This window comes from Chlamydotis macqueenii, chromosome 4, assembly GCF_036417535.1.
Source record: "Chlamydotis macqueenii isolate bChlMac1 chromosome 4, bChlMac1.mat, whole genome shotgun sequence".
Lineage (NCBI taxonomy): Eukaryota > Metazoa > Chordata > Aves > Otidiformes > Otididae > Chlamydotis > Chlamydotis macqueenii.
Window position 1 is genome coordinate 58857645 of NC_141559.1, and position 101634 is coordinate 58959278.

At 44.6% G+C, this 101634-nt stretch overlaps 1 protein-coding gene across 3 annotated transcripts; it reads left to right on the top strand.

The window, feature by feature from the left end:
- The first annotated feature begins 729 nt into the window (after window positions 1–729).
- On the top strand, window positions 730–79722 carry RBM47 (RNA binding motif protein 47). 3 transcript variants are annotated; one of them, XM_086747536.1, is made up of 5 exons: window positions 730–867; window positions 70560–71719; window positions 73239–73445; window positions 76268–76470; window positions 76884–79722. In XM_086747536.1, the coding sequence occupies exons 1-5, from the start codon at window positions 839–841 to the stop codon at window positions 77142–77144; spliced, it is 1860 nt and encodes a 619-aa protein (XP_086603662.1). In that variant the 5' UTR covers window positions 730–838; the 3' UTR covers window positions 77145–79722. The 3 variants fall into 3 exon arrangements, with proteins under 3 accessions (XP_086603662.1, XP_086603663.1, XP_086603664.1); XM_086747537.1 differs by having other exon boundaries at window positions 73242–73445; XM_086747538.1 differs by lacking the exon at window positions 730–867 and adding an exon at window positions 59451–59513.
- The last annotated feature ends 21912 nt before the right edge of the window (window positions 79723–101634 follow it).

Genomic DNA, 101634 nt, shown 5'->3' on the forward strand with positions numbered 1-101634 from the left:
GGCTGAGGGGGGTATTATCTCATGACTGACACTGCAAAAAAAAATTAAAATCACTGATTTAGCCCTTTAAAGATAAGAGGGAATCACTCCCTCCCACAGCTTTTTTAGTAAAGCTGCTCTAAAAGTTTGCTTCCTTCCAGCCTTTGCATCTCTCCAGGTTTCCCTCTCTCTTTTCTTCCTTCCTTTCCTTTTTTCTTTTTTTTTTTTTTTATCTACCCTCTTAAAACAACAGGAATGCTGCACTGGCCCTCAGCCAGCCAGGGCTCAGCGAACAGGGTAAAATTTCAGTTCAGATTTACGGGAAGGTGCTGGGAGTAAAAATCTGGTTTGGTGAGTTTAAGGCAGGGAGTAGCCAAGAGACAACCTTGCTACTGTGAGTGTGGAGGGAAAGGGAGGAGGAAGAGAAAGGAGGGGGGATTGAAAAAAAAAAAAACAACATCCCTGGCTGGGGATGAGAAACCAATTTTCCCCCTGTCCGAGTTCCAGTGCGCGTTCCTGAGCTCCTGCAGCCTTATCGAGTTTGTAGGCAGAAAGTCGGGTCTGGGAGTGGAAGAGCTGCGTGGTGCCGGCGAGGAGCTCAGCGTCCTGCTCAGTGCCCTGGAATGTGCGGCTTAGGGCAGGGGCGAGCAGGAGCTTTAGCTTAGCTGGTACTAATTGCAAGTTTTAGTCCTCAAAAACCCTTAAAAAAAAAAAAGAGCAAAGAGCCAAGAGAGGGAGTTAAGGCTGTAGAGCTGTTGCTCCAAGCAGCAGTGCAAGAAGTTGCTCAACTCTCATTTAGCAGCGCGGTAGGAAGGAAAATGTATTAGGTTGCTGCCCCGAAACGTGTCCGTTGGTGCGAATGGTGCTGGGCGCTGAGGCAGGCTCCAGGTAGGTGCTGTCGTTGCTCGGGTTGCTCTGCTCTTCCTCTGTCCTTACCTGAGGTTTACTCGGCTGTGATTGGGTTGACAACAAGAGGACAGAAGTTCACTCAGAAAATACATTTTAAAACATTTTTAGAGGGGAAAGGCGAATGGAGAGGACTGCAGAGATTCTCAGTGAAGTTTCTGTGATTTTCCAAGTGGCAGATTTCTGGTGATTCTAAGGAGAGATGACAGATGAGAGGCTAAAGCAGGCATTAAATAAGGACAGAGTGAGAAGTGATTTGCAGATCTGAGTTTTAAATTAAAAGGTGTATGCTTCTCCGTGTCAAAGAAAAACTACACCACTACACCTAGTGTCAATGGAGGAAATTTTGGAAGGAGTATTTTGTTTGTGTGGCTGTTTCTTCTTTTTCAACATTTAAAGTACTGTAGTTTGTGTGAAAGGCGGAGTGGTGGCACAAGTGACAGGGAGGTGACAAGTGGGCTCTGAGATAGGCTGCTGTCTGCCGGTCTGTTATAGACATTAGCGTTAGAATGGGATCTTATCTGGGAAAAGTTTCTGATGACCGTTTAAAATACATGTATCGATTGGGAGGTCAAGCATCTCCCACACTCTGAGGTATGTGTGATTAAATGAGAAATACCAGGGACTCCTTATTCATGTTAGAAGAAATAGCTCTTTTTTTTTTTTTTTTTATGAGGGAAAGCTACACAGCTCATTTCTTCTTAGGAATTTAAAATAAAACTTTGAGCTACAGCCGACGTATTATAATAGTTAAAGATGGGCTGGGACCTAACAGATCACCAAATCCCTTCTAAATTTTATCAGCTCAACTGGGCTGATTTGGCAGAGAGCAGGAGTGTAAGACTGGACTGAAATAAGCCGCCCCAGGCTAACACAAATTGAATATTGATGCCTTTATGTGCCTCCTAGACTTTGCAAATTATAATTTGGACAAACCTGCAATTATTCTTTACCCGTTGAGCCGAGTTCACATGATGCGAGAGGGGGAACCAGGCATCTTTCACAACCGAGGTGGCAGCGGGCAGCCGGGCACAGGCGGGCTGCCAGTGGGATTGCTGGTGGGATTGCCAGTGGGATTGCTGGCGGGATTGCCAGCAGGATTGCTGGCGGGATTGCTGGTGGGCCACACGCCCGGCTCACCGTGCTGCAGGTGCCAGGCCATGGGGGCCAGAGGTCACCCCTGGTGTTAAGCAGAGCCTGGTATACAGCTGGAAAACTGGAACGCAACACACAGTCTCAGAGAGGAAACAGAGATAATTCCAGGAACATGCCGCTATGTGGTGTCCAGCAGACTGGTAGCATGAGCGCTAAAGGCTAACAAACTCCTGTCTGGGAGATAAATGAAGAGACAAACACTTTTCTTGCGCATTCGTTCTCTCTCCCTCTCACCCCACTCCCCTGCATATTCCTGTCCCAGGAGAGATTTTTCTCCTGGTTTATTTTAAAGCTGTGCATCCTGCCAGGAGCTGAGGGCAGGTGCTCCCACCTCACCTCCCTCCCCACGGAGACCCCGGCCCCCTCCCCTGCTTTCGGGTACCAGCCTTTTCTGAGACACAGGCTCTGGGCCCTAGGTGTTGTTAGGGAAATATTTAGAGTTGGCTGGCACGTAAATACAGTTGCTAATCATTTCTGTGTATCCCTGCGGCGGCCTGCGATGCGAAATCTTTGAAGTTTTAGAAAGTAAAGGAATGTGCTGCCTTTAATACACCAGATTAAAAAAAACATTGAAAACCTTGGAATAAAAGTATTTAATATAAGCAGTGGAGATGGCAGAGCCTTCAGGCAATACTGTTTCAATGGCACTTTGGTCTGAAACCTTGACCTTGAGCAGCTCGCACCCAGCTGGCTTCGGCAGGGCTCTCCCCGGCACCCAGGGTCTGCTTTTGAGGCTGCTCACATTTTGGGGTCTTGGCTTCCTCCACGTGGCAGAGCCTCCTCGCTTCTTTGCTACCACTCTGTGAAATGCTACACCCTCTTCTGCCAAAGATGTGATAGCATCTGACAGAAGGCAGAGGGGTTTGTTTTTTGCTTAGTAGGATATTTTTTTTTCCACTGTCAGCTGTTTTCCCCTGTGAAAATTAAGACCACTTGGGTAAAAAGCTCAAAATGATGCTTTTTTTGATAGCTAATTAAAAATATTTAACCCCAGCGACACAGTCTTACTTCTACCATCGTAGACTTATTACTGGCTCTGACAACCAGTTAAACTGATTTTTATGGTTTTAAGTGTATACTGAAGTCCTGTTTATTGGGTTGGCAATTCAAAATTTATTAGTATCCTACAGCTAGAGAAGAAGATCCAGGGGTTACTCTGGAGTGGGTATGCAAGCACTTGTTGGTTTACTGTAGGACCCCAGAGCACTCTTAGAGTGACAAACTCCAGCAGATGTTATACTATGCTTACAGGTGAACTAATAATATAATCTTGGCTTTTTCATTCAAACTGCTGGCCCTGATCATCTGTGCATGGTTTCCCAAATCAACATTGCTCTGATTTATTGAGAAATTTAATACCGGGAAATATGTGCTCTTTGTGACGAAATGTTGCCAGATCCTGTTCCTGTTGAAAATAAGGTATCAATGACTTGAGTGAATGTAGGAATCAGGTTTGCTTTGTAGCAAGGACACAGATCTGACAGACTATGACGGGACTACCTCCATGCCTGTGTATGTGTATATGTAGTTGCCTTTTTCATCAGGAAGTTGAGATCTCCAAATTACCAATGACCTAAACCGACAAATCCTTCCTTATATTGCAGTTGAGTTGCTTTGAAACTTATTTCATATGAGGATTTTTAGGTGCAATTTTAAGGCTGCAAAATGGATTCTGTGAACACAGTATTTTTGTGTCCTGCTTTAGCAGAAAGAAGGACTCTGACCTTCATCTTTCCAGTAAGAGGCCTAAAATAATATTTCATTCTACTGTTGTAATTTTTTTTTTCAATAAAATGCTTCTGGGTACACCTAGCTCTTGCCAAGATCAGGAACATCTCAGTAGCCTTGCTGAGACAATGCAGGCTTTGTATAGCTATGGCTGGTAGGGTTTTGGTGACACAGTAAACTCAACAGAGCAAAGCAGCTTCTTAGGAACGGCAAACCTGACTACCTGATATTTGAGGGCATTTCTGTCCTTTCCAATCTTTCATTTGCCGTGATCACAAGCAAGATTTCATTTGAAAAGAAGAGAGAAGTTTTTGATATTTTTTAAGAGTGTGTTTTCCAAAATATACTTGGAGTCTGGATGTTATCTTTTACCTAGTTAGGTCATAAAGCTGAGAATAAATCAGCAGAGATGGGCTTATTTGGCATGAGATGGAAAGAAACTACAAATGCACAAAAGTTCTCAACCGAGAATCATAAGACAACAGTAACTTTCAGCGATTTTCAAAGTGGGCATGGCTTAACCAGCCACTGACAACTGAAATGCTCTCTGTCCTGTTCGCTAGAGTGAGGGCCGTTGAGAGGCTGACTCTGCAGAAGCACAACCCCAAGTAATGGAGCTCCGGGTTTGCATTCGTGTTTTGGCCTTTTGAGTACCCAATGTATGCGCTTGAGTTCCACCTTTGAAATAAACTGAAATACTGCCTCTGCATTTCTGTCTTTTATCAGAGACACTTAGTAAGCTCCACAAGCCAGGGTGTAGGTTCAGCCTCAGCAAGTTGAGTTCTCGCTAACATTAAAGATGTCATTAATTATTGCGCTGTCATAGGCCCGGGATTCCTGACCTGGGTGTTGCTGCTGCATGTGTACCTGCTCTGCAGGCGGAGCAGAAGGGAAGGACTGTCACTGCTGTGTGGGGTTTATGCATGAAATACCCAGCGAGAGGCAAGACATGGGTTAGATGCAGGGTGGAGCACAAGGAAATGGTGAGAGGGGTCAACTGGGTACAGAGGAGGCGCAGCGTGCTGGCGGCCTGGCTGCTGTTGCACTATTTCATAGCAAGGGAGAGATTTTAGAAGGTAATTAGGAAAGATGAGCAAAGTTCCTCTGCAGTTGTGCCCAGGGAGGCAGTCTCAGGGAGGAATTACGGGAGAACAGGAAGATACTTGATGTGAAGCATAAAGCTGGTGTTCAAAAGCTGCAAAAGGCACCCATTTGCCATTCAGCTCTGCCTTGCCTGCACAGCCACGGTGTGTAAGGGCACTTTTTATTTTATCTTTTAGAGAATGGAGAGCTGGTCAACAGAAGCACAGAAATGAGTGGCACACTCAAAACATCAGGCTATGAAAATGACCCTTGTAATAGTATTTGGAAGATGAAACAGTGGATCAAGATTGCAATTACAAAAGCAGAGAAAAAGATGTCGCCATTACTGAGCTAATGCGAGGGTGAAACCCTGGAGAAGTGTTTTAGCTATGAGGGCAGATAGAATAGGCAATGTCTGACGTGCAAGCGGAAAGCATCAGCAGACCTTAGCTGTACCTTGAAAGCAAGGGTGACAAAACCAAAACTGGGCCCTGCCTGCAAACAGAGCAGTAATTGCCATTGTGGAAGGGAGAGAAAAGAGATTTTGGGTATCGCTTGAGGGTGGGGGTATTAGGGACTCTGTTTTATCCACATTGAACTGGAAGCGATGGCTAGACTTTCAGCAGGCAGTCTTTCAGAAAACAGCAGAAAAAGTGAGTGAGGGGCATCAGCTGTGCTGGATATTATGGGAAAGCAAATTGAAGGAAATTGAAGTACAGGGAGAATTTGCAATTGAACTTGGTAGAAAGATGAGGGTTAAAAGCAAAAGAAAAGTCATCAGGGTTGATGGAGTGGAAATCACAGAAAAGCTGAATGGGGGGACATAATGGGGGAGGCTAATGGATGGTGCTGAATGGGACCACTTGAAGGTTAGTGCAGGGGAAATTCAGCAGGAGAGAGCCTGGAGTCTGAGCAGTGCATGCCAAATAAATGGTCTTTTTTTTTTTTTTTATGAGTAAAAGAAAACGATCAGGGCAGCAGAGGAATAGAACAGAAGAGATGGAGACAGCTTGATGAGGAGGTGATATGGGTCATCGGCATAAATCAGCAACAGTGAGAAGAGAAAAACAGAGAATCAAAACCAGAGGAGGAAGGTGGTGGACTTGGGTGAAGGGGAGGTGTCTGCAGGGCTGGGAAGGGAGTAAATGAGAAATGAGGGGTCCTTATAAAGAGGTGGAGGAGGAGGGAGAAAGAGGGGAAAAGATCAACTCACTGAGTGTAGTCTGATCCCAGTTAAGGAAAATCTGAGACACAGATGCTTCATTAGGATTTGAAAGCCTTGCTGCTGAGGCAACAAGGTTTCAGGACCTGGAGGGAGGGAGGTATGAAGAGACTCTGGCTAACTGAGGTCTTTAAAGCTGGAGTCTGTGCTGGAGTGAGAAATAGAGGACGTGAGGACTGGGCAGGCAGCATGCAGGGTGCAACTGTGGGAACTCTCAAGGTTGGGGAGGGAGGAAGAGCCGGAGCTGGGAAAAAAGGCACCAAAGGCAGAGAGGGAAGATAGAGTCAAACACGAACATGCACGCAGAGGCATGTCCTCAAGATGTTTTTACAACAAAAGTGCACGTTCAGCTCACCTTAATAAAATAGTCCCATTATTAACATGACTTTAGGCCATGTCCACGTCATGTGCATGCTTCTGGCAGTAGAATTTCTGTTGGCTGTGGATGCTGAAATTTCCCCAGAGTTCATGCACTGGTACCCACATCCTGATGTGAGTGCTACGCTTCATAGGGAGCGTTTCACTGTCATTAGTATTCCCAGTGAAGATAGCGCTAACAAGGTGCCTGAAGCTCGCAGGAGCATAGTCACAGGTAAAGCTGCAAGCAGAGATAGATTTAGTGGGTGGGTGTATTCCAACTTTTGGGATTGCAGTACAGCCTGCAGCTCTTGAAGACTGACTCTGTCCTTGGCTTCTTGGCCTCATAATGTGGGTCAAAGAAGACTCACCTTATCTGACTTGCTGAATGCACAGGTTGAATAGATGGGAAGCTGGAGGTGCCTCTGGTTGGATCAAGGAGATCTGATGGTGCCTATTGTTGCTGCCCTGTGTGGTGTCTCATTCAGTGTTTACAAAGTAAACAGGGCGAGAAGATGCTCCTGACAAGGTTGTCTGCTCACTCTGAGCACCCAGGTCCAGGGCAGCTGCAGACGTACCCAGCAGTGCTGCACAACCTCAGGGCCTGGGAGCAAGCTTCGACCTGGGCATGGTTCAAGCAGGCCATGGTTGGCATGCAAGGAAGAAAAAAAAATTTATTTTCGTAGAAGGTAATTGATTGAGTAACAATAAGCAAAAGAGCTTCTACGTGCTTCTTCCACATACTCAAGCGCCAAGCCTCCTCTTACCTGTGTGAGTCACACAGGTCAGACTGTTTGTGTGCAGAATAAATCTTCCCAAATGCCACAGGGGTGGCGAGGGGTGTCTGGTACGCCGGGAGGGAGGGTACTCTGCCTCTGTGGCGTGTGATCAGTTGGAACGCGGTCCGAGACGGGCAGCAGCTCCTGAACGTGTCTGCAACTGCTCTGCTCCTTGCTGCCTTGTAACGTGCCAGCCTGCAGCCCCTGAGCCCCTCCTGATACTGGAAGGTCTTTTCTCTGACCTGTGTTTTACTATGGCTGTTTGCAGGTCCCAATTTGAGGTGCTGAGAAGATCAGAGACCGTATCTTCCCACCTTCAGTTTTTATGTCTCTTAAAAAAATCTGTTTTTCTGCAGGTATTCATCTGTAGGCTTACATTCCTGGTAAGCAGCAAGACAGACTGTCAAACAATTTCAGTTTTTACTGTCTGCTGACCTTAGGAGTCTAAGAAAATTCCTGTCGAAATTCCTGTGCAAATTCCTGGCCATTCCCATGGCCACCTGCCTGGGGAAAGTTTATCAGCTCACTGTCTGGTTGATGTATGGGGCACTGTATAAAACCTTCAGCTCTGAGGGATGTGGAATGAACTGCCAGAAGCCCTGAATAAGTGCAGTTAAGTGTTGCTGAACTGGAGGCACTGCTGGCCTTGGCTGTTGGCTTTCTCATCAGAATGAGAAAAGCCCAGGACAAACGGGTCTTTTGCTCACAGAGCAGTTCCAGGGCCTTTCCCCCTCTGGCTACAGCATTATCAGGAGTTTTAACTGTGGCTTTTTGATTCCTGTCATCTCCCAAAGCTGAGTTTGTGGTGCTACCCTAGCAGGAAGAAAGTTACCATTAAAACAAGGCAGGGATTTGAGAGAGGTGCGTTCCCTGCGATCCTGCTAGCCCCAGGGCTGTGGGGTTGCTGTGAGCAGGCTGTTGGCACTGCTGTGGTGTCCATCCCATCGGCAAAGCCCTCAGTGGAGGGCTAAGCCTGTTTGAGCAGCCTCAGCTTGTGCCATTACTGAGGAGGCTGAAATCCAAGCCAGAGCCTGGCATCTCCATCTGTAGATTGCTGAGCTTTAAAAAAAAAAAAAAAAAAAAGAAGAGAGAAAGGAAAAGAAAAATATGTTATTTATATTTGTATATTTATAAAATAGATACACATGTATATTTTTATTTCATATATTTATATGTTATTGCACTCCTTGTCTTCTATACTGGTATCAGTGATCACTGACGTAAGTGAAGTCTGTACAAGTGCTCTGCACCTCTGCAGGTGCAGAGAACAAGGCTTTGGTAAGTTTAACTTTGCAGGTGTTTGGGGAAAACCTTCCTTCTTGTAAAGAGATGTAGGCTTCTCTGTATATGCACAGCAGGTATCAACACAAATCAGTTTCAGTGCTGGATTTTTAATTCCCAAAGCACTGTCAGTCAGCTGTCAGCATTTAGTTACCATCTTTGTCTCTGGTTTAGGGGGATGATCTTGACGAGATCATTTTCCCTCACTGTGCCATAGTTTCCCCACCCATAGATAGGAAATATGTATATTTTTTTTCCTGTTCTCTTGTGAAACACAAGGAAGGCACTCCTGAGGAGTGCCATAGGAGACAGGCTCTCTATATATCCTGCATATATACAAGATGTCATGGGGATGCACCTGCTTCTAGCATGAAACATCTCTCCTTCTTTATATTTTCCAATAGGCACAATAGTTTTTTTTCTAAATAAATAAGTTGTATAAAAAATACAGAGTCTCCAAAGAAAATGAAAGTAAAACTGCTGACAGTGCAATCTACTTAACCTATGGACAGCGTAATAAACTTAGTTTTATGAAAAATGCCATGTATCCATAAGCCTAGAAGGTTTGATTTGCAATAGATCTTCATAATGGTAATAATGAAAATCAATTAAAGACCACAGCTCTCCATGAATGCTGTGAATATCCAAGGCACAGACTGCACAGAGGAGTTGTAAGCTGGGGTGTAAGTTTATAGTATCTTTGGACATACCTTCATGTTTTTAATATGTAGGAAACTGTATGTCCTTTTTTGCTTGTAATCCAGAGTAACCAGAAGGGATCTTGCTGCAGTTTCGGAGCTGTAATCGTGCTACCACGGGGCAGACAGGAGGCTATCTGTCCCCACGCATGTAGTTGCGCCCTAGGAATATGCACAAACGGGTTAGACAAACCCTTTCCAGAGCTAAGGCTGGTGCAAAGAGGATTAGATAAGCTTGGTAGTCATTGTTGTGCAAGTTTCTTTCTGAGTTCTGGGTTCAAAGCAAAACTTGGCCAAAACCACAGGATCGAAACTCCTCAGTGGCCGGACTCCATCCGTACAGTGCGATACGGCAGTCAGCACGCAGCGCCTACCGCTGACTCACTGCTTCCCCATCCTGCCATCCCCACCTTCGCCTTCCAGCGCGGGTGCCAGTTGCTTGGGGCATGCACGTTCTCTGCTTGCTCTGCCTGTGTCCGTCAGTGAGTTTGGGTCTGCAGCCGAGGATCCTGGAGCAGGATGCCTGCTTGCAAGGATCCAAAGTGAGGGGCAGGGCATACAAAAGCCTGCTCAGAGCACTGCCTAGCTGGATGCAGAGATGCTGGTACCATGGAAAAGCAGAAGGGATTAACCCCCTCCGCACCAGCATCGGGAGCTCTGAATGACATGCAAGGTGAAGGAAGCGGGCTTTAATTTCCACTGTGTTTCTACATTGTTCAAATCCGGGTTCCAGCCACGATGTCGAAATGCAAGGGCTTAGCTTCTGCCTTACCTCTGACAAGGGGACACTGCCTCTGTGTCTCCTAAAGCAAGCACTGTAACAGCAACAATGTGAGGTTAGCAGTGTTTTATTGCTCCTTCCATAGATCCAAACCATTTCTATCACATTTCCTCTTTGTCTAATCTTATCTGTTTCATGTTGCAATCCTTGCTGTGTTTCCCTATTTCCAAATCAAAGCACAATCTTTCTACAAAAAATCTGAAAGCTGCCTCCATTTTGAAATGCAGCCTGTTTTAAACAAAGAACATCGGTTCGTTGTTAACTTATCGGTTTGTTAATCCTTACCTGGAAAGTAACCGATGCCAAAATCATTGCATTCTTAAAGCTCTTGCAAATGTCAGTCACTATTAAATAAAGGTTTCTTCTGAGTTCACACACACTATTGTATGAATATGTGCCAGAACAAGCCAGGAAAGAAGCAAAAAGTATACGAATGACTGGTTTTGCAGGCAAGGCACTAGTATAAGGCTCAGGAAATCTGGGTTCATGTCTCTGCCTTGCCACAGAAGATGGCGCAGACAAATGGCTTGTTTCTGGTTGCTGTGGATATCTGATCTGTGGTTACTGGTCTCTGCCAGTGTATCTGAACATCCCATTGTGTTGTGTGTGTAAAGTCTTGCAGCAGGGTCTGCTAGGGCTGATCTTTGGGGAGCTATGGCAAATCTCTGGGGTTTTTCTGTGTGTTTGGTTTAGGCCTCCATTTTGATAGGGTTGGGCAGTTGTGCATGGGCTGTTGTGCTGCGAGAGCTCCGGGGAGGGATGTGGGAAGGTGATGATCAACTGGACGCCAAACCCAAACCTCTGGCACCCGCTGCGCTCCCTGCCTCAGCTCCCCTTCCTACACAGCCCTGGGGCGAAGGGGCCTTTGGGCAGTGCTGCTGGTGCTATGTAGGTCTTTGTGCTCACCAAGGGCACAAGCCATCAAGACAGGGCAGGGAACTGCCCAGCTGTCTGTGTTTCGTGCTCCAGCTGTGCCCCATGAAGCCAGAGCGAAGCCCTGCTGCCAGAGCAGGTGAGCAGCACATGCTGTGAAACCCCAGGGCCAGGGGAGATCTGTGAGTCCCCAGGGTGCTGGCGGTGACAACTCCCTGGAAAAAAAACGTGCACTCACTATAACCTACAGAGATCTGGGATTGTAACTACAGGCTTTACATCCCAAAGTTCCCATTGTACGAGCAGATGTAAAAGGAAGAAGACAGCAGATCTGGTTAATAAGGATGCCCTGCATTTTCTAGTAGGAAACTATTTGCTCCTAATTTTGCAAAGCTTTAAGTCCCTGTATTAAAACATTGCATAGCAAAATGTCTGCCTGAGGCATGCGAATTGTTCTGCATTTGCCTGGATAGATGCCTGAGAGTTGTTTAACCTAAAATGATTCAACTGTTTCTGAAAATCAAAGTTTGAGAATTTGCTTTTTTCAGATTTTTGCAGCCTCTTCCTAGGGCAGTGACTTGACCTTTAGCAGGGTTTTGTGCAGAGGTACCCAGATTTAAGCAGGATATAAACCTTTGAAAATCACCGTTTCCGTGCACTTAGTGGAGACTTCAGCTTTTAACACCCAAGTCCCAGAAACCACTGTTCACACTGCGTATGCTCCAGCCTGAGCAAGATTTTTGTTGCAGGTGTGATACCTCAGCTGGAGGGCAGGGTGTAGGGCACCTGAAGGTAAAGGGAACAAAGAAACAGGCACTGGTATCCCACAAGGATGGGGAGGGAGCTGGGGGCACTTAGTCCAAGGAGTCTGGGCAGAGATGAGCTGGAGCACTTGAGGTTGTGAAACTGGGACTTTTCCCAGCACCACCTTTCCCTTGGGAAGCTGGAAGGAGCCCCATGCTCCTGCTTCTTCCCTCTGCTGCTGCTGCCAGCAAAGGCCGGGCTGGGCTGGTGCCCTGCTTCTGTGATTTACTCCATTACTTCACGGCGCAGAAGTCGGTGTGGTAAATCTCACGTGGATGATGCCGGGTGACACACGCGTCAGTAGGATGCCACATGATGGAATTTGGGGTTGGGTTTCAGTTTGCATTAAAAAAAAAAAAACAACCATAAAAGCTTAGGAAACAGTGCACAGACTCAGAAAAAAAAAAAAAAAGAATTGTGTAATTCAGACACCCTACTCATAAAAAATATGAAGTGTATAATTCAAGTAGTGCCTGATTTATAGTCTGCACAAACCTAATTTGCCTTTTGGTATGTATAATGTATTTGACACATTCAATACTGTTGATCACTTTTGTAGGATCCCTCCCTTACACCATGTATTAAAAGGAGGGTGGTCAGTGAGCAATTTACTTTAGGTATTTATCTTTTTTCTCCTACTGCTAAGGATGTAAATCGTTCACACTCTTGCAATTTTTTTGCTCTGATGAGAGATTTGCTACTCTGGCTTTTTAATGGTGTTCTCTAGAGTATTTAAATACTTCATAAGCAGTCATGAGATATTCTGCACCACAAACATTTGATATTTATTTACTAAAAAAATAGAGATGCAGAATGTAAATTAAGAAGTTTGCCATAGTTTTGAGTGTACAATTGAGGTTGTCAGGGCCAGGCACAAGTGAACTTTTTTAGTTAAAGGTCATCTTCACTGAAAAATGTGCTTTAGGATTAATGAGCTCTAGCTATAGATTTATGTCAAGCTTATCAGGTTATTTTGGGTGAACGGAAATAAACATATTTGAATAGGTTCAAGTATTATTTCCACATTTTCTAAATAATGCCACCACTTTTTTTTTTTTTTTTCTTTAGAATATTTAATTCAAAAATTTGACCAAATTTAACAATAAAAATGGGGTAGAGAACCCAGAAATGAAATGTTTGCTGTAGGGAAACATAAATTGCCTCCTTTTTTTTTTTTTTTTTTTTTCCGCGGTTCAGCTAGCAGTATGAGTCAGTCACACTGCTTGCCTTATGACTCCATTTTCCAGAAAACTTAGTTTTGCTTAAGATCCACATTTTCAAAGTGTATTTCCCAGCGAGATTGCTTGCAGATCTAACTGCTGTTTGCTTCTGCAAGTAAATTGCAGATCAGAAAATGTTCCTACCCCAAAATAAGGAACATGCAATTGGTGACCATCAGTACAAAGCTTGGTTTAAACGAGTTGGCCAGTGATGCACAGGATCCATGTGCAGAGCAAGGACAGGAAACAGTAATCAAGAGCCTGTTTATCTGCCTGAGCTACAAGTTCCCCTTTCTCACAGTGGATCAGGCGCCACATCCCCTCCGACATTTCCAGGAGTGACAGGAACAGCAGCCACCATCAGTGCTTAAACCCAGATTCTCTGCTGCAGCAGGGCCGCCCTCTGCACTGCAGGGTGAGCGAAGGAGGCCACCATCTCCCGTTAGGGTCTGGCGCAGTGTGGGATCCAATTTGCAGCACCCACCTTCCAAATATTGGGTGCTCCAGGGGATCTCTGACCCGTCTCAGAGGGGAGCAGCACGTTGCAGTGCTTGCTTCCCCATGCACAGGACTGCAGCATTCTTCCAGACCCAGGCTGGCACCTTCACCTAGTGAAACACAAGGTTGAGGGCAGTGGTACTTCTGGTGAGGATGGAGGGTACCCAAGGAAAGCACCACAGTGCTTCAGTCTCTCTGGACCAGAGAACGTGTGTTGGGGTGCGTGCCCAGGGGCAAGCGGCTGAGGTGGGACCCTGCACAGCAAGGAAGCTGCAGGGCTGGGAGGAGAAACCACAAGAAAAGGCATCCTCACTGCCAATGGCTGATTAGGTTTTGGGCTGGGATGGGAGAATCCCAGGATGTAATGTCTGCTCCATGGCCCGTTTCTGTGTTTTATCCACATCCCTGCACGTCCATTGGGTAAAAGAGGTAGGAGTGAACACTGGCTTCTCATGGGTGGGAGTCACCCACGGTACGAATTGTGCTGGTTTGGAGGCTGTTTTCTGGTTTGTTCTGGATGCAATGGTCGGTCCCACATGCATCCCCACTGGCAGGCTGGAGAGCTGGTGAGCCCAGCCCAGCAGAGCAGGTGGCCAGCACCTGGCAGGGCTAGCCCCTTTCACTGATGTTGTAACAGCTGGAAAAACAGCCTGTGGAAAAGATAAATGAAGCTGGTGTCCTTAGCAAGATAAGAAAAAATAAAGAAGGAAGGGATTACAGAAGACACAGAGAGAGGAGAGTGCTGAGGACTAGGATATTGCCCTTGCTAGGTCTCCTAGCATTAAACATTTCCTTGCTTAGGGAGTATGTCCAGCACAGCTCTGACCACCTCATCACACATCTTCTAGAGATCTGTTTAATAACAGTGGTTTGTAAAAGCAGGAGTCCAAAGTAGCATTCCACCCTGTATTGCTAGGGTGTTTTGGCTCCTTTTCCTGGTGGGTGATAATTGCAAGTGACAGTTACCCGAAATGAAGCTGTTTTCAAGCGAGGAACAGGACATTGGTAGGAGACAGAGATGATGAGGCTGTGGACTCAGAGGAGAGTCTGTCTCCCTGCTTTGCACTTTGCCTTCAGACAAGCTAGGCAAAGCTGAGGCACTGCGATGATGGGGGCTACTTCCCCTCCCCTAGAGCCATTGGAACCTGAATGCATTAAATGTCCCAGCCAACATAAACTGTCAGAGATTCATTTCTTTTAATGCATTATTCTGAAGTAGAAGCAGATGAATGAAAGATGCCCATTGCACTGGGTACCACAGACACTGGAGGGAAAGGCAGCCCCTGGCCAGCCAGCTTGAAATCCAGAGTCAGAAATGAAGAATGCAGAGCAAGCTCCCTCATGCATAGCAAATGGCTGAAGATAAGAACGAAACCTACTGTCCCAAGTAGGCTGAAACACGGCGGATCACGCTGCAGCCTTCATTGAGCAAACCCACATTGTGAATACACTTATGAAAACTAGTGGGTGGATGACTCACAAACAGAGAAAAGAAACAAAAAAAGGAAGAGAAGAGTTTGCATCCCTCTAATAGGGGACAGAGTTTAAACTCTTCTCCTAACCTGGTGTGGCAGTGGTGCATTCCCCTTCACGCACCTGCGTCCGTGCTCATCAACTCTTTCTCTACTCTTTTGCAAGGTCAGCGGCTTTGAGGAGGACCTGCAATGCATGACGATAGCTTTATAACACGCAATTTTTCAAAAAGTGCAGGAATGACATTATCGTTTCATGTCTGCCCATTCTTCTGTTCATTTAATGGGACAATCGTAGAGAATGCAAGCCACCTTCTTTTCATCTTCAAAGCTTTGGCCAGGTCTGTAGTGCAAGCATTGGGTGGCCGAGCTGTGTTGGCCAGATTGTATTTACTCCTTCTCCCTGTTCTGCCCCTCAAGCAAACAAAACCAGGGGTCATACTCGACCACCTTACCAGGAAAATCTCCTCATGAATCTGCAGTTGTACTGGCAAATGCCCTGCCATGGAGGGAATTTATTTCACTTGGGGGTGGAGGTCCTGAACGAGCTCTGTTGGCCAGATGGTGCCTATAGAGGTGGTACAATGGTAGTGTATAGGGAAACCACGGCCTGCGTTTTCTGCGAGCCACCGCAGCCTGCAGCAGTGACCACCCGGCAGCAGCTCGCAGCCACCTCGGCTGTCTGATGGTGGCAAGGAGAGCCTGCGTCAGCACTGGTTATGCCTAGTTACTTGAAAGTGGTGAAACTCAGCGCATGGTTTTCTGGCTTTTAAAGTTGAATTGGCATCAACCCCCTTGGAGATAACATCCGTTGTTATTGTTGCACTTGAGCAGGTTTTTTTCCTTTGTATTTCTTCTCTCCTTCTGTTTTGGTTACTCTGTGTCTTAGTGCTTGGAGATTTCCTGCCCCTATATTGAAAGTTTTTAATGAAGAATTTCAGCAGCTCTTGGAGTTACCAGTAAAAGCCCTCTGCAGATTTTGACAGAAGAAGGAGTTATATGAAATTACTTCTAATCTCTTTATCCTTGTCACACCACTCTGCTATGCAGTAATACACCAAAGAATTTCCAGAAAGCAAAGGTTGGCGACTTGGTTGAAAAAATAAATAATAAAGGAATTGGGAGCTGAATTCAATCTGCTACCCTGTTAACTGAGGGAGGAAGGAGGGGGAAAATGGAGAGAGAAGGCTAGAAAAAGTAAGTGCTTTCTCAGTTTAATTTTTTTTTTAAAGATAAAACCTTGAGGCCAAGCAAGCCATTTCCCCCAGAAGTTTAGATCATGTTCTGAAAGTTAAAAAATGGGGCATTTTGGTTGACTTTATCATGGCAGCTATCAATGGTGCATTGTTAATCCCTGTTAGAGTGGCAAAACTGCGAAACAAATAACAGTATGTCCTTGAGTGCACCAGTTCTTTGCCTGACAGGTTTTCATTTTTCACCCCGTTGCATAATGCTGGCACGCACACACAACACATAGCGTATGAAACTTTCTGGGTAGGGCTTGATCCTGCCTCCATTCAAGTCAAGGGCAATACTTGTCCAGTTCTCAAAAGAGGCAAGGTCGTAGCATGTACTGGGGCCGACTGAAGCTGGATTGGGAAGCCAGGCAGCACTATTTTAGAGCGGGTCAGCTGTCTCCCTCTCCAGTCAAATCCCACATGCACTTGTACAAGGACTTACCTTTTGAAATCCCATGGCAACTAATGGCTTTCACCACTTGCCTGCTGTGTTCTCAGATTTATTTCCATAAAAGAAGGAAAAAAAAAAAAGAAAAGAAACCCCAGCTATTATTTCCTCCTGAGATACACACACACCGAAAACAATATATTGATTTTCTTGTTCTCTGTGTTCGCCAGTCTTAGCCAAGCATTGTGTGTAGGTGTTATGTGATTTTAAAAAATAAGACGAAATGTGGGTGGGACTGAAAATGCAGTTGCTATTATTCATCTATTTATGCCATCATACATGTGTGATCAGGCTGTGATCTTGTGCAGCAGCCTAGGAACCTACGGATTGCTTGAATCATCCTTCTGTAAAAGGGCCAAGAGATGTGTTATTTAATCCTTCTACTAGATCAGCAAGATCTGTATATACTAAATTTGTATTTCATACCTACAGCCATCATCAACCCACACAAGTGATGAAACACCAGCATAGAAATCTGTACCTGTACTTTCTTTCCTTACAATATGCAAGCTCATCAATATTCCTGCTGGGGAAAAATGTGTGTAAACAGCACACTTACCCAAAAGTGAAGATCTTGTAAAAATAAAACTATTTGTAAGTTTGGGTCAAGTTTGCAAAACAATCTGATCTGTGTAAAAATAAAAATTTCAAAGAAAATATTTCCAATTTTCAATTGGAGCACCTTGCATGGAAATTGTAGGAAATTTTAAAGAAACACTACAGAAAAAAAAAATTAAATGGATTTTTTTTTTTTCATTTTGCTGACAAAACCTAGGAAAAACAGTCTTTGTTATTGTTGTTTCCAGGGTCAACTTGTGACAGAAAATAAAAGGTTGTTTACACACCTCTACTTTTGATAGTTACACCTTCCCAGGAGCAGTAAAGATGTGGCACTGGTACGTGATGGCGAAGCCATCCTCAGCTGGTTTGAGTAGGAAGTTTTCACATGGGTGTAAATCCTGAATGCTCTTTCAGCTCTGTGGAAACATACCTGTGACATAGGCAGACCATTCAAAAATATTAGGTATAGATCCCTTATCGCGTTTTTGCAGGCTCAACCGCATTCCTATTTCCACAGAGAGCAGTTCTTCTAGCTGCAGGCAGTACAAACTTGTTGCAGTGCTAATTATTTGATCATCTGCCTCAATATTTCCAGATGTAAAAGATTTCTTTATTTTGGTTGTTAAAGAAGGGGTTTGGTTTTCTATCTCTGTTCCACATTAGCTACATCTCTGCTAGTCAATTAAACATGCCCAGAGTTGCTCCCTGGCACGGAGGCTGATTGCCTCCAGAGGAGGATGCTGTCTCACCCGCCAAAACCAAATGGCTGCACGCAAAGTGTGTGTTAGGAACCATCCAGAGCTCATCCTAACCCCCAGCCCGTGCCTGGCAGAGCGGCATCTGCCCTCTGTTTTGGGTGACTGGTATTTAAACGACATGGGTCCAAAGTGCATCAGGGGCTGTTCTGGCCCTTAAAAGGGTGCAATTGGTTTCCAGCATCCAGGAACGCTCGCTGACGTGATTTAACTTAATTTACTTCTGTAGAGGTGGTTATTACATCTCCCCCTTCCTTATTGGCACTGATCAGCAAAACAGCCTTCTTTCAGAGGCTCCAAAATCAGGTGTATACTTATTATGTCCGCAAGCAAAGTATTTATGTTCAAATAAAAGTATAATTAGTGCTACCAGCATTAGCAAGTGTTATAGAAAGAGCCTGGTAGGGGAGAACAGAGCCATCAAGATAAAACCCTGGGATCTGTGGGATGTCTGCCCAGGAAGCAGCAGTGAAACAAGGCAAAATGACAGGTAGCAGCAGATGGTGATGGTGAGGGCTGCTGGCTGCTGCCGAACCCAACAGTCTGGCTGGGAGTAACGTCAAGAATTTCTGAGCAGGCGTAAGACAAGAGTGTGTTTTCAGAGGAGGAGGAGGAGTCTGGAGGCTCCAATGGCCTATTTTTGGTGGGTTTTTTTTGGTAGGGAGGAAAGATTTTGCAGCACATTTATGCTGGGGGATCTAAATTCCATTTTCCCTAATCTGTCCTTACTAGGGATGCTATTGCAAGTAGTTCCTTATCGGGGGAAGAAAACAATTGACTTCTGATTCCCGTGGAAACGCAAAAGAAGCTGATTCTTTATAACCAAGATGTCCCTGGAAGGACAGGGTGGAAAGTCATTGAGAGCCCCTGACTTCCCAGCTTGTCCGTACCACAGGAATGAGACTCAGCTGCTTTCTCAGTTTAGTAGCAGACAATCCTTCTGATGAAAGTTTGGAGTTATGTTGTCCCTAGCCATCTTTTGGCACTATTTCTATATACCTGCATAGCCAATGGGCTACAGTAGTAAACCTATAGAGAAAATATCTACATTTCCTTTACAAGAATAATACTGGAGATCAAACAATTTTAATTAAAGCTGGTTTCACCTTCTGTGTGTAAAACAAAGTCTTCCCCCGTGACGTGGCAGTATTGAATTCAAGAGAGACAGGGTTTTTTTCTGCAGAATATATTTGATTTAACTGCCATCTGAGACTTGTGTTTCACAGATTACTTTTGTTACCCACTCCTCTCACCCGCACGCTGGGGTAGCATTTTTAAGAATTAACAGCAACAACTTTGTTTCTCAGTTATGTCTAGTTTAACTAACATCTAATCCTCTTAGCTTTATACCTTCACAAACAGGGATTTGTTTGGCTAAAAACTTTTAATTAGCCCAATCACATGGAGCAGGTATTTAACAACCCCAAGGCAAGCCCATTTCAGACATAAGAGGTGTCTCACCAGCGCATTGGAGAGCTAATTCCAGGAGCCCTTTGCTGCAGGCTGCAGAACTTGAATAACAGGGTGGGTGAGTGGCTGGCACCCAGTTTTTCTGCATAAATGGGCAGCATTCTTTAATGGTAATTTGCCAGCTCCAAAGTGTGTTTCATGATCCTTCCATAGCCCACCGGCCTCTGCTCTCCCTCCAAAGCAGCCCCTTGGTTTGTCCTTGCACAAATAAGGTCAGCTCTGAAGAGAGCTGAGATCTTCTCATGGGTTTGGTGGGATTGCTGAAGAACTGGCAGGTCACTGGAACAAATAAATACGTTAGCAGCCTGAGTGAGGACTGAACCTGCTGAACTTTTGATCTCAGTAATTTGAATCCACAAGAAAGGCTGCATGAGCGGCGTACGGGCTCTAACCCAGGAAACACGGGGTCACTGCTATGGGGCAGGCGAGGCTGGGGAGGGAACGTCAATGCCCATGGGACCCGTGCTCCTGTGGCCTGTGAAATCAAATCAGAAAAGGAGTGGCTATCACAAAGCAGAAGAGTGGACCCTGGTGAAAAAGCAGGAGTGAACGCTTGCGTAATATGCTAAACATGTAATTATTAACTTGAGACTAGCTCTGCCGCAGAACAAGGGCCATGGCTGCACAAAGCCCACTCACAGGGTACATAAGTGAACCTCAGGTCTAGGCTGTCCAGATCTGAGCGGAGACTAGCTTGCCTAGACATCAGCTTTAACTGATTGCCAATTAACCTGAGGTATTTGATACATTTGTCCTGGCATTCTCCACATACTCATTCCCAGCTCCAGCTGCTCCTCTCTAGGATGGGAGCGCTGACTCTCAGAGCCGGGTGGCCCTGCCTCAGCAGGGGAGCAGATGCCTGCACCGTCTGCCTAGCTAGCGCGGCATGACACGCTCTTGGGATGCCTTAGCACACACAGAGAACTGTGAGGAATACAGCTGGCCAAGCTGCTTTTTACAAATGTGGTTACGATGAGCTGCCCCTGCTGTAAACAATTAAAAATGCCCTCCCGTCCCAGTACAGGAGGAAAACCATGGTGCACCATATGGTGCACGTGTTAAGTGCAGGGCACTTGGTTTAAATCATATTTGACCGTGTTCTAGTTAGACATAAAATCAGTTTTAAAGCAAATAATTCTGATGAATAGGCATAAAATCAATTGAAAGTATGTTGTCTGAACAAGACTCGCATGATCAGGCAGAGTTTCCATTACAGACCACTGAGAGAAATTAAAGTAACAAAACCATGAAATATTAGAAGTTGTTCCTCAGGAAGCCGGCTTTTTTAAAAAATCCACTGTCTGAGCTCATCTTGAACTTTTGACTTTCAGAGGGCAACTGAAAAGCTCACAGAGTCCAGTCAGTTGGGTTATTTATCACAGTAGCATCATTTGCAGATAACAATAAGTCTATGGTGCTCGCAGTGCTGGTGATGTTCATATAATTAAAAATTAACTTTCCAACGGATTTTTTTTATAGCTAACTGAAAGCAAACCATAAGTCAAATGAAAATCTGGCAGAATGATGTGATGGAAGGGAGATATGTCAGGTAGTATAACTAAAAGATAGCAAGGACATCTAAATAATGAGGGGATCTTAGCTTTAATAGCCCAAGTGCAGTACACCAAATAAAGCAAAAACTTCTACTTCACAGAGTACTGAGAGCCAGTGAAACTGGTATCTTTGGAAAAATTATCAAGTAGATGGGAAAGCTGAGAGCTGTGCAACCAAGCTGCAGAGCCTGCATAAATCCAATATCCAAGGAGAAGATCATACACAATATTCATGAGAAGTGAAGTGGAGACTGTATCAAGGCAGAAGCCTGTTTTTTTCCAAATGTCCATTCAGTTTTAGGAACATACATGTGCTATTTCAGCAATCTGAGTTCCCTGAATGAACACTGCTGCAGGGCAGGTCTGCCTGCCGATGTGGCTGTGGAGGGCAGGCATTGGACCTCACCGTCAGGCAACTGTGTTGGCCACGCTGTGTTGTGGCTGGTCAGGACACTGATTACCAAAGCGGGAGGGTGGATTTCTACTGGTCTTACTAGAGCATGGACACACAAGTGATTAAATATTTAGGATCATTGATGCACACCGAGCTTTGCATGAATGTTATGTTTACCACTTTCAATGTCCAACCAGTGAGTGTGGGGTGAAGTTTTGCAGTAAGGATGTTCAGGGAGCGTGGGCAACAAGAACATTTTAGTAAATTCCCTAACCCATTGGAAACCAGTAGCCAAAGTACATGTGTGATTCTGAGCTTCTGGCTGAGTAGGCTCAGGCTCAGGCAAAGAAACCACTGTGGAGGTCTCTGATTCAGGTCTATAAAATCCTGGGTGGTGTGGAGGGGGTCGGTGAGGGTGAGCTGCTCACTGTCTCTTCCAATGCAAGAGGTAGCCACTGTTAAACAAAGCTGTAGAAGCTGTTTTCAGAACAAAAGGAGATATTCCTTCATGCAGCAAATACTGTATCTGCAAAACTCTTTGCCAAAGGGTGTGATAATTGCAGAAGGTTTTGCAGGCATTCAAGGGAAGTCTGGGCAAGTACTTGGAAGAGAGGTCCACCACTGGGCAAACTGCATCAGGGTCAAGGAGTCCCCTGAGCTGAAAGTGGTTGGAGGCTGGAAGAGGACTTGCAAGAAAGATCACATATGCTCATCCCCTCATATGCTCTTCCATAGGGGTCAGTTTGTGCTCACTGCTGCAGACAGATTACTGTGCTATGTCGCACTCAAAAAGCTGAAATAACAATGTTCTTAAGGTTTTTATTTTCCAAAAAAATTTTTCCACAAATGTTGTCCTGATTTTCTGATGTGTAGCTGAGTTAAAGGTGCCCTGTCTTCCCATCTGTGCCTGAGCTGGAGGGGAGAGCGCGGCAGGGAGCAGTGGTCCTAGAGCACCTGTGGGGAAGGAGGTCACTCCCTCAGCTGTACTATGGCTGTCGGCACCGGATGCGGAGGGAGACAGCAGGGCTCAGTGGCAGGAGCATTGTGTGATGGTGTGTGTTGGCTGGGGGTCCAGTAAGATGCAGGCTAAACTCTTTGAAGCCATACTACCCCCATGTGCTGTAGTGCTCCCAGTTACTTATGCTAGGAAGCATTTTTAACCCTGTTAAACTAGCCTGGCAAGATTGACTTAGCTGAGAGCATCTTCTTCTCTGTGTCCCCTACCCCCTTTTGTCCCTCTTTCTGTGCAGAGGAAGACTCATAATTGAGCTCTGTGCTTTCTTTTATGAAACTAAAAGTTTTTGCAAAGTTTCTGGATTGACAAATGACCCCAAGCCCTTCCTTTATGCTCTAAATAAGTAAAACACCCTTCACAGCAATACAGCGAAACTTGTATTGCACTTGTGCTTGAGAACATATAGCAGGAAATATTATACTCAGTAGTTTACATTAACTTGCTTATCTTCAGACCACCAGAAAAAAAAAAAGCATTATTTATCCCCTTCTTTTATATTGCAGCAATGATGAGCACTTTGTTAAAGCATATTACATAAGTGCAATCCCATTGCCTTAAAATCTGAAGCTGTGAGGAGGGGAGACTCTGACCAGCTAATTCTGGCCCACGGTTTCTAGGTTTATAATCCGAGTGCCGATGTGGCACAGTACAAGCAATATACGTTATGAGATCACCAAAAAATCACTCTGATATTCCTGTTGCTTAAGAATTTTTTAAAAAAAAATATTTAAACAAACAATTTAAAAATTTTTAAAAATAATAAATAATTTTTTAAAATATGTAATGATATTTTTTTAAAAGTGACAAGGGTGATGCTGCAGATTTTTTTGCACACATCCATGCACAAAAGCATGAGAATTGTGTCAAATCTCATCATAAGCTGTGAGTTTCCTCTGTGGCTGCAGGGAGTGACAGCATATTTTCATATGGACATTTTTTTTTAGATCTGTACATATCTGTACTGCCTGTGATACCGATTTTTATTAAAAGTTTTATAAATGATATCTACATTTTAAAAACTGTATTAACTGTGATAGCATTTTTAGGTTTTGTCTCAGGGAATAAAGCAACTTATTCCTGATACTAGTGACATTGCTTACAGCTTTGCTGTAAAGCCCTCAGATGTTAAGCACGGTGTAAGAACATATCTGAAATAGTGCAGCTACCTTGACTGTGGTGGAATTATGCTAATTTGCTTTAACAAAGAATGCAGACTCATTAGGTTAAAAGAAGTTGTCTCAAATCATAATCTGATGTCACAGACAGCTCGGTGGATTCTGACTGATACGTTAATTTGCATGACTGAGCACAATATCGTTTTTCTTTAGGTTAGAAATGTGGGCATTTAACTTGGATATTGCTTCTGCATCTTAGTCACAGGCAAAAAAAGACCTTGGAGTCACAGGTTTCTAAAAGAATGTCACCCATAATATGAAAAGGGTGAAACATCTTTTTGAGCAACTGCTGTAGTCCCACCATTTCCTTCTTCATCCAACTGGAATGAAACCAGTAGAAAATTTAATTTCTAGAAATCTATTTCCTAGGGATAGGCGTGTTTAACAAGGCCATGCAGAATTCCTTTCACCTTCTCTGGAACATAATTTATCTTCTTTCCTTCCTTGCCTGTATTACTTCATATGGGCCTGAAGATGGCAAGGGAGGGATTTTAGCAGAATTAAGACAATACAACCCACTTGCCTCCATTTCCAGTTACAGTGTAGAAGAAACAGAGGCTCCAGGACTAAACAGACCTGTGCTGGCTTGTCCCATGCAGCACCCAAGGGATGCATGGGACACTTCAGGCTATTGGCTCACTAGAAATAAATTCCCTCAGAATAATCACCAGCAGCTCCACTGGCTGTAGAAGCCCAGAAGCTTGCAGAGCTCCTGACAGCCAGCGGCATCATGAGTAGCACAGGATGGAGTGTGCTTTGTTTAAACAGTGCAATTCCTCAGTATAAATCTAAGTGTCTCCCTCATTTCTCCCCATCAGAGATACAGTATCCTGGGTGGGATGTCTGCGTGCCTAAGGAGCTGCGAACTACCACTTTCTTTTCTGTTCCTTAACAAATAATGCAGTCAGCAAGATGCTAACACCCAAAACGTTGACTAAGACACTGATGAAAATGAAGTTTCAGCAAGTGTTAATCCATGTGCCATTTTTTGCAAAAGATCACTGCATGCTCTGCCACTCAGTCTGCAGACTGATTCATAGCATGGAATTTCAGTCTCACACACGGTGTGATCCCATAGGCTTATATTCATCACTGTTCTGCCTGGTGCATGGCTTTTGTGGGCTTAGCACAGTAAGAAAATGTTGATTGACATTGATGATGTATTTAACTGCAAGCAAACGAAGTTGTATTTAACCTACCAATAAAGTGGCATTGGCCAGGAGCTAGAAATGGGCTCAGTAACTGGGATTTGATCAATAAGTGAACTGTAGGACCCATTGTAATAGCATCTAAGTGTCAAATGCGCACAAGAAGAGTAGCACCAAATCCAAAAGGTGCAATTTTCCTTCCCTCTGCACTTCTATTTGTTTATTTGTACTGCCTGAGTTGCCTTCACTTGTTTGTATCCAGGAGTGACATTGTTCCAACACGCCATTGCCTTCGTTCCTGAGGGAAGCCTGGTGTGAAGAAACACCTTACCTTTCCCCTAAATGTGCTGGGGTTACGGCTCAGCACAGCCGGGGCGGCGCGGCGCTCCCCAGCTGCCTCCCAGCATCCTCCCAGCCACACTGGAAGGGAAAGCCAGGGCTGGGGGAGGACCATGGGAGATCTGCCCTGGTAGCAGGCTCTCAAGCCCGGCTCTTGAATCTGTGCCAGATCCCAGAAATCAGCTTGCTGGGAGGAATGAGGCTGGTCGGAGGTGGTGCCGGCTGGCAGGGCAGGCTCTCACCCACTGAGTGATGTAGCTCTGCAAAAAACACTGCGGTAGCACTTCTCACCTTGGCTCAGACCGATCAGGTGTCTAGCAGGAGATAATTTCTTATTTTTAGTGAAGCAAGTGTAAGTGGCAAATAGGAGATTTGCAGACACAACCTTGGCTGGCCTCAAACCAAGAGAGATGTTGCTCTTTGTTGTGTTTGACCTGTTCTCATCCTCTGCAGTGCTTGGCTTTCAAGCAGTCACGTGTCCCTACTTCCTACCTGAGCAATGGGTGAGGGTATGGAAACACTATTCGTGATCTAGATCTTTTTAAAATTTTAATAATGGAATAGAGGAGAGCTTCCTGACTCTTCCTAGGATGAATGGTGCTTGCTGCTGGTACTCTTGGAGAGAGTGCTGTACTTTAGTAAGAAGAAAATCTTAAGAAGTGGCCAAGATGCTCAGTTTCCCAAGCATAGCCATCCCTACATTTTTAATGAGTAGCTGGCTAATGCGTGAGATCAGATAAAAGCATTCTGTCTCTCAAAGTGCTCCCAGTAACCTTAGTGAAACCAAGCGGGTTTTTTTAATTTCTAACTTCAATCATTTCACATTGTGTTCTCCTTCAGAGCTGACTCTGTATCAAAGGAGGTGAAAACACTATGTGAAAATACTTTCTGCAAGTGAGCTGGGATTCATTCCTTCAAGGGAAAGGCTGTGCAAGTGTAAGCCATTAATAGGATTTAAAAGCCCACAAATATGTAACTGTAATATTAAATACTGACTATCACTGCGCAATATTTCAGGATTATTCCAAAATACCAATCAAGTTTGGGTTTAGATTCAGGCGATAACTTGCAAAAGAAAAAGGAGAGTACAATCAATCATGAAAAAATCCTGTTTTCAGCTTTGCAATACCATTCTCACACTTCTCGACATTGCCAGACTGATAATGGTTTGTTTGGTTTCGGAATCTGCTATTTTACTAGTGTCGGATGACTCTTAGACAGCCACCTGGCAATCTTTCCTAAGGCATCTTTTAAGACCTTTCTCGTAATCTGGTGATGCTTGGAATGTTGGTAATCACTAAAATATGATTTGTCATCTCTCTTCACAATGGTCTGTAACATCCATTTAGTTGTCTGGATGTATGTTATTTCAGAACAACAGTCTCCACACATCTATTCCCCCATATTTACAAAACAGAAATATCTAGCTGTCCATAGCTGATGTGCGGTACCAGAAAAATGACCAAACCAGGAGTTCACGACACAGACAAAACTTCAGTGCTCCTTGTTATCCACATGGAATAAATGGAGCTGTGTTGAATCAAATGCATTCTTTCATTTCAGGTGTTTAAATCCTCACTGGTTAGGGGACCATTTTGAATCTACAAAGACAAAGATCTAGCCCTAGTACAGATGCAGCTTGACTCAAATGCAAACTGTTGTCCTCAGAGAGGTTTTGTTCTAAGCAGAAGTCTTGCAAGAACAAGCTGGTCCTGAGAGTCCCTCTGTCTTGTGCAAAGGTTAATGAGAGCAAACTGTGTAACTGCAGTTTCAATGCAGATCAAATCCAAGCCTCAAATCTGAATTGTAGCCTGCAGGTAAGCTGGACTGAGACCCAGCCAACCACAAATAGCTGCACCTGTGCTTAAAAATAGACAGCACTTTTTTTCACTTAAATACATGTATCCAACAGCTCCTGATTTCGTAGCAGTGCGCAGAGCAGGGTTCTGTACGTCAGCTCTCAAAACACAGTGTCGGCCTAAGCTCAAAGGTTACAATGTGAATTTTGCAGAATCCAGTGAAAGGTTTTTGAATTCTAAAAACCTGCGTAGGAACAAGATGGGTTTTACAACTTGGAAATTTGAATTTGGATTTTCCCACTAGCCATGCTGTGAGCCTTATGACAGCCGGATTGCAGAACAGTTTGCCACTGATCTCAGAAAATGCATCAATGTGCTTGCCAGAGTAGGCATTACAGATTTTCTCTTGAATCATTCCTTTGGGTGGAAAAATAGATCTACTTTGAGCGCTAATGGAAGATCTAAAAAATAGAAATGCCATAAAACTACTCTGGGAAACGGATACACTGGCTAAATGCTGCGGTTTTCTGGTACAGAACATTGTGTTACTCAATTCTCCAGCTTTCATACAATGGACGGGAACACTACAAGCATAAAGCACTACTGGTTGTGTGTGCATGGGAGTAAATGATATCTGGTTTTAGTCCTTACATAGGAAAAAAAAAAACAAGTTTAGCAACATATTTTATTTGCACATGTGATGTAGCTACTGTAAGAGAGGGTATTACTGGTTCTCCAAGGCTTCTTTTATGTGAGGATTTTTAATGAGTAAGAAAATCTGCTTGGGGCTATTTTTATCATAAACAGGAAAAAGGTTTGTTGTTTCATTTTCCTTTCTGAACCGTTACCCCTCCAGTTCCCACTCCTCCTTTCACTCCTCGTGCCCCAGGACCAGCTCCACCACACAAGTAATTTTGGCCCTAACCTCACTGCTTTTCCATAGTCAGGCCCTTTTGCACTGTCACCTCCGGCTCTTTTCCTCCTCTCTTTCTAGGTGGACTCCATCTCTTTCCCTTTTGTGCCAGTGTCACTCCCAGCAGCCAGTACAGTGGTACCAAATGCCTGGGCTGAAAGCAGATGACCCACTGAGTCTTCCTTCACCCAGGGGCTAGCTGTCCTTTTGGATATGTCCTTTGAGTACACTAATATTTTACCTGAGTCATTCATATTTTTTAGAGACAGCATTTGTAAATTCTGTATTTACTGCTTCCTCTTTCCAATTCAACCCTCATTTTTAACTTGTAGATGATACATTTTCTCCTTTCTCACAAGCATCACTATGTCGCATTAGTTGTCCCTCCAAAACACCTTAACTCATCCCAGTAGTTGCGTTGCCCCATCCTATTTTTTTTTCCCTTCAGAAATTGTGGATTTCCTTTCATCTCTTTGACACGCAAGATGCCTTCCAGCTCTGCCCCACCTTCCTTTCCAGATATCGCCTGCCCTGTAAGCAGTTCACAGCTCCTGTTCCTCCTGAATCACACCTGTTGATCTCTGTGATTCTCTATTAACTTCCTTCTAGACAATTATCAAGTCCCTGACTCCATCCTAAGCATTCTCAATGTTTGTTGCATTTTTGTGGTTGCCTATCTAGTTCCAGCCATGTCTTCACCATCTCAGATGTCATTTCTTGAGCAATGCTCAATGTAGATGACCAATTGCTCTTCTACAGATGTCATTTCTTGTCCCTTCAATTTGGTGATGAAATGGACGTGCTGTAAAAAGCATCTGTGTACTGAAGCTGAGAGATGGTTTTGGTTGCATGGAGATAATTGAGCAGTAAATAATAGCTTCCAAATATTTAAGTACAGTCCTCAGGAACCGGCCTCACAGAGATCTGTATCAATATCTCCTCTGAGATTCTCAGCAAAGCAAATAAGAACAAAAAGTATTTCATTCATCTACTTGGCAGTATCTGCTGGAAAGGCTGATTCAGTCTCAGCTTTTCCATTCAGCTATAAAATATCTGTATGTATTATCTTCTTAAGCATTACTTTTAAATAGAAACATTACTTATCTCCTGGGGTTCATTCAAAGCAGCTAGCTGCACTTGTGAAGTCTAATGAAGATGTTTCGTGTCATCAAATGTTAGGCACTGAATTAGATGGCAAATATTTGCTCAAATTTAACATGAGGCACTAAGGACAGTGCTAAGAAGACTGCCCATTGCTAAAATGGCTACAGGCTATTTTCAGTTCCAGTGTTAAAGCCCAAGAAAGTAGAATTAAGGCATTGTTAGCAGCACATGTATACGCTTTTATTAGAAATTCTTCCTTTTTGCAGCTCCACATACCCAGTCAGATGTCCCAAAGCATTATAAAACCTAATGTGTCTTGATAGAAAGACACATCATAGATAGATAACAGATAGATACAGGCAGACAGCCCATAAATGTTGATTCAAGTGCTCTCCTGTATAACATAAACAATTTTCTTTTTATCTTAAAGGAACTACAAGGAAACAAAAGGTCATGTACCAAGCTGTGTCTTATAATTATTTACATCATATGCATAATACATATATTTAACCAAGTAATTTAAAATGTCTTAATTGAAATGTAAGTGGAAGAAATTTCTCTTCCTAGTAATAGCCCTTTAAAGGAGAAAATTAGTAAAAACACCATACTGATATTAGGATTGTTTAATTTTTCAGACTTTTACATTTTCTAAGCAACAGTCACAGAAATCTGTCAATACTTTATTCTAGTATATTTTTTACCTGTCTTTCATGTCTAGCAGCACATTTGTGTGGAGGACTCCTTGCAGACCCTAGCTGGCCGCTGCAGGTCACTCAGCGCCGGGGAAGCCCAATGCCCTGGGTTGGTGTTTGCCGTGCTTGGGCACGGTCTGCGAGGTAGAGGCTGCCACACCAACTTGCCTGGGAAAGAGTCTGATTTATAAAATCACTCCACTCTTCGCAACTTCTCTTGTGACATCTGTGCCCAGGTAGTATGTGGGGCTCCATTTTCACCTCAGGCTTATTTTTGGTGCCTAAGCAAGAGGCAGGTTCTTCTAAAAATATGGTTCAATGCATGCTGGTTTTCCCCCTGAAGTAGTAATAATCTTCCTCTGCAGCTGGAAATCTCCCTAGTTTCACCAGGATACCTTTCTGTTGTGCTCCCCAATGAGCTACGGGCACTGTTACGTGCACCCAGTGCCATTCCAATGGCAGGCCAGAGCAGATGTGCCTGTCAGGCAGTCCTGGTGCTTTGGGTGCTCCCAAGGACATCTTCCCCTGGACCACTGCCAGCCTACCCATTTGCTCCTCCACTTCTGATCTGCACAGGCAGACGTGAGGGACCAGGGACAAGACAGCAACTTTGCTCGAGCACCCAAACCACATCAACCCCCTAACTGCCCAGTCAGGATCCTGACTAAACCAGCACCGTCGAAGCCTAAGCCTCAGACCTGTTCAGTAATTGTCACATCGGGGAAGTCCCAGACGCAGCTTAGCTGAGGGACTTTTGCACTAAAATCAAACCCATGGGGAACGCACTTCTGTGATTTTAAGCCACTGTGTTTCCAACATGATCCTGTCCTAAGCACGACTGTGGGTGGCATCATGCAATGCAGCAATACATGTAAAAGCGGTTGAACAGCTAAGAAGAAGAGAATATTTTGAAATATTTGTCTGCAGTGTGAAGTTGCTAAATCACCAGGGTAGTGTGGTCGTACAAAACACAGATAAAGTCAAAACAGGCAGTTCTCAAGAACGGTTTGGATGATAAGATTTTGAAATGCTATTTAAAAAAAAAAAAAGCTGCAAATGAGGGAATGAACAAGAAAGGTGGGATGGGCTGGGTTTTTTTTTTTTAATAAAACCTCTTCTTTTAGAGAGTTTATAGAGTGGCACTATATGATTTTTTACCAGCATTGCCCATTCTTTGCTAGCCACGTATTTAACAAATCAGCTTTACAGAAACTCCTTGCAAATATTCTTTCCCATCAACATTCAGTTTCTCTGTGAATCATGAGCAAGTTTTCTTCCATATCTCATGTATTTTGCAAGGTCTGTTTCCTCCAAGGAAACAGTGATGACTGCAACTCTGCCAGTGAAACCACTAGCAAAACAGCTCTGGGATCAGCTAGTAGAGGCAGTTTGTAAATAATCCCCTTGCTATCTCCTCCCTCTTATCAGCTGGAGGAGTGCTTCGTCTGTCCCATGCTGACTGCTGTCCATTCTGCAGTAGATGCAGATCTACAGGGCAGTTTGCTCTGAAATCTCAGCACAAGATACTAAATTATGGACCGAATGCAAGAATAGATCATAAAATCATTGAATAGTTTGGGTTGGAAGGGACCTTTAAAGGTCATCTACTCCAACCCCTCTGCAAGGAGCAGGGATATCTCCAACCAGATCAGGATGCTCAGAGCCCCATCTAACCTGGCCTTGAACGTTCCCAGGGATGGGGCATCCACCACCTCTCTGGGCAACCTGTTCCAGTGTTCCAGCACCCAATATGGCAAGGCAGTAGGTCTTGTACTGCTGGCATGCCCAGGTATGATTTCTGAGAGCCCAGACACCCAGGCAAAGCCACAGCTGGAGAGGAGTCCTCATGTGTGCCACCTCCAAGCCACTGCTGAAGAGCCCTATCAATTCACGCTTCACATCTCTGCTTTTTTTCTTGCACGATAACAATCTTCCACAGCTCAGAGATTATTTTTCCCCTCCCACCTGTTTCTTTTGCAGCAGGTAGTTGCTAGCCCTTCTGCTCCAGAGGAGGGGACGTAGCTCACGTCAGAGGCAATCGATGCCGTTCCAGTACTTCCTGGGGAGGTGGTTTTGACACGCTGCTTAGGGATGGGTCTGAACATATTCCTAACAGCACCACATGCTCAGGTGCAGGAGGTTCTTTACTGGGAATGTAAAGTTTTCAAAGCCTCTGCAGTAGACCCTCTGTATCTGCCTTTGCTCTTTTCCAAAGCGAGTGTTGCCATGCAGGATGAAATACAAATGCATCTGTTGAAAGAGAACTGGAACAAAATTAAACTCCGCTTAAGATTCACAGAAATTTCCCCTTCTGTTACCCAATCCCCACATTTTATTTTTGTTGTTTGATCCATGTATTTTTAAGGTTGATAACACTTTGTAAGCAAATTGGTGTTTCATTGAAAGTGCATTACCCAAAAGCCTGTGAATTTTAGGTGCTTTTTCACTTTTAATATCCCTATCTTTTACTTTACTTCATTCAAGCCAGCCTGAAGTTAGACAGTGGCTGTACTAAATTAATGTTTGACTTTACAGCCTGTGTGCTGTACAACCCAGCACCTCATTCTCATTTGCAGTGAGTAAATATGCAAGTGTTACGTTGCCCTTGAAACCTGTGCTCTGTGACAAAGGTTGTGCACTGAGAAGAGACTGAAACGCCAAGTTTCCGTGGGTCACCGTCTCTCCTGTCAGCAGTGTGTTAATCAGAAACCCACCCCTGGTTATCTGCGAAAGCGTGGTGTGGGGATCTTTGGACCAGGTGACACAGGGGCAGACTTGGCCTCCTGAGAAGCATCCAGCTCTCTCTGAGCCCTTGGTTGTGAAAACCTCGTCTCTGAGAACAGAAAATAAGGAGAAGCATGTTAAACTCAGGTTGGCCAGAAGCCGACCGCACTCATTTCAGGAACATGGGCAATGATACCTGCAGAGCTGACTGCAGGCGTGGTACGGCCTTGCTGCATGACCTTTGGGGAATGACTTTATCTCAGCCTACCCCAGCCTGTTGAAGAGCCAAAGGCATCAACACTTCAGGGGAATGCCTCACAATAGTACTTAATCCAGTCGTTCACATTTGCAATTTGCTTTCAGGTGTAACACCCTATAAAAAATACTAGTGCTATCACTTTCTTGCAAAGAAAGGTAAAACCTCATTGGTTTTGGATGATTTTCATTTAGAGCTTAATCTCTGAAAAAACAGGGAAAAGGTTGCACAAGCTTGTGTGAGTGAAAGACTGAGTTTTCACAAAAGGCAGTAGCTATACAGAGGTATGTGGGGAAGATAACTTTTTTTTTCTTATTGCTTGTGCAACAGTGAAAAAATATTTGGTTTCTGTTGCTTATATCAGCTTATCTACAAGCGCAGGTTTAGTAGGAGGACCCATCAAATTGTCCATTGTTCTATTTGTCCAGGGTGACATGATACAACCTCAGCTGTACCATAGTAGTGACATTTTTCTGTGGTAGCTACACCTGGCTGCTATGACTGAAAACTGAGTTTCTCTGACATCCTTTGGCCCCAATGTGTCAATACTAAAGATAGTTTGAATCTCTTAGGTCTGAACCGTACTAACATGCATTGCCAGAAGTATTAGCGCCATGGAGAAGTGAGTATTTGTACAACCTTCCCATAACTAGCAGTGACCTTGTCTGCACTGGCAGGCAAACTAAATATGAGCTGGCTCCATAACTCAAGGACAAGCGTGCCACTCTTAGGCTTCCAAATCTCATCACTGTGGCCTCAGTTTCCAACCTTGCTGGAGACTGGACCAGCAGTATTATGACATGAAATGTAACAGTGGTAAAATCTAGATGCTGCTGCCTATGTGGGTGGGTAGCACTCCTCCAGAGTCTTCTGCTGAAATGCTCCTGCAACCAGGAAACACAAAGCTGCCAAAAGTGGACCTTTTCACAGAAACATGTTCTCATGCCCCCCAAATTTTGTTGTGAAGGTCTGACAGATCTTGAGTGGAGTCCTTATCATAGAATCATAGAATGGTTAGGGTTGGAAGGGACCTTTAAAGGTAATCTAGTCCAACCCCCCTGCAAGGAGCAGGGATGTCTCCAACCAGATCAGGCTGCCCAGAGCCCCAACCAACCTGGCCTTGAACGTTTCCAGGGATGGGGCATCTACCACCTCTCTGGGCAACCTGTGCCAGTGCTTCACCACCCTCACTGTAAAAAAAGAAACGGCACGGCTGGACTCCCCTCCTCGCCCACCTAGTCCATCTCTCTGGGAGCAGCTCCCGATACCAGGTGGAGCCAGACTGCTACAAGTAGTTCTTGCTCCGCGGAGCTGGTTAGGCAGGGTCTTAAGTGCAGATAAGCTCTCTTGCAGATAAGACCCCTCTTTCTGCCTGGGGATCTCAGAGGTGATAGCCATAGCTGAGACGTCGAGCAGCTCTTTGGAACAGCAGGTTGTTATTACTTCCACTTACAGCTGGAGGATCAGCAAGTCACTGAGAGGCTAACATGATGTGGCAAGGTGTCCTGCTGCGAGCCTGAGAAGAAGATGGGTCTCTCCTTTCCCTGTGTGTTTGTCACAGCACTGTTCCTTGCAGGTTGGGAGCAGATGCTGTAAAGCAGCTGTAAGGGTTTTTTGTCTAGAGGGAATACAAGTTGACAGTTGGGAATTAATAAGGCTTATGCAAAAGACTGTCAGATCTTGCAGGTTGTCCTACAGCAGCAGGATGGTGTCTAGCAGCTGTAGGGAAGCCCATATGTCTTCTCTGCTCATACCAACAGCCTGTCCTACCAGGGAGCCACAGGCTGCCTCCACGGTGGCCTTAAATACCAAATGTGTGAGAGATTCCCCTTCTGCCTCTCTTTTTCCAGGGAAGAGGAGAGGGGATTGGCAAGAGGGAACACCGCACGTGAAAGCATCCACAGCAAACGATGACACCTTGGAGAGCTGAGCAGGCTGGTGTGTTGGGTGCGCTGGGCACGCAGCACAGGCCTCAGTCACAGGGCTCGCATTGCCACAGCGCCTGGCCATGCATCAACCGGCCACGCATCCCAGGAGCCCTGGCTCAGGGAAGGCACTCCGGCTTTCAGTGACACATCTGCTCAAGTCCAGCCACAGCCCATTGCTGCCCCAGCAAACAGCGTCACATGTGTGTGCTGACTGGTGAACTGGACGTAGCTGTGCCCCTGGCCACTCTTGAGTACGCCACAGTGTGCCCAGCGGGCAGAGAAAGCCTCTCCAGCCTGACCAGACTCAGCTGGTGTTCCTCAGCCCAGCATCACCGAGTGTGGACAACCCCATCCCTGTGCGAGGCCATGAAAGATCCAGATCAACAGCAACCCAGCACACGGACATGGAAAGTTTTAGCAGCTAATCTGACTAGCTAGAGCAGCCAGTAATGGAGATTTTCTCCGTAAACACGTGTAAAATACGCACTGCTCCAGTCAGAGACCCTAGATTAGACAAAAAGAAATCACTCTTCCCCAAACCAGGACTGAAAGGCGATATAGATGAGGCAGTATCACAAAACCAGGACATAAAACGCAGCCTAGATTTTCCCGTTGCTCCTCTGTGAGCACACATCTGTGTATCAGATCCAGAAAAGCTCTCCAAGGTTGGGAGCAGCCATTGAGTCCCAGCCTCCAAGTCCTTCCCAAGGTCGGCAGCCCTCCTCCCCTCCTCGGGGAGCAGCAGTGGCACCTTGTCAGCACCATGCTCAGTTGCCAGCCCATTTCGGCTGCCCTCTGCTTGTAATTGTTAGCTTGCTGGGAAACAGAAGGCTTTGGCTAGCACAGGTAGAGCTTTAACTCGGAGGCACTCCCAAGAATCCGAGGCGCTGGAGCAGAGCCTCTACCTGCAAGGGAAACCATTGCAGGTTGCCTCAGCCATTTCTTTCCCCTGTCTTCGTGTTTGGGCTCCCTTTGCGTTATTTTATCATGCTGTTTCAGGTCTTTTTGTTGTCATTCTGTTTTTTGAAGTTTTAGCTGTCATTTGAATGACTGCTCTCTTCTGCCAAAGATTTATTTGGAAATGTATGTACTCCCATAAATTAAGCGTTCCCTCTCAGCTTTCAGCCAGGCACGCCTAGGCTTGCACGCAGCCTTAGAACAATACAGAGAAAGGTTATCATGACTTACCTGCCACAAATTATCTATTAATAGCACCATTTATGTAGCTTTTTTTTTTTCCTTCATGCCATGCTTTCCTTAGCAGGTCTCCCCCTTTTTTTTTTGTGCTTTGCTTTCCCTGCGGAGGACAGAGCGGGTGGAAGACGGGTGACCTTTTCGGCACTGACTCTGCCCCCGTGGCCCCGGCACTGCCTTCCCCACGGGGTGTTTGCAGGGAGGGTGGGACAGCGAGCTGCTCACAGCCTGGTAAAACATTGACCTGCGCCAGCAGCCCTGGCCGCGGAGGCACTGGGCTGCCCAGGGAGGCAGGCAGCGGGAGCCTGGCGGCAGCCAGCACCCACAGGAGCACGCCGGCTTCTCCACAGGTACTGTTTTCCACTTCCATTTTCCTAGCTTTGAGAGGCAGAAGGGCAACGGCACTCGGTGATAAGGTTTGCCAAAGGTTCGCTCCCTGGAAGTTGGAAGAGGAGTTAGCATTATTATTTTGCTGTTTGCTTGCGTCAACTGTAGTTGACTGCATGGTGTCATCTAAAGCATGGGTTGGTTAACACATGCTTAATTAGCCAGTTGTTTTGATTTTGTTGTATCTTCAAACAAACAAACAAAATTAATGCACAGTTGCATTTGAAAGCTTCATGGTTTTCTAATAAACTTCAAAACAGCTGGTTTTTGCTCATCTTCTAACTGAAGAGTACGATCAGGGGTCAGAGTCTCTAATAAAAATGTATAATCCAATTACTGCAACAGGGATGTGGGTAGTGACTCATGCTGAAAAATGCTTGCTGATTTTTGAATGAGCTTTGCAAAAATAGGCAAAGTGACTAATTTTTTTCAAGATTTTTTCCGTGTTCCAAGGCAGTAGACACAGAAAAAAATATGAGGATTTAAGTTCCTAGTATGCATATGCCACTGAGAGAGGCAAAGATGAATAGAGTCAAATAATTGTTCTAAGTTTGCTCGGTGGCTGAAAGCTTCTACCATGGGGTGGAATCTAACTCATTCACACAGGAACCATCCTGCGTGTGTGCTTTGCTGGTCTGGATATGTCTTTATATAAGTACCTATCGTGACTCCCCAAAAATGACCTTTTGCATTCCAGATAACTGTCGAGTAATCCTGAAAGGGGAATATTCACAGAAGGCTCAGTGTGAAGTGACTGATGTGTAGTCAGTATTCACAATTTATTTACAGCATGTTTTGTGTGCAAAACAAAATGCAAGAACGATATTTTTTTTTCAATTTGTTGCTTACAGTTTATCAGTGTCGGGCCCTAGCTGTGCTTGCTGCTTGCTTCAGTTCTCCCTGATGTGACAGAGATTTTCTTGATATGTTTGCTAAATGGGCTTGCACATGATATGCTATTTATTCTTAGCAAATGCTCAGTTGTGTTAGGCGCTACAGAAGTGTGGTAACACATTTACTTTATTAAAAGTAGTCTAAGCGTGGCTTCAGTTCTTAGCAGTACTAAAACTCCTAAAGCAAAGTGCAGGAAAAAATTACTGGAGAACAAAGCAACTGGATTCCCACAAGCATCTGCTTTAAAGGATTGAAATATGATTCAAGAAAAATTTTGGTAAAGGCTGCACGGTAGTTTCAGTCTGTCGGTGAATTCGTAGACGTAAAGCATGACTATGATTAAAGTCTGTGCTTTTCATGTGTGTCACAGCTGATGTGTGAGTCCTGCCCTCTCCTCCCAGGAACGGTGGTTCCAGTATTTGACAGTAAATTGGACTGATGTACAAGTTTCTTTTGCAGTAAACTAGAGGTCAAATCTTATCTCAGAGCTCACAGAGACTGAATTTTAAAAATAAATGTCTAAAACAAAAGACAGTGGTGACAATGTTATCTTGTCTGTTTTCATACAAAGATAGAGTTCTAGCTGGTGACTATAAGAAAGATTATGTGGCTTAAATGGAAGGACTAGGACTATTGACAAAATCTGTTCAGTCTTTGAGTCCTGTTTGCTCTATAAAGGACTTCTTTCAGGGCAGCTCCAACCCCTTTCCATCTCTGAATCAAGGAACAACACTATCAGATAGACGGGTTTCAAGGCAAAGGGGTGATAACTATCTGTAAATTATGAGCAACTTAAATTGTTTCAGTAAATAATAACATATTATTGCATGCTAAAATGAAGCAAGCAGGTTTCATTCCATGTGTTTGATTTTCAGCACAGCTGTTTACCAAGTTTCAGTTGGTTAAACCTGTGTACATACACTGAAAAGAGCAGGGCTGCACAGAGGTCATGAGGACAGCCGGATCCACAAAATCTTTTTCTGCATATACGAGGTGGAAAAGATTGAGAATAATGCTTAGCCTGGGCTGGTTACAGAGTCACTAGTTAAAAAGAAGTTTCTCTTCGCCCTTAGAGGCAGTCCTGGTGACACAGGCATTATTGTTAGACCTATGCAAAATAAAATATCATGGATCCCACAAAGATCTCACAGTGACGCTTCTCCAAATTTCTATTTATATTTGAACCAGAAATGACCATATGAAAGATAAATATTAAAATGGGAATAATCTCTTCAGATACTTTGGAAACGAGTGATACTCTCAACGGGGATGCCAAATATTCAGATGGCAAAGAAAAACGAAGCGCTGCCAAACAAAAAAAACCTGTGCAACCAGGATTACAGAAGAGTAAAAGAGGCATGGCAAAACTCTGCTGTCTCCTCCCTGGAAAGCATCAGGGTTTCCTGACTTGCCTGCGTGCACCAGGGCCCGGCATGCCGAGCAGTGCCCTTGCAGGGGCAGGAGCGGCCTCGGTCCCTGCTGTGCCCAGGCAGGTGAGGGGGCTGTCACGGGGAGGGTGCCCCGAGCAGCGGCGGGGCTGTGCGCTCGGCAGCCTCCTGCGCTTCCATGCTCCTTCCATTTGTTTGTACTTGTTTGTGCAGCGGCCATCACACCACGGGTGAGATGTTACAATCGCTTTCCTTGACTCCCCATTACAAAGACGGTGACAACAAATCACCTGTATCAGACAGGTTACTTGGGGTTTGCTGTGCAGGACCTCTTTCTTTAAGTCATTACTTTTTTCCGGTGACACAGCAGCCACATGGCACCTGGGCAAGGCCATTGCAAGTACTTTGGGCCTGAGGCAGAAAAGCAAGCGGTTTGCAGCCTTGCAGCCTCTGGCAGGAGTTTCCTTCCTTCTATGAAGATGTGCCTCCTCGCTTTCTCTCTCTGAATACTGGAAAATTTTTTCTATAGCTGTCCACTTGTACAACACCCATGTGACCAGCATATCTCCTTTGCGTTACTTTGGGAGCAATGCAAAACATCAGCATTTAATTAGTTTACTGTCTTAAGGCAGAAGTGTGGTTTTACTGGGGGATTTTTGCCTTTTATAGGAGCAAGAGTTTTCTGAGGGAAACTATTTACCTTTTCAGAGCCAGTTGCAAAAGCATGTTTTTGTGACAATAAGCTGCATTTCCTCTTTCTGTTGCGGTGAATTAAATGACCAGGTAAAAGGCAAACCTTAAAGGACAGGGATTAGAGGCAAGCAACCTTACCCTTCACATTTCCAGCTGAGCATAAGTAGTAGCAATGCATTGGAACTCCAGCTGTTCAATTGTGCTAAAATAACACAAAGTCTTAACCCATGAATTGGAGCTGAACATGAAATAGAATTTCTGTGAAATGAAGTAACTTTAATTATTTTAATTACCAAAATTATTTTGTGCTGGATGCATGTATATGCAGTTCCCAGTGATGTCAACGAGAAATGTATGCAGACCTTGATTTAGTTTTTTCTTCTTTGCAATGTGTACTTTCAATGAGAATATTTCTTTATGCAATTTGTTGCTTTCAGTAATAACTTTCAGAACTTTTGTTCTCATCAGCAGTCAGATGTTGCATGGATCAGAGTGCAGTATATAGTTGATGATTAAACGTATCTATCCAAATGAATGGCAGCCCTGCCCTCCCCTCCTCGGTGCTGGGTCACCATGTTTCCCTTTTCTTCCAATATTTAACAGCAGCTGTCAATATCAAACAGTATTTGCTTACACGCTGGAAGGCAAAAGTAGAAATAATAACCAATAATTTTTACAGAAATAATTTTTTTAATGGCTGACTAGACAAAGCTTTACTTCTCATACTGCAATATCCTGACTCATGTGGACTTACTGGTCTTCTTCCCTGCATATCACACGCTATAAGAGTAAAAAAGAAAAGACACTGAGCAACACCTACAGTGCCATTTAGCCTTCATATTTGGAAGGAGTCAAGTTTGAGAAGTTGTCAAATTGCCTCTCTTGTATGTAATGAGTATTTGACTTAAAAGCAAAAACGCATTGTTCAAACCAAAACCTTTTGGTTGCTGAGTGAAGGAAGTCCTGTTTTGCAGATGTGAAGCCTCTACTGACTTTTCATCCTTTCTAAAGAGCTGCAGAGAACAGTCATTATTCCAGACCTTCCTCCCTCCTGCAAAGATATTCTCAGACAAATGCTGTGGTGCTATAGCAGTGATGTATTTCTTTAGTCGTCTCCAGAAAAAAAAAAAATGCACATCTTGCTTGGATCTTCTTTCCTCTGGGCAGTTTTTGTAATTGCAACTGAAAGCAGCCCCAGCAGCAGCCCTAAGCCAGACTGTCAGCTAGGATCATGCTAAGCTTTACTGAACTGAATTCTTTCACCTGAAAAACTGGGAATGCTTTGAAAGGAAAATTGATATGTAAACATTCTGCAATGCACAGAAATAGCTTTTTCTGACCTGGTTTATGGCACTTTTGTTAATGCTTCTCCCAGCAGTACTCGGGGCAGCCGCTCTATCATGAAGCCCTTCCACTTGAACAGCTCCCAGAGATGCTCAGACCACACCTGTAGTTAGCTCTGTGTGGGCAGACAACTTTATAAATAAAGCTGAAACTAAGGACTTGACAGTCCTATTAGAATGGAAAATTCATGGATAGGCAGCTATAGGTTGAGTTTAATGGAATTATTCAGCCCATTGGTGTCAGTTGTTGGGACTGATAGCTAAAATCTTGATTCTGCAAACCCTTCTCTACCTGGCATCGTGTTTATTCCTGCTAACATTATTCTTGGGAACTACATTGCCATTATGTACTGCATACCAAAGGGGCTTAATCAGGCTATGCGTATGAGTAAATGCTATATCTGATAGGGCTGTGCCTGCCTGGGCTGTTAGACGTAACAGCAAGGATGGCTCTGAATGGAGTTCAAGGGTAAAACTCATGCTGCATTTCTAAAAATTTATAGGATGTGCCTATGGACCTCTACAAGTCTCTTCAAGCACCACATCTTCATTAAAATGTAGGATGAGTGCCTGGGATTACTGCATGGAAAGCTTCTTTGGCTTGATGGTTGGTACCATCAGCACGGATGGTGGGAATTAGGTACGTTGGAGGTTACTGGAGGTATTGCCACTACTTCATTTTTACTTAAAACTTCTTGGCAATCAGTCCTGAAGCATAAAGCTTAGCTCTATGTTGGCAGTCAGGTGGGAATCCCTTAGCAAGGGGGACACTGTTTGAAACTGTGCAATGCTGTAAGTACAGGCATAAATCACAGTAGCTGCAAAAAAACCAGTGTCATAGGTGGGAATGTGAGAGGATCGAGAACATCTACCCAAAAGAGGAGCACCACTGACCCCAGAGCTTTCTGTGGAGAGGGCATGAAACAGAGGCAGGCATGGGGGCGTCCTGCTGCCCTCTGCTAAGGTGAGGGCTGGAAGGAGCTCTGGGCACCTGGTGTCTCAAGACAGTCCTCTGAAAAAATCCCATGGAGAGGAGCAGTATCACAGAAACGAATTGGGAGAGTGGTGGGTGACAGGAGTAAGGCAGCAGCAAGAATGGCCAATGTCCAGCTTATCACTCCCTGTAGCAGAGCAGGGTCATCTGGGTAGAAGTCTGAGACAACAGTGCTGAGGAGCAATAAAAAGGGACTGAAAAACCCTGTCTTCTTGATTTCTCCCTTTTCTTCATCTTTCTACTTCTGAAAGATCTTATGCTTCAGTGTCCTGTGAGATCCTCTGTATGCCAAAATACCAGATGTACCACACCGGAGGGGGAAGGATTTCCAGAGGCTTACAGGCGATATGCTCCTTCCTTTTCACAGTCTGGAGATAAGGGGAATGATCAGTAAATCCAACAGAAACATATTTTGAGAGACTCTACAGGCTACTGTCATCTTCCACAAAGCCCTAGCAGGATCTCACCCTGGACTAAAGTCAACAAAGACCCTCCTGGGCCATTTTGTGTCATGCAGCTGCTCCAGTGAGGCTGAATAGAAGAATTTATTTCTCTTCAGCCAGGGTGAAGACCATCATTGTCATTCTGTACTACCACCATAATTACAGATAGCCCACATTAAAACTAGAGTCATGCACAGCTGTTTAATACAGTGCTGTTCTATATGCTAAGGGTTTTTTTCACTCTAGGTAGTAATCCATTTTCTGCTGCAGAACATTCTGATGTAAATGGCCAGTGAGTTAATGCTAATGTTTGATACAAACACTATGACTGTCACTAACTGGAGTAATGTACATCTCTGCAGCTGAGTGTTTTTCAAAGTGATTGCTTTCAGCACAGACACAAATAACTTTTTTTCAGTGAAGAATGTGTTTCTTTTTAGTTAGTTTTTAAAATGGCAAACAGAAAAGTGAGCAGCCTTTTGTAAACAGAAGCAGGATACATATAGAGCTTTCTTTTAAATTTCGTGATGACACATCTCCCCTACGGAAGAAGAGAGGGAAGGCATGGAAATGCAATCCGGTTACGGCATTTCAATTTATGCTCATTCAACACTGTAGGCTCAGCTCTGCTCTTCATTTGCATTTAAACAAGGAAGTTTCAATAAAGAAATTGTTGAATTACCTGGGTGTGTCTTGAAGGCAGTGTGAAAATACAGTGAAAGCTCCTCTGTGCGTTAACTGCAGTGGTAGGGAGGTTACTGAAACCTCTGGCTACATTTTGGGAGGAGCAGGTAGGGTCCACCCCAGCCAGCATATGTCTCATTTTAAACACATTGGGATTGTGTTAGTGTAAGTGAGATTTAAACTGTTTTCACTTGCTTAGATATTTTGCTGCATTGGGAGGCTACGTAGAGATTTGTTTTATGGAAAATTGAAGAACTAACTTAAAAAGAAGTCAAGAAGGTATTATCTCAAGAACATGCATAATCATTCTTAGTCAAATCTTAGAATTTCTGATGGACACAAGCAAAACTGGCAAACTCATGCTTTCATGAGTTCTTCCCTTACGGGGGCGAGTAGCCTTTTTAAACTCCCACCTGATGAAGGGAAGAGGCTCTGTGTTAGCACCCCATAGCAGCTCTTCATGGTGCAGATCTCCATGAGCCCTGGGTACGCAGCGCTCTCCGCAGCCTCACCAGACTTTGTGTCCAGAGTCCACGATTGCGCTGCTTGGCGCATTATTAACTGGCACTTAAGTTTATCATAGTGCTGAACTTTGAGGCCTGATGGTTTTGTTCTTGAACACATTAGAGATGTATGTAAAAAAAAACAAATAGAAAAGGGAAAATATTGTTTTGAAGAAGTCAAATTTTGACAGTCTTTAGGAAGTAAAATTTTGACAGCATTTTGGGAATGGAGTTGTGCTAACATGCCAGGCTGTGGGAGATAGGATCTATCTCTTCTCTTTTGTTTTTCTGCTTGTCCAATCCAGTTCCAGGGAGTTTGCTGTTTTGTTTAAACTCAGGTTTTCCAGAGTTGTAATTATGTAAATTACTTATAGTTAGGATTATGTTTTTGTGAGTGAAGTCCAAGTAATTTTTAAAAAGGGCTATTCTAGCTGATAGACTAGTTTTTGTGTTAAGACAGCAGGCACATCTTTCTTAAGGGAAGTGAAAAACTGAAAATATCTCTGTTTTATGTCCTTCAGACTGTTAGCATGCAAGATCTGCGAGGTTGTGTAAGAAGGGGCATCTGCAAGGATCTGACAAACAGATTTGCAAGCAAGTCAGTGACTGCAACCTCCCTCTGCGTCTCCTCTTTAATCTGGGTGACCACCTTGCCTCTAGAAGACAGTTAATGCTCAATACTCCAATATCTGTATGTGGAGCTTTGCTATTAGAGATGATGGCCATTCCATGGCACATAGCTCAGCAGCTGGCATTTGGCCATTTCATCAGGTCTAACTTTCATCTGATTTAAAAAAAAACCCAAAACTCCACTACTTTTTTAATCAAGCAACTTTATAAATGTTAAATATTTTTAGCTGTGAGGGCAACTTTTTGAGACCTCAGGTGACCATATTATATTGGTGGTATTTTTATGGGCAATAGATTTTCCTGTTTGCTTATAAAAATATTTGGGAGTAGCAGTTTTTAGTCATATAGCTAATTTATAGTGTCCTGTCAGCTCTGTCGGTAAGAGATGGATAGGGTCAAATATTTTGGAGGTTTTTTTAGAAAATTAATGTGGGGTTGAGTAAAGAGGCTGGGAGATGGTTTTGTTGTTTTTTTTTTTTTAAGAAAACCATCACCAGAATAAATGTACCAGTCTGGATCATCTGTTCAAGTCAGCTTTCAAACAGGATTTATTTCTGATTCATGCACATGCTCCATTTCTCATTTATTCCTCTGGCTGCTCATGTGAAAAAGAACAGACACAAATACCAGGAAGATGTGACCCCTTCCCCAAGCCTGAAAACAAGGATAACGTGCAGCAAAGGGCAGGAGAGCTGCAAGCTTGTTCACAGTCCCAGCTGTCCGGAGGGCATGTGCATGGTGGCTCCATACCCAGGTCCAACACCAGATATTTTTGCCTTGCAGTTTTGCCTTGCTGAGAGGGACACAATACAAAAAACATGACCAGTGTTGACTTGGCTGGTAGTGAAGGGGGAAGCATTCTATCCTTCGCAGCTTCTCAGATTATTATACGGCAATTAAAATAACTCCCACCATGTAAAAACGCACCACTGGATAACAGGACACTCAGATGCCTTAAATGTACCCTTGCCAAAATTGTTTCTCGGGATGTTCCAGTTTCTTGCTTGGGTCACAATGTTAAATCATTACTTGCACTCAAAATCCATGAGCCAGCTACTTGCTGGTTGAATAGACCCATAAACACAGCTGTGCTGGCGGCTACTTTTTAGAAGATTTTCTTCAAGTATTAGGCCTGACTCTTAAAAATAGCCTGTATCTTTTGCACGGCCTCTCACCTCCAAAGCATGACCCCCTTGTCGAAATCTGATTGTGAAATACAACTTTCCCATTCACCTGCTACCAGCGGGATGCTTTCTGTACAAGCTGGGTATAATAGCACAGTATTTCATTCATGTTGTTCGGTGATTTGATGCTTTTGGCGGCGGGCTGTGCCGTGAGGTGTCTCTGTCTCCTCTGCTTGCCTGTCTCATCCTGGGGGAAGGCTCTGTTTTCATTTGTTTAGGGTTTTTTTTAACTACTTGCACTGCAAATACCCGTGTGAGGGGGCCAGGCGTGGGGATGTAGTGGGAAGGTGCAATGTAGTGCAATGGTAGTGGGAAGACGGTTGGACTAGATGATCTTATAGGTCCCATCCAACCATGTGATTCTATGATTCTATGATTCTATGACGTGCATATTAATGTTTACACCTCCCTCAAAATGCTCCAATGCTAGATGCCAGTTTCTTCACATTTAGAAATGAAATAACCTTTTAGCTGTAGGCCTGCATTTCAGACAATTGTTCCACTTCCAAGCAATCAGAAGAAAAACAAGTTTTCCCTCATCTGAGCCCAGGGTAGGTTTTTCCCAGCAGGTTTCAGTAGAATCACACAAAGTCTTCTGGAGGCATGGCACCAAACGTTTGCAGCTTGTGCCTCAGATTTACAAATTTATTTAGTCTACTGGACATTATTTTTGTTTAGACTAATTTTTGTAACCAGCAGTTTTCACTTACATTTACTATCTACGCTGTGTTGCTTAGGGGAAAACAAAATGTAGGCAGCAGACAAAGTAGGTAGCAGACAATATATTAATTGAAATTAATATCAATTTAGTATTTGTATCAGAAGGTGCTCTGCTAACGCTTCCAGAGCAGGCTGGCTCATCCACACAACATGTGTCCCAGGTCTTCTTTAGCACCTGTGATGACCCTCCTAGTCCTCCTAGTTCTTATATGCTTTTTGTTAGCTATGAGCTCCTGAAGTGTAGCAGAGGGGTGTGATGAAGCTGAGGGAGTGCGTTTGGCCACAGCACAGCATCACACAGGGATGCCTGTGGGTGCAGGGATCCTCTTGGAAGACTGTGCTGCATCAGCCCAGGGAAACACACCTGGCATGGGCTAGTCCATGGGCTAAGCCACATCTGGGCTTTGTTCAGGAAGAGCTGGTTGGTTCTGTCCAAAAGAGGACCCAAAAGCAAGCATTGATGGAACATGGATGCTCAGAAGACCAGGACAGAGGATGACCTGGAGAACTGAGCTGTCACATGGTGAAGATGTACAGAGTGCATGGGACTGCCCTGAGCTATTCCAGGCATCAAAGCAGGCAGAGGGTTCACCAGCTGGGGTGATGGAAAGGACACAGATACCCTCCTCTGCTCTCTCACAGGCAGAATGTAAGTGTAGCATAGGCAGTGGTCCAGCCCTTCCTCCATCAGGAATCTCCTCCATCTTCCCCTTGTAGGAATAAACATGATCCTCCTTCAGAGGGGAGTATCTGCATGTCCTCCACAAGAGACAAGCACTAAGTAGGGGTTTATGTGCTTATGTTATGGCTTTTTGAGATTATTTTTTTTAAAGACATAGTTTTGGTGTAGAGCATACATGATTAGAATCAAAAGTGTTCAGAAGATTTCACAGTTTCAGTTAAACTTTCATGTCCAGGATGTGATTTCTGGGCCAAACCAAGAGAAGGAACCGCTCCAGACCAGCCAGAAGGGCAGAGAACCCACCTGAGATGCGAGAACTCCAGCAGCAACCTGTGCCCTGGCTACATCAGCTGGGGCTCTTGCATGCCGCTCTGCCACCTAACTGCAACATATTCATTTCCCCCAAACCACATCTCTAGCTGCCAGTTCCTCTTTCTGAGCTAAGAACTGACACTGGGGTTTGTAAAACATTGTGCTCCCAGCTTGACAGGCACTTAGAGAAACTCCTGACAGGTAGTGATGGATTCCCTTTGCTCCTATTATAAATCTCCCCTGCTTTCATGCTGTTCGTTATTTTCTTTGATAAGCCCAGTCTAAATGTATTGTTATATTCCTTCTGGCTATGCAGTTGAGCAAGACTTGATTTCCCTGTTCCGATGAGAAGTAAGAGCATTGTTTGATATTAAACAAGACATTGTTTTGGTGCTTTTGCTGCTTTTGAGAGTAAGGACATCAGAAACAAAGCCCCATAATAGGATAATAAATAAACTGGGTTTTCCCTTCGCTGAAATAAATAAATGCACAATAGTATGCAGTATGTTAGCTGTCAGGGGTTTCCAAACCACCAGGCAGACAACTAATGGGATTGTTCCCTTATGCATCCTTATTAAAGGGCATCACTGACTCTTCAGATTTCTACCTGTCCTAGGTGTTTCTAGCTTGTTTTGTTAGAAGGTCAATTCTTTCTGAATATGTCTCCTTTGTTACTATTGCCTTAAAATTAAGCACTGTTATAAAGAGCAACTGAAAGATGGAGAAAGATAAGAGGAAAACAATTTCTCCTTCAAACCATTATGTTCCTTCTATGCATTGTTCTCTTTCTAGAGAAAAAGGGAAGGAAGGAAGGAGAGCTGCTCTTTCGGGAGACAACGCCTCTACTAATGAACTGAAAATAGCAAACCAGCAGCCAGGATTTTCCACACACGTCTCATCATTCCACTAATGCAAAAATTCTTTTTTTTTCTTTCTCTCTGCTCTAGGCCACTCTTTTAGATGTTTTCATTACTTCTTCTTTGACATTCCAGTAACCTTACATTTGTATCTGTAGTGTACTTAAGAAAGACTAAATTTAGTGGTTTTGAAGACAGAAGGACCATTTTAGGGTTTAGGTTAATTAAAAAATGTTATCTGGTTAATGAAATTAAAGTGTACCATAGCCTCAGAAATTAGTTTTTTACTCAGTATTAGAATGTAGCTGTGTTCTTTTTGCATAATTTTGTTGATAAGGTTTCTGTGAGTTGGGCAATATAATGATTAAAGTTTGTGTCTCAAAGACAGAACTTTTTTTAAAATATGTTGTCATTTTAAGACAGGGGTATTTAAAGACAGACCTCCCCAGGCCAATATCTAGGCACTTACACAGCCTTCAAAGGCTCTTGAGCATACTTAGTTCCTACTTATCTCAGTGTGAACTTGACAGACAAGGACTGGAGGATTTAACATCATTATAACTGGCTGATCTATGCATAGCAGAACTTATTAAGTCTGGTTTTCTGTAGTATTGCTGTAGGAATCCAGAGCAATTCCAGCTCCATCCGTGTCCCCAGCTCCTCCCATCCTCCCACCCTTTGCATTCCTGGTCTCTGCATCCCCTTCCTGCAGGCTGGGGGGCTGCTGGCGGCCATGGGTGCCCTCACTGGCCAGTTCAACAGCCCTGCTGGCCACTGCTTCTCAGGGTGGGGGAAAAGCTGGGCTCTAACTGCCTCTCCCTCAGCCGGATACAAATTTCACCTCTCTGAGTTAGCCCTGGCTTTCCTAAAGCTGCCTGGGCCCTGAGACCTCTCTCCATCCCCGTGCTGCTTGGCTGCAGCTGGCCAGCAGGCCCAGAAGTGGTGAACAGGGAGAACATGGGCATTGGCAGACACGGTGCGAGTCTGTACGCCTGGGGTGGGGCATGGGGGACGATTTTAGGAACCCAGGCTGGGAACACCATGCATTCAGCAAAACCAGGAAGAGCTCGCAAGTGCTAGGATCTGCAAACAGGGAATTAACTCCCAGGCAAAGACAACGAGTCTATTTATTGCCTGTTTGCTCAGTTACAGCCACAGATGCTGTTTGTCTTCTGTGCCGAAATGCGCTCCCTCTCCTTCCAAATTTTACAGTAGTTTACACCTGTGAGCTTTGAGCGTCATAGCAGCTTTACTTCTGGAGCACCTGCAGTCAGCCAGAGCGGCGTTAGCCGTTTAACCATGAGCTACTGGTGGACTTTGTTCGATTTGACGTGCTGACCTTTGGCCAGAGGAGGTAGGCGAGAAGCTGGTTGCTCTTGGCGAACCACGATCACAGTGTACCCAGGGAGGAACCTTTTGTAAAGTGCCCTTTAATCAGCTCCAGTCGTCGTTAGGGGTTGTAATGATTTAGGTTCCCTCGACAGTTTCAATAAAAGAGCATCTGAAAGCACGAGGTCTGTCCTGCTGTTTCTCTGTGAGCGGCGAAGTCCTTGGCTGAGGTCTCGAAGAGGCTGAGTGCTGGGGAACGTGACGGCAACGGTGGCACCAGGCACGCGACAGCTTAGCGGGGCACAAGCCTACTGCTGCCGGCCGGCTGAGGAGCGACCTGTAGGTTAGTAACTGTACCCTGCGGCGGTATTATGGTCGTGTTTATATTTCCTGTGATCTTTAGCAGGGATGTGGGCTGTGTCAGAGGGAGCCTGGTCAGTGACACTGTCTCAGCCTCCTAGGCAGTAGTAGATGCCCTAAAACACAATGCAAACATTCATAGAGGAGGCGGTGATGGAAAAACCTTGTTTCAGAGAAATCTGTCTTCCTAGTCACTAAATGCAAGAGACTGTCATATGCTTTAGACATGAAGGTTTTTTCTTTTGTGAAGCTGACTGTGCTTTGAGTAAAACTGAGCATCTCTATTAGAAATGGGCAGTCATTGTGGAGGCTCCTGCTCTTCCAGGTTGCAAGTGTCCTCCTGTGCCGCAGAGGTGTACATGGCGTGCACAGCAACCGTCACACTGTACTCCGCAATTGCTCTTTTAACGTTATGTTTAATCTTCTAAGGTGATCAATAACAGACTAAAAGTAACCTTCTCACATGTTTAAAATGGTCCTTTCAGGAGTAAATGCACAAACTCAAAATATTAAAATTTTTCCTGTCTGAAATGATGTAGATCAGTGACTGCGTTAGGAAATTACTTTTGTTGGCATCATCAGTATACTTAGGAAATTATGTGCAAGGCAATTTTAATCCATTTAGGTTTCATTTTTAACAATAATTATTTCCAAAAGAATTGAGAGTTTACAAAGAAAAGCAGTCTAAAGTGTCAATATAACCTCACTACTCTTCATCGGTTTGTGGCACACCTTCAGAAAAATATTTTGCTTCTTTTTACAAAGGCCAAAGATCAAAACAAGTGAAACCTCACCACCTGATGGCTTTATTTGTATTTTCTGGGATTTGCTGTCTTCTACATACCACCAGTTTCATACTGTGAAATATATGAGAAGCCAAATTAAATCCTTGATGTAACATTGTTCATGTCAAACATGATGATGTGGCACATGATGAATTGGCTTCGTTCAGATAAACTTATACACCAACAAAATTTTAACCATCTCTTCACATGCACCCGTAAATGTAAACAGAACAAATAATTCCTTCTATAGATAGAAAATTCAGACATCAAGGGTGATGTGGAAGTCTAAGTATTTGGATAGATGAAGGACAGGTGCCAACCCGGTTGTTGCCACATTAAACTGTGTACTAGACAGCAATATATTACATTTTCATATTCAGAAATTCTGTGCTAAATCATGTACTGGTGAATCAAATGGTGTAAGACTGGGACAGACTGCACAAAAATGTGTTCCTTTTTCTTTTGGAATAATCTCCAGCAATCTAGCAGGAAGGGCATCGTCCTCAAACACAGGTCTCTGCTTATCTCCACTGGTGCTCTGAAGACAGCACAAAACCCTAGAAAGGTCAGATTTCAACCATCTTAGCTGTAAGGAGACTGCAGCAACTCTTCCTCTGGATATTTGGTAACATGTTTACCTTTAAAATGCAACCTAGATGTATTCCCACCCATTAAATGTGCTTCCTTTAAGAGTTTATCTTGCAAGTTTTTGAGAAGGGCAAAATCACTGACCTTTTAAAGTTCCTGAGAAGATTTTAACTTTTTTTTTTTAAAAAAAAAGGGAGTATCTCTGCGAGATTACAGCCATTTGTCACCTGATTAACCCGCTGACAAGCCGCAATTTCCTGTTTAATTACAGATGGCTCCTTGCAAACAGCTAACATCTCAGGTGCATGGAGAGCATTATTTATGTCCAACAGTTGAGGACAGTGGTTCCCACCAGTTACATCTCTGCTAACAAATAAAACATAACAGGGTCCCTTCCTTAGACCCAAAGGCATCACAGCAGACAATCTCTTAGCTGAAGTCTTCTCCTTCCCCCAAAAACAAGGTGGTCTTGCCCACAGTGGCTTCCTTGGGCAGTCCCGGGGTCTACATTCACTCACCTTGCAGAAGAGAAAAAACAGGAGAAGTAAATAAGGCAGAGCTGAGAGTGTGGATGCTGCTCAGAAGAGCTCATTCTGTGTCTTCAACCCCTCCTTTAGCCAAAGTAAAGGGATCTTCCTGTCTCAGGACCTTTTCATGCAGCTTCTGAGTCTGAACTCGAGGGTTTGGTTATGTCCAGTTTCAAAATGTCCTCTTGAAACTACAAACCTTCCCCTAGAAACAGGAAGTGTGGGGCTTAGGTGTGTCCTGAATGAGATATACCTCCCGCTTAGGCTTTGTGAGTGGCCCAAGAGCAACTGATCCTAGGTCATTGTAGAAACATTTTCTTTACCAAGAAAGGGAAAGAGCAATTTAACTAATGGATTTAATAACTGCACCATTCTTCTCATTCCTGAATGTTTCAGCTATTATGGTCCTTGAAATCACAGACACTTTGCTGGTTTTATCTTGTCAAATATCTATAGAGGTAAGTTATGTCAACAACTCTGAGGTCTTTCTTTGAGAAAGAAGTGTTTTATAGCAGTGTAGCCCTGTAAGAAAATCACCTTCCTGTGATTACTGAGAGCTGCCCATTACCACAGCCCTCGAGCACTTTCGGGTTTAATCAGGCCGGCTCTGTCCCACAGGGTGACCTGGGGCAGCTCTGGCAGTCAGGGGGGTGATGCCCCAGAGCCCCGCACGGGCGGTGGGCCCCAGCCCAGGCACAGCCGCGGAGGTGAAAGTGCCCAATTACTATTTAAGCATGTTTGGTTACAGTGGGTGGTTTTACCACAGGATTGCAAAGTTCATACTAAGAGCCTCTTACGTTACACTTGTGCTTCTGCACCGTGCAAGTGGCTCCATATAAACGTAGCTCTAGGGCTTGCCTGTGCTGTAGACAGCATGTTTGGTGGAATAACAGGCAAATCCATCCTGTTTCTCCCACTGTAGAAGCACATCTTAGACTGGCAGCGTAGCTTAAATCAGCCCCAAACCAGAGCAAGCCGCAGTGGGTCGGGAGCAGCCTGCCTGCAGCTGGTTTCTGGTATAACACTGGCTACTGGGAAGAAAGCTCAGCTGAAGGCAGGTTTGCTGCCCAAACCCTGCCTGCTCGTAGCCAAGGTCAGCGGTGGAGAGGAGCAGACAGGATGCAAACACTGGCAGAGGAGGAGCCGGGGCGCTGGGGTGAGGTTAGGTAAGGGGAGAGCATGTGACAGCACGGGCAAATCCGCGCTGGGCTGCGGGGACAAAGTGTGCCGTGGCGAGGCAGGGCGATGGGCCAAGAGGTGTGACCCCGCTCTCGACTCCCAGCGGCACGCCCCGCCAGCAGGTGACTCGATCACAGCAGCTTTTTACCATGTACAGTCCCGTTCCAGGTATTCTGGCAGCATAGGACTGGTATAAGGCTTTGTCTGCCTAACATAGGCTTCTTTACCTTTTCTGTGGACAGTAGTTCAGGCACTGTCAGCACCATAAAAAGCCACATTTTCTAATTCTGACAATAAATCAGTGTTCTGAGACATGGAAGTTGTGAATGTGTAGCAAAACATAATGTAAGAGACACAGGAATTAATGGATATGGTAAACACCCCTGCAGCTCATTCAGTTTCCTCTGGTCTAAATTTTTCCTTCGTGTTACTGGGAGGCAGAAAAATAAATTTGTGTCGTAGTTCAGCCCCGATCGGACCAGACTACGCAGTCTCTCTCTCACTCCCCCCACCTTCCGAGAGAACAGGGAGAGAAAATATAAGGAAAAACGGCTCGAGGTTTGAGATAAGGACAGGGAGAAATCCTTAAAGTTACCGTCACGGGCAAAACAGACTCGACTTGGGGAAAACTATTCATTTATTACTACAAACAGCAGGATAATGAGATAGAGAACAAGATAACCTCCTCCCACCCCTCCCTCTTCCCGAGCTTAACATTATCTCTACTACCTTCCCCCGCCCCGAGCGGCACAGGGGGGATGAGGGAATGGGGGTTGTGGTCAGTTCATCACATGTTGTTTCACGCCGCTGCTTCATGGTTGGGGGAAGAACTCCTCGCATTCCTCCCCTGCTCCAGCGTGGGGTCCCACCTCTACGCCACAGTCCTTCGTGGAACTGCTCCAGCGTGGGTCATCTCTTCCACGGGTGCAGTCCCTCTAGAACAGCTGTCCCAGCGGGCCCTCCACGGGCCACAGCTGCCTTCAGGCATCCACCTCCCCCGGTACGGGGTCCTTCACGGGCTCCAAGTGGATCTCTGCTCCTCCGTGGACCTCCATGGGCTGCAGGGGGACAACCTGCTCCACCATGGTCGTCACCACAGGGGAATCTTGGCCAGGAGCCGCATTACTCCTCCCCCTCTTTCTGAACTGACCTTGGCGTCTGCAGCCGTTCCTCACAACAGGCTGGTAGATGTCTCTCAGGATCTTTTTTTACATCTTATTCACTTCTCATCTCCTTTCCACTTCTTGCAGCCGGGCTGGACTGAGTCGGGCCCAGTTGACTGCCTGGCGAGAGGCCAGAGGGTGAGGCCTGCAAGGCCCATGAGGCCTGCGCCTCCCCCTCTGCGCCTCTGCCCCCGCTCAGCTTCTTCACATCTTCTCTTCTCTTTTTTTTTTTTTTTCTGTTTTCCCCTTCTTAAATATGTTATCGCAGAGGCGTTATCACGGAACATTCTGCTACCAATCGGCTCGGCCTTGGCCAGCAGCAGGTCCGCCCTAGGCCTGGCCAAGTCCACTGAACAAAGGGGAGCGACTTCTAGCAGTTTCCTACAGAAGCTACCACCTTAGGCCCCCCCTCACTAACAAAACCACGACAATTTGTCTTCCTGAAGGAAACTGTGTCAGTTCCCTTACCTGATAACCTCTTTTAACAAACAATTTCTGAGTGATGCTTATTGTCGTATTTTCAATAAGACATTAACAACTAAAATAGAAAAGCTTATACCCTAACCAGATATGATGCCTGTTGGCTGGAGGAAAAGCTCTTTTGCTTAATATTCTTATATTCTAGTGTAAAAGGGCAGAGCAAGTGCTGGAAGAGAGGAAACGAGGGTTACGTGTACTAAGCGTGCTCATTTTCATACCCTGGTTCTGGAAGCCCAGCTTCGCTCTCCTGTAAATCTAAGTTTGGAGGTCTTTATCCTTCCTTTTTTTGAACATGTATCACAAATCTCTGTGATGCTCTCCTTTGTAAAAATGGCCCCGGGGGAACCAGTGAGAATGTTATTTTCTGGGAACCTTTTAATTATCCAAATTGGTTGGCACATGGTTGGTTTGTCCTGGCTGGATATCCCTGCTAGCCGCAGGAGATGGCCACCAGGTGCCTTTCAGTGACCCGTGGAGCTCACGCCACCACACTGCACCTCCCTCCTTGATTTCTCCAGTGCCTTTAGCCCCTCAGTACTGGCAGCACTAAAATTCACTAGCTGCATCCAAATTTTTAAAGAGTAACAGTTCCACACTCTGATCCATCTGGATGGTTCAGTGAGCTCCTTGGTGCTACAGAAAGGCTCTCACCTACCTCCCCTGTGAAATCTCATTGCCTTCTCCAGAGCGGGAGCTGTGCTGTAAAATCGGATTCAGCAAGCTTCAGAAAGAAATCTTTCCTGTTTTCCCATGAATTTTCTCAATGCTGGTGATTCAACCAATGCTTTAAGCCAGCAATGCTGACAGAAGGACCAGTCCCACCTTCTTCTTCCCCTCTGCCAGCACAGGTGTTCAGCTACTGTGTGTGTGCGTGTGTGTGCGCAGAGAGCAGCCGCACAAATGCTTGTGGCAGCACGAGCACAGGCTGCACGGAGTGGGAAGGATGGAGTGGGACCTTACATTAGCAGCTCCAGTTCAATGTGTTTGTGAGTCTGTGGTGTGAAATGCTGGCCTTGAGCGGCCACATCAGGCTACTGAGGGCTAAACCTTTTTCCCATAGAGTGTGTTATTTACCCAGCGAGTGAAAAGCAATCACTGTATTAACCTCCCTTGTAGATATGTCTATCCAGAACCCACCCTGTGTTTATTTTAATGGAAAGCAAACATGCCACGGAAATGTAATGGCTGTGGCTAGACAAAAAAACCTTTGGATTTTGCTGGTTTTCTTCTCTTTTTATGTGCTAGTTAAAATCTATTGCACTCGATGGGTTTATTCAATATCTGTCTTCTTACATTTTGGAACCTAAAACTTGCATTCTGGTTTAAATGAAAGCACAAAAATGACTCGAGGAAACTGAGCCTACTCTCCAGGGAGATCCTCCATGCTGACTTTCATTGCAGAATGACAATTAAAGTGTTTGCTAAAAATAAAACAAAAACTTTGCCTAGTGACCACTATCAGGGCAACTCTCACTGCCTATGAACTAGAGAAGCCGAAGATTAAAAAACAGAAGGGGAAAGCCCAAGGTGTCCTTGGCCAGATTTTCCCCTGGTGGGACTCCACCTTCAGGGCTGTGACTTTGTCCTCTCCATGGTGGGATGGGGGATGTGGCTGGGGCTGGCAGAGCAGAAGGGTAGTCCACCTTTGCAAGCACGTTTTCTGGGAATCCTCTGTGATGTGACAAGATAAAGGTCAAAGAACTGACATAGGTTATGCATGGAAAGGGCTTTGGTGTGAGAGAACTTGGAAAACTGTTGTCTTCAAATGTCTACCTGGGTGCCTCAATATCTCTGAAAATCTCCTGAGACTATATAGTAAAGCTGGTTTGAGACATATTATGATATGTGTGTTTGTTGCATACTATCCACTAGAAAAAAAAACGGAAGTGTAAACCTGTTACAGACCGTATGTTCTCTGAAGGATCTCCCCAGATTTTGGTCTGCAATAACTTATGAAAGTCAGGAAATGACAAATTGTGCTTTATTAACTCACGTTGTGTAAGAACAGGTGTAAAATAACATGTTATTAATTTATATAAAGTGGTGTTGTCCCTTTAAACATTCAAATAGGCAATAAAATGGTTCTACAAACATGTGGGAACCTGTTCCACCAAACACAAAGTGGTTTTGTTAAAAAGAGAAGAAAAAGAAAGAAAAGGAAATAAAAGGCTGTCTGTTACATTATGAGATCCTAATTTTTGTGGCTGTATTGTGGCTGAGGATGGGCTTAGGTGTGAATGTACTGATAAACTGTAAAGACTTTCTGAGATTGAGACTGGAGACCTTGCAGGTCACTTTTAAATTCATGTGTCCTTTCGGTGAAATATTTTACTTGGCACATTCCCTTCTCATTCCACTACAGTCTCTCAGTAGTTTTTGGAGACCAAATATAACCATAAAAGCCAACCCACCACTCACTCCTTACTCTCCTTTCTCCTTTCACTTGCTCAGGTGTCTGCACTGTCACACGATGCTGAGCTGCCACTCTGAAATTTCTCCTGACAGTATATTTCCTGCCATGATCATAAAAAATATTCACCCTCATCCAGATAATGACACTGCTCCACTAAAATGATGAGCCTGTGATCAGCCTCTGGATCTCCCAAAGCATTTCGATCTTTCTAAAAATCTCAGAAAGCAGATCCAATGCTTTATAAGTGCTGGTCCTCACATCAAGGAGGTCAGGGCACCCAATGAGCAGAGGCCAGATCATGTGTCTGCCTGTAGATGAGAGACAAGGGGAAGCACACTGTCTCCTCGGAAGCTTTTTCTGCATCAGGTAGAAGGTCCCCATCTGACAGGCATTAGCATATGCTAGCTAATCTCGCATTTTTCTTCAAATTTCCAGCCTTTTCTATCACCGTATTCAAAAGAACAATTATTTAGGAAAAGCCTTTTATGTGTAATCCCACTACAGGAAAGAATAAAAGGAAATTAAAGGTCTATGGGAAACACAGGTATGGACTCATCTGGATGGATTCTTCTCTGCACTGTTCCCTTTCACATTTCTTAGGATTTGACCCCTGCTTAGTTGTCAATCATCAAAAAGAGGAAACAACTGCATATTTATGGTAGTATTGTAGTGACACTTCATCATTGTAGTCAAGTTGAACACTAGGAGAGAAGGTGTATTTATATCCTTACACCAGCGCAATGGATGCTGTATGAGGAGAGAAGCATCTGTGCGTGCACAAAATCCATCCTCCCTGCTGCCTGAATGGCTCTGCCCTTAACACTTTTCCACTTTGCCTTAGGTGTGTCCTTCTTATGATGCCAGAGTCATCATAAAGGGTGTATAAAAAATCATGTGATTGTTATGAACACAGTGTGCTTGAAATTGAAGTGAAGTAGGTGCGTAACGCTAGGAAAAGCCGGGGGACATGCAGCATTCTGCCCAACTTTCTTGCATTCCCTATAAAAGCACAGCCTGCAGGACAAACTAATATCTTTTCAAATTCTGCCATTGGGGATCCTGAGAACACCCTGCAGCAGCTTGATCTGCTGATGTGCATTGCTTTAAACAATAACGGGGGCATAACTTGGAGGTTTATATCGAGCTGGAGCTAAAAGTGAAACTACAAAATGAAAGTGAAGGATTTGAGCGGCCTCCCTACACGATCCTAGTTGACACGGTATATTGAAGAGCCTTCTAAAAACGAGCCCATTGGCTCACCAGCATTGGTGCTTTTTCATGCCGCTTACACCAGAACAGTCTTCGCTGTGCAGTCAAGTACATGCACAATTGTAGCTGATAGGATTCACTTTAGAATGCTTATGGTTAAATGTTCAGTTTGTTTTCCAACCAAAAAAATGCAAAGTAAAGAGGATACTTATTTAAAAAATAATAATCTGGTGGAGGGGAGTTTTGCAAACTTATACCAACTAGATATTTTATACTCACTTCACTTTATAGATCAGTGAGACTGAGGCATGGATGTGATTTTGGCAGAATCTCCTAGATTTTATTTGAGACTGATTTCTTCCACAGTCTTGCGCAAGCCACTTAATTTCCACGCTGCAGCTTCCCTGCCAGCAGAGCAGTACCTGCTTCTCTGCAGCTCTTGCAGCTAACAAGTTAACGTTTGCAGAGAGGCATTCTGAAGATGAAAGCCTTGTAGACTGGGGCTGCAGGCATTTTGGGACCCCGATCTGGGCTGCAGGTGTGTTTGTACAGTGCCTAACACACCACAGCCACAGGACTGTGGATAAACAAGTCTAAAAAGCCAGAACAGAGTGATTGCAATCACCCTTTGGGTTTGCGGTATACGTAGAACAGCTCTCCTTCCTGTTCACTTTCAGAAATCACCACAAAAATGCTTCTTTTGCTTGTCCTTGCCATCCTTCACATTTCACTCTTTAACTTGGAGCCTTCTTATTTTAGAGCTCTTATCTCTACACCCATTGATTCCCCTACTCCTCTTCTCTATTGATCAGGCTTGGACTCTGCAGTACAAGAACATCACTAAGTTTTAGGTGCACAGGTTAAACCACTCAGAGGGCAAGAATAAATCATTATGTAGGAGCATCGGATACAAACTGACAGTGCTTCCTCTGCAGAATCCGGCCCTGTGCACAGTTTGGCATTGAGAGGTTAAGACACTTCTTCCACACCAGGATGCCCAAGGTTACTTCTTGTGCACTGCTTGGCTGGAGATTTAGACCAAGCTTTACTTTTTGGAAAAATAGAGAAAGAAGAAAGGAATGGCTATGCTAGTAGAAAAAAAAACTGGGAAAGGATGGAAAGCTGTAGTTGTTTTCCTTCTGCAATATGCTGTTTGCTTTTCACCTTCTCCAGGCAGTGTCCTTTCCCAGAAATTAGTCGTCTCCCACAGCATGCCCTGCTCCCTCTTCTCCCGCCGGCTGGTTGTGCACACTGCTTTGCCGACCGGCCAAATCCATCATCTGAAGAGTGTTTCGGCGCAGTTCCTCCTCTTGGCTGCTCGAGAAGGTGTGTTGTTTGCTTTGCCTAAGTGCTCCTGGGACCTAATGCTCCGTTGTTATGTACAGACCATTTCTGCTGTCATGAATCATATTTTACCACCCCTGTGCTTTTACTCCTGCACCAGGCTCTTTTTTTTTTTCCTTCAAGCAAACACATTCGAGTTTCCGTGTTGCCACTGAAAGGGTGCACGCCGGGTACACAGCACAGGCTGGGTTATTCCTACCATCCTGGCTGCCAACATCAGTAAACCCACCTCTCGCTCCAGGAGCCACAGACCATTTTTTTTTTTCTTACAACCAAAGGTAAATTGATTCAGCACAGCCTGAAATAATTTTGCCAGACACACATAAAGAAAAAAAAAAATTCACTGAGAAAACCTCATACCGTCAAGCAAAATATGCCCTTTTCTTATCTTATCTGTTGTGAGTAACTCAAGCTATTTGCACAACGCCTTGTGCTAGGAAGGAGTTGTTTGTACATGTTTCACTCCCTTTTTTCCAAGTTTTGAATTTTGAATGAAATCTTTCTCTTCAAATTCCTCCTCCTTGCAAAAATGTCACAGTTTCTCTTTCCTGTGCTTCCCTGAATGTTGGACCCAGTGCTCCCTCCAAAGATCCCTTCGTTGCAGATGGTTTTCTATTAATCTTCAAACCGCTTTGGAGAGCTCTCTGCGTCTGGCCGCGCTACCATCCCCTCTCCCTCCGTCCCACCCACTTAGCCTCAGCCTAAGAGCCCTTAACAAATGACTCCCAAGGAATTTAAATGGCTAACGCTCGCTGGCCAATAAAGAGATGCATAAACTGTATAACCAGGTTACACAGCTCTTGCCATTAGGAAGAAAGGTTGCTCGGGCAAAGGCGCAAGTCCTCTTAACCTGTCGCACTTCGATCGCGGGACCAGAGAGGTAAGGGAAATCTTGTTTGCTCTGTAGGGCTTTTTATCTGGTTTTCATTTATCAGGAAGTTGAGACTGAAAGTATGTCATTGTCAAGGTATTGAGTTTGGGTTTTGCCTTCCTTTAGAGGGTCCTAAAGAGTTGTTTGAGAAGGCAGCAACTCCTTCGAAGCTTGAACTATGAGCTCAAAATGTGAATACCTAAAAGAATTTGTGTACCAAATAGCAAAGCAAATGTCAGAACAGTGAAAACTAAATGATTGATATTTTAGAGAGAGGAAAATAAATAAAATCAGGTCTCAGAGGTATTTTTTATGCTATCTTAAATTAATGAAACGAAAGGTAGCCATTTACAACCGCCTGACATTGTGTTTTCAATTGATCCGTCTCTGCCGTTGTTTGTTTATGCTGCCTGGTATTTTGTTCTGCTTTTTCAAGAGAATGACATAAAAATCAAGCTTTAAATGTGGATTATCAACTACAGGTACAGGATTTGGGGCTTGTAGCTTGAAGGTGGCTAGGAAGGTTGAGCAAGCAGGGTATATATGCAAGTATTATTAATACAAATTAATCTATATAACTCATTCTGCACACTGAAAATTTGATAGTATTTTCTTAATCAAGTTCTGATATTATTTTATTCATATCCTACTTGAGCAGCATGTGAAACCTTTAAGGCTTGTATATGACATAGGACATGTGACATTAATCTGTTCACTCTTATTTATTTATATATTCATTTATTTCTTTATTGGGGTCAGTGCTGATAACAATAGTGAAGTTTGAACTTAAATCTGGAAAAAAAAGCAGTTGAATCTAAAACCTTAAAAAAAAAAAAAGGAAATGTTGTAGGTAAAGTTCAAATAAAACCAATTATAAAATTGTCCATTCACATGTGGACCAGATGCAGCAGTTGTGTATAATGGTGTCCCATCCTGAGCTAGCTGAGATTGAATCTGTGCTTCGAAATGTGTGCGTAAAGTTCTCCTTCACCCTTTGCACACCCAAGCTTGCCATGGATGACAACCAGAGCTCAGAGTGTATGACCACAAAACGTTACTGCCATCCCTTGCAGTGCTCCATGGCATGACAGGTTGGGTTGCAGAAAGGGCATCTTTTTCAATCGTATTATCACAGCTGATCTCTGAAGGCCTTCACACCCAACACAGACCAGAGTGGCGCATGGTGGTGTTAGCTGATGATGTTGCACCAAAGACCTTGCCAGTGTCTGAAAAAGTTGAGAGAGCTTTTTGATTAAATGAACACAGCTAATCTAACAGAACTGCAAAACTTGTCCTTTTTGCTCAAGACAAGGCAATATGAGTGTCTATCAAGAGCTTGTTGTAATGTTGCCGATTTGATTATTTTTCCATGGGTTTCTCATACAGCCCTGCACTGTATAACCAAGATTAGTTAATGTGTTGGATAAAAATAAATAAAGTTAACAAAGCAGGAGTCATTTTGCTATTCTTTTTAATAATTTCTATTCAATTCTGCATTTCAGCTCCACTCTTTGCTGAAGAAATGATATTGAATCAAATCATGCTTGTCTTCTTTCTTCAGCTTTTAATTAAAAAAAAAATCCCGGTTAAGGTCAGCAAAAGGTGAATTTCAAATTACATCTGTCTCAAATTGCACTCCTTTTCCGAAAAGCACAGAAATTTCATTTCCAAACCCTAGGTATTTCTAACCAAGCTGTAAGTTCAGTAGACCTAAATTGTCTTGAATTAACCCAGCACAGGAATGGTGCCTCCTGAGAGAGTCTCTGCCTTGGTTAAACATTTTTTTTCAATTTATAATATTAACCCTGGGCACAGGTAACAAGTGCTGGAAATCTCTTCCTTGTACTTGTAAACCTTATTTCTCAATTTCAATCCAGGGTTCAAAGGTTTGTACAAACTTCTTAGATCAGAGGTCAAGTAAAAACTGCTGCACTTTGCAGCTCCTTTCTGCCGATATGACAGAATTTCACAGCAAAGACGATTGCATTTCATCCCCGTCTCCTCCACGCACAGGCAACATGAGGTAGTTAAAAGCGTGATATGTACAAGTCAGCCATTGGTACCTGAGTTTAATAAATAACTAACTGGGTTTCAGTGGTGCAAGGTGCATATTATAAAAGGGGTCAAATGTCAGTGCACAAAGGGGAAAAAAAAATCCAACACCCAGCCACTGACTAAGCCAAATGCTTTGAGTTTAATGTACTTTCAGCAGCAAACATTCACATCCCAACTGTGGTTTGCTTTCTGGTGATTTTAATTTCTGTGACCTGAGGGGGAGGGAACATGTTGGGCAGCTTTCAGCTTTCCCTGAAATCTCTGCCTCGTGCTGAAGGCAGGGTTGCAAGTTGGGCCCTCCGTTGTTGCGGGGTTCGTATGGTGAACACAAAACTGAGAGTGTTGCAATAAAAATAATGCATAAGAGTAGGGTGAACTGAAAAGTCTGAAGCTATTTTTATTGTTATAAAATTGACTAAGTGAGTAGACTTTGCATGAACAGGCAGGATGTTTTGCTCTGGGATCTCCAGAACAGTTAGCTGAAATAGTTAGATCAGAAAGGCTGAAAAAGGGAACTGTAGTTTATGAACTTTTTTAGATACTCTTGGTTGCACTGTAGAGTGGAACATATTACTGTAGTGTTTACATAGACAGAGTGTTCTGCATTATAATAACATAGAAAAATCACAAGCATGTGCATGCGTATCCCTACTCCACAGTGTTCAGTAGTGCCTTTCATAGATGTTTTCAATGATCAAATTAAATCACTGTGTTCATACATAAGATTTTTCTTCGAAGAGGCAAGAAGTGAAATAGGCGAATGTCTAGACTTTCCTGTGTAATAATTAACTGATGAGTCCAATTGTGTCTTTACTCTGCAGTTGCAGAAGATCGTTTTTCCTGTCTTTCTTACGGCAAAACCTTGTGAGCTCTTAGACCACACTGAATGAAACACTCCATCCTCTCCTAGAAAGAATGCTTTTTAAAGCAGACGGTTAATCAGGAGAACACACTTCTCTGCACCAGCATCTCTGCAGAGAACACTGTTTAATTGCATTCATGGTAAACAAATGCCACAAAAAGTTTCCTATCAAGTACAGCACATCCAGAATAGGAAAGACTTGCTACATACTGAATGACTACATTGCACTTTATTTATGTGTCACACATTTTCCTGTCTGACCGTGGTAATAATAGACTTTGTTGACTAGATTGAAATATGGGAATATGGGGAGAAGGGAATGTTTGTGTTGTTTGCTGGTTTGGAAAGCCAATAAGAATGATTACACAACCCACCTCTCATCTTCTCAGCTTTCCTCAACATGTGGCTTCAGTATCTTGCAGGATATAACTTCGGCCTCAGCCAGCAACCGGTCCGATTGAAATGGCTGAGAGTTGTAGAATTATTTTGAGTTGGGTAAAAGATGGAGCTGGGGCAAATGGTACAACACATGGGTTACACAAGTTGTTGGGACAAAGTTCTGAATGACTTGCAGCAAAGTGCTTTATAAAATATGGGAGGAGACTGGATTTTGCTTACCCAGACTTTTTTCAGAAGTGGTGTAATCTGAGATGGCTGGTTTGGCAGTGCAGTAGCATAAAAATACTCAAGAAACACAGATAGCATTGACAGAATTCACATTGCAGAAGCAGGGAAAATAACAACCATGTTGGTAGGATGCTCTAGGTGTTGGTGGTGTTTTGGCACATCAATAACTTTTTCATCAACATCACTTCATTCACGCCATGGAAAAACCATATATGCATGAACTGAATTTTCACTTGTGATCACCAAAAAGCAATAGCAAGAAGTAGAATGCCAGGCTCAGGAAAGTTTTCTCACTTTATTATTTGAGATAACATCATTGATATCTTATTGAATACTATTTTTGCAGTTTCTAGGCCAGGAGGTCAGGTCGTTGAGGGGCGTCCATCCTGGGAGTGTTCACTCCTGGGCACTGATATTATGTGTTATGGATAACACAAGTGGAACCTTTGACAGCCTTTGCAGGATCACACTCCAAATTAAATATGCCTTAGAAGGATGCACAGAGGGTTGATAACAGAATAGGCAGGAAGTTTGCACAATACAAGGTGGCTTTATTTTGTAGGAGAATCATAATTTCAGCTCAAATTTTTAAATTGCATATAAAATTGCTGTGAGGTAAGATTAATATGGTTAAGGGAACTGGTATAATATGGCTAAGAGAATTAGATCTGTGATTGTTATTGTTCTTAATGATAGTGATAAAAATAAGAAGTTTAACCTTCAAATCTAGTCTGAAGTTGTAGCCAATTGTTGCCTGTACAAATTCAGTGTTTGACTATCTGATTAGCACTCAAGTTTTAAGCTGGGAAATTCCAGGATGTTAAATTACAGAATAATTTCAGGTGTTTTCCTCCTAAAAAGGAGCAAGAAGTAAAAGAACAGATTTATAGTCATTTTGCTACAGTTTGTAAAGCCAAATACATTGCTTTTGATTGGTGCCTGGAGGACATAACCAGTCCCTGCAAGACTTTTAAGGCAGGATTTTCAGTAGTGCTCATCACTGTCTTAAATATATCCCTACAGAAGCCATTAGAGTCTTATAACTGATGTCAGGGGGAGATGCTGAGTATTGTTGGAAATATCACCCTTAATTTTCTGTTTCTTTATGTTCCTTCTTTGAAGAGAATATGATCTAAAGAAGCAACCAACAGTTTTTGGGGTGTTTTAAATGGAACCAACCATTTTTAACATGCTTAGCCACTTAGGACAAATCTAAGCAACTGTGAATCATGCATGGACCCTCTCTGCAGTAGCTCCACCCTGAAAACTGCTTTTCAGGCCCAGAACACTAACTTGCCCCGTACAAGGGGAACGTTACTAACTGACCAGAACAAAAGTGAAGTTTAAGCTTGAAATATGAACTCTTCCACTGAAATCAGTGTCCAGACCCCTGATGATAGGCCGTGGTTAGAATGCTGAATGTCACCATTAGCAGAAGCGGGAATTTCAGCAGCTAGCCTGGGGATTTAGTGGCCTTTTAGTAAGCCAGTCTTATCCTGCCCCTTAGGTACTTTACTCATCAAGTCTCTCGCCAGTGGACATTCCTGCCCCTTCAGGTCTGCTGATGCAGTTCACCACTTTCTCCACAGGATTTTGCCAAAATGATCCAGATTAAGAAAATCCACCTTTTCAAATCGTTTAACTTAGCCTGGGGCAACTTCTTCACCCAGTTCAGCTGCAGTTGAAGCAATGTGTCTGACGCACTGCCAGCACTGTTATGGCCTCTTGGCCTCAAGTATTGCTTTTTTTGTTAAAAGTCTGAAGACCTCATCCATCCCCAGTGACCTTCCCGTTCCTTGATGAAAGACTTTCGGAAAAGGTCCCTAGCCAAAAAGCCATACTTAAATGCTACACTCTCTCTTGCCGTGACTCACCACAAGATTAAACTTCAGACTTTTGTATTTCATTAGCAACAGCAGGTAGGGAAACTAGCTCTGGTCCAGCTCCTGTTGAAAACCACACCAAGGACTAACCTTTGACACTTGAAATATAACTTAATTTGGAGTAAGGTGAAGTCTTTGCATGGATTTTTCACCAAAGATCGGACTGTGTGTGGAGAGGAATCAAGGCTGTTGATTCCAGCAGTCTGTCTTCTAAGGTGATTGAAAACAGAGGGTAAAGCCTTGTGCCAGGGAGCACATGGGATGGCACAGAGCACTTGTGGGGCCAGCAGCTACATTAGGCACGTTTGTCGAAGTGAGACTTTCTATTTCGCCATTAGTTTGGGAAGGAGCGCCTCGCAGGCCAGCTCCCTGCCATGGCTGCGACTGCAGGACTGCCAGGCTGGCCTCAGGTCCTGCAGTCAGGCACACCGTGGCTCAGCTGATAACTCTGTAAACAGGCAAACTGGGTTTTCAGCAAGAGCATTTCTGTGGATATCTGATGTTTGTGATAAAGTTATACAGTTGTTCTTAGTAAGCTGTTGTTGTATACATTTTATGTATCTGAAGTTGCCGTGAGAAAAGAGTCAGCTTTTGAAAATAAAGAGCTTTAATGGCAGTTGTGCTTCCAGAGCTGCTGCTCAACGTCAGCAGCAGGAGTACCATTTGCCCTTATTATTTCAACTAAAAAACTAAGAAAGTTACATTTAAACCAGTAGCTGTAATTTGTCTCTGTCAATAGGGTGTATTTAGTTAAAACTTAAGCAACTGACCTTCCTCCTGTAGCAGCAGTGGCTTAAAATGCAAAACAGTGACAGAGTCTTGGAGCAAGCAGGCAGCTGTGCGGTGACACCGTGTCAGCTCAGCCGGAGCTTGTACAGCCCCAGATCTGCGGGTGGGGCATGGGTGTCTCCTCCTGCCTCCCATTACCACAGACACAGTGGGTCTCCTTGGGCCCTCCTGCTGCTGGCACCTGTCCCCATGCTGCGTGACTGCCAACGGCTGTGTCACCCGCAGAAGGACACCTGATGCCACTAAATCTGTGTAACACAAAACTGGAGGGATGAATTAAGCGCAAACATAAGCAACCGCATTTTATAGGAGCACGTGAGTGGAGTGAACACACAGTTGCTGCCACAAGGACACTGGCTGTGTCCCTGTAAAAGCCTGTTTTACCACACCGGGATCAACAGAGGAGCAGGTGGCTGCGTGACTTCACAGGGCACTGCCCAGTGCTGCACAAGCCCAGGGATAAGATGCTGTATGGGTTATGGTCGTCGCTTTCTCGCCATGGCCCTGAGCTGGCTTTGCCCTAGCACAAGGGACTTCAGCATTTGGCCCTGTGTTGTTGTTAATCAAGGTGTGGTATTTCCGTTTAATTGAATATCTGCCTCAGTTAATCAGCCTGCTCACAGTATGCTTTAGGTCAGTCGCTGCCAACACAGTAAATTAGAATCACAGAATCATAGAACAGTTTGGGTTGGAAAGGACCTTTAAAGGTCTTCTAGTCCAACCTCCCTGCAAGGAGCAGGGACATCTCCAACCAGATCAGGTTGCTCAGAGCCCCATCCAACCTGGCCTTGAATGTTTCCAGGGATAGGGTTTTCCCATTTAATATTCTGAGCTTAATATTCCCATTTAACATTGTGAGTTTCCCATTTAATATTGTGAGCTGCGATGTAAAAAAAAAAAGATAGGTTAAAAAGAAAGTAATTAATGTTTAAAGCAAGAACTATTTACACCTGCCTGACTGGCAGCAGGGACAGAGTTTCATAAGCAAGAGGAAGTGAGATTTTAATGGTTTCAGTGAAACGTGTACATCTGAGAGTTCACTTGCATGAGGGAGAGTCCTTGGAGCAGAGACACTGAACTGAAGGGCTCACAAGCCTGGCTCCTGGCACCCATCTAAGCTGGCGTTGAACAATCAAGCAGGCTTTATCTTTTTCTGAGAAGAAAAGAAGCCAGTCTTATTTCAGTCTTGATAATTAGCCATTTAAAACTTAGTTGTCTCCAGAGCACAACCTTTCTCATCAGCAATTAATATTGTAATCTCTCTCTCTTTTACGAATCTTTGCCATTGAGATCACAGGTGTTGTCCTTCTTAGAGAGTAGAAATCAAGTGCTTCTATTTCACAAGACACTACATTTTAAGATAGCTTAATTTTTTTCCTCTTCTGTAGCATTAATCACACTTGGTGGATGTACTGAAATCAGTCTGTCTTTATTAAACTCACAGTATTAGCTCATGCCTTGTGTATACCCACAAGACGTGATAGCCAAATTTCACGTCCGGTTTACTGTGGACTGAAAAAATGTACAAGTAGGGTTGAACACTTTGAAAATAGGCATTTTTAAAAACAATTTTCTTCATAGTGATTGCTTTTTGACATGAAAAGGTTAGGCTGCATGGCAGCCCATTTTTTAAAGTAATAATAGCAGGAGGAGAGAGCTCTCAGACCAGACACACTTGCATTTTTTCTCATCAAGGTAGATTATATCAGAACTTTGTGAAGGTGTTGATTGTGTCTTGTGACAATGAATGTTAAGTGTATATTTAGCTACATCAAGTAAGACTACATGGGCTCTATAATTAATTGTCTTAGGTAGTATATACTTATGAAACCCAGCTCTATGACACTGCAGAGAAAAAAAAAACAAAACAAAAACAGCTGATCATTAATCTTGATTCCCGGTAAACAACATAGGGATAAATGCATTTTAGGTTCACAAAGAATTTTTAATTATTCACTGTCACAAATGGTGTATGGTAGTGTTTGCAAAAAAGGTATTCATCAGCACTTACCAGCAGCTTCAAGCACAACTTCCAACACTAGAAATCATCCTGCTGGTGCAATGCAAAGTGCTGGAGAACATATCAGTTCCTGGGTGGCCACCGAATTACCAGATGGTTTCTGGTGGGCGGGGAGGCTTTGCTCCATCTCTCCTGTGTCCATAGTCTCAGTGCCCATCTGTAGCTTTGTAGACTATAGCTCCAGGGACTAAGCCCTGGAGATAACAGAATACAGAGACTTTTATTTTGTAAGTTGACCTAAAACTGATGGTAATGACTCATTTCTAAACTTCCCTGAACCTGGGGTGATAAGTAATTAACTTGTCAACAGGTGGCCCATGTAAAGGTAATGATTATTCCCCAGTAAAGTGTTTGTTTAACAAGCTTTGTTTTCATTCAGGGAAGGTGAAGTCACATTTTTTAGGAATAAATTGTCAAGTGAAAAATGAGTTTTTCTCTGCCTTAATTTTTTTAATTATGTCAAATAATTCCCAGAAGCAAAATGGAAATGTCTGACTGTGACACATTAAAAAGGGGGAACATTTCAATCTGAGAGAAACATGCTTATCAACAACATTTTAAAGCAGAAGCTGTCAAAACTGATGCACTTCCATGAAAGATCTGACTTCAAATAAATTATATTTTCTAAAGGAAAAGTATTGCCTTGGCATGAGCATCACTATTACTGCCCTCCATCTTCTGTGTCTCCTTCTCTGCTCTGCCTATTTTTAAATGAAAATGGCTCAGAAGCCTCCACGTGTAACACTCACGGCCCAAACACACCTGCAGGATCAGGCCCTGCCACAGACCGAGGTTCAGAGGTCCGGTTTCTCAATCCCAAACATGTTTAGGAGCTGAACCAGGCACAGTGGTGTTTGTCCTGGCTGGTGCAAAGGCATCTCTGGTTGCAGACCAGCACAATTTTCGGCAGCTCAGGAGCTTTACTGAAAAAAAATCTGAGGTGCTAAGGTTACTAGGATTTAAATGGGTTTTGTGGACCATACAAATCAGGCTTAGGTGACTAAATTTTGCACCCCTATTTCTGTGGAGTTAGGCCTTCTGTATTAGTGAAAGACCTGCCTGCATGGTAACCAATGCACTGAAAATGCCCAAATTGTTCTAATGAAGGATATCTATCAGAGTCCTTGTAGGACAGAGAGAAACCTGTGTCCCACTGAATAACACAACTACATAGAATAAATAGATCTGGCTGAAGTTTTGTCCTTTTTTTTTTTGGAAAACAAGACTGTCAAACCCAGAGTGGGAGCATTTCTTGAGGTGGTTTGCAGAGTTTCCTACAGTGGCCAGTGTTTTTTTGAGAGTTCCATCAATGAACTGGTCATGAATGCAAATCATGGCAAATAAATTGGTGGATGATGCAAAGGATGATGAAGTTGTAAAAAAAACAATGATGGGGAGCCAATGGTGTAGCACTAGGTAGATGGGATCTACTCAAAAGGCAGCTGGGATAGGGCTGAACACAAGGTTGTGTTATTTAGGAGTAACAAACACAAGGCATGCCTGCTGCATGGGACATAACCTCAGCAAGTGGTGCTTCTGGAAAGGAGTTGGGGTTAGAATTGACAAAACAAAACCTCCACTCCATGTAGTTTGCTAGTGAAGTGTGGAGAAACGGGCCTTGGCAATACAGAGACACAGGGAGAAGAAAGAGGGATGATCTTCATCCCTGTCTATAGCAAGAGTGGAAAAGGCTGAAAGTTTAGACAACTGTCCAAAGAGCCACAAAAATTATTTTAGGTGAAAAAATTACTGATTGTGAAGGAATTTAAGATTTCAGCCTGCAAGATTTATTAAAGTTGTGGCTTGATTACACAAGACAAAACTTAAATAAGGCAAAAGCAGAGGTCTTGAAAGACTCTTAATCTATCAGAGAAAGGTTTAACAAGTAATACTAGCTGGAAGCAAAAGTGAGCCAAATTCTCATGAGAAATACTGCATGCTTACTTGTCTGAGGGAGTGATTAGCAAACAAGTCATAAAGGGAAGTAGTGGGGTCTACAGCTCTTTGAGTCCTTAAAATCAAGGTTCTTCTGGAAGATACAGTTTACTCAGACAAATGTTATAGGACTCAATGTGCAAATAACAATAAAATGTAATGGTCCATGGTCCATGTTATATACAATCACTCATATTAAATGGTCAGATGGACCTTTCCATCTTTAAAAGTCAATGAATTAACTACTTTCAGAGTCCCAAAGTGTCTTATTTAATTGTGCTGAGAGAGGAAGCCCACTGTCTTGCAGTTGTGGTCATTAGCACGGTCATCTCCTCCTGTATGTCTGCATTTCCCGCTCTCTGCCTGTGTTCAAATGCCATCTTTCACCATGGAGTATGGCACCTGGCACTTGTGCTGTTCAGGAGTATATGGACTAACTGAGGATTGACTGAGAGAGAGGAGAGGGCTCTGGAGGTGGGAACCACTGGCTTCATGGCAGTATCTTCCCTTTCCCAATCCTATGTCACCTCCTTCCTACCCTTTCAAAGAGGAGACAAGCCTCCCTAGGGTCCTGAGGTTTTGAGGTGCCTGATGGCATCTGTTCATATGACTTCAGCCTCCTATGGCAGGAGGTCTTGGTGCCGGGGTGGTACAGGCAAGTGATCCTCAACTGCCGTCCTCAAAAATGGACTGTGCCTACATCCAGGATGTGTTCCCCTTGCAGTTTCAGTGTTAAGGCTGTTGCGGCTCATTCATGCTTTTCTGCAGCCTTAGTCCCAGTTTGAAAAGCAAACTTGCAGAACTACAGGAAGACAAAAGAGAGTGGTGGAATTCTGGTGGTAGCTTACGGCTTTTAATGAGTGTCCTCCTTCTTCTTTGCCCAGGCTTTATCAGGCCGTGAATGAGTTTGACACCATGACCGCTGAGGACTCCACTGCAAGGATGAGCAACGATTCTTCCAACGTGGCTACCACGAAAGTCCCCGAAGGTGTTGCTGGTGCGCCCAATGAGGCAGCTCTTCTGGCCCTCATGGAGCGCACTGGGTACAGCATGATCCAGGAGAATGGGCAACGCAAGTATGGTGGCCCTCCTCCTGGCTGGGAGGGCCTGCACCCTCCTCGTGGCTGTGAAGTCTTTGTGGGCAAAATTCCCCGCGACGTATATGAAGATGAGCTCGTCCCTGTGTTCGAGTCAGTCGGCCGCATCTACGAAATGCGCTTGATGATGGACTTTGATGGGAAGAACCGTGGCTACGCCTTTGTGATGTACACACAGAAGCACGAGGCAAAGCGTGCTGTCAGGGAGCTGAATAACTATGAAATCCGTCCCGGCAGGCTGCTGGGTGTGTGCTGCAGTGTGGATAACTGCCGGCTCTTCATTGGAGGTATTCCCAAGATGAAGAAGAGAGAGGAGATCCTGGAAGAGATCGCCAAGGTGACAGAAGGCGTGCTGGATGTCATTGTGTATGCCAGCGCCGCAGATAAGATGAAGAACAGAGGCTTTGCCTTTGTGGAGTATGAGAGCCATCGAGCAGCGGCAATGGCCAGGAGGAAACTCATGCCGGGAAGGATCCAGCTGTGGGGACACCAAATTGCTGTTGACTGGGCGGAACCAGAGATAGATGTGGATGAAGACGTCATGGAGACTGTTAAAATCCTCTATGTGAGGAATTTAATGATTGAGACCACAGAGGACACCATTAAAAAGGTCTTTGGGCAGTTTAACCCTGGCTGTGTAGAACGGGTGAAAAAAATACGTGATTACGCCTTTGTGCACTTTACAACCAGGGAAGACGCCATTCATGCCATGAACAACCTTAATGGCGTCGAACTGGAAGGCTCGTGCCTAGAGGTTACCTTGGCCAAGCCAGTAGACAAGGAGCAATACACTCGCTACCAGAAAGCAGCAAAAGGAGGGGCCGCAGCAACGCCCGAAGTAACTCAGCAACCTAATTATGTTTACTCTTGTGATCCGTATGCACTAGCATATTATGGATATCCATACAATGCCTTGATCGGGCCCAACAGAGATTACTTTGTGAAAGGTTAGTAAGCACAATTAGGGGATGTGATGGGCAGGTTTGATCTCAGGTTGGTGCAACCCAAGGTCTGCCTGAGCCAAAGGACAGCTGGTGCTATGCATTTTTTTCTTAAACGCACTTTTATAAGTATTATTGCCATATTTCTGTTTGATCTCATTTAATTTTTGACTATACAGAGTGTATTTATCTATACATAATTGCTAATGTACAGGCTAGTATGAGGGAGGCATCAAAAATATGGTTAAGAATGAGCTAACGGACCAAGCAGAGGATGGGGAAGAGAGGGATTGGGTTCTTATGCATGCCGTACTAAGTCTGAGCAAGCCCAAGGACTCCAGCTGCTGATGCCTCCTTCGGAAGAGCTGGATCCTGAGTATTAGAGCTCATGACAGAGTGCTTCCTTTGCCTTCTTCTGAAGGTGTGAGTACGGTGACCTGGCCATCCAAAGGGAGGGATGTTAAGGAGAGCCTCAGCTGGGAGCTCTCCAGGTTTCATTTGCCCTCCTCATTAAAATGACAATAGTGCTGTGTCCTTTATAAAGTAATTTGAGAACTGCAAGCAGAAGGAATCACGTTAGTGCAAAATAATTCTTTTATTATGTATACCTTAATTAGTTATTGGTTACGGTAATTAAAAATTAACCAAAAATCAGTTATTCATAAAAAGCCCCTAGCAGCTATAACTGGTGTTATAATTACAATTATCCTGAACTTACAGGAATTATAGTTTCCTGAAATTTAATGTGTATTTCCATATGACAATCAGTTTAGCATGAGTATGTTCCTAAAGCACTCATGCAAACCAAGAAATATTTTTCACCCTAGTTGATCAAGAATTTCAGCTTCTTCTCAATTTCCAGATTTGTATTTGCAATGAACTACAAACTGACAGTCGGAATATTCAATATTCAATTAGTCCATCATAGAGCGCATTAATACCGCAGTGTCCAAAGTACTGCTATAACGGGCGTGGAGTTGTTAAGATAATAAAGGCAGTATTTTTGGAAATGGAGTATATTCACATTAATAAAATAGCAGAGAAAACAAACCAGACTAGTAAAAATAAATGCAATGGTGGAACAAAGTTGGTTAAAGGCCAGGTACCACTTTGGGCCGTCTCTGCAGGGTCCCATCATGGCAGCTGAGGGTCTGGGTCTCCAGTGGAGCAGAGCTGAAAGCAGAAGTTGTTCCTACTGCGTAGAAATCACCTTGGGAGGAGCCCCTTTCTCTCTGCTGAGTGCATTATACCCATTACACTGGCCATGAGAGTTGCATCAGTATAAATAAGCAGTTAATGTATGGTCAGAACCATCAAGAGCAAAACTTGTGTAGTCTTAATGGGTGAACCTAAGGCCAAACTCTTCTGTTTTCATAAGCAAAGTCACTAAGGCTCTGATCAAACCAACTTCAGCAACCATATTGCTAAGTATGTGCCTCCTGGTCTCAGCCTGGGGCCATTCGTGCTCCCGGTGGGGCTATTGCTCTCCGTTATTCACCATCCTCTTCTATGTTGTTATCATAAGCAGGCAGCATACGAGGCAGAGGGCGAGGTGCAGCTGGCAACAGAGCCCCGGGCCCCAGGGGTTCCTACCTGGGGGGATACTCCGCCGGCCGTGGCATCTACAGCAGGTACCACGAAGGCAAAGGAAAACAGCAAGAGAAAGGATACGAGCTGGTACCCAACTTGGAGTTACCTGCGGTCAATCCGGTGGCCATTAAGCCCGGTGCAGGTTAGTATGCGCAGTCAGGGGAGGAGGGCAGAGGTGGCAGGTGAGCCCCTGCTCCGAGCCCAATGTCAGGCACACAGGGACCCCTCCAGCCCATAGCTACGGCAGTGGAGACAGCCCCAGGGACCGGGCTCAGCGCTCCCCTGTGCCAGATGCTTCCTGGCCCTGGCTGGGCTTTCTGCAAACCACCTGCAGTGGTCTCCCAAAACATGCTCCATACTGTCAGTGGAAGCTACGGCTTGCATCTAACAAAGTTTGTGAAGAGTTCTTTGTAACAGCTGGACAAGGCAATGTGATTAGAGGTCTAGAGACAAAGGCAGGCTGTTAAGATCAGAACTATTTCCAAAGGAAGATCAGACTTCCTGAAAAAACTACCCACTCACAACCACAAAATATTACCGCTATGCATGTTTGTAAAGATACTTCAGGAATTCCAGACTTTACTAAAGGATGCTTGAAAAGCAGGCTTTGAAATGCACACCTATTCGTGATGTCTGTAATTCATTCAACTGCCAAACAAAAGCCTGAAGCTCGAGTCTAAATGTTTCTACACTTGAAGCATGTTGAGGTTCAGATTTCTTTATCACATCTTCCTCTCGTGTATGGTTCCAGCACAGCCTCTGTGCACAGAAGCACCCAGTCCGTTTTCCCCAACCAGATCAGATGACCTATGAGAGGTACCACATGCAAGACTTACCTCTGTTATTAAAAGGGTATGACTCCGGTCAAACGGTATGACCAGAATGAAGGAATAGAGATGTACCCACTCTGCAAAGTTTCCTACCATTTATAACAACCTTAAAGCTCATTTCTTTGCAAATGGTTAGAAAACTTCTGAGAGGTCACCCCAATACCCCAGTAACTGTCTATTACTGTTTTTCTGCCAGAAGTTACTGCAGAACGGAGCACGTGAGCTCTCTGCCTTTGCTTTGGTGAGAAACGATCCAGGGTATTTAAACCAGTGATAAAACTGGTTTGAGCTGACCAGGTGGACTTGTTGTAGAAGGAGAACTGGAAAAGCTCATGGGTGGAGGTGTCTGCTTGAGGAAACAGTGGTAGACCACTGGTGGTGGAAACATGAAAGATACCTGATCTGATCTCTTGTTGCAGTCTCCAGGATCAAAATGAGAGTACTGCTTACTGGCATCTGTTCTCTCCATAGGCAGAACTGCACACTTCCACATTGCAAGGTTTCATCCCAGTGAAAGAAATCAATGTGTGTATTTGGCTTCATTTCTGATTTACTGGCTGCACCTCCCATAGATGCCATCACCACCATCATTTATTGATTACTCTGTTTTTGCTGTGAATAACCTCACTGCTGAAAAGCTCAAGAGCTGAATGCTGGAGTGTGCACTTTAAGGCAACAATGGAAATCATAGTGTCACAGAATCATAGAATGGTTTGAGTTGGAAGGGACTTTTAAAGATCATCTAGTCCAACCCCTCTGCGGACATCTTCAACTACACTAGGTTGCTTAAAGCCCCATCCAACCTGGCCTTGAATATTTCCACAGATGGGGCATCCACAACTTCTCTGCGTAGCCTGTTCCAATGTCTCACCACCCTCACAATAAAGAATTTCTTCCTTATATCCAATCTATCCAATATCCTTATATCCAATCTAAACCCTCTTCTAGTTTAAAAGTGTTACCCCTTGTCCTGTCACTGTAAGCCTTGGTAAAAAGCCTGTCCCCATCTTTCTTATAAGCCCCCTTTAAGTATTGGAAGGCCACAATAAGGTGTCCCCAGAGCCTTCTCTTCTCTAGGTGGAACAACCCTAACTCTCGCAGCCTGTCCTGATAGGAGAGGTGCTCCAGCCCTCTGATCATTTTCGTGGCCCTCCTCTGGACTCTTTCCAACAGGTCCATGTCTTTCTTGTGCTAGGGACCCCAAAGCTGGACACAGTACTCCACATGGGGTCTCACAAGAGTAGAGTAGAAGGGGAGAGTCACCTCCCTTGACCTGCTGACCACGCTTCTTTTGATACAGTCCAGGATACTACTGGCTCTCTAGGCTGCAAATGCACATTGCTGGCTGATGTCCAATTATTATGATTATTGGGACTGTTCAGGAAACCACTTTTCTTCCCTAAGCAGTGCCATGAAGCTCTATTTTGGACCATGTTCAGACTCATTGTCTCTGAATGCCATCATTCTTACTGGAGTGTTTTCACTTCGTTTGGAAGACCGTAGCTCTAATTATTTTCTATTGTTCAATTTTGGCACAAGCGAGAATTCTCTAAAGAGCCATTTCTTTTTTGGTGTCATTGAAAATATTGATCCTGTAGCAGAAACACAGGACAAAACATATTTTTCCAAGTTAGTCCTGGGAAATGCATGGTGGTAAATGAACTGATACTTTGTAGGGTTGGCCAAAGGACAGCATATAGACTGGATCAGTTGCTGCCTGCAACTGATCCAACTTCTGGAGAACTTCTTTCCCTGAGCAGCTCTGCCTGTGGCAGCTACACATCCCTTGATCTCAACAGCTGGACTGGGGACCCCATCAGCACAGTACTCGCTCCCACCTGTCCCTGTCCTTGGGCTGCACTCTTGGCCTGGGGGAGGACAGTGGTGGTCAGAAGGAGTTGTGCAGATCCAGGACATAGCTTCTGGTCCCCAGCAGGGCTCTGACCCTGGGATGTCCATGAGGGCAGAAGTGCCCCAGGTCCCCCAGTGGCACACAGGGCTACCTGCCCTGATCAGGGCAGCACAGGACTGCTGAGGGAGGGCTGGTGCAGCCAGGAGGGAGGTCTGCTTCCTCTTTGAGACGAGGTCCTGGAGACCCTCTCCCAAAGCATCTGATGTGTCTGGTCTCTCCTAGTGGCCATCCCTGCCATTGGTGCCCAGTACTCCATGTTTCAGGCTGCGCCGCCAGCCAAGATGATGGAAGATGGCAAAATCCATACTGTCGAGCACATCATCAACCCTATAGCTGTCCAGCAGGACCCGGCCAGTGCGGCAGCCGCTGCAGCAGCCGCGGCCGCAGCTGTAATACCAGCTGTTTCAACGCCTCCCCCTTTCCAGGTGAGTTCAGCATGTAAGTCCTGCTTCCTCTACATCCCAATTCCCATATGTCCTGCTTCCCATATGTCTTGCTCTGCACATCTGGGGTGGGGGGAAAGGCTGGCCTCTTGCCCTGCTCCCATTCAGGAGATGCTATCGAGGATGTTACAATGCCCAACAGCTCTGCAGTTCACCTGACCTGTCTTAGACTTCTGTGCTTTGGATAGCTGCTCTCCTGCAGTGGGGGACCCAAATCTGGGAAGGAGGGAACAGCCCCCCATGATGGCACAACGCTTAGTTGACAGGGCATGCACTGCCTCCCCTCCCATTTTCATGTTCCCTTCTAGGGGGTTTGCAATTCAGGGGGTGGAAATGGGATATTACAGCCATTTAAGCACTTTTTTTGAGGTCTGAACTCGATGCTTTCCTTCCAGGGCCGCCCCATCACGCCAGTGTACACTATGGCTCCCAATGTGCAGCGGATCCCTGCTGCTGGGATTTATGGGACAAGCTACGTGCCATTTGCAGCACCTGCTGCAGCAACGGCAACGATAGCCACGCTACAGAAGAATGCTGCTGCTGCTGCTGCCGCTGCTGCCGCTGCTGCCTATGGCGGATATGCCGGCTACATCCCCCCAGCATTCCCAGCTGCAACCATCCAGGTCCCCATCCATGACGTCTATCAGACGTACTGAAACTGTTGGCCAAGGAGGGCAGTGGAGAAACACACACTGAAGGAACACTTTACTATTTATGAAGAAAGAACCGGCTGCGAAAGAGTAAATGTTTGGGCTCGGTAAACTGAGGCAGAAAGTGAAGAATGTCATAGAAAAACATGGTTGAAATATTTTCTACGCTTGAAGTTTTCACTAACTTTTTTAGGCTATTTTAAAAATTTAACACACCTGTATTCATACATTTCTAAAGGACCTCGATGCATCCAGCCCACCGCTGACATGCATTTATACGCATCCTAGTGGGGTTGCATAGGGTCTTTTTTTTTTTTTTTAGCAGTTATATTTTCAATATATTTGTGGTATGAAGGTTATTTTTTAGTAACTTCTGCACTCCAGAGATGTCTATTTTGTAGTGCCTTTAATAATATATCAGCTATATATTAAAAACCACACCTGAGCAGCTAGGGAAAGTTTTAACAATATATTTTGAAGAATATATTCAATATTTAAAGAATACATACTTTAGAATTTTTTTTTAAAGAAAAAAACAGTAAGTATCTTATTTAAAAATTATACTGGAAAGTGCAATTTGAAAAATGTGCAAGACCTCTGCATTTCTGTGCTGGCATTAATACAATCTGCTCATTCTTATTTGAAATCAGAAGTAACTAATATTGCCCATTTGGGAGAAAGAGGAAAAAAATAGCCTCCTCACACAAAGTTCTTCACAGTCTGATTTTCAGGCTTGTGCTAAGTAAAGGAAAAGCTCAGAGTTTTCCTTAAACAACTGGATTTTCTATTTATTGAAGCTACTTGAGTTGGAGCACATGCAGAAATGAGTAGTTGGTATTTCGCATGAGGTGTCTTGACTTAGATCTTCATCCAGTATAAACCTAGGCTCTTTTTCCATGCTCTTTACTTTGTTCTTTGAAGTATATGTTGTAGTGACTAAAAATGTATGCTGCTGTTAGCGAGAGCAGGCACGTTCTCACCGAGAGGATGTGCAGCGTTACTTACCCATCGCTCCATCATGTTCTGTGAGAAATTTCCGAGGTACTAGGGGTGGTAGTGATACTGGAATTAGTGAAACGGGACTAGCCTCCCTCCCGGCCTCCCTTCCACACTTAATTCCCCTTCTCCGCAACTGGAGTTGTACATGCACATCAGGGGTGGGAGCGATTAGACCCGATGATTTTAAAACATAGAGCTTGTACATATCTTTTAATATACATTTTTTTAAGTCATTTTATGTTGCAAATTTACATGGTATGTGGTTTGCCACAAAACAAAAACCTTTTATTGCGATGTTATAAAAAAGTTTGTTTTATTAAGAAGTAAATATATTATTGCAGTGTTTTGTGGCCTGTTTAAAGGCTTTTATTTAGTAGTGCAGTGAATGTAAAATAGAGTAAAATGGTAAAGAAATATCTTGCCCATTGTATGAAGTGCATCAGCCCTGCAAACACAGCTCTGGTGACACGAGGTGCAAAGCAGGAAGTGAGTAAACAATGTTCCTTTACTTTTTGTGGTACAAGTACCAGCCAAAGGGGTTTCCTATTGAGTATATTTTGACAACTGAACCACTTCCAGACCACGTCCAACTCAGTCAAGTGACCTTTCAATATACTTTTTTCCTTGCCTCAAAAGTGAGCAGTTGTTTTTTTAGGTGCTCTTGCTCAGCCAAGCTGAGCTCTCCTTAACTCTGTCAACCCGTTAGCAAAAGCACTGTGAGGAGGTAAACCATTAGGTTGGACTCTGCCCCTCTGCGTCCCTTCCTGGGAGACTTTTCTCATCTGTCCCTGCGCTGCTGAAAGCCCACCCAGACCCTGGCTCCGAGGCCCTGCCTGCTTGAAGGGTAAGAAGAGGCGATTTGGGCAAAGCCCCCAGCGGGGTGGGGGGCTGGCACTGCCTCCTTCTGGTAAGGCTTTGCACGGCTCAACACTAAATGCTGCCATGTGTCCATGGGCTTAGCACAAACACCCCTGGGGTCAGGAAAAAGGCAGTCTAGTGGTTTGGGTCTCTGCTGGCCCCTTTCCAGCCCCACACAGCAACCAACCCACAGAGGAAGGGTGAGGGGTGATGGCTCCTTTCCCACTCATCCTCTCCCTGCCGGCATGACGAGGGTCCTGTTGCTCGTAGAGGTGGCAGGGAGAGAAAGCAGCCAACAAGAGCAAACCCCAAGGCATTCCATCCCAGGCCACTGGTGGGTGCTGCCTGCGCTGGGGCAGGAGCGGGCAGGACCCAGGGATGCAGGCAGGATGTGGGGACACAGGGACACAGGCAGCCAGGTCACGCTGAGCCTCCCGCCCGTGCCTTTTATACTTGCTTCTAAACCATTTCATGTACACTACTACTGAGGTAAGTCTGATAACTTGAAATGTGAACATCTTTAGGTTAAGAACAAACTATTCAAAGAAAAAAATATATATATTAAAAAAACAGAACTAGTGTGCCTTATTCTCAAAAGAGCTGATATTTTAGGTGTTTTATTGTATCTCTGTTCTCTGTACTGTCAGAAGCATCTGAGTTTATTTAGTTCTTGCTCCATTTACGGTACATTTCTAGGATGTAGTGAATAAAGCATTCTTTAAAAATGGAGACTGTTATTTCATTGCAACCCACTGCCAGGTTTAGCCACTCTGCCAAGGCTGTGCTCCCCTCTGAGCTGGGGAGAGGGTGTTCAGGGCAAGAGGGGAGAAGGACATCACAGCCGGCATCTCTACAGGCTCCGCTGGGGAGGGGAGATTCACTGTGCCACCGGCTCCCCAGTCCCACCAGCTGCAGAGGACAGTGACTTTCCCAGCAGGCGTACTGGGCATCTCCCCATTCCTCCAACAGCCTCTGATCAGCCTAAATCTCTTTTCACATCCAGTTTAGATTCAGTGCCTAGAGATGGATGGAGCTGAAGCTGGCATGCCTCCATGCTTTCCATCCACCCAGCGCACAAAACTCCTGTAGCTCTGCTGCATGTCCTCTCTGCAGGACAGCAACACTGTGGGCTGGCACCTCTTTTTCATCTCAGCATGCTCCACCCTTCAAACGCTTAGAAAGCTGCACATCTTGGCAGTATTTGCAAGAATCTCTGCCCCAGAATCTCTGGCTATTTCCCTGGTGTAAGTCCACCCAGAGAATATCTGCTGCAAGTACCAAGTCTGGGGAGAAGAGCGATGTGAGGGAGCAGAGGCAAACTGAGGCAGAGCAGAGAGATGGGAGAGGTGTTGGCCACCAAGGTAGGGACTAGCACTGGTGAATAATCCAAAAGAGGAGACCAGAATAAATACTACACGAGCTTCTACGTCCCTCATAAGAAAGCAAAAGTGTCTGCAACTTCCTACATCTAGCACAATTTCTCCTAATGCAATTAGGACAAGGCACTTTATGCCAACATGCCTTAGGTTTCCTGAAGGATGCTAATCATTACATGTTTCCCTAGTCTTTTTTTTTTTTTTTTTTTTTTTTGTGCAAGGAAATGGAAAGAAAATATATTTTTTAAATTTTTTTTTGTAGGATTTGGGGGTGGGGATAGAGTCACCTGATTTTGCCTGTTTTCCCTATACAAACATTGCAGGTTTGGTTTAGGAGCGTGTGTCCCAGAAATCATTTCCATTACCAGGTCAATCTATCTTGCTCAGGGAATGGGTAATCAATATGACACTAAAAACAGCTTTCAAGGAGATACAGCCACATTAGGACTTCACCTGTCAGAGAAATCATCCAAGTCACACAAGAAGACTAACATCTTCCCCACAATTTGCTGCTGACCTTTCCACTCACTAGAAGTCGACCTGTGTTCACTTGGATGAGAGAGAAACCACCAGCAAACCACAGCCCTTCACAGGCGTTCATACGTGAGGCATGCCCTTCACAAAAAGCAACATTTTCCAAGTGACGTGAAGATCTGTGCCACAATGAAAGGTGTTCCTGGCTCTTTTCTCTCTCCCTTTACCCAAGCTACCCAAGATTAAAATTAATCTACGCAGCTTTTTCCAAACAAACACTGTACAATTTTTTTTTTTTTTTTAATTCTCATAGACTACTGGTTTCTAACTTCAGTTTTGTAAGATCTTAGTTAATGATTAACCCATTGTAAGGTTGAAATATGCAAGTCATTCTCAGGATATTAACATAAACAACGCCAGAGAAACGCAATTGTGCTTTGAAGATGACCTTGCTGCCTTGGGAATGTCAGGAACTCTGCTGAGGCCTTGGGCACTGTGACAACTTAACACACTGCCAAGTCGATCCCATTCCCTTTCTGAATGTCTTTCTTGATTATGTTGAAGAGCAGATGTGCACTTCCCTGGCTGGTATCGACCTACATCTCTAAAAAAACCAGCTTTGACTTTCTTCAGGAAACACCACCCGTCAACACAACTAAGATACAGCTACTATATAAACATATTAACAAGAAGTTCAAGTGGATTAACACCACTCTGATATTGCAACATCTCATTTATATAAGCACTAGACCTCAAAGTACATGCAAAATGAATTTTTTATACGTCTGAAAAGGTATACACAGTACCTCATCTCCTTCTCTGTGGCTGATGTTGCACCCCTAACATCTCTGGTCTGGCGGGGTCCTGAGCACCTACTGAGCTCTCTGCTCCCTGTATGCCTATCAGCCACAGAACTGGCCCATCATGCTGACCTGTAAAATAAATAAACCCCAGACTTACCTCCTAACAAGAGGAACTACCTCTACTGTGCATGTAAAAGCTAGCAAAGTCAGGTTTTATGCTCCAATGTGTCAACTAAATGCTGAATCACACTTGACTGAGTTTCAGGGACAAGTCCTGCCTAGCAACAAAATGGTCAGAGGGGTGTTGCAGGGACAAACTGTAAGGTAGGGAATTTTAAAAGGCAGTTTTGTGGCACCAAGTCCTTCCTTCCTGGCACAAAGGTAGGCTGTGCTGTGCAATTATGGCCATTCAAGATGCCAAAGAGCAAAGAGACTATGGAAATTTTCAGAAATTTGGTATTGTAGAAGTACTTCCATACAAAGTATTTCCTGTCAAGCTGATTAATTAGATTAGATTTTTTTTTCCTCCAATCAGAAGACCAGTGCTGGAGTTCACCGGTTTCCCAATCAAAGAAGACAGAAGCCCTGCCTCACAGTCCTCGCTCAGACAAAACTGCAGATCCTGCATGCAGAAGGCGAGCAGTCAAGGACTAAGCCTTAACCAGAAAACTTTATGGGGAAAAATGTTCAAATGTGCTCAGGTTTGTCCCACATACACCAGACAGCCGTGTCTTCCCAACACAATGACAGACCTCTCCATCTAAACAGGCTGTGCCGGCCAATGGTCTGCCCCATGGTGGACCCTCGGGCTTCATCTTCATCAGCCCAGGGCTCCTCACAGTTGCCTTTCCCCAGGGCATTTGGAGAGGCAAGATCACAAACTTGGGATGTGGGTTTGTGCCCACCCCGACTATTCCTGCGCTTCTGCATGCAGCTGGTTTATAGGGTGGTCATCAAGTTAAAGGAAGCTGTGTCACTTGTCATGGCCTCATTGCCCACAGTTGTAGTTTTACTTTGAAGCAAGATAAGCTATTGTTTGGTTTGGGTTTTTTTTACCTCTTTCCAAACACACACATGTTATTTTTGCCAGCCAGGCTGCACTTTCAGCCTGTCCTAGTGCGTTTTTGCGATGTCACTGAAGTCTGGTCTTAGCTCAGCCACTGCTCGCGATCCACGCACTGGTAGGAAGCGGGAAGCCACAGGTAAGCCAGAAGATCTTTATGAAGTATGAAAAAAAACCCCTGCAAACAGCCTACACAAGCCACAGGAGTGACCTCAAGCTAACCAGCAGAGAGATGCATGGGTTTAAATCAGAGGCATTGAAACACTGGCACAGGTTGCCCACAGAGGTGGTAGATGCCCCATTCCTGGAAACATTCAAGGCCGGGTTGGACGGGGCTCTGAGCAACCTGATCTGGTTGGAGATGTCCCTGCTCCTTGCAGGGGGGTTGGACTAGGTGACCTTTAGAGGTCACTTCCAACCCAAACTATTCTATGATTCTAAACCAGCCCACATTTAGAGCAATTCCAAAGCTTTGAAGCAATAACTACAATGAGCAATTCTCACACCTGTAACAAATCTGTAGGATATGGACCAGGGTGTCTTGCAGTCACTCAACAGGATGTGCAATGACAAGGGATTACTTATTAAACTTGTTATGCATGCACTGGCTGTACAGAGGGCATCCTTATTTTCTCTAGTCTTTGACTTTTCGGCTGCTGTCCCTCACAGGAAGGCTTTCTGGCCATGTGGATAAGCTAAGAATTCCCTCAAGGCTTGGCTTTGCTCCGGGCAGACAGATCCCTTGGCTCACCAGACTTTGTGCAGGATGCAGAGGGATACAATCCTAGTCATCAGCTGCAATACTGGCATTCAAGCAGCGCTGTGGAGGCACTTGTCATCCTGCAATGCTCCAAGCAGCAAAGGTGCAGCTGCTGAGAGCTTGGCAGAGCACTCAGGAGGGCTCTGGCAGACAAAATGTTGGGGAGCACCAGCACCTCATCAATGATCAGGTCACCAAGGACTTATCCAAGCAAGAAAAAGTCTTATAGCCTTTCCCTTTACCATCATGTAAGCAGTCCAGGCTTCCCCTCTACTAACCCTCCACCACCACCAGCTGGGTGGTTTCTTGCTACCACCCAAAGAGTTGCAGTAAACTCTTCCAAAGTAAAGACCGTCTACCACTATATGCACATGGTGGAGTGCTACAGTCTGAGGGAGCTGCGACATGTCCCACACTCCACGCAGACATACCTCCTCCTATGGTGTCCTGGAAATGCTGTTGGCCATCCCCTGACCCCATGGTGCTGCAGCAGGCCCTGAAGCACACCTGAAAGTTCTCATGTTGCAGATGAGCTCCAAGAAGCATGAGGTGAAGTACATCAGGCTTGGCATATGTGTCAAAAATGACAAATGGGGAAGAGCACTATGTCTGACTCAGACTTGCAGCTTGAGTCATGAGGTCTTTGACGATGTACCAGTGGAGACGTACCTGGAGAAAGCACTGCAAACATCATCTAGACAGACTGGGAAACTACGATGATGGGGTGGCATTGTGAGAAAGCTGGTGAGAGAGGACAGGTGTCAGCCTGTGGCAGGGAAGAAATTGTTTTGTGCCCCTAACTTGGACACACACTTCTCCATGCTGAGTTTTCCTCATGAAAGCATGCAGAGCAGGTCTCCCTCACTGATGCTGGTCATATTGAGGGTTTTTCCCCACTGTTGGCTTGTCAACTGAAGACATTGGCTGGGTAAGTTAAACAACACCCACAAAAGGCAGAAAAAAACCAACCTATCTCTGTCTTGTCTGCTTTTATCTTTTGCACATGGAGAAGGGCAGTAACATGAGGATGTTGGCTACGCACCCCTCTCTCCACCTAGTACCCCTGAAGGGAGATGCATGGAGAGGCTGATCTTACTTCTGCTGACAGATACTGCATTCACCTCCAAGCCAGCCCTCCCCAGAGTACACACAGGGGAAGAGACTGGGCTGGAAATGGAAATAACCAGAACTGATCCCCCAGCCCTCTGCCTGCTCTCACACACACCATGATGATGGTAAGCAGAGATTATCTGGCTGAGACCTCCCACTCCATCCCAATCAGGTGTTTTTTTTTTTTTCTCAGAGTCCTGAAAAAACAGTAACAAATGGAAGAAATAATTCTGTCAGTTTGTTTGGGTCTGACAGCTTGTTTCTCTGTTGCTGGGGAATATACTGAATATGACATACAGCAAAGAAAAGCTGATTCTCTCCAAGAGACGGGAACAGTCAAATACACATATGCAAAGTGACTGAAAACCAAATTATGGTTTTGTATTCCATACTGAAGTAAGAGGGATGCTGTTTAAACAGCTCTGGTGCTGAGTAGTCCTGTACCAGCAAGGTGACCAGTATCATCAACACCAGTAAGATTACAGACAGCATTACAGTAGGTGTCAAAGGTGCAACATTAAGTGCACCTTTGTGCACCTAAGGTGCACCTTAAGTGCACCTAAGTGCTTAGGAAAAGGATTCAGAACCTGTCACTTGCTTTCCCTAAAACCAGAGAGCATCCATACTCTGTCTGACAAAGGTGTTGTGAACTGTACTTTTAAAAAAGTAGTTAAACTCTAATTAGCAATGTGGTTTTTTTCCCAAGGTTTCACTCTTTTCTCACAGGAAGCAGAAGAGGAAGTCAGCAGAGCACAGACCTCAGGCTAGGTATCACAACCGGCTTGAGTTTCACCCATGAACAAGTGCTTCAGCTGAAGCTTTACCAGTAACAAAGACTTCAGCTGAGCAAGGTGTCAGCATGCTTTCAGCATTCACAAACACTGCCACTGCCCAGAAGCAGTGGACGAGGACTCATCAGCTGCCAAGGTTTGCTCCAACCAGAGCTCTGAAGCAGTGAAACCCCAGGAGCTGCTTCGAGCACAACCAACACGAGCCTGCCGCTCGAGGAAAAAGAAATAACTAAAATGTGCTATAATTTGTATTTGGGAAGAAAAATCAAGTCCTACTCTGCAATATGTTGTCTCAGAGACCCAAACTCTTTTACATCCATCACTCAGGAGCCAAATTCCCAAACGCCAATCCAACCACCAACCTCCTCACCACCCCTGGCAGGCAGCTTTTTGCCAGGTTGAGCCACCTCACCATTGCCTAAGCCCACAGCCCAGCTCTGAGGCATGCATAGATACTCCAAAACCATAGGGAACTGCATTGCTATTTGCACAAGAGGCTACGTGCTGCACAAGGGTCTCCTTCCAAGCTCACCTAGCATTTCTTGATTTCACTAGGATGACTGGGACCTGGACCCCGTCCCTGCAGCTTGGGTGGGTATTTGAGACACTCTCTCATTGTTTTAAGTGACTTTGTTCCACACTTTGGCTTTTGTACGAGTTCTTCTCAGGCTGTTCCTTTCGGGGTTGGGACCAGGACAGCATCAAGGTCTTAAAGGATTAGATTTAAGAATAATAAATGCTGCTTTAAATTTATTTAAAAAAAAAAATCCACTCCCTGAGAAAGCAAACTTCCTTGTCTTTCTGTGGCGTCTTTGTGAGCGATAGGAGGGGAGGGAGAACACGGAAATGTACAGCGCTTGGCACTGGGTGCACCTCAAACTAGTTTTTCAACATTTTACAACCAGCTCTGGCCATGTGACCACGTGGAAAGATAAACTGAGACATTTAATCCTTTTTTTTTTTTTTACCACAAGGAAGTGGATTTTATGTGGTTGTGATCATTAAATTACAGTAAATGATTTGCCCATAAGAGAAAAAAAAAAAAACAACAGAGTGGTTTAACGTAGGGAAGGCTGGGACAGGGCATCTGTTCGTGACCAAATACCCTTCCCTAGCTTAAAAACTCTCAGTGAGCTTCGCTGTTTCTCCCGGGCTGTGGCACTTTGCAGCTCATTGCAGGTGAGGATTGCCCACCATTTGCTTTTGCAATGAGTATGAATAACAACTTTCTGAAAGCCAACTGCTTTTGGAGCTAAAACAGCAGCAATTACCCACATGTAAGTCGTTTGGAAGTTATTTAACATCTTATCACTCTCGAAAGCAGCAAGCTTTAACAACTTTTGCTTCACCTCCAGAATACCATCAGCTTTTGAAATGAAAACTGGGTGCCTGGTGAGTGGGGCACTTGGGTGTACCAAGACAGGGAAAGCCAGTTCAGCCCAACTGCAGCACAGGGCTGCCACCACCCTGGACTGGGAACATGCTCCCAGGATTTTATGGGCGGCATGAATCACGTCCCTGGTGTGGAGAGGCTGGGGAGAACTCAGTGCCTCCCTCCTGCTGGGAGCATCCCCGGGGACCAGTGTGCAGCCCCCACAGTGACGAGGCCAGCCCACGCCTCTGAGACACTGCAGGCTAGGTTAGGAGTGGGGGAGCATCCTCAGTGAGGCAAAGGTCAGTCAGCGCTGTCAGCTGAGAGGAGGACACAGGCTGGGAAAATGTGAATGGAAACAGAAGATGTGCAAGAAATGCTGCAGACCATGCCCATGAGTCGCCCTCAGCGTGGTCCATCCTGCCCGTGAGGGTACATGCTGCCATTTTCCTGTTAGCACCGAGAATCGCCCCGCAAATGACTAATGGGTGCAATAGCCGCTGTCAGAGTGCCAGTCACTGGGGATTGTCTTCTCCAGCACTGAGGGTGGCATGCCCGCTGATTTCGGAGAACTGTGGCTTTTTGCCTTTGTTTTTTTTTCTTTTTGGCTGCGCTCCCACATGCCAACACATACCAATGTTTTCTTTAGGGCAACGTGAGTCTGACTATTTAAACAACTTTTTGCTGTGGTCTGCTCAGTTCAAGGAAACCTTCATCTAAGCGAGATAACAGCTAAAAGAAAAGTACCTTTCTAAAGGTACCGCTGCTATCCCCTGGGATATGCCAGCTGTGCATCCACTCATGTTAGGCAGGGTTTTTAATCTCAGGTGAGATTAAAATGAGAGTGTGATGTCCAGGTTTCTGAACCAGAGCTGGCTCAGCTTTGACCAGCCTGGAGCAAGAACAGGCAAGCCACACACCTCAGGCACCCATAGATGCACGCCACCATGACCATCCTCTGAGAACTGCTGCTGCCAGTCCCAGTGCTAGCTCTGATGAGCTGAGAGAGAGGAGCGAGGTCTCATGTTTAACCAGACTGAGCTTCCTGACATGGTCTGCCATGTCCCCACATGAACCTGTGTGCTGGCACAGGGAGGAGGCAGAGGGGAGAACCTGTGCAACCCAAGGGAGCTCTCCAGGAGCAACCCGGCATTTACTCCCATCTCAGCTTGCCTCCATACACGGAGTGAGGGGACAGTGGCAAGAGCACATGAAAAACACACAACTAGCGATGCCCAGGGCAGGTCAGCTTGTCTGAGGAATGTGAAAACCCAACCAGCAGCACAGCAAACAGCTTGTATGTGAAATCTGGCAGTGCCACTGCCAGATATAACTGCACCGTAACTCTTCCCATGAGGCTGCTGACGCTTAGCCCAAATATTTGCTGCTATGAGCCATTTTTATTAACTGGCAGCTCTCCTCCTCCCATTTATTCTTGTTAGTAGTTTTTTTCCAAAGATAATTCCTGGGCCCAGAGCGGCCCCATGCTCCCTCCCAGCAGGCCAACTGTGTTTCCCCCAAGGCCTGCTCCACTGGCCTCTGCTCATCTGCTCTCCTGCTGCTTGCGTAACAGCACTGCACATCTTCTCAAGGCTTAGGAAGGGCCCTGGGGCTGGTGGCAAGTGCCATCAGCCTCTGCTACTGCTTGCCCCACCTTCCTCCTGCCATTGACTTGAGATCCTACCGATGGCAGTGCTCCCACAGACACTGCCATCACCCCCTCACCTTTAAGAGGTTTGACTCTAGTTCACTTGAGAAATGGGTTTTCATGTCCGCAATCAGGGAAAGCTGACCCAGCCATCGTGAAACACAGAGGTTACATTGCCTTTGAATAAGGAACAGACAAAAAAAACCCTAATGAAACCTGAAAGACACACTAGTTCCCTGTGGTGTCACTCCTCCGCCTGTGTCAAATCCAGGCCTGATTTGAGTGGTGTAGCTCAGACTTCACCTGCGCAGAGGTATTCTCTTCTCATCTTACCATGACCACAGAAAATTCCTACCAAGAAGCATTTTAAAATTTGACTTTGACAAAACTTAGGAATACTCTGAAATGGCCTGTATAAGATGAGTGATCACATATAATAATCTTAAATACTCATAATTCAATTACTTTTGATGTTTCAAGACCAGCCTTTAAGAAGAGACTATTAAAACATTCTGATACCTCACATTATGCTGGAGGTGGAAAAAAGAGAACATGCCTGCCAGAAAGATGTTTCAGAATAGCCTTCCAATAGTGCATTACAAACTTAAAAGCATTATTATAAAATATGCTTGGCAAGCTTTCCTAGAGTCCCTCAGTATTTTCCTATTGTTGATTCCAGTCGTACCAGAACAGTCTTTTTTTTCTTTCTAATTAACTGCTACCTGTCTGTTTATTAATTGACTTAATCCATAATCCCAAAAGGTTTAAATCCCTGTGAATGGGACATGGGGGTGCATTACCCGACAAAATTGTATGTGCGCCTCCAGAATGTTTTTCCGTTAAGTCTGACACTGCAACCCTGGTGTGATGGGAAGGACAATGCCGTGGGGTTGGACAGGGCTTAGAGGACACAGGTCTTGTTCCTCATGACTTTTCCACTTCTGTTGTGTTTGACGTGAAAGCAATACAAAAGGGCCAGGACATGAGTGCACGTGGAAACACACACCTCCCAAAACAGAAGATGAAAGCTACTCTTTTAATGAAACCAGACAGGAGAAGGGGGGGGAGGGAAGTGAAGGCAGAGTGGAAAAATCTGCAAGAGGTCAACAAGGGAAACAAAGGGCAGCTTTATGCGACCAGCTCTTTCACTCCATAAATGGCAGGGCTGGCTAAGGCACTGCTGCCCAGTGTTTTTAATAGAAAAATTCAGTGTAATTAGACCTTTCCTTGTACCAAGAAGATAATGGCAGCCCAAAAGATAAGATTTAATAGTAGATGAGGCTTGGGAGGATGGAAGAAGAGAGGACAAGGAACAGGGCTCTCCTCCTCAAAAAGCAAATAACTGCTAGGGAAAACAGTGGTCGTTCTCTACATTTTAATTTTCTGCTTCAATCAGGCAGGACAAAAGCTTTTGATGACTGTTACAGGACCTACTGATCCCAAATGAGAGCCAGGTCCAAATGGGCTAATATCTCTAACTGAAGGGTAAATAAAGCAGATCACAATTTTCTAGTAAGAAAGCAACTTTTGGACAACTAGTGACTGGCATAAGAATACACATTTTTTTTCAGAAATATGAGGCTCAAACTGATGAAAGCTAGAAACAGATATGTTTTAAATAGACATAAAAGGATCAGTGTCAAGGATGAACTGATAGGGGAACTAGCAAATGATAAAGCTGGGCAAACCATTGCAAGATTTCTGCCAAAAAGCTGTTCAGAGGCATCCACTTGAGCCGCATCCCAAGCAGGACAAAGAGACGCGTGTTGAGCAGCACGGCGTTGGGCAGCTGTAGCGTCAGCCTCCGTACTGCCGGCCTGGCCCCTCACTTCTGCTCCTTCAGGATGGGCCTTACGAGTTGGAGCTGCCAACACCTTCCCGCTTGGTAGGAAGACTTACCCTGGCAGCTTGCTGGACAACAGCTTGCTAGCGGTCTGTTGCCAAAGCGACTGCTCACAGTGAAATTTTGGTTTTGGTTGGACATGCCCAGTATAAGGAGCCTCATGCAATGCCTGCCCTGTTCCAACATAACATGTGTTTTTTTGACAGAAGAGATACAACTCTGTCTACTTTAAGCTTTTGCATTTCTGTGCTTGCTGAGCCCAAACTGCGAAGTAGCTTGATTTTACCTAGGTTGCTTGCTACTACATGGAATGCTGAGAGAAGATGGTATTTCAAAGTAGCCCAGGATTAATGGTGTAGAAGCAGCAGAGTCATGATATCTGTTTGCTTCCACACCATTTACAGCCTAACAGAATTCATTACTCCAGGAAGATCCTTCTGTCTTTTCAGCAGCTCCGTAACCAGAACTTATGGGCAGCTGTGCTGACTCAGATGCAGAGTCCATCTAGCCCAAGATTTAGACTCCAGCAACAACAGAAGTCAACAGCCAGGGAAGAATAAGAACAGGGCAAGTTTGTCTACAATGCCCAAGCTCTGCCGTGGCCTCCATGCACTTCCGGCTCAGGGGATTTCTGCAGGTGAACATATTTTCTGTTTGTTTAGTACCTATCAACAGACATCTCTGCCAAGTACTCTTTTCTCAAATCAAACTGAAGGCAGCTCAATCAGCCATCCTTTCTTTTTATTTTGCATAGGTACTTTGTACATTCCCCTTACTTTCTGTCACACAGTTGCTCCCATTTAAGCCATACATGACTTTTCTGGGCCTGAAACCTAGAAGGAGAAAAAAGTCTCATCCTGGGGAAGGTGGGAAGGTGTCACCTTTGGAGACAGTGTGGTAGACAACCAGTGTTTCACTGACTTGCTGATGCATCCAGCAGCAGCTACTCCGCAGTTCTAAAGATTTAGTCCTTATTCTGGTGCTTAAGCAAAAACATTATCTTGAGACACTAAATTCAGTTTAGAGCAGTATGCCCTTGAAAAATCTCATCTCGATCACTTTTGAAAATGTTGGTATTTGTTGCCATTGGTTTTAAGGAAGGCATTATGGATGAAAGAGCTACTTTCCACAACGCAATTCAAGATCAGCCTATGGAGAAAGAGCAGCTACACTCTGCCCACAGGAACAATTAGAGCTTACAACATACCCAATATTGCCGAAAGTGATTTGTATTGGCACATAGACAGCACTTTCAGTGCCAGGGGTTGCCATAGGCATTTGGGCTGTTCAGATCGTGCCTGAACACTGTACTGGTTGGGAATATAGCCTGACAGCTGGCAGAAATGAAGCAGACATAATGGATGCACTGGGCATCGCAGTGCTCCTATACCCAGTGTGCCCTGTGTACCAGGCGAAACAAAGGCTGGCTTCAGTTGAGAATCTCACCTATCCAAGATCAAGCACCTAGGACTTGCTGCAAATTACTTCCAAGTTGGGAAATGATGGAACAGAGGAGCTGTGAAGTTGGGCTTTGGAAAAATGACACACAGTGAGTAGAAAAGGAGAAGTCATGAGGACTGGATGTTCTGGAAAAGGAAGGTAGGCAGATGCATTTTTTTTAATAATAATTTTGAACATTACGTTTAGATCTTGTTTGGAGATCCTTGTTTTCCTAAAGCAGCCCCAGCTTCCACCACATGCTGCCTGTAAACCTGCTTTAAGGTACATCTAATCATAGAATCATTGCATTCATATTCTGTGCTAAAAAAAATAGTCCAGCAAAGGTGCTGGAAACAGCTGAAATCAGCTTTTCCCAGTACAACTGGACATGGATGCTACAGCATACGTTCCTCCGCCATATGTTCTGCATAACCCCAGCAGGCCTGGAGTTGCAGAGAGGAGAGCAGTGGGGGCGTCAGGCCCCGGGCTGCAGCCGCGGCACCCTGGCAGAGCTCACCCAGCGGCCCCAGCCCCACTGCCTGAGCTGGGGTATGATACCGGGGTACAGATCAGCATCTAGCTGATTCACTGGTGCGAGTACACAAATACCTACAAAGTGCTTTGGAGGTGAAAAAACCCCACATTTTTACTTATTTTCAGTGAACCCTGATAAACATTTCAGGATTCTCCGTTTGAGTGTAATGGATTGCATCTTGCCTCATGATTCATACGGCCACGAGTAAAGTACATCAGTAAAGTACACACTGCCGAGCTTTAAACTCGTAAGCTACATTTTGCAGGTAGCACGGTGGCTTTGCTGCAGCTGGCTCGGAGATGCCCCTGGCAGGAAGGCAAGGCTGCGATGCTAGTCCATAGGGATCCTGGAGCATAAAGAGGAGACAGTTGGGTCTTGCGCATGTCCCTGGGCTGACTACCTCTGCAGGTTGTGCTATCCTCTGTTACAGCTGCTCTAGAAAGCTTTCTATACTTCAGTACCTCTCTAGCACACCACCACCACAACTATCCTGCAAGAGCTCCAGAAAAGCTGCAATGCCTCCTTTGCAATGCTGTCCCCTGTGATAAAACACAGTAGGACCACCTTGGCCAAGATAAACTGAAGGGGACGGCACGCAGAAAGGACACATCCTGCTCCCACACGTGCTCCCAAAACCCACCATTCTGCAGGATTTGGGATTAACTCGGCTCCTATCTGCTCTGCTGGACTCTGCTTAGTGTGACTTCCAGGAAGAGCAGAGGAGACCGCCCCATGCAGTTCAGCGTGAGGGAGTAAAGGCTAACCAGGAGTGCCAGATGGAAGGAGCAGGTGACACCAGGTTTCTATGAGGACACCCTGGACCTCCTTCTGGTTCCCTCAAACAGGAAGAGGTTGGTTTGGGGCACTGGATCCCTTCTTTGTATGCAAGTGGGGCTTTGGAAGGCAAATCTGACCCTCACAAACACCCACTTTCATGAGCGAGTTGTCTGTGGGGGTAGAGTGAAGGCTCAGTACTGGCTGGTGCAGCTCTAGGCACCACCACACCGTTATCTTATTCTCAGGCTTTGCTCCAATTTCATCAGTCTGGAGATGTTTCTAGAAAAGGCAGAAAGCGTAGAGGGAAAACTCAAAGGCAACAACATGGTTTCCAGCCTCATGAAGAAGGGAAAGGCGCCTACGCAACGCACAGTTCAGGGCCAGGTTTACATCTGGCAAAGCTGTTTCTACCATCTGATTGCGCCCCAGTAAAATTAGAAGCTCTTAACCCAAGTCTGAGATGTCATGCAAAAATTGGATGGAAGTGAACTACAAAGGCAAAATAGTCTTTCTTTGTGATGAAACCTCAGAAGAGTAGTTAATTTAATCAGCAGACTTCAACACTGCCTTTCATAACCTGAGATGGAACAAGAGGTTAAGCTATAGGGGCCAAGTTATCTTTGTGACCTTTACCACCAGGAAAATTTACAAATGGCAATTAGTAGATTCAGAGGCTAAAAAAATTAACACAGATAGAAAGCATGTAATAAACCTCTGGCATTTAACCCAGCGAGGCTGAGGCAGAACAGCCAAGACAGAAGCTAGGCTGTGCTACAGCCACTGACTGCAGCGAAAGGAATTAGCATCGATCTTCTCACAGGAGGAGGTCTGCAGCACCTCACAGAGCTGTTATAGACTGAGGCCATAAAACTGAACCCACTTATCGTTTCATGGGGGATCCAAAGTTGTTGGACAGTATCTAAGGGAACAAGAGCAAACTACAAGTGACTGTACAGATCCCTGATAAGATACTTTTTCATCCAGTTTTGTGGTGAACCTTGGAGCTTTCAGCTTAGTACCAGATTGAGCCCTTTTCTCTCAATAGCATGCAATTAGGTGAATTACTTGGTATAGATAAAGTCGCTCTTTGGAGAAATATTACTTACAGTGAGACAGAATAATTCATAGGAGTGATAAAAAAAAAAAGAGAGGAGTCTCACATACCAGGTAAAGAGTAATGAAATTCTAACAAAGCTGGGTTTTGTTGGGCACGCCCTTCCCCCTCTGAAGCCCTTCTAAGATTAAAGTAACTCTCTATTCCCTTTCTCTGCAGGTTTAATCCATCTAAGAGAAATCTTTATCTCTGCAATACAAATTGCCTGTGTTTGTTTATTCAGCAATAACACCTGGGTGCACCTGAAGGTCAACACATGAGAACTGCCGAGCTGTAGGTAAAACCAACACAGCTCTGGGACACCTTCAAAGTGGTGGTCCTCCTCCCAGGGCACAAAGCACCTGGAGGTGCCAGCAGCCCAGGTGGGATCCAGGGCTTAGCCAAAGCTGCTATTCTAGCACTATGCTCTATTTCTACAGGTGTCATCTCTAAACTTGTCAAGAAATGCTTAATTTTGGAAAAGAAAAAAAAAAAACCAACTAACCCTACAGTCCTTAAGTAGAAGGAATAGAGAAATCACTAATGATACACTGTCCTAGCTAAGCATCTGCACTAAACATAACAGGTAGTGGAAAAAAACCCAGTATCACTCTGTGTTCTGTCTTGTGAATGTATTCACACATCCTGCAAGAAAACCACAGGGTGCTTGCTTGCTGCTAGGCAAGCCGCAACAGTAGGCCTCGGTCCCAGCAAGACTGTCAGCAGCAGGACCATGGCCCAAAGCTATAATGGCATTTCTGTGCCTCATTTTTAATGTCCTAAAGCATCTCATCAAAACTAATGCAAAACCACTGCGAATCTGCCCATTGCCTCTCTCCAGTCGGTGATAAAGCCCCATCATCCACGTGCAAAAACTGCAGTGTTAGGTCGCGCTGCATCCCTGCAAGGATTCTTTTCTTTTTAATTCACCTCTTGTAACCTTTCAGATGTCCTGCACAGACAGGAATTTCTGAAATCAGTAATTCTCCCATGCTCCTTCTCTGTAGGCAGGGCTTGATGTATTTAATGGATTCAAGCCAATACTCATACAAATCTGGTTAATAATTACCTTCTTGCTCTGACTGTTTTTTTTGTTTGTTTGTTTTTTAGGTTTTAAGGAAAATATACACTACAAAATAGCAATGTAACAGTCACAGCTGCAGTGCAGTGGAAATGAACATGACTTACTTTTTGCTGCTGCACAAAGATGAAGTCCTGCTCCCCAAGACGACCATATCATCATTCAAGCAAATACACCCAGATCAGTGACAGTCTGGTCATGTCTGCAGCCATGCTGCCTTCTCAGCAACATTGCCTCATCCCCTCTGCCACACACAGGGAGAGCTTCAGGTGCAAGTCCCTCTGGGATGAAGAGGGAAGGGGAAGAGTCACCCACCTACCTGGGCTCAGGAGAACCACCTCCAAGGAGCAGAAGTAGGTGCAAAGGAAACAGCATCCTGGGAAAAGGTTAGAGCATAGGCAAGGACTAAGCTGCAATTTAAATGCTATGGGTCACTTGAACTGGACCAAATTACCTCCAGCACAGTCTTACTACGTTATCTCATATGAGTTACACACAGTTTCCACAGGAATCATCCAGATGATTGCAATCTGATATGACAGTGGAAGTTTAAGTTGACATTTTGAAAACAACCATCATCTCCAGGAAGAAGTGCAGGCTTGGGTTACAACAATGAATCAGCCAGAACACTGCTTCTTCTGCCTTCTTCAGAAGTCTTACAAATTGCATTTACCATTATGTCCAGCTTTTGAAGTGAAAGCCATCTACAGAACTGCCTCAATGATTTCCCCCTCATCAATCTATCTGGCTGTAGAGACAGTCTCACACAGAGAGAGGACCCCTTTTCACACCAATATTATGTCTTTGCAGTGAGCACCATACGAGATTAGTTGTAAAGTAATAGTGAGAGCAGATGATCCCTCTTCCTTCCGTGTCGGAGACGTTGCCCTGTCCAGTCAACATCTGTGGCTACTGAACTCAAGGAGACACATTTGTAGGGCACAGGGAACAGTACCACGATGCTGAAGTTGTTTCTTATAATGGGTATGGTCATAATCTAGGGCATAACAGGATTCTTTCTACTCTTATGAGAGAATACAAGAGGAGGGAAAGGGCTGAAGAACTCAGAAGCAACTCACAGAAGAATGAGATCAATGGAAGAAAGCTGTTGGCACAGAGCCTTTATTTTTCCAAGCTACTCGAAGTTGGTCAGAAACCATAAGTTGACACATCTTTGCTGACCTGACCGAGAGATCAAGTTCCTCTTGCTGTAGCACCCAATGACTTCAGCAGGCATTTTCTCTTGGTCTCAGCAATGTACCAGACTGTCCCAACTAGTCTCCACAGCTGATGAAGCCTTCAGTCTCCGGTACTTTGAGGACTAACAGAACTACCTCAAATCAGTTCTGTTCATAAGACTGTTAGCCCCTGGATCACACTGTAAATTAAAGCATAGCTTCTGAGTAAGCCACAAAAAGGCCTTTCAAAACAGCAGTCCTGGCCCTGTCCCATGAGATCTTTTCTTCGTTTACTAGACCTTATTAAAACATTAGTAGGAACAACCATGCTAAAAAGGCACCAAGTCTACATCACTTGTTGCATCTTGAAGAAAACAGAACATCTAGGGTTAAAATTAGGTTTGTTTGGTGTTTTGGGTTTTTTTTTATTGACTGAAAAATTGCCTACAAGCACTGCCTTGAAGCACCCCGGCAACTGAACGGCACTCGTGTGACCCCTAGAGGTCTCGGGATTTAGATGAGGAACTATCTCCATAGGAGCAGCTTTCGCGAGGTCCTGACTTTCACAGCAGAGACCCCTGGGCTGGGGTGACAAGAAGCTCATGGAGTGCTGGTGGACGAGAAGCTCCACATGAGCAGACAATGTGCACTTGCAGCCCAGAAAGCCAACTGCATCCTGGGCTGCATCAAAAGAAGCAAGGCCAGCAGGTCGAGGGAGGTGATTCTATCCTTCCGCTCCACTTTCGTGAGACCTCACCTGGAGTACTGCGTCCAGCTCTGGAGTCCCCAGCATAAGAAGCACATGGACCTGTTGGAGGGAGTCCAGAGGAGGGCCATGAAGATGATCAGAGGGCTGGAGCACCTCTCCTATGAAGACAGGCTGAGAGAGTTGGGGTTGTTCAGCCTGGAGAAGGGAGACTTTATAGCAGTCTTCCAGTACCTAAAGAGGGCTTATAGGAAAGATAGAGAGAAACTCTTCAGCAGGGCCTGTTATGATAGGATAAGGGGTAATGGTTTTAAAATAGAACGAAGCAAATTCAGACTGAATATAAGGAAAAAAATTTTTACAATGAGTTTGATGGAACACTGGAACAGGTTGCCCAGAGAGGTGGTGGATGCCCCATCCCTGGAAACATTCAAGGCCAGGTTGGACGGGGCTCTGAGCAACCTGATCTGGCTGGAGATGTCCCTGCTCCTTGCAGGGGGTTGGACTAGATGACCTTTAAAGGTCCCTTTCAACCCTTTAAAGGTCCCTTCCTAACCATTCTATGATTCTATGACTCATTCTCACTACCACCCCTTCACCTCTCCTCCCCTCCCTGAGAGGCAGGACCTCCAGGCTGGTTTGTTGCTGACGCCTCAGGAACCAAGGATCCCAGTGTAATGCTCCTAGTGACACAAAATTTGCTGGCTTGAAGCACTGCTGAGAATTCCTGCAGCTCAGGGGTGCTGTGCCAAATAAGCACTTGTCCAGCCCACTCCACTTTGAACAACAGTGTTGAGAAATACTCTTTGTTATACTTCAAACAGCCCCTGCAGGGTAGTGAACATGGCATTCAAAAGCAGAACAAAGGCAGCATACCTGAAGGCAACTAAGTTTTGCCCATATCTGGACACCAAACCCCTGAGCTCACACACACTACACCACTGGTTCAGTGCAAAGAGGTGAGGGGCCAGCTGACACTTGGGTTTGTGATGTTAGTGTGAAGTCTTTATGAAAAATTCCCATCCTTTAGCTATGAGGAAAGAGATTTTCTGTGATCATCATTCAGTTTCCAGCTACGCTAAAAACACTAGAATAAAAGCAACACAAGTTTCACTCACCACAGATATTGGCAGTCACCTGAGCATTAACATGCTGAGCAAGACTGGGCATAACCTGCAGGACACAACAGTACATTTAAACAGCTCTGAACCATGTCAGAAGCACATCTAGCAACTTCCTGTGGGAAAGTGGTGAGCTGGACAGAAACTTATTTGAATATACATGGATGCCAGAAGGATCTGATGACTATAAAGTAGCCCAGAGGAAGTCAACCTTCCAGATGGTATAAGTGACAATCTCCATACTGAAGGCCACCAGACACTTACCTTCGGGAACTGAGCAGAGGGGTGAGGTGGGACTCGTTTACCAGCAGGTTGTGACAGTGGCTCCTTAGGGTCTCAACTTTCCCTCACAAGCTGCTGCAGGCTTGGACACATGACCATGATTCGGGATAAGCTAGCACCCTTGTTCCTGACTGAGCCAGTAACCCCAGCTCCAGAACAAATCCGCTGCTGCGATACAGCCCCAGGGTGGGAGCTGCCTTTGTCTGGCTGGCAGTCCACCCCTGGGCACAGGCTAGCCAGTAAATGGGATGCAAATTGGAAGCAGCTATACCACAGCAAAAACATGCTCTAGTGAACTCACAGGTACTGAACAATAGTCTTGGTAATTTTACATCTTTCACCTCATTCTTGCTCTCATTTTGCAAACGCCATGTAGTATTATTTCACAGAAGATGCGTCAGCTGCCTTCCTCTAACCAGCTTTGGCCCTATGGAGGTCACATCATCACTTTCGTGACCACTGAACATGGACTCCACGTTCTAGCCAAGTGCTTTACCTGTGAAGGGCTTTTCTAAGCTCTGGAGGCTACTCCAGATGACATTATCACTTCTCCAACTTTATCGTTAGAGTTCATTTCTGTTGCAGTGAAACACTAACAAAAGGCACTCCTGCCACTGCAATGTAGTAAGTAGCTTGATAGCATTCGGCTGTAGTTGAAAATACAGAATGAGTAGAAGAGTCAGATCTGTTACTTACCTATGCCACACTAATGAAAGAACCATACAGATGTGTGCATTAATCACCGTATCATTCTTTATTTGTTCACATTATATTGGCTCAATAAATTCCTGCTAGCATGTTCTTAAGCATGCTAATGGAGAACTCACAAGCAAGCAAAACCAGAATACAATGTTATTATGCAGTATTTAAGGCCACTATTAATCAAAGTTTTCTTTCAGTGCTGACACATAGCAAGCAAATACCCAGTGAATCCCAATTTACTCATTTTATTCACTGAAGCACTCTGTCTGCAATAGCCTGGGTTAGGTTTAAGTAATTTTTAAAACCGTGCTATTTTTTGCTCCAACAATCTTCCTTTGCCAGCTCTGTCATTGTGTTCAGAGTAACTAAAACCAGTGCATTCTTCAAACCAAAGGTTCATGCAGGACAGACTCTTTTGAGCACAGTTCCCAGCAAGTCAAACATCATAGATAAAATCCTGTTCAAGGAAGAGTGATATGAATAAAAATAATGGGATATATTAAAATGTTTCAAGTTCTTTTGCAACAGAGGTGGAAATTTATTGCAAGTAGCCGTATGAATGTCATAAGGCACAGAACCTAGTAAAGATAAATGCTCAGAATGGCAGAGGAGGCAAACAACAATATCTCTCCCCAGAAAAATCCATCATTCTAGGTGGGTTACTTAGAAGGTAGTACCGAATCACTTTTAAAAAATGTTTCCAGGAACTATTTAAAACCGTAGCTGCCATTTTTTAATCTTAATTTGTGTCTTCTGGATGTTCATTACATTGACATCTACTCTGAAGCAAGAGTGCCCAAGAACAGATCATGGAATAACAATTCTGTGCAAAAAATGCATCTGGAACTAAGCACAGACCACATTCTCCACTCTGTTAGGCTCCCCATAAACTGACATCCCTCCCTCAACAGTTATACTGGGATTAGCCTTTGCGAAGGTGCCCCTGTTGCAATCCACCTCTGGATTCCCTTCTCAAACACAACAGCTAGAACTACACCTGGAGATGCAGCAGTAGTGCAGCCAGCCAAAGCGACGCAGGACCCCGCGTGACCAAGAGCAGGCATGAACAGTTCACCAGTATGTCTGCTGCAGGGTCAGCCCCTGTGCCCCCGGGTAACCAGAAGGCAGGCTGCACTGCCAGTGAGACTCACCTTTGTGGCAGACAGACTTGAGAACATCTTGTGCTCCTGACAGCTCCCGAGGCTTAACATGGCTTGTAAGACCCAAAGGAGTACTAGCACAATAAATGCTTTGATAAATGCATTGCCCTTAATATCCACCCAAGTGGCTGAATTAGACAACTTCATGAGCTCAAGACCTCAAACCCTCACATGTAGCCACATGGAAGGATGGGTTACACCAGTACAGCTTAATGGAACAATTGCAGTGTATTCCCTGGAGGCTTTGCAGACCTTCAGCGGTCTGTGGAACTACAGCCTAGGAATCAAGTGCACAAAAGTATTTAGAAAGAAAGAGATAAGAACAAACCTGAGCTGAGTACTGAGTTATTCCTTACTGCACGCAATGTAAAAACAGCATTGTTCACTGCCACCTTGCAGAATGGAGTTCTTAAAAGCTACCTGGAGACAATGAAGCTCTAATTTGCACAAAACAATGAAATATAAACTCCTCTGCTACCTCTTGTCCCTTCCACACAGCTGGGCTTGTCTTTAACAAAGAAGAAAGATTCCTTCTTTTTAGTGGACTTCAGAAACAGTGAAAAAGAGATATTCAGCTTGCTCTCCTCCTTTACTTGAGCTCTAGGTTACTTACTCTGCCTGCAAATACAAAGGACATGGTTGCACACAAACTACAGAGGCCACTTTTGGTCCTTTATCCTGTCACTGACTAAAAGATTTTAAGAATTAAAACAAAAGTCAACATATTCTTTTCTTCAACAAGTAACAGAAGTTTGTAAGAAGAAAAGATGGATTCTTCCCAGTTTTATAAACAGAATGAAAGGAATTCCCTCTCACCCCACACTCTCTTTTTCCAGTCTCCTAAACAATCACATTACAGATCTTCCGTTTCTCAAATTGAGATTGAAACACACAATCCAGAGTTGTTGCCACACTCCTATACTTCTTGAAAAAGAACTCTCAGACACTTCCCATACTTCTGTCTGGGTCAGAGAACCAAGCTTTCTAACCAGTAGATTAAACATGCAGATAGCTTATGAGGTAACATCTGAACTCCTGAAACATGGGGGAACTCACTTCTCTATTTCAAGATGTCATTTACTGTCCAGGATGACACTTTTGGGTTTAGCCTAAATCCTCAGGCTGCGGTTTCCAGAAACAGATTTCTTGGGGTAGCTAAGGGCATCTCCTACCTTTCTGCACTGTTGGAAAGTCAACACCCCAACATCTCATCACACTTCGTCTTCAATTCTGTAATCCTGCTCATGGAAGAGAGCACAGTGAAGACATCACAGGAGATAAAATGAGGAGAAATATAAGCTAACACTGCAATGACTCAATAAAA

Excerpts from the sequence above, each read along its gene's own strand:
- RBM47 (XM_086747536.1), top strand. The coding sequence starts at position 839 with ATGGTGCTGGGCGCTGAGGCAGGCTCCAG. Across the intron at positions 868-70,559 it reads GGCGCTGAGGCAGGCTCCAG|GCTTTATCAGGCCGTGAATG; the intron begins GTAGGTGCTGTC and ends TTCTTTGCCCAG. Across the intron at positions 71,720-73,238 it reads CAGAGATTACTTTGTGAAAG|CAGGCAGCATACGAGGCAGA; the intron begins GTTAGTAAGCAC and ends TGTTATCATAAG.